Raw genomic sequence first — 120,217 nt, 5'->3', positions numbered from 1 at the left:
ATTGTACCTACCTTGGAGGGCTGTGATGAGGATTAAGGGGACTATGAGTACTAAACACCTAGGAGGGTAGACTAGTTTCCTGCGTCTGCTGTGACAAATTGTAAATATTGTGGCTTAAAATAACACAAATTTATTATCTAACAGCTCTGGAGGTCAGAAGGGCTAAAAACAAGGTATCAGCAGGGCTGCATGGCTTCTGGGTGCCCTAGGGGACAATCTGTTTTCTTGCCTGCCCTCCTGGAGGCCGCCTTTCTGGAAGCACTGGTGATGCTTCGCCTGCCCTCTCACCTGCTTCTGTCCTCACATCTCCTGCCCGGATTCTAACCTCAACCCTTTCTTGTAAGGACCCTTGTGATTACACCAGCTCCCCCAGATAATCTGGGAGAATCTCCCCATCTTAATCACAGCTACAAAGTCCCTTCTACCCTGGAAGGTAGTGTATTCTCAGGTTGAAGTGTTTAGGATGCAGGCTTCTTGGAGGCCATTACTCTGCCCCCTGACAAGGAAGCTTGGTGTGGGGTAAATAAGTTAAAAATCAGGCTTTTTATGCTCTCCCACCATCAGTCTCTACTGCCAGCACCTGCGGTCTTGCACGCCCCCCATGATTATGGATGCCCGGGCCCAGGGAGTGTGGGTGTGCACATCGGTAAGCATGCACACCTGGGCCTAGAAGAGAGGGGCTATAAGGGCAGCATCACTCTGAGACTAGAGGGAGACGGGGAGAATGCCAAGGAAATACTGATAGAAAGCTGGTCTGTCCCTTGATTCAGCATTAAAGGTCTGTAAAAATCTACTGAAGGTCCCAATATTATCTTTGCAACAAGGAATCTCTCCTGGGGTAGTTGCTAAACACTTGGGAAGCAGCAAGGGCTCAGGAGATGGGAGAGGGAGACCCAGCTTGCCCAGCTGGGGATGCTCTATTCAATGGGGGCCTCCAGGGGCTGCCAGGAAAGGTTGAATCTGTTTATGGCAAAAAGTCACATCAGAATAAGGTACCAGGGACATTCTAACAACTCTCCGGCGCACAGCTCTTTACAGCTTGTAGTGGGCCCTTCATAATCTCACAGTGAGGAAACAGGCTCAGCAAGGTGGGGATGCTTTGGCCACAGTCACTGGGGTCTAAATGGCAGATTCAGTCACTGGGGTCTAAATGGCAGATTGTAGTGGAAAGAAATATCAGGGTGAGGCTGTGAAACTGGAGGCGCGGGACTGAAAGAATTCACCAGAGAGAATGGAAGACAGAAAAGGCGGATTTATTGAAATACTCTGCCAGAGAGCAGGGGGTGAGACAGGAGGGGTTTGCACACAAAGGAGAATTCGCCTCTTCCATACTCTATCTTCATGGGCTTTCTGACTTGGGGCGCCAGTTTGCACCAGCTGTCTGTTGGGATGTCTGATCTTGGGTGCTGGCCTTTGACATAGAAACATGTCCTGGCTCTGTGCTGCTTCCGCATTCCTGGAAACTCTCAACAGTCCCCTGTTGTTCTCGTGGACCCAAGGCCAGGTTCCCATGGAAACTCTATAAGTTTCCTTTTCTTATCTATTTTGTGTCTCCCAGCATTGTTCAGCTGAGCAAAGGGCAGAGACTAAATTTAACTCCATTAGATGATGATTCCCGGACAGCAGAGCCACGATTTGAATCCAGGACTGTGGGACTCCACATCTAAGGGGTCTTCCCACAACACCCCAGGGGCCTCGGTGCCCACAGCTGATAAATGGCAGGGCCAGAAAGCTGGGCATGGGCAGGACCTCCTGAGAAGGGCAAAGAGTGCTGGGTTTGGGGCGCAGTGACCAGTGATCCCATCCTTTGCTGTGGCTCAAGCTGTGTGAACTTGGGCAAGTTACCATATCTGTAAAGGGTCATTGGTTGCTGCATTAGACAAGACCACGCAGACACAAGGAGCAGTGACGGCATGTGGGTTAGCTCAATAACATGCTTCCGATGATACATCCTTGATTTTTAATTTCACCAGCAATATTCATTGTGCACTATTCATCTGCCTCTATTAAATGGGATTTCTCACTGTGCAATATTTAACCAGACAGAGCACAGATGTTTATTGGGATCAGGGTAACAAACTACCACAGAGTGGCTTAAACAACAGAAATGTATTTTCTCACAGTTCTGAAGACCAGAAATCCCAGATGAAGGCATTGAAGGGTTGGTTCTGTCTGAAGGCTGAGAGGGAGGACCTGTCCCAAGCTTCTCCCCTGGCTTCTGGTGGTTTGCTGGAAATCTGGGGTTCCTTGGCTTATAAAGCATCATCTCAATCTCTGCCTTCATTTTAAAACATATTCTCTTTATGTGTGTATGTTTGTTCAAACTCCCCGTCTCTATAAGGACACCAGTCCTAGTGGATTAGGCCACCCTACGCCAATGTGAACTCACCCTAACTAATTACTTCTGCAACCATCCCATTTCCAAAATGGGGTCATATTCTGAGTCACTGGGGTTCGGAATTTTAACACATGAATTTTTAGGGACACAACTGAACCTATAACAGAAACTATATATAATGAAAAGCTGGGAGCATCCTACATACAGCACGTACCCAAAGGCAATCCCATTCTAGAAGCTACACCATGCTAACTGGTGTGTCGTCCTTCAAGACCTTTTTCTATGCGTGTACATTCATGTATTATCTTTTGGAAAATTTTATTGTTTTAGCTTACATAGAATCATATAACCATTTGTTTTCATTTAATAGGCCTTTGGAGTCTAGTCAGGACTTCACTGATTAGCTTTGGCCTTGGGGAGGGAGGTGGGGAACCCAGCCCGGCATCTAGGTGCTCCTTTGGTGGAAGCACAGGTGGGAGCACCAACAGGGCGCTGTGCTGGGGTGGGAGCATGTTTTCCAGGCCCACACTTTGCTTTCTCTGCAGAAGGGGCTGCTCCACAGAGGTATTAAAATACCTAATTAGTTTGGGAGGCACCCTGCTGCCAGGTGTTACTCCTGTACCACTGGGGGGGGGGTGTTGGGATGGGGTGGGGTGTGTGTGTGTGTATGTGTGTGTGTGTATACATGCACACCCCAGGGGAAGGGCCAGCAGGCTGGAGCAGCTGCTGATTAGTAGCTTCTGGTATTTATTTCACAACCAGACCAGCTGTAGAGCACAAGCAAACCCCCCAGGTCCTCCCTTCAGCTTCTGGTTCTGGGTGACCCTATTCAATTTTATGAGGGAATTTAATTAAGCATCTAGAAGGAAATGACGAGAAAAAAGAACACATTTCTGCTAAGTCAGTTCTGGCTGCTTTTGGGATTTTACCCCAAGAAGTGAGCCCACACGATGCAGGCAGGGGGAGGAAGCCTCTTCAAGTGGGTTGATTGAGGCAGTCAGTCTAAGGCCTGGGGACCGGAGAGTCTGGAAAGCACTCCTCTGGGGAACTCAGGGGACCTGCCCCAGGAGACCCCAGGTGCTTGAGGGGACTAAAGGAGATGCTGTAGATGCCTGCCATGGCTGTTGCCTTGGGCATTTCCTCCTGGTCACCCAGCAGCTTCTGTCCACTCTGGGTTTGGTTTACAAAATCCCCACTTACTGGGGTTAGATGAAGTGACCTGTCCTTGCTGTCCACACTGGGCACTGGAGACAAGGAGCCCAAGGTTACTTGGTTATAGGAAATGGGCAGATAGCCCGTGCTGCTTTGTCAACTCTCCTTGTAGGGTGTGGTCTTGAGTCTCCCCAGCAAAATTAATGGGAGGGAGGTGTTTTCTTCCTAGAAACCTCCCTACTCCACTTGCCTCGTACTTTGATATTGTTCATCTCCCCTCCCTGCTTCCAAACCTGTGAACTGGTTCCAACAATGCTCTTTGGCCTCACTCCCACTTCCATGATCCCTGTCAGAAGGCAGCTGCCCCCTTCAGAGACCAGACAGGGCGGAGGTGGCTCAGGAATGCTAATTTTCACTCCACTGCCTATCCCACAAGGTTCCAAGGAGCAGCTTTGCAGCATCAGCCTCGAGCTCCCTCTTCAGGCCTTTTGGAGAACTGCAGGGAAGGTTTGGCCTCAGCCAGGTGCAGCTTGGGCGAGGTCAGGGTTATTCTAGGTTAAGCTGTTCACTCTTCTTCAACAGTGGAGGCCCATTACTGTGCTTTCCTCCTAATTACCCAACTTGGCCACATCCATCCGGGACTTCAATGGCAGCTTCTTTGCAGGACCAACTTTTTTGCCATCTAATTACCCTGGTTGTGGGTGCCCTGCCGCTGCCTTGCCAGCCTCTCCTCTGCTCTTGAAAGACTGGTATCTGGCTTCCCCTGGCAAAGACCTCAGCTAGCTCATTATGGTCATTAACACCATACATTCAGCCCCTGGCATTTTGTTCCATGCTGAGGGGGATTAGAGTTATGTGTCATGTGGCCAGAAGGCAGTGGTGGCAGCCAGTTTGCAGACTGGAGGTGAATGAAACTTGAAAGCAGGGCCACAGTTGGTTTAACACACACTGATAACAGGCTAATGGACTTCTGGGGTGGTGGAAATGGGGTGGGAGCTGCTCATGGCTTTTTCCTCTATCCGTGTATCCCTCCCTCCCCATTCACTGCCATCCCATCTTTTCTGCTTAAATGTACCCTGCAGTGAGGACAGCATCTGGGCTCCAGCCAGTTTCCAAGTCACAATCTGTATGTTAGGGCCCATCCTAGGACCATTTTACCCGCTCTGCACCTGTGGCGTCTACCCTGCTGCCACCGCCCACAGGATGAGACCCAAGCTCTTCAGTCTGCAGAGCCACCTCAATCCCCTTATGCTGTGTCCTTTTGTTAGAAGTCTAGTGTTCCTCAAACAAAGCCTGTCCTCTTTAGCCTAGTCCTGCCCAGCCTGTGGGGACAGCTCAAATGCCGGCTCCTCTTACTCTCTGATGTTTCAAAAGGCAATCTCTGATTCTGGCCTCCCGAGAAATCCAGGAGTAACTTTGTCCTCTTCTGGAGTCCTGCTGAATTTTCCTCCCTGACTTGTCTGGCAAGCGCGGAGAGGCAGATGGCCCTTACACTGGGACGTGTCCGGGGTAGCCAGTGTCCTAAATGGGGTGGACCATGCCCATGCCGCTCAGAATCTGGAATATTTTAGGTTCTGGGCTGTTCTCAGAGCAGAACTTCTGAAGCGTGGGGTCAGGAACCTGTACTTAAGGCAGTTTTTTGATAGAGATGGTCACTGGCCACCCTGGATCAAGAAGACACAGCTTGCTTTGAGCCCCTATACTAGGTCCTGCTGTCAGGGCTGCTGTGAACATGCTGTGCACTAGCAAATGACCCCAGATCAAGCTGGAGTAACACTTTGCACATAGAACCACCAAGAGGAATTTAGTGCAAAAGCACACTCATGTTCAGAGCTATGCTCTTCAGAGAAGGGGAAACCTAAACCTAATTATCCAGCAATGGAGTAAACTATAGTATGTTCAAAGGAGTGTCCAATTGTTCCAAAATGACGTGGGAAAACACATGCTTCCAATGAAATAATCACATGTGGCAGCTAATCTCGAGTTGGCCCCCAAGAGCCAGGCCTCCAGGAATGGTCTATCCCCTCCCACTGGGTTTGCCTTGTATCTCTAACCCTGAGGCTGTGGGAAAAATGACACCCTACAGGTAATGAGCCCTAAGCCGCAATGTCTGGCAGCTTCTACTTTCACATTTTTAGCAATATTAAGCCATCAGGTAAGAAACCTGACCACCCTCCTGGAAAGGCCCCATGAAGAATGAGAGGCCCAAGACGCCGAGGGGAGCCCAGCTAACCCAGCAGCATCCTCCAAACACCATGTGTGTGAGACATTATCCTGAGCATCCCGGGCCAGCCAGGAGCCTTGTCGAAAAGCAACATGTTGGAGATGTGGTAACAAAATGGCTTACGAGCAACTGCATGGGGAGGGAAGTGGCGCTGGACAGTGACACAAGAGGCGATTACAAAAAGGTAGATGGGACATTATCTTGACCTGAGAAATACACACAATTAAGAGGTCAAATACCATTACCGCTAATTTCCTGCTTTGTTTTTGAGTTTTGAACAATGAACATGTAATACTATATGAAAACAGTGGTATATTTGAGAAAATGTTTTAGTTAAATAAAGCTGCTGTAGACAAGTGTCATCACTGCATGCAATTGCAGCCTTTTCCACTTTCAAAGGTGATCACCTATTGACAGTTCCTTCTCAAATATGGAAGGAACCCTAGGGGCCATGGCTCATGGGGAACAGTGCAGCCGACACTGAAGGGAACCAGGTCCCTCTTTTATTCTCATTTATCCTAAGACGAGCCACTAAAAACATGAAGCCACCTCTCCTGTGTCCTCAGCCAGCTAGCATTTTGGTTATTGCTGCCCCTGCCCCAGCTTACACCACAACTCTGGCTGTGGGTTGTCACCATCACTGAGTATCAGGACTCAGTCAGAAGATGATAAAATTCAGAGTAAAACAGAGGTCAGCCAGGGCCGCTTTAATGGAGAAGCTGGTGCTGTTTCGTCAGCAAGATACACAAGACAGAGCTAGGGACAGCAAACAGCAGCCTGGAGTTAGCCACTGAGCTACCACCCCGGCGGTGAAAGGGCACTACAAGAAACCAGGTCAGAGTTCACCCTTCTTAGAGTTCACACACCCGGGGGATGAAACGATGCATAGTGGGAGGAGCAGTTACTGTTATTTTACACCTTCCCAAAGCTAATGAAACCATCAAAGCCTAATATATAAATTAACATTAATTCTGATTTGTAGAGATGAGAGGCCAGATACGCTCTGTGAAATAAGAAGTCTAACAGAGAAGCAAGCACAGTATTTATGGAAGAGACCTTGAAAAAGAAAATCAAAAGACTGCTTTTATTGTTGCACCAATAGACTGAGCCATGATTTGGAAGGCATGGTGACGATACAATACTTGTCATCAAAGCAAATAAACAAAGGGATCTGAAATGGCTTTACGGTGATGTGATACCTAAATAAGTTAGGGACATGGACTGCTTTCTCATTTCATGTTCTTCACAAAGTCTTCTCCCTTCTTGATGGAGGCCTTCAGCTCAGGGATGGCTTCCGCTATCATCTTCTCTTCAAAGGGGGAGACCTTGCCAATACCGAGGTTCTTCTCCAGACCCTTTTTCTGAAGGAGAGAGGGAGGTGTTTATAAAATTTTACATATAAGAAGTTCCCAGGGATGATTGTTACAGAAAACTCAACCTAAAATTCATCAGCTCTGACAAGACACTCTACGCCTGAGGGGTTGCTATGAGCTCCCACTGAGGGAGCTGCACATTGGGGTATCCAGCATTGAGCGGGGCCGGTAGTGTGTTTCATTCAGATGCTCCGAGGTTGGGATCCGGGTTCTGTCACTCAGTGTGGGTGCAGTGGACAATGGCTGACCCATCAAAGTCGGTTTCCTTATCTATAAAATGAACATACTACCTACTTATTGGAGGCTGTGGAACACATGTGAGCAACTTTGCACGTCAAGCACCCAATAATCAGCAACACTTATTCTCCCTGACGTAGAGCATACTTTTGGGCTCTAATCTCTTTCGCAAGTCAGTAAAGGACTGAAGAAGCATTTTACTGTCCAATGTAAAATGAACAGTAAAGTGTCTGATGTAAGGAAAAGAGCAGGTGTGGGTCAATGTCTCACTCCGTCTCACACGGAGTGCCATCTGTGCCGCCACCCAGGCTATCTCCCTGGACATGGACACCCTTCACGACTAGACAATCAGCCTCATGTGTTCCTCACCCACAGGCCCCACTGCACTCTGCACACGCCTGCACTGACCTGGTTTTTGAGTCAGTCACCATGTGGAGCCCCTGAGGCCTAGGGCCATGGCCTATGGCTCTTTGATCATTTGTGTCTATGGGATGGGCCTCTGGGTAGGCAAGCAAGTTACCCAAGTATTTCTTTTTGGACAGTAGAGGAAGGCAACTTCTCTAAGTGTGCTTGACTTCAGCAGCTACCCACACTCCAGGAAGTGGAAACCTGGTCTGACAGTTGGTGCTGAGAAAGATGTATGGCTTCTGCTCGCTGAAGACTTAGTAAAAAGGCCAACCCAATGGACAGGTGTCCAAAGTAGGCTGGTTGAAGTGCCCAGATGGGCTCTGACTTAGACACCAGTTTCAAGGGGACAACCTGGGCAAATTCCTCACCAGAGGGCTGAGTGAAGAAGGGTGCCTGAACTGGAAAGCATGACAACCACACAACATCCCAGGGAGAGGAAAGATGGCCCTGCCTTCCAAATAAGCTCTGGGAGACAGCATGCAGGATGTCCGGATTGTGGGAAGGTTTTCTTTCGGCACTGTCTGTGGGCTACCCGAGATGGAATGAGTCTCTTTGGGAAAACACATCCAGGCAGCCACTGATGACTGTCAGATCCATGGGGAAGGAAGTTCACATACTAGGAAGTTTGAGATTCTCCCTGGTCTTAATTCTGTGAGGCATGTTTGCCCTCAAAAACTGAAGCACACCCCAAGGAAGTGATTTGTAGTTATTGCACAAAGGACATCTGAATTATGAGCAAAGGAACAGGGCAGAGCTTAAGACTGAACTACATATTTTCTTCCAGAATCAAAAGGCCCACCAACTCCCAGATACATACCCCCAGCAGCAACGGTGTGGAGAAATAGGTACAATCTGTTTCTTGGGATTTAACAAAGGAACATTCGACAACGCCTTGTTTTCCGTTCATTGCATCCACAAGGGAGAAGACAAACCGGGCCCCGGCATACGCCATGGACAGGGTGGCAGAGCCTATGAGGACACAGGCAGGTTAGTCCTGCTGGTACTGCAACTGTAAACTCCAGATGAGTTTAGCCCACCAGCTAAATAACATATTTGCAAAATCTCTTATATTAAGACGGGAATTTATGTGTGTCTCTTAACTCCACAAATGCATGAATGGCATGGAATCAGCTTGGCCAACCTTGTGCACCACCCCACTCCACCAAGCCAGCAGATCTACCTTTCTGCTAGAGAGCCTGCTTATCAAGAGCATGTATGTGAACCTGGGAGGAGGAGTCACTCCTCGCCAGTCTTGAACGCTGAACTCCAAAAAGGCCTCGGGCATCAGCACCCCCAGGGCTGCCTCCAAGAACCTACCAGCTCCAGCTTTAGCCTTGACCACTTCTGTGCCAGCCTCCTGGATTCGCCCTGTGAGGGTGGTCAGCTGATCCTGGGGGAAGTCCACCTTGGGAGTGCACTGCGAACAAAACCACAGGGATCGTCTGAGCAGGTCTGGCCCCCTGTTGCCACTTGCAGGCCCCCCACTTTCTGTACCCTGCTCAAGAAGGATCCCTTGGCATCCTCACTTATACAGGAAACCAAGGTCCTGAAGAACAAGTCAGCTTCACTGGAAGTTCACAAGTCAACTTCATAGTAAGTTCCCTACTCATTTTCAGATAAGTCTTTTATGTTTTGAACTAATTCTGGTCTTAGAAGAAAGCTATAAAAATAGTACGAAGATTTCCCTCACCTGCCTTACCCGCATGTTCACAACTTACATAACCACGGTGCAATAATGAAAAACAGGAAATTAATATCAAGTTATTTAACTACAGCCCTTCTTCAAACTTCACAATTCCCCCACCCTGTTCCTGTTCTGTCCCAGAGGCCTATCCAGGACCCCACCTTGCCATCAGTTATTCCGCCTTAGTCTCTAAGCCCCGCAGTCTTCCTTTGTCTTTGGAGACACCTGTCAGAAGTACTGATTGCTCATCTTGTTGAATGTTCACAAATTTGGGTCTGTGACATTTTCACAATTTTTTGGCCAGGTTAATGCATTTTTTGCAAGAATACCCCCAATATCTTGTGTCCCAGAGCATTATACTCAGGGGTTACAAGGTAGATCTTATTCTCTATGGCATTCAGTTCTACTCACTTTTAAGCAAAGCAGTACTGCCTAAGCTGTTTTAGCCAGGAGCCCAGTGATGTTCTCACCAGCTGAGGGTTTTGAGCACCCTGGGACCACACTCATTCCCACTGCTGTGTACCCCTGAAATGCTGACACCTGACTACACTCCACAGCCTGTCAAGAGCCCCAGATGACTGGGGTGGGGGCTGCATCCACAGCAAAAATCTTTTTAAAGCATGACAGATGGTTAGATCTGTCAGTCTAACTACATCAAATGGATTCTCAAAGCACTCGTGATTTTCAGGCTTCCTGGCAAGGGCTTAACCCACTTACCTGAGAGATTAGGGGGATGATGGTCTTCCCAGCGTGGCCACCGATGACAGGAACATTGACCCGAGCTGGATCCAGACCCTGTTGCCAAAGTTTCAGTGAAGCCTGATTAATTTTTATCAAGCTCTTTGAGTATAAAACTTGTCATACCACCAAAAGCACCAATACTGGAAAAACCCACAGAACTTGGAACAAAACCAAGAAATTAGAAAGATCGTTCAATTCCTGCCATCTTTGGCTTCCCCACCACGGCCCCAGCAAACAGCATGAGTCTGGACATATGCCGTGGGAAGTAGCTACTCTGTTATCTGCTGTGGACATAAGGAGTTCAGCTCTTACCTTCAGCTCCGCCACAAAAGTGTTGGCTCTCACAATGTCCAGGGTTGTCACACCAAAAATTTTATTGGGGTTGTATACTCCATGTTTCTTGAAAACTTCTGCTGTGATTGGGATGGTGGAATTGACCTAGTAAATCCAAGAGAAACATAACTGGCCCTGTATCCTGAAAACATAGCCATGCAACTGAAAGAAAATCTTTTTACCAAACTACTACCAAGTCCCAAGCGCCAAATTAAAACCCCCACCTGACAACTGCTTCTAGGCCAACCACCCTCACGACGAGACAGACCAGACCAGATGAACTCCCTGCTCTAAAGAAAGACCCTTCACTGCGGCAGATACTCTTCCCCTGGTGCCTCTGAGTTCAAGTGTGCATGTGACACTTCAATTATCGACTGTGAAATATGATGGTCCCTCAGGGCACCCTCTGCTCCGGCTGGGGCTCACGACTACATAGCCATACCTAGCGACAGAAAACACATGGCTAAAAGCTCGATGACCCAGGGTGAGTCCCAGCTCTGCCACTTTGCACTGTAATCCTAGCCCAGTTACCTTGACTCCCTTGAACTTGGTTTCTTTATTTGTAAAATAGGGGAGACAACTACCTCAGAGGCTGCTGTAAAGATTAAATGACTTGATATACAGCAAGTGCTTAGCATGCTACTTGGTACACAGAGACTATGAAACAACAAAAAAAAACCAAAACAGCAAGATTTAGAGGGCCTCCCTGGTGGCCTAGGGGTTACATTTCAGCGCTGTCACCTCTGTGGCATGAGTTCGATCCCTGGCCAGGGAGCTAACCTACATGGCACAGCAGACCTTTCCAGTCTTGCCCGCTGTTCCTGAATTTCAGTAGATACACTGTTCTGTTCCCTATTCCTGTCTCTGGTGAATCCTCTCACCCCCTGCACCTCTGGCCTACACCCCAATTCCTCTACTTTCTACTTCTGACCAACTGCCCCCGAGGAAGGGCGAGCTACTCAGGGAAGGTAGGATCCTCTTTTCTCACGGCAATGATCATGAACTCTGGGCCTTGACCAGTGACGATGCTTCACAATCAACATCACTGCCACTGCACTCTCACCCACAGCCTCCTTACACACAAGATCACAATCTAGCTTCAGCCGGGAGGAAGAATGGAGAAGGCTGCTGTTAAATGCAGCCCAAGATGCTGTAGGACAAGTGAGAGAAGCCTACTTGTTTTCTTAGGGAGGATACAGCACTCAGAATTTCTGAATTGAAGAATAAGCTACCAACAAAAACCAGTGAGCAGAGTGGGTGTCTGTGTATGAGAGTATGTGCGAAAGTGTGAAGAAAAGGAGTCAATGGGAACCAGGAACGGTAGCATCTGAGAAAACACATGGTAAAAGGCTACGGTCATGGTTTAAAAGAGCCTTAAGAATGGACTGACTTTCCAGGCAGGGAGACTAAGCTATAGAGAGGGGAAGCGAGTTGTCCAAAGACACCCAGTTGTTGGAAAAAAGATTAAAACTCACACTTAGTCCACATCAGAATACCTGTGCTAACTGTGAGCTTCAGGAGTGTACTCACCGGATTTGCAATGACACAGATCATGGCCTCAGGGCAATGCTGGGCGCAGGCTGCAGCCAGGGTGGCCACAATTGTTGCATTGGTGTTGAACAGGTCATCACGTGTCATGCCTGCAAATAATCCAATTCAAGATGTTCTCAAAGCACAGGACCAATTTCTCACCATGTGCTAAGTGCCGTGTGTTAGGTATTACAGGAAATTCAAACATGAGGGAGACAGGGTCCTTGTTTCAAGTAATTCCATCTTGTAAGGAAACCAATCCAGTGACAAGTGCCAGAATAGAGATTTGTGGGGTACATGGGGAGGGGAGCCAGGCAGGTGGTATCTGAGGACCATCAAGGATCAGTCAGAATTCCTGAGGTGGGGATGGTCTGAGGGAAGGACAGTCCATGCTCAAAGTGTGTAGAGGCTGGGTAGGGGAGAAACACTGTAGACACATGAGGGGTTTTAAATGCCATGTCAAGAAAGGTTTGATTTTTATCCCACAGGCATTGGGGAACATTTAGAATCTTTTCTGCAGCAGACACACTGGCTAGATCCATGCTTTAACGTTGGCATACAGTGAGATGCTAGATAAAGGCTTTCAAAGACCCACCTGGTTTTCTCGGGACTCCAGCTGGAATAACGACCACCTCACAACCTTTTAGGCAGTCTGGTAGTTGCTCCGGTCCGAGGTAGCCTAGAAAACCCAAGAGAGCAATGTCACTCTTTCTGATCCGAAAGGCCCACACATCTGTGGGCACAAAGCCTGGAAGGATGGCCTCCAACCACCTCCAAAGCCAATCACAGTCCTCAAGAAGGTTGGAGGCCACCTGTTTAGAACTTCCTTTCCCTGACCAATCTAATCCTGGCTCGCAAGAATGTTTCACCTTCCTTTACTTTTCTTCAACCTCCACTTGCCCAAGGCCCAGCTTCAGAATAGATTACCCCTCCGGGTTTCACAAAACCAAACCAAGTCAGCTGCTTGTCTTTATCCGACTTAACTAGTACCCGCTGGTAAGTTAGTTAGAAGAGCTATTTATTCTACAGTATGATCATCCTAACAAGAGCTGCTGGCTCAAAAGCCACAGTGAAGGCCATGAAAGAAACTCTCTATGCTAACAAACAAGGACTCTAAATTAAAAAAAAAAAAAAAAAAAAGATTTATTTATTTATGCATACAAGAACTGGGTTGTAAGCCAGAGGTGTGTGTGTGGAGGGGGGATGTGTGTGTGAGACGATTCACCAGAGAGAGTGGAGAGCAGAACAGTCAGATCTACTGAAATATGCTGCTGAGGGGAGAAGCAGGCAAGACAGGAGAGGTCTGCTGCACCATGTGGGTTGCTGCCTGGCCGGGGGATTGAATTCGTACAGAAGTGGCAATGGCTTGATAGCGCTGTTTTGTTTTTTTTTTTTTAAAGATTTATTTATTTATGCATACAAGAACTGGGGTACAGGCCAGCGGTGTGGGGTGTGTGTGTGAGAGGATTCATCAGAGACAGAATGGGGAGCAGAACAGGCAGATCTACTAAAATACACTGCTGGGAGCAACGGGCAAGTCAGGAGAGGTCTGCTGCACCATGTGGGTGGCTCCCTGCCCAGGGATTGAACTCGTGCTGCAGTGGCTGCCTGCAGACAGCTTCATATGCTGTGTCTTAACCCTTTGCGCCACCAGAGAGGCCCTTGATAGCTTTTTTTTTTTTTTAAAGATTTATTTATTTATACAAGCGCTGGGTACAGTCAGAAGAGTGGGAGGGTGAGAGAATTCACCAGAACCAGAGCAGGGAGCAGAACAGGCAGAAGGACTGAAGTACACTGCTGAGGAGAGCAGTGGGCATGGCAGGAGAGGTCTGAGCGCCATGTGGGACCCTCGCCAGCGGCTGGGGATCGAACCGGCGCTGCAGAGGCTGCAGGCAGCTTTGCAGTCCAGCGCTCAACCGCTGCGCCACCAGGGGAGGCCCGATAGCGTTTTTAATCCCTTCTGCCACTAGGGAGGCCCAAAGACTCTAAATATCAGTATCTGTTTTGCTTACTGCTACCATCTGAGGGGAAAAAATTCTATTTTCAAAAATTTCAGGGCAAATTGCTCCAATGACCAAAACCTGCTTTTGATTTACTTTTTCCTTAAAGCAGGGGCTTTAAGAAACTTAATAATATATCCAAAAAGAGAACGAGCAAATTCAGAAGGACTATGGAAAGCAAATAAACACAAAATGGACAGCAACCTCCTGAGTTATTTACCTTAATTGAAGGTATGTGTAAACAGTATCTAACAGGGCATACACTGTCAGTATAGAGAGAAATTAGTGCAACTTTTCTGGACAGCAAACTGGTACTTCACAGTAAAAAGTTAAAAATAGATTTACTAACTCTTCTTCTAGGACTCTAAAATAAAGACAAAAAGATGAAGATGTTTATTATAGTTTATAAATTTATAGTATAGAAAAACAGGTCAAAATAGCTCAAAGGTCAACAGAACCTGTATAATAAATTAATGATAAATTATGGTATAGCTTTAAAGAAATCTTTTTAAAGATTTATTTATTTATTTATACAAGCACTGGGTATATTCAGAAGCGCGGGAGGGTGAGAGGACTCACCAGAGCCAGAGTGGGGAACAGAACAGGCAGACTGATGAAATACACTGCTGAGGGGAGCAGTGGGCGCAGCAGGAGAGGTATGTGAGCCATGTGGGACCCTCATCGGCAGCTGGGGATTGAACCGGCGCTGCAGAGGCTGCGGGCTGCCTTGCAGCCCAGCGCTCAACTGCTGCGCCACCAAGGGAGGCCCCTTTAAAGAAATCTTTACCAAAAATTTGGTGGCATGAGAAACGCTGCTATAATGTGAAGGCAAAATGAGGATATAAAATTATATGTGATTATGAATTATTCTCGGGTGAAATAATTCCATTTACTATTAGAAAGGGCAGATTTCCCTAAGGTGGCTGTGTTTTGGAGAAGCTGGCAAAGGTCACCCCAGCATAGGGAAGTAAGGGGGGCAGCACACCAGGGGACATCTGTTAAGAGCCCCCAGTAAGGGTCCCATAGGAGGTTTCCAAGAGTTCCCACTTCCCCACCCTCATATTACCTTTCAACTAGAAACAATAAAACTGTGAAGGTTAGAGTACCTTTGTTTTCTGTGACACTGCTATTTAAATTTTTATTGACCCAAGTCCAAAAAGGTAATCATTTGTAAATTGTAATACTGAGATGAACACAGAAACCCCTTATCTCTGACTACCGAGCTTCACCTAAGATCCTTACTATAAACTTAGATCCTGGTCTACTAAGGAGAAGAGATATTAAGTTCTCAGGGTCAACTTGCCCAGTACCTTTCACATTCGCTCTAGTCTCAATGTGGCTCAGATCTGCGGCCACTCCAGGTGTGTGAGCAATATCGTAGAGGGTCAGGCGGCTCACCAAGGGGCTGTTCTTCAGCAGGAGTGAAAGAGGCTGCCCAATTCCTCCTGAAGCTCCAAGCACTGCTACTTTTGCATTGTTCTAAGACAGGTACAGAGAAAGATGGACTCAGCATTCAAAGGACTCATGCGGCAGCCTGCAAAATATTGCACTGGACCTCTTTATTGCAGTGGTATCAAAGGATGACACAACTGCTGTACTTCTACCAGTCCAGTTTACTTCTTCAAGTCTAGAGGCCTGCATCAGGAAGACAGGAAACTGATGGCTATAGGTAGCAGCATAGTTAGGGTCATACTCCAAGATAATTAGCTTATTCAGACAACTGGGATGGCAACATCAACCTTACCTTTAATCTGCAATTTAAAGAACAACAAACATTTACTGAATACCTACCGACAGTTCAGTCATTGTATTTGGGGTTGCAGAAAAGATGACCTCTGCCAGCTCTGGAGGGGACAAGTAACAAGTTGTATGTGCAGCTGAGAGAAAAGGGCTGTAACAGAAGCACTATGTGCAGGAAAGCAGTGGGGAAAGGGGAGTCAGGGAAGATTCTAAGAGGGTAGGGCAGCACAACCTCTGCTAGCGACCTAGGCAAGATTAGGAGGATGTGCATTTTGAAAAGGCTCCTTTCATCAAGTAGGCCAGACCTGCAGTCTCAGGCACCTCTACCCACTAGTGTGTATCAGTTAACTGCTGAGCTAATAGACCACAGAGGACCAGACTCCTTTAAGTAGGATGGGACTTAGGCCGTAATATGTTTACTAAGTATCCCAGGTGATTCTGACACTGGTCAGTTTGAGAATCACTCCAGCTCATCACCAAGCAAAGCAGGACACGTAGCACTTGGTCCTGTCATGTTGGCTGGGAAGTTGAAGAAGTGATAGTTTAGTGAAGTCACTGGTGTTGGGGGAGGGGGAGAGGGAGGGAAGGGAGTTCCAAATCCACTAGACTGCCTCACTGACAACTAGAAGGCCAGAGCTGGAAGAGTTTATATCAGTTTACTGACCAACTTTCTGGATTAATGTTAAAAGACTTGAGTTTCAACAGCCACTTCAGAGATAAATATATTTAACAACTGCCACCACTTAATCCCATCCATTTTTTACACTTTATTGAAATGTATTTCCCAGACCAAGCAATTCACTCATTTAAAATGTATAAAATGTATACTCCAATGGTTTTTAGGATATTCCAGGAGCTGTTCAACCATCACTCCACAAAGAAACCCAACGTGCACTAGAAGCCACTCCCCTTTCCCCTATAGTCAGCGGCAACTTCTAACCTATTTCCCATCTCTTTGACCTATCCTGGATATGTAACATATACACGGAAGGATACAAAATGTGGCCTTTCAAGTTGACTTCTTTCACTTAGAATAGTTTCACATAGCAAAATCCATCCATGTTGTAGTATGTATCTACATTGTTACTTTTTCATGGCTGAACAATAGTCCATTGTATAAACAGAGGACTTTTGTTCACTCAACCATCAGCTGATGGACATTTTATTTTGGCTACAGTGAGAGTGCTATTAAAAATTCATGTGCAAGTTTTTGTGTGGACAGGGCTCTGGTTGCAATGGGGGAGGCACAAGACAATCCCATTGGGATGCAGAATGAAAATGTTAACTTCTCATTAATGCCAAATTTTATTTATTTATTTATTTATTTATTTATTTATTTAATCTCTAGCAAGAAAAAGAATCTAGCAAGAAAGAGACTGACCTGGTACCTTCACTAGGGTCCTTAAGTGAATCATGATACTTAAGATGATACTTGCTCATTCTGATGCTCAGTGCATTGACATGATACTGTTTGTATAAAATCCCATCAACTTAGTTAATATTTACCAAACATGCCTTTAAGTGTGGAACCTATAGTATTTCAAATGTTAGCTCCTGATCTTAGAGCTATCTCCAAAGCTGAGCATTTCCAAGGTGAAGAGCAGCTGTCAATAGTACACTGCAACTGTTTTGAAAATGAATATATACAGAACTTTCTCCTCAAACCCATCTCTCCAATAGGCATTTTAAACTCAACACATACCAAACTGAGCTGACAGCCTTCCCCTGCCAAACCTGATCTCTTCTAGTTATCTTTTCCTTGCCAGCAAACTCAACTCCAAAGTCTCCATATTCATCTTTCTCGCTCATAACCCCCATTAAAACACAGGTCAGCAAATCCTGTTGTCTTGTCTTCAATCAGTTCTCTTCCCTTACTCTCCAGCATCAATCTTTATCACCTTCACTTGTCCTATGTTTCCTCCTTTCTGGCCCACCTCAAGTGCAATTTCTTACTCAACTCCAGGCACTGCCCAGCACTGTTCCTCGCGAGCAAGGACACTCAATGTACTTAGCTGTATATTTATTTTTCAAATGATCTTAACGCACAGGAAACTCAAAGGCAGTTATCTAAATGATAAGAAACCTGGAATCTCTTTCAATAATCACCTCCCTTTTGGGTGTGGTATTTAAGAGGCAATGTGGGTATCTCCTGGGTTCTCAAATTTTGCTTCTATTAGAATCACTTGAGGTACTTGGTAAAAATAGAGGCCCAGGTCCTTCAATGAGTCTGGGCCTCTTATTTATTAGCTTTCAGATGATTCTGACACACATCAGAGTTTGAGAACCACGGTCTGAGAAGATGGCTAAAAATAGCTAGGCTTAACTAGCTGGAGACCAAGTCTCCCCCCAGTCAAGCCACCTGGGGGAAGGCCCACCCACAACAGGAAGGATCGACCATAAAAGCCCCTAGAAGGGAGCAGTGTTCAGGTTGTTAGAGGAAAGCGTGGTGACCCAAAAGCCGCTGACCATGATCAGAATACTTCTAATCCTCTGCCAAATAACTGTGTAACCTTGGACCACTTCCTTTCCTCGGCACGTCGGTTTGTCTGTACTATGGAGCTAATAATTACACATTATTTGTACGGATGCTGCAACAACTAGGTTAGTCAAATAACTACGGAAAGTTGCATAAAAACGTAAAATTTCCGGCACCAGACCCTGGGTTCTCAATCTTGCAGGCGAGCGGGCCCTACGGGGTGGGGGGAGGGGGTGTCTGCGCGGTGCACCAGTCCTGGAACTAGACATCCCCTCAATGCCGGGCATTCTCCCCAGCCTTTCCTGTCCGGGATCAGGCCCGGCCCAGAGCCGCGGGCAGCAGCAGGAGGCCTGCGGGCCGGGATGGCCGGGGGCCCGGGTTCTTCCGGAGCCGGGATCGCACGTGGCCCGGACCGGGGGCGGGGGACTCCTGTGCCAAAGGGCAGCCCCTCGTCGGGCCTACCTGGGCGGAAGTGCTGAAGCTGCGGCGGAGAGCAGCGCCAGCAGGCCGGGCGAGGGCGGAGAGCATGGCTGGAGCGGGCGGGGCACGGAACGGCCGGCGAAGGGGCTGGCAGCTGGCAAATGACTCCAACGACCTCCACACAGCGCAGGCCCTCCGGCCGCCGCTCCGCCCGGCCTCGCGAGAGTGGCCCACTTCCGGCCCCCTCCCGCCGGGCGCGCGCTCGTCGTCACTTCCGGGCTGTTGGCTGGGCGGGCCCGGGGACGCCTCCCGCGCCGCGTCAGCGCAGTCTGTGGAGGGTTCTGCCGGGCTTCGTGTGCGGTGCTTCCCTCGTGGGAGACGCGGGCAAGTTGGGAGGGAGAGCCCGCACCCGAGAGGTGGAAGAGGACGGGCTTTAGGCTGGAAGAGCCGTAGAGGAGCCATTTTTCCAGGTGGGGCCTCAGACAGAGCCTCTGACCAGCAGACCCGCTGAGGTAGCGCCCCAGGCCGGCTGACCATGGTCGCGTCCTGAGCCCCCGACCTCAGCCAGACCCACTCCTGCCCCTCCCGGAGGCGGGAAGGGCTCTGAGTTCATGAAAGGAGATGAGGAGAGAGGAGGTTGAGAGTCCGGGGGTGGGGTGAGAGGATGGTGGCCTCTCTAATCAGTCACTCTCTCCGTGTCCACCCGTCCGTGGCATTGTCCATCACGGTGCTCAGGCCCTTCCCCTGTAGCTCACAGGGGTTTAGAGACCCCACTACTGGGAATACTGACGGAACCTGCCAGGAACAGTGTCTAGGGAAGCAGGAGTGAAAATACCAGGAACACTAGAGAACATGTCAATACAAAGTGCACGACGACTGCCTTCCCATTGTTTATTCAGCTACCAGACCTGTCTTGGCGCTGCCTATTTAGTGAACAAAATAACCGCATTTTCTGCCTTCAAAGAGTTCAGTCAGAGTCTGGTGGGGGTGACAAGTAATGATCTGGCAAGTAGCATGATCTGGGTAAAACTAGGAGAACTGTGAGGTGCTGTGGGAACCCAGAGGAGGTGACTCTAAGCCAGGATGGGGTGTGGTTCTGGGGACCATGTGAAAAAGGCTCTCCAGTGGATGAAGCATCTAAACCCAGAAATGCAGAAAGAGTGGGTGTTCTTTAGTGACACCATTCAACCCCAACTCTCCCAAGGGAGAGTTCCCTCTCCTAGGCATTGGCGTTCTCAAAGAAGGGACACAAAGTGTTTAGGTGGGAAAGAAGAAAACAGTCCCAAGAAAAATCTAAAGATTGGAAAGCCTAGGCCTTTATTCAGGAAGAGTGAGTAAATATTTGTTGGCATGGAGGGTATGAGCACAAGCAGTGTCCTTTTTATCTTATCATTGATTGTATTCTCTGGTTAAATATTTACCCTCTTATCTCAACCATTAGAACTGACAACATCCTGCATTCAGGTATATGTCTTTCATCTGTGCGCCTATTAGTCTAGCACAGGGCCAGCCTGAGAGTGGGTCTCTGAATTTTGGGACAGTTGAATGGCTTTAGATACGGCTGAAAAAACCGTATTAGGAAAGTGTTAGAAAAGGCTAGAAAAGCCATATTGTACAGGGCCTATTTGTGTTGGCTGAGAAGTTTGAATTTTACTTCTTGGGAAGAAAGTGTTTGTCAGAGGTTTTTATGACACCACCAGAACTGTGTTGGAGGAGGATTAGACTGACCCTGACCTGTTAAGGGAAAAATGTGACAGAGAGATTGCTTAGAAGACTAGTTTGTGAGATGATAAAGAGATGGGTTATGATCATGATCATAAAAAATGGAAAGGGTGGGGCTAATGAGGAAGCTGTTTCAAGAGCAGAATTGAGTTTGTGTGCATCTTGGTTTAAGAAATGGATGAAAGGGAGGGCTATGGGAAGTCAAGTTGAGTGAAGTATACATCTACAGAAACAGAATTTGGGGTTGTGTGGTCGGAGAGCTGGTTGAAGAAACAAACTAAAGAGCTCCATTTTAGATGGGCTGAATTGGAGGTGATGGTAAATCACCTGCATGGGAATTTAATTGGATGGTTGGGGAGTTATTCCAAGAGGAATGTGGGATTGAAATCCAGAGAGGCCAGAGCTGAAATATCCCCATAAAGGGAAGCCTTGAGGCCACAGAGAGAAACAAGAAGTTAAAACCACAGATTCTCAAGTTCACTCACACATCTGGGACTCAGCCCCATCCACATCCCTGTCAAGTCAGTGAACCCCTGTAAGCCTCTCCAATACAGGGAACTCGCTACCTCTCAAGTCCTCTACTCAGGCCATCCCCAACAGTTTGGCTGAAGAAAAGCACATTTGGCCCTTAGCTGCTTCCCTTTAAATCCCAAGATTGTTCACAACAGTCTCATTAGCTGCTGTGTCAATTGTTGCCTGTGCTCCCTCCTTTGCTTGCATAACTTACAATGAACTTGCAGAATCACAGTCAAGAAGCAGAGCAGTCATAAAACAGCTTTGTGTTCATCCCCACTCTTTCTTTAAATCTTTCCTTGCCCTTGGATCACATGTAGTCTCCAGCAGAAGAGACATTGCAGTAGCCTAAATGTGCAGTTCACATTAATAGTCAAACTTTGAACTTAAAGCTTCTGCCTTACCCTTCTCAGCTTGCTTAGGCTCTCACCTTTGGAGAAGAGCGTGGTTGCTTTCTCTGTATCTCCATCTTGCTCCCACCCCCAACCCCTATGTAGACTGCTGCATAGGGGTGGGTTGTAAGAGGAGAAATAGGAGCAGGAAAGGTTCCCTAGTCATCTGGTGTTAATATTCTCTGAAGGGAGTTTGTAATTGAACCTTCCCTCTATGTGTTGCTTTTGTGGGTCTCTTTCATCTGCAGTTCCCTTGACTTCGGTAGCGACCTCTCAGTCTTACTACTTTTAGTTGCCTCCTTAGCAACTGTTTTCTGGAATTCCCTGGTATCAGTGATATTGGCCCACTATCCCTCCAGGTAGCCCTCTTGGGCAAAGTTCCTTTTAAGATACATTCTGTTTGACCCTCTCTCCTGCCTGGCCTATAGCTGGTCTATAGGAAACACTTGCATTGTTGCTCCAACAATTCTGGGGATGCAAGCCTTTTCAAATGCAGTTGCCTCTCCTTGCTTTGCTATCAGCTATCCAGCCTCAGGCTTCTCCAGGCTGGGGCCCAGCAGCAGCAGCCTTTATGCCTGTAAAAGCTGCAGAAGACATAGGCTAAACTCTAAGAGTTTTCTTTCTGATTTCATTAATTGTGTAAAGAAACTGAAACTTGAATGTTGGAAATCAGAAAGATGTTAATGATTGCTGAAAGGAGAGGAGAGAGATTAGGTAAGAGAGCATGAGATCAGAGGAAAGCACAGAAGGGCACCCAAGATAATGGGGAAAGCAGTTCCTACCCAGTGGACTTAGCTTCCCAGGCAAGAACTAGAAAATGAGACAGTTTGCTCCATGGGGACCCAAGGGTGCTGTAATAAGAGAGGCTGGCAGCTGTAGAGACCTAGTTGAAGTTCTGCACTGTGTACCTATGGTGTGCCCAAGTCCACGTGGTTTCCTACAGCTCAGACCGGAAGCCTTGGACATACAGGTGGGGCCTACATACACGCATCTACACACAGCACCTACATATTTATGTCTCTGAACACAAACATGGATCTACATGGGGGGAGAAGAGATATTTTTACTTTTTTAGTGACATAGTTTACAGTATACATAAAGTATACAGATCTTTAGTGTTCAGTTGGATGGTTTTGATGACTTACACCTTGTAAACATCACCCCAAACAAGCTATAAAACATTCTCATTCCAGAAAGTTCCCTCATGCGCCTTTCCAGTCTCCCAAAAGACCTACTTTCTGATTTCTGTTACTATAGATTCATTTTGTCTGTTTTGTATTGTACATTTTAATATTCTACAAATATATTGACACCCTCCTTGTCCCATCCACATAACATAAGCCATATACATCTGTATGTGTATACTGACCATTTTGTACCTTATGATAGTCGTAGAGCACAGTCATGGGCTATATAATTTTTGCTATTAGGTGCACATATTAAATGCTGAACGACCCTCAACTTAAAATCATACCTTATTTTAAATCTTTCAGATCCTTGGAGCTAAAATGAGTTAGAATTGCGGTAATCACTCCACCTTGTGCAGGAGTTTATTTTCTTCTAGATGCTCTAGGAAGTTGGAAAATAAGGACATGTATTTTAATACAGGCCTGTGCTTAAATAGCTTAACTTTTAGTTATGGCCCATACTTGCTGGAGGCTAAAGGATTTGGCTCTCTAAGATATATTCCAGTGGAATAACTAGAAGGTAGAGGTGGCAAGAAGCTCCCAAGAGCTGTGAGTCACCAGTGGTGCCAGATTTGAATCAGGAACAGAGTCTTCAGTCCTCAAGACCCACCATTTATTAGGGAAGTAAGTGCAAGCCAAGTCCAGGGCCAAGGCTCTGTGTCAGGAGCAGAGAAGTTTGAGCCTCTGTATATTGAGGAGGAGAAGAAAGCACTAGAGACAGGGTTGTAGGTGAGACCAGATGTGGTGGCCACTGCCTTTGGGAGACTGGGTACATTTTGCTACTCCTGATAGCTAAGCTGCTGTCACCCTTACAGGACCACTAGGGTACCTCTCAGGGATACAGTGGCCTAAGTTTGGGGACATGGAGTGAAAGCAAGATAGAAGATGAAGGACAGGGATGTGGGCAGCTGGGTCTGGGCCTCTGATTGTACCTTGTTGCTCCCCAAATATAGAGATGTTGGTGATGATTAACAATAGGACCTGGTGTCCCCCTCAACTTGAGACCAATTTCAGAACCACATCTGCAGCCTCAGCAATTCAGGGGTGCTATGCTCTGGCACTCTCTATGTCCTATAGCTTTGTCAAAGTTCATATCACAAAGAAGGTGTGGCTGAGATGGAGGAAAGATTGTCCCATGTCCCTTCAGATCCTGACCTTCATAGAGCACCACAGGCTAACCCCGTATAAAGTTTGCCAGCTTCTGCTCTGGTCTTTGGCTTGAGATTCTCTGAAATGTGCTCTCTATCTGCTCGGTATGTACCTATGGAGTTGAAGAGGTAAAGTTGATGGGATAGGAGTAGACACACTTCTTTTTCCTAGGCTCCTGCTCTGTGCCAGACCCAGTGCTGGGTGTTTTATGTCCATTGTCTCAGTGTAACTCTCCTGTACCTTCCAGCGTGTTTACTGCCTCAGTTTACAGGCAAAGGCAATGGTGCCTGTCATTATTTAAACCTGGTAATCCTGGCACAACCTGAGTTTCCCACAGAGAACCAAGGCATAATGGGGTTGACTGTGGGCCCCTACTTGTGGGTATAAGGTCCCAGTTCAATCTGAGTAAGGTGCCCAAGGTTTAGCTTGTAGTCTGGCTTTTCTAGAAACACTGGGTGATGCTTCTTTTCTACCAAAAGCAAATGCCCATCAAGTGAGTCCACCTGACTTTGGGTCTGAGCACTAGACCAAGCGCTCAGTGTCCTGGAACTCCTGTGAGAAGCTCTCAGTGTCCTGAGAACTTAGGCCCAGGTTATGATGGCTCTATTGTCAGGATAGAAGACTCCAGGCCTGCGTCAGGAACAGGGAGATAGGAGAAGGGCTGAGTCTGGCCATTTCCCATTGTTTAAAACTATGACAATCCCTTCCTAACTGGCTGTTATCCCCCAGAACAGTTATGAGCTCTCACTGGAGCTGGGCTCAGCAGACCAACCATGTCTGAACTGCCCTGGGCTGCCAGAGAGTGAGCCCCACGCAAGCCTCCTGGTTTGAATTTCAGGCCAGGTCTTTGCAGGGAGGGTGAGGAAGCTTCCTAATGGTGGGCTCCAGTGTGAAGAGGCAAGGCCTGTGCTGGCACCCTGCTCTCTAGACAAAGAGAGTTTAGTGCTTTGCTCACCACCCAGAAAGCCATGTGGATTTCCCAGTCAGGTCAGTTCATGAGAAGATTGGTCTCTCACCCCATCAAGCCAAATTCAGAGACTGTTCACTCTAACCTCCCTTCTCACCTGCCTGCCTCATCTCTCCTGTGAGAACTGTTGCACCAAATATCCCCAAACTCTCCTAAGAGCTGTGTCTGAAAGACCCCAAAGGGGGATGTCTTAAATTTGCCATTTTGACTTCCATATTTCGGTAGAAATAATCATACAAATGAAACTTATAGCAGTAGAAAGCATACTCAGTAAAATGTGGTATGATAACAAGTCTGATTAAGGAATCAAATCTTTATTGTAACATTCACATGGAAAAAAATCTTGCTCTCAGAAAAACAATTTTGGCTAAACAAAATTGAAAGTGAAAAAAAATTGGACTTGGTGGTGACTGGACATTTGTTGGTGGGTGTGGGCTGAAATACACAGTTAATAAGGTGAGAGACTTTATATCTGAAATCTTTGTAGTCTTATAATCTAAAATTACCTTAATCTATAAAATTGAAATTGATTAACTGAATTATAGAAAACCAATTAAGGGGTTAAATTGGCTTAATGGGATTCACTCCCATTAAAAGAATACTTTTGTCCCAAACTTATCAATATTAGTTTTATGTACAAGTTGAGCGTCAAAATATTCTGAGGACCCAATTTGTTCTCAGACAATTGGGGACATCTTCAGAGTTTGGAGTAGTTCAGAAAGGGATGTTGCTAGCGCTCAGTCCTCCACCCATCCAGGCCAGCAGTGCCCCCGATCTTGGCTCAAGGGCTGTGTGCTCAGACCATGCTGGTAAGTTCAGGGACTGCTCTTATCTCTCTAGGTAGGGGGCAGTTCTTGCTTGACCAGGGATAGTGTCTCCTCTTGAAAGGAGAAAAGTCTGAAGGAGGAAGTCCCTAGGTCCGGGTTTTCTCTATATTCCCAGAGACCATGTCTTGGCTAGGGTGGAAGAAGAGTTGGTGGGTGTGATGAGGAGACTAAAGGGGAGCTTGAAGATGTTCGCTTAGGAACCAGATTTGAGGTTGGCTTAAGGAAGCTGTGAAACTAGACACAAAGCCCATCCTTTTTCTCCTAGATAGCCTGGGGACAGGGCTTCAGAGGTGGGGAACTTGGGACTTGTGTGGGGATAGAGGTTGGGAGGTCCTTAGGAGGAATCTATATGTGGCAACCATATATTATGGCATCCGGTCAAGATGGTCCCATTGGTGAAGGTGGGTATGGCGACTAATGATAATTCATTCCACATATGCTTTTTTTTTTAAATAGAGGCATGTTTTATTTGTTTGTTTGTTTGTTTATACATGCACTGGGTACAGTCAGAAGTGCGGGAGGGTGAGAGAATTCACCAGAGCCAGAGCAGGGAGCAGAGCTGGCAGAAGGACCGAAGTACACTGCTGAGGGGAGCAGTGGGCGGCAGGAGAGGTCTGCGCGCCATGTGGGACCCTCCTCCGGTGGCTGGGGAGCAGCCGGGGATCGAACCGGCGCCGCAGAGGCAGCGGGCAGTTTCGCAACCCAGTGCTCAACCGCTGCGCCCCCGGGGAGGCCCCCACATATGCTTTTGAGGAGTACCTTGCACCCAAAGTTCTGGTATTGGGTGATAGATACAGCAGTGAGTAAGATGGGCAAGGTCGTGTCCTTATGAGCCATACATTCCAGTGGGAGGGGAGCGAAGATAAATCAGCAAATAAATGAGCATGATAATATCAGATAATGCAATTAACTTAATGATAAATTTAGCGCTGCACTGTGGGGTGTCCGCAGCCTCTGCAGCGCGGGTTCGATCCCAGCCAGCAGGAGAGAAACCCACATGGCGCAGCAGACCTCTCCTGTCTCACCCACTGCTCCCCTCAGCAGTGTGTTTTGTCAGTCTGCCTGTTCTGTTCCCTGCTCTGTCTCTGGTGAATCCTCTCACTCTCCCGTGCATCTGGCCTGTGCCCCGGTTCTTGTATAAATAAATAGATCTTAAAAAAAAAAAAAGATAAACTCATTTTGAAAAGATCACCCTGACAATATTAGAATCTAGGGAGAAAACAGGAAGCAAGAAGTGTTGTGTCATGCCGGGGGTGGGGGAGGGGTCAGGGGGTTGGGAGTAATGAGTGGATCTGGAATATATTAGAGCTAATAGATTGGATATGAGGGCCTGAGGGAAAGAAGGATCAGGGATTTAGACTTCAATAACTAGGTGGATAATGGTGCTATTTATTAAGATGAAAGAACAAACAGGTATTGGTGTAGGCATGTGAGCATGAAGCGTTCTGTTTCAGCCATGCTCTATTTGGGGTGCCTGTCAGGCATCCAGGTGGAATCTGAAGCTCAGTGTTGTGGTCACATAGGGGTTTTAGTTAGGGACTCATTGGTATTCCAGGGACTGGATGAGTTGCCTAGACTCTAGATCTTAGAGCCCTGGTTCTCAACTAGCCGTGATTTTGCAGCTCCAGGTCTGGAAGAAGTTACTATAGTATTGCTGGTAGTGGTGGGGTTGCTGCTGGCCTCTGCTGGGTGGAGGGCTGGATCTACTAAATACCCTACAATGCACAGGGCAGGCCCCCACAGCAAAGAGTGAACTGTAAGTATGCTGACCCTCACCTAGAGTGAGATATAGAGAAGAGATGACTATGACCCAGGGCATTCTTATGTGAAGAGGTAGACCCTCCCACAAAGAAGAAAGGGCTGAGAAGTGGAGGGTGAGGGAGGGGGAGAAGGGAGGGGAGCTGTCCTGGAGGCCAGCAGAAGCTGAGACATGGAGGAAGAAGGAGAGAAGGAGGAGTCCTCTATTGTATTAAATGCTAAGAGGCCCCATCATTTGAACAGAGACAGGACTAATGAGATAGGCAAAATGGGTACTATTGATGGCTTTGATTTGATTTGTTGGGGTTTCTGTGATTTGTTGGGGTTTGAAGGTCCCAGAGGAAAGGTTGTATCAAAGCCAATACTGACCATTTCCTCCCTGCTCAGAATGTTTTACTTGTGTAATTTCATTAATCCACACACAATAGGTAGGTACTCTTATCCTCATTTTATAGGAGTGGCAATACTGTTATCACCCCCTTTTACAGAGGCAGAAAATTGCTGAGGCACAGAGAGGCTAATTACTCCCTGAGATTAGGCAACCGGGAGTAAGTGGCAGAGCTAGAGTTCAGACCTAGGCAGCTCTGACTTGAGTCCACATTATTGAAGGGGAGACAGTGAGTGGACACCACCTTTTTGAGAAGTCTTGCTGTAGAGGGGAACAAAGGCAGGTTCAGAGGGTGCGTGTGGATAGGACTCTTCCATGCGGAGCTTGAAATTGATGGTGATGTTGGGGAGGTGAGAAGCTAAGTCCTTGAGGAAGTGAGAAGGATCTCTGAAGTGGGCCTGAACTGTTTTGAGCATGATTACCCCTGGACTCAACTTCTCCCCTGTCTGATCCCTGCTATCCTTCAGAGGCCTGCTGGCTACCCAGCAGGAAGCTGCAGCACAGGCCCAGCACTTACCCCCTGTGTCCCCAGGGCACTGGAGATGGTTGTGGCCAGGAAACAGTGCCAAGTGCAGGCCTGTAGTCAGAAGCCAGAGCCCAGGCTGGCTGGGCAGTTAGAGTGCACGTTCTGTCAGTGCACGTTAGAGATTCTCCACCCAAAGCTGGCTTTCGTGATCCTTAACACAAGCCTACAAAGCCCCCATGAGGGGACTTGGGCAGCCTCCCCAGGGTCTTCACTTATTCTCACTGAGCGGTGGCCGAGCAGTAGTCCTTTGAACTACCCTGGGCTCCCTCCTGCTCCAAGAAATGTTACCTTCATTTTTCCTCCCTTCTCCACCTGTCTAAGCTATTTGCCTAACTTCCTGTCTCAGCTTAACTCATCTCAGGGATCCCTTCTCTGTCCCCCCAACTTGGTGAGGCCTTCTGTTTTTAGCTTCTCTGACATTTGGATGCTGACTCTCTTATTGTCCTTTTCCTACTTGTATGTTTTTGTCCAATGTCTGTTGGATTGTAACCTTTGTGAGGTGGGTCTTATTTACCACAATTATTTCCACTACCTGGCATCTCCTCAGTGCACAGTAATTATTTGCAAATGAATTGGTGGCTATTTCACAGCCTGCTTGGTTCTAATATGACTCAGTTATGTTGTGCTCAATGTTTTATTCTCTATGCACATCTCACTATATGTTTTTGAAGCTTTCCTGCTCACTTATATGACTTTGTCTTTCCTTGAAGGTATTAAAGAGTTTAAATCAATATCTTACTTTGTGCCTATTTATAGAAATCAGAAAGAGATGTTCTAAGCTTGTGCACTGTTGATTTTTCCCCATAGGATGCCTGGTTTGGTTTTGTGTGAGCCAACTGAGCTTTACAACATCTTGAATCAGGTCACAAAACTATCCAGATTAACTGAACCCAACTATCTCTGTTTATTGGGTAAGTATATAAACAATTGGGTAAGTGAACAGTGTCCTTCAGACAAACTTTTGAGGCTAGGAGAACTAAATGAGTTTAGAAAACTGTTAGACTCCTTAGACATAGTTCAAAACACGGCTACTAACTTTAACATGACTTGGAAATTATCCCAGATTTCATCTAGAAGAGTACTTCCTGGAGGACTCCAGTTCTAAGTCCTCTTGTTACTGTTTTCAAGAAATATTTTAAACATCTAACAAACATGTAGTAACACTAATAAACAACAGTGTCTCTACCACTCAGATTTAACATAATAAATAAAATGTTACCCCAGAAGATGTACTACCTGTTTTTTGTTCCCCATCCTGATTCTATTCCTTACCTCCCCAAAAATGACTGCTACACTTCTACTATATATGCAGGCATCCTAAAATAATACATGGTTTAAACATTTACACAAATAGTACCATAATGTACAATCATTCTGCCAGTAGCTTTTTAAAAAAATTTTTTTAAAAGATTTATTTATACAAGAACTGGGCTACAGGCCAGATGCATGGAAGGGTGAGAGGATTCACCAGAGACAGAGCAGGAAACAGAACAGGCAGACTGATGAAATACACTGCTGAGGGGAGCAGCAGGTGAGACAGGAGAGGTCTGCCACATCCACCCTGTGTGGGATTCTGCCCCGCTGGCTGGGATTGAACCCGCGTTGCAGAGGCTGCAAACAGCTTCACAGTGCGGTGCTCAACCGCCTGCGCCACCAGGGAGGCCCTTTGCGAGTAGCTTTTTTGCTTTGAATTGTATTTTTGAGATTTGCCCTATCATCTGGAAGATCTAGTGTATTTGTCTTAACTGCTGGTTGAAATGTGTATCCATTTCTCATTGATTGTAGTGTGGTGCACTACACTTGTGTTGTGGTGGTATTATGAGCAGTGCTGCAGCAAACAAGATTGTGCGTCTTTCCTTATTCATGTGTGAGAGTTTCTTCAGGATATATTCCTAGAAATTTAATTGCCTAATTACAGATTCAGCTTCTCTATATTATTGTCAAATTGCCCCCAAAGACGTTGTATCAATTGCTCTCTCATCAGCAGTGTAAGAAAGGTACTTTCTGGTTTTGTTAGCCTTTAACAATTGGATTGGTTATAAACTTGTATTATGACTGTCCTCACATTTGAAAATTGTCATGAAATACACACATTTACTATCTTAACTATTTTGAAGTGCACAGTTCGGTGGTATTAAATTAGTTGAAAAGCCTTTCCTTTCTCCCATTGAATGGCTTTAGCACCATTGTCAAATCACTTGACCATTATGTCAGGGTTTATTTCTGGGATTTCTATTCTATCACATTGGTCTAACTATTTGTCTTTATGCTAGTACCACACTATTTTGATTACTAGAGCTGTGTAGTAAGTTTTGAAGTCAGGAGCTGTGAGTCCTTCAACTTAGTTGTTTTTTTTTTTTTTTCAGAGTTGTTTCTTGAGATTTCACATGAATTTTAGGATGTTTTTATTTCTTCAAAAAATGTCATCTAAATTTTGATAGATTTCATGGAATCTGTAGAATGTTTTGGGTAGTATTGACATCTTAACAATATTAAGTTTCCTAGTCCATGAACAGGTAATGTTCCATTTATTTGTCTTTTCAGGAACATTTTTTAGTTTTCATTATATAAGTCTTTCAAATCCTTGGTTTAGTTAATTCCTAAGCATTATTTATTCTCTTTGATGCCATTTAAATTGTTTTTCAATTTCCTTTTCAGAAGATATTTGCTAGTGTGTAGAGGTGCCACTGAACTTACGTGTTGGCTTTGTGTCTTATAGCTCACAATACCATGCTTACTTTCATTTGTTTTTCAATCATACAGACCACTTTTCTGACTTCTTTTGCACAAGATTATATTAAAATTCATTCATGTTGTTGAATGTAGCTATTCTGTAGTTTAATTTTTGTTGCTAAGTGGTGTCAAGGATAAACAATGGCAGATAAGAGTTAGTGGTAGGGGGCCTCCCTGGTGGCGCAGCGGTTGAGCGCTGGGTTGCGAAGCTGCCCGCAGCCTCTGCAGCGCTGGTTCGATCCCCGGCTGCTCCCCGGCCACCTGATGAGGGTCCCACATGGCGCGCAGACCTCTCCTGCCGCCCGCTGCTCCCCTCAGCAGTGTACCTCAGTCCTTCTGCCTGCTCTGCTCCCAGCTCTGGCTCTGGTGAATTCGCTCACCCTCCCGCGCTTCTGACTACCCAGTGCTTGCATAAACAAATAAATAAATCTTTAAAAAAAAAAAAAAAGAGTTAGTGGTAGGGATGGACTCAATGAGACACTGTTCCTAGGGATGGACTCTAATCAGTGAGACACTGTTCCTACATAGCTACACTCTTTTGCAATGAACGGATTCCTGTTGCTCCATATCCTCCTCATTTGGTGTTGTCAGAGTTTTGGGTTTTTGACATTTTAATAGGTATGTAGTGGTATTTCACTGTTGTCTTAATTTGTAATTCCCTAATGACATATGATGTTGAACAACTGTATATATCTTTTTGGCCATCTGGATATTGTCTTTGGTAAGGTGTCTTTTCCTATCTGATGAGGTTTTTATTCCTATCTTTTTCCCATTAAAAAAAATCTGGTTATCTTCTTATTGCTGAATTTTAAGAATTCTCTGTGTGTGTGTGTATACACTTATATATGTATATATATTTATATAAAGATGTATTTATTTTATGCATTCAAGACCTGGGGTGCAGGCCAGAGATGCGGGTGGTGAGAGGATTCACCAGAGACTGAGTGGGGAGCAGAACAGGCAGACTGACTGAAATACACTGCTGAGAGGAGCATTGGGTGAGACAGGAGAGGTGTGCTGTGCCATGTGGGTCAGCTACCTGGCCGGGGATCGAACTCATGATGCAGTGGCTTCTACCACCAGGGAGGCCCCTCCTTGTATATTTTGAATAAAAGTTGTTTTAGGACTTTTTATATATAAGTCTTCATCTCTGCTCAATGCTCCTCCCAATTTTGGGAAATACCAACACCCCAGCTTCTGTCCTAGCTGAGGCATTAGAACCTTAGCTCCTACTTTCTAGAGTCTGAATTTGGGTCTAAAATTCCTTGGGGGTTTAGTATGAACTCACTCTGCCTCTGATTTACCCCCTCCCTGCTGTTTAGCTCTCAGAGAAAATGACTCCCTAAATCAAAGATACGAAGTCTCACCACCTCTGGGAGGATGTATGGGTATGGGGGCAGGGGAGTCATGTGTGGCAGGGCAGAGTAGTAAAACCACAGACCTTGAAGTTTAAACTGACAGTAATGGTCATCTACCTGACAAACAGATATAGGCTGGTGATGTACCTGCTGGAAGTAGTTTGAACATGAGCTCTTTGCAAATACAGTTACTAATTAAATACTCTCCTTTTCAGATGTGCGTTCCAAGTGGGAATATGATGAAAGCCACGTGATTACAGCCCTTAGAGTGAAGAAGGTATGGAGCAGAGTTAGGAACTGGGGCATGCTGGCTACACAGGAGGGTCTAAAGAGTGGGGATTATATTCTAGATCTAGGAGCTGGCACCTATTATTGGATACTGTTGGCAGCAGGGGCAGGACCATCCCTGGACATCCCCCAGGGGTTTCCTGTACTTCACCCCCACTTCCTAAATTATCCCTAATACCGACCTCCCCCCGCCCCCATACCACCTTAATCAACAGTGTCTCAAGTAAATATTGCTTTAATTCCTTGACTGATATTCCAGGTATTGTTCCAGACCCTGGAGCTACAACAGAATACAAGATGCGTTGGGTTTATTGTCCCTGCACTCCTTAAGCTTCTGTTCTACCCAGAGAACAGATGATAAGCCATAGAGATAGTTACTGTAACCCAGAGGTGGAAGCCCCTCCCTTTTCTGCCTAGCCTTCTCCTTCCCACCTTCCTTTCCCCACTCCAACTTTTTTTTTTTTAAAGATTTATTTATTTATTTAATTTATTTATACAAGCACTGGGTACAGTCAGAAGCGCGGGAGGGTGAGAGAATTCACCAGAGTCAGAGCGGGGAGCAGAGCAGGCAGAAGGACCGAAGTACACTGCTGAGGGGAGCAGCGGGCGGCAGGAGAGGTCTGCGTGCCATGTGGGACCCTCCTCCGGTGGCTGGAGAGCAGCCGGGGATCGAACCGGCGCTGCAGAGGCTGCGGGCAGCTTCGCAACCCAGCGCTCAACTGCTGCGCCACCGGAGAGGCCCCCCCATTCCAACTTTTTAAGAAGACAGAGCTCTGCAGGTGGTCACCATGTCCCCACCACTGCAGTGTAGGCTCATTCCCCACAACAGTGTGTCTTTTCTTTCAGGTAACTGGCAGGTCTTTATTCAGGTCTGTCTCTGCTCTTGGCAGTCCTCAGCACATGCTCCACCCTTGGCTTTCCAAGTTCTCTCTTGCTTCTCTCTCTCTTTGGTTCAGCTTCATTTTCTCCTCCTGCTGCCTAGAGGAAACCATTGATGTGTCCCTGTGTCCTTGATCTCCTTCATGTCTATAAGTACACCTTCTTGCTCTGAGATGTCACCCAGGCTCCCAGCTTCAGTAATTAGCTGTCGTGTCAGCCTCCCCACCCCCCCAACTCCCTTCCTACTGTGCTGTTAGATCTCTGGCCCTCCCCTGCATACACATCTTCAGGGACCACAAACCCTGGTTCAAGAGTTCTTTCCAGAATAAGCTTGCTGCCTGACATCCTGCTTTCCTCACCCAATCCAGCATCAAAAACTTTTTTTCTCCTCTGAATTTCAATTTTCTCATTCTATATTTTAGCTCTTAATTTCAATTTTAGGCTTTTCTCTGCTTCTTGTAACCTATTCAGAGATAGTCACTCTGACCTTCATGATATGTGGCCCTTAGTTTCTTTTTTTTTTTAAGATTTATTTTATTTTATTTTATTTATTTATTTATACAAGTACTGGGTACAGTCAGAAGCGCGGGAGGGTGAGAGAATTCACCAGAGCCAGAGCGGGGAGCAGAGCAGGCAGAAGGACCAAAGTACACTGCTGAGGGGAGCAGCGGGCGGCAGGAGAGGTCTGCGCGCCATGTGGGACCCTCCTCTGGTGGCCGGGGAGCAGCCGGGGATCGAACCGGCGCTGCAGAGGCTGTAGGCAGCTTCGCAACCCAGCACTCAACCGCTGCGCCACCGGGGAGGCCCATGTGGCCCTTAGTTTCTAACTGTCACCCAACTCTGCTTATTTCTTTGATTCTGGCAGCACCCCAGCTCTGGATAGAGACATTTTCTCTGCCTCAGTCCCTGGGAACCCCTCAGCCAGGGTCACACCTATCCCCTCCATTCCCTCCATTCTTGTTTGCCAGCAGATTGCAGGCCTTCAGGCAATCCTAGCCTCAGCAGGACTCAAAGTCCCCCAACTTGGCATTCATGGCCTTCTGATTCCACATCACTACATGGCCTTATCTCCAGCATGCTTCACCTCACCTGATGCCTGAATATCACTGCATTTCCTCGGTTTTAAAATACACATATTTTAACATTTTTTGAAGTTGAAGCACAGCTGCAATTGATCTGCACTTTTAATGTGGCCATATCTTTTCCTCCAACCAATGAGTGGTGGATATCTATTGTTTTTCTGTCCAGTACGCCTGTTATTTTTTTTTTTTTTTTGAGGGAAACTCCTCCTCTCCCTGCTTAAATCATGGGGCTCTGATGGTGCTCTCTAAAGCAGGGTCCAGTCACTGGTCACAGTGATTGGCCGTGGGCCTAGGATGAAAACTGAGTAAGTCAGAAGTGGAATTAGAGAAGGCAGCTCTTTCTATTCTGGAGGTAGAGTTGGAGGATGGGAGCCTGGCAGTGGTGGTAACCATGACTCAGACCTCAGGAGAATGAGAAGTCAGGGAAAGGCAGAGAGGAGCACCTGAGATGAAGATCTGGGTTATAGAGCCTGGGTTCAGGTTTTTTAGGAATCACATTGCTTTTGCCTGAAATGGTGTTATAAGACAATAAATCCCACCTTTTATGAACTCTCCTGATTATAACTGGTGGTGCATCTTAACAATCAGTGGCCTCTCAGAATCTAGGAATATAGTCTGTGGGGTCCCCTGAATATGTATTTGTCCACAAGCCTCCCAGATGTTCAGCCTGGTCCCTGGCATCTGATAGGTGCTCGCTGCCCATTTGTTCACTAAATGACTGAAAGCTGTTCCTTCTGCCTGAAACATTCCCCCAAATCTTGCCACCTGGCAAATTTCTATTTGATTTTGCTGTCTCCTCTCAAATGCACCCTGCTCCAGCCATCCAAATCCTCCAGGCCACCTTTTCCCATTCTGAATCTCTGTATTCCAGAATCTCTGTATTCCAGAAGCTAGCATCATGTAAGTCAAAGTAGGTCCTCAATGAAGGCTTGCTTAATGAATGAATGTCCATCTACATCCTTCCCTGCTCTCCCACCTACTCCAGCCTCTCTGTGCTATTTACACCTTTCCTGTGTGCAAGCTCTTCTCCTCACTCAGAACCTCTCTTTCCTCACTATCACCTGTCTAAATCTTGCTCATCCTATGAATGCTGTTCCATAATTCCTTCTGACAAATAAGGTTTCTCCCCGTGGGGGTCCCAGAGAACTCTCGTGGCCTGTACTCCCATGGGTCTTGCCTCGCTGCCTTCAGTGGAGTACATGTGCACTGGTCCTAGTCCTCTGTCGGGGCCTTTGCATCAGCCAGACCAGATTCAAAGGATAAATCAGTCCCAGTCCCCCTGAGTAGAGGGGCTGTGAGGAAGCATTGTGAACAAGGGAAGACTGGCCTCTCATCTACCATCCAGAGGCTCCCCTGAGCTCGGAACAATACCCTTTGGGATCCTGGGCCATTCTGGCACTGTGAGAGTGGCCCCTTCTCAGAGGAAGGCATCTGTAGTTCCTGCCCTTGTGTTTCTGTCATGGTAACTCACTACTCCCCGACTCTACTCTTCAGACTTCATGACTCTTGTTTGCCTACTTGTTTCTATAACCATATGTCTGACCTGCCACGTGCCAAGCACTGTTCCAGAAGCTTGGGATACAAAAAGAACAAAACTCTTGCTCTCCCAGAGTTTATGCTCTGTCTCATTACATCTGCCTGCCATCGCTTCTGCTTATTTAAGCCTTCTGTTTTCTGTCCTCTTTATGGGGGCAACCGCTCTCCCCCGAGAGATGTTCAGTTGGCCATGGTTGCTCTGATAACACACTCGTGCCAAGGCGCCTAATACAGTAGTCTGTGGCCGGTCAGTAGACCAGCTGTTCTTTGGCCAGGCACTTGGCCAGTCTTTGGTCCAGTCAGCAGTGGTCAGCTTTTCACAGTAGAGGTTGTGGGAATGGAAGATCCTCAGAATTTAGCAGGCTCTCTGGTCCACTCTCAGTGCTTCCGTGCCTGCAATTGTAGTCAGGAGAATAGGTACGGTTCTACTGGTGGGGAATATTTGCTCAACTGTACCTGCCCACCAACAGACCTTTCTTGTGGTCTCTCTAGAAGGCAAATGAGTATCTTTTCCCGGAGACTCTGGATCTGGAGTGTGTGAAATACTGTGTGGTGTATGACAACAATACCACATCCCTGGAGGTAATCTTAAAACAAGATGGAAAGGATGTTGACGAGGACTCTGACGACATTAAAGAAGGTGGGTCTTGACAAGCGCAGTGTGAATAATCATTAACAGTTAGTGAACAGTAGTGAACACTTTGCCACATGCCAGGAACCGTGCCAAGGGCCCTGCCTGGGTCAACTCTGTAGTCTTCAGAGCAGCCTCCTAAGGGTATTACTGTGGAAAACTGGGAAGGGTCTGAGATGTTTCCCTCCCTCAAAGATGATGAGTCAGTCTACTCAGTTTCCTGGATGCTGTCAGAAGACAAGAGGTTCCTGGGTCAGAGATGAAGGACTTTGTTAACTCAGAGCAATAAGAATAGCCAGAATGTCATCATGAACCTGCACTGTTGCCCCAAGTTCTTCTCAAGCCCCTGTTCGTAGAGGGTAACATGAGGAGGGTACAGAGTTGAGAAGTCACCTGCACATGTACATTATAGGAGAACCCTGAGCTGAGGGGGCCTGAACCTTTTATGATGGATAGAAAACCTGCCTGACCTTGGTTCTGAAGGGGAAAACTGTCTCTGTCTCCCAAGGCTGTTCTACAAATATCCTTGAAAAGCCAGTGCCTCTGCTTTATATATAGGATATATAGAAATGTGAGACCATAGAGATGTCTCCTAAAAGGTTACATCCTTATTTTATAGATGGGGAATTTGGGGCCCAAAAGGGTAAAGTAACTCACCCCAGGTCCCACACCTATTGCTATGTAGCAAATTAATCCCCAATTTGGTAGCCTGATATCTCAGCAAACACTGTGAATTGAATTGTCCACTCCAGAATTCAGGAGCAGAATAGCTGGGAGGCTCTGAAATGGGTCTGTCCTGAGGTTGTAGTCATGATGTCAGCCAGGGCTGCTGTCATCTGAAGGCCTGACGGGACTGGCGTGGACTGTGTCTGAGATGACACAGTCAGCAGTGGTCAGCTCTACTGTGCCTAGCTAGTACGTGGCTCTAGCCAGGAGACCTCCATTTCATTCTGCCTGTTGGCAGGGTGTCCCTGTTCTTTGCCATCTGGACCTCTCTTGTTTGGACAGTCTCATGACATGGCAACTGGTTTTCCCCAGAGTGAACGAGCTGAGAGGGAGAGTGAGGGAAAGCCACCTGCCCTTGGGACTTATGCACAATCACTTTGGCCACATTTTATTCATTAGAAGCGAGTTATTACGTACAGCCTACCCTCAGGGGCAGAGCACGTAGGCGCCACCTTTTAAAGATTTATTTATTTATTTATACAAGCACTGGATATAGTCAGAAGTGTGGGAGGGTGAGAGGATTCGCCAGAGCCAAAGCAGGGAGCAGAACAGGCAGACTGACCAAGTACACTGCTGAGGGGACACAGCTGGGCGCCCCACAATGGGCGCGGCAGGAGAGGTCTGCGTGCCATGTGGGACCCTCACTGGCAGCCGGGGATCGAACCAGCGCTGCAGAGGCTGTGGGCAGCTTCACAGCCTAGTGCTCAACCACTGCGCCACCAGGGGAGGCCAAGGCACCACCTTCTAAAAGGAGGTATTTGGAGGGATCTGTAGACATGATTTTAAACCATCATGCCTAGTAAGTAGGGGGTCAGGATCCAAATCCAGGGAGTTTGGCTTTGACAGCCTCCCAAGGCCTGGTTAGTGATGGTGGAGAACAATGATGAATCACTCTGGCTCTTTGCCAGAGCCTTAAAACGCAGTCATCTAATCTGTTTTATCAAGGCACCACTGTCTCAATCCAGCTCCCAGTTTGGGGCTGACCACCTTTTGTCATTGGCCTGGGAGCTCTGCTTTTTGTGGCACTGAAGCTAGTATCTGTGTGTGCAGTTCCTCGGGTCAGGACATTCACACCAGCAGTCACTGGGTGGTGCTAGGCTTCCATCTTTAATAAAACCAGTCTTGCCTGGAGGCAGACAGCTTCCCAAAACTCATCCTGTTGGGCTCTAGTCTGCAGTCCTGGGATTGGGGACTGGACCCTGAAATGCTAAAAATGGTTGTCAGTAAAGATAACCCCTCTGCTTTCTAAAAAATGACCTCACTGCTATTCTCACTCTGTGGGAAACCAGAACCACAAAGCAACAATAGCAGATAACCCAAACCCAAACCCAAACCACAAACACCCTGCCCACTCAAGGCAACTTTTCTCCTTTACAATGGTATCTTTCAGCCTCCCTGGTGGCGCAAGGGGTTAAGCACTGCACTGTGAAGCGATCTGCAGCCTCTGCAGCACGAGTACGATCCCTGGCTGGCCAGGGAGAAACCACATGGGGAAGCAGACCTCTCCTGCCTCGCCTGCTGCTCCCTTCAGCAGTGTATTTCAGTCAGTCTGCCTGTTCTGTTTCCCACTCTGTCTCTGGTGAATCCTCTCACCCCACACATCTCTGGCCTGTACCCCAGCTCTTGTATGTATAAATAAATGAAAATCTTAAAAAAAATAGAATGGTATCTTTCATATAAATGCAGTCTTTGGGTAAAAGACCATTTGAAGGTTTCTCCCACCATTCTCTCCTTTCCACTGTTAAACACATGCCTCCCGGGACCCCCAAGGAGAGCTGGGTGTTGGAGGAGCCTTCATCACATCCTGGAAGCAGGTGTCAGTTTCCCTGTAGTCTTTTGCTCCTGGCCTCCAGGTAAGGTATAGCCAACTTGTGTGCCCTTTGTTACATCTTGTCTGAATCTTGGGATGTTCTCAGGACTTCTCACTGAAGTTTCTAATTGTCTCCTGGCCTTCCTGCAGCTAGGAAGGCCAGATCCCATGCTCCTGAGTGTGAATAAACCCTCCAGTGGGTCTTGCAACATTGGTGGGGAGCATCTGTCTGATTTAAAAAACAGCAGCAATGTGGCCTGGGACACCCTCCCCAACTCCCTGGGGCCTCTGACCCAGCAGTCATCATTTAGTCTCTTGCTCAGAAGGGAGCCAGCAGCCCCATGAGACCCAAGCTGAACTCTCTGGCTCCCAAACCAAGCCATTTGGGGTGGTCTTTGGCTCTTCTCTCACTAGCTGCCAGATCTCTCTGACCTGACTAGTTCCAGGCTCTTCACCCAAATGTAAGACCCATCTCAGGCCACCTATGTCCTCAGCAACCCCTGCTAGAATTGAATTTCTCTTCCTAGACCAAAGTTGAGTATAGAAGTCAGATGCTGACTTTTTCCTTTTAAAAATATTTTTATTTATTTATTTATTTGTGCATACAAGAACTGGGATGTAGGCCAGAGGTGCAGGGTGGAGGGGGGTAAGAGGATTCAGCAGAGACAGAGTGGGGAGCAGAACAGGCAGATCTACTGAAATACACTGCTGAGGGGCGCAGCGGGCAAGACAGGAGAGGTCTTCTGTGCCATGTGGGTCATCTCCCTGGCCAGGGATCGAACTCATGCTGCAGTGGCTGGCGATAAGTTGATAGAGCTGTGTCTTCAACCCCTGCACCACCAGGGAGGCACCCTTTCTCCTTTTTGGGGGGGCTCTCCAGGGTCTGCTACACCTGGAAGTGAGGTGTCAGATCCTGGCCTCTGGGTAGCTTGGCTTATCTATAGTGATACAAGCTTCCCATTACATATATCTAATTTGGTGTTTGATAGTGATTCTGCAGATCAGTGAAAGCACTTAAGATTAAAGTGATGTCAAAACCACAAAGAGATATCACTTCACTTCTACTAGGATGGCTATAATCAAAAAGACAAGTGTTGGCAAGGATCCGGAGCACACATGCATGGCTGTTCAGAATGCATGGAAAACAGTTTGGCATTTCCTCAAAAACCATTCACTTCTACACCTTGAATAGGTGAATTGTGTGGTATACTATATGGATATATATAACATTTCCTTTTTGTTAAGCCATCTCTCCTTACAATGATCTAGAGATTGATATACAATCTCAGAGTTTATGGAGTGAGAGAACAACCTACTTGGTAGTAAGTTGCTTATTAAATTTTAATTTTAATATTCATCTCTATCTTTGCTTCACCTTCCTAGATAATTGCTTTTCAGAATAAAGTGGCCATCCACTGGAGCTTTAGACAAATGGTGAACACAGAGGGGTCACATCTCTTTGGTCTCCGCTTTTAGGAGTGAAGCTTGGAACTGCCCTTGAGTGTGGCACAGCCCTGGCCCACCACACCCGCCACCCCATCCACATCCTGAAAGGGGGATACCAGCTGTTCTCAGCCATGTACCACTTCTTCCGGACGCAGAAGATCATCTGGATGCCACAGGTAAGGCATAATTGGGGTGTATGGGCTTCCCTTTGGGACCAAAATGTGGGGAGAGGGGTAGGAGACTGAGGAGACAGACAATATGAAAAAGATGGGAGAGATGTCAGAGACTGAGCTTGGGAAATAAACTTGGGGCAGCCAAAAGGTCCAGTCAATGAACCTTTATATGAATTTATAATTGTCAGAAACGGGCAAAGGCCACTGTGGTTTTGAGAGGCAAGGTCTGTTTGGAAGACAAGAATCCCAGGGGGGATTCTGGATGATGGGCGAAGTCAGACAGGCATCATGATTTGAGGCTGCCTTGCCATTCTTAGCCATCTGGTGCCACCAGCCCTGGCAGGGTGCAGAGGATACAACAGAGGGTGAGATGGCAGCCTCTGCCTATGAAGTGTCCTTCTTCTAGCAGGGGAGACCAGGGACTTACCAGGTACCTGGAATCCAGAGGAGAGGCACTTGCTTCCTGGAGCCAAGCCGGGAGGAGGTGCTTGTGAGGAAGAGAGCTGGGTAGCGGGCACTTAAGCTGCTAGGCACATGGGTAGTGATGCCTGGCAGGCAGAGCATTGTGCTGTGTCTGGTTTATTGAAGACTATAAATAGGATTACATGTAACACAAGATAACCACACTTTGATTTTTGACTCTAGGGGTGTACAGCCTGTCTCTCCTTCCTGCCAGGCACTCCTCCCTCCTGGAGGGGTACCTGTCACTGGCTTTGCAGTGTATGGAGGGTATCTTTCTTCTTTGGAAACATCATGCTGCCAATAACTCACCCCTGCCCACCTTTAAAAATAAGTTTAGTAAAGTGTAATTGACATAGGATGAATTGCATATATTTAAAGTGTGCAGTTTGGTCAATTCTGACATGTCTACATATATATACACCTATGACTTGCCCTGCTATTGGGGAGAGGAATAGGGTTGTGGCTGATGGTAACTTCCAGGGTGTGAGTGAGGTGAATTCTATTTTAGATGTTTATGGCCTTCTTTAGGATGTCGGTACCTAGTATTGGCCTCTCCCTGCCTTGGAACCTTAATTCAAGGATAAGATTGAAAGCCTTTCCTCTTTTGTTATGTGTTCTACCACTCAGTAAGATATGAGCGTTACTACTGTTCCCCAAGGAATAGTAAGGGTGATAGAGGCCCTGAGACTACCCCTCCCCACTTTAGACCAAGTGACTTCTTAAATAAATCAGGTTTTACTTTGAGCAAAGGGGTTCTGTGACTAAGATATGTAAAGACCACACTAGCGAGGGAGGATGGTGAGCCAGCACAGGGTTTTAAGTCAGAGGTGGCAATGTCAGATTACACTTGGAAAAATTAATTCTGAATGCAGTGTGGAGAGCAGATCAGAGAGCAGCATGAATTTGGGGAGACCTGCTAGAAGGCAGGGAGGGAGAGGAGAGATTCAAGAAATAATTAGGAAGTGTCACTGATTAGACATGGAGGGCCACAGGGCAGGGAAGAATATAGGGTAATGCCAGGTTTAGGTGGGACAGGTGACCCGTGGTGTGGCTTACTGAGGTGGGGGACATGGGAGGAGGAAGCAAAGTAGAGGGAGGCTATGAGCTCTGTTTGGACACATTAACCTGAGATGCCTATTTTTCTTACCTTTGTTGAGATGGTCGTCCACACTGTCATCTAGAACATACTAGCTCTTTATAATACAGCACATTGTTATCCACGCCACACCCACTTCCCCTGCAGCCCATACAAACACAGGAAAGGAAATCGGTTTGAAAGCAACAGGAAGAGGGTTGATAAATTTGTGATAGGTGTTTGGCAAGATTTTTCAATGAAAGTAATGGTGTTTCATTTTGCTCCAGCAAGCTGAGTGTCCTGAGTGGGGTCAGCTGAGCTTTGGGTCACATCTGCAAGCAGCGGGCCTGCCTGCATGTAGAAGGGTCATACTTCTCTTTCTTAAGATTGAGGATTGGCCCAGCTGGCCATCTTCTCTCTAATTACAGTTTTTGAGGCTGACAGCTTGGCAAGGATTTGGGTTTTCATTTTTTTTTAAGATTTATTTATCTATGCATACAAGAGCTGGGGTACAGGCTAGAGGTGCGGGGGCGGCGAGAGGATTCACCATAGAGTGGGGAACACACCAGGCGGATCTACTGAAATACACTGCTGAGGGGAGCAGCGGGCGAGACAAGAGAGGTCTGCTGTGCCATGTGGGTAAATCCCTGGCCAGGGATCGAGCTTGTGCTGTGGACAGCTTCACAGTGCTGTGTCTTAACCCCTTGTGCCACCAGAGAGGCCGAAGGATGTGGGCTTTCAGGGGGTTCACTAGGTGGGGAGACTGCTGAGGCCAGAGGACTCTGAGAAGGGCTGAAGCAGACGGCAAGTAGCCTGAGGTACCTACAGTGTCATTTCTGAGTCAGACTCAGAGCCAGAGGAATCTTAGAACTGGGTTTTATCTTTGTAATTATTGGAGTGTGGTGGGGGAAAGGGGTTTCTAAACAGATCATATTGGAAGCATCAGGTGATACAGCAGTAGTGGATTGTGTGTGTGTGTGTGTGTGTGTAGAATATTTAAGATCTACTCTTAAAAAAAACTACTCTTTTAACAACTCTCAAGTATATAATACAGCATATACTACAGTGTTGTTAGCTATAGTTACCATGTTGTGTATTAGATCTCCAGAATTTAGTCATCTTAGTTTTTACCCTTTGACCAGCATCTCCCCATGTTGCCCACCCCAGACCCTGGCAGCTCTCAGTCTCTTCTGTTTCTGTCAGTTTGGCTTCTTTAGATTGCATGCATAAAGGAGATGATCGTGCAGTGTCTTCTCTGGTTTATTTCACTTAGCATAATGCCCTCCAGTCTATCCATGTTGTTGCAAATGGTAGCATTTCCTTTCTATAGCTGAGTAATACTCCATTTTATATTCACATCACGTTTTCTTTATCCATTCTTCCTTGAGTGGACACTTAGGTTGTTTTCATGTCTTGGTTATGAGTATTGCTGCAATGAACATGGGGGTGTAGATATCTCTTCCAGATAGTGATTTCATTTCTTTTAGTTATATACCCAGAAGTGTCATTGTGAGATCATATGGTAGTTCTAGTTTTAATATTTTGAGGAACCTCCATTCTGCTTTCCATAGTGGAAAGTGACTAGGGGGTTTCTTTACTCCTGAATTTCTTTGAGCCCTTAATTGCTAATGTACAGTGTGAGTTTCTGAGAGCAGGGTAGCATAAGTACTGCTCCCATATGTGCTTAGTTCTCTGAACTTTTTTTTCAAAGTGCATCGTGAGGGACTTGTTTCTTGGAATACATGTTGGGAAGTGTAGAAATAATCTTTTTCTTTGCTTCATTGTTTTTCAAAGAAACTAAAATTTTTCTTACTCTAACTTTAGACCTGGAATTCAGTGGGCGTCTATGTAAGTGTTCTCCCTACCACTTTAAATCAGAACTCATCAGAATTTCATCAGTATTCATTTCCTAAAGGCAAATAGGCTCTATGTGAGTAGTTTCATTGTTTTGTTTTTTTTTTTTAATGGTAGCCTCTAAGTGTGATAAAAGGGCTCTATCTTTCTGGTCTCCCTCTCCCCCAACTGGACAACTGGTTTCCACTGTTCTGGGCTACAGAGGGTTTGACTTGAATCTTTGTGTACTCGGTCTAATGCAGACAGGTGCGGTGGAGAGAGTTGGGGTGTCTGCCTCCATATCAGCAAACTGTGCTGTGACACTGTGGTTCAGTCCCTCCGTTGTGACCAGTCCTCTAACTCCCCATGCAGGTTATTGCCAGTTTCTCTTAATGCATACATTTCAGTCTTATTCGCTGCCCTGGATTGTCTTTCTGTTTGATGAGTAACATTTCAAGAGACAAGACAAAAAAAAAAAGTCAAAAGACAAAACCAAATCTAAGCAATGCAAAAACAAAATCAGCTTCTTCCCTGGGGGGATATTATCAAGTATATATATATATATATATATATATATATATGTGTGTGTGTGTATATATATATATGTATGTATATATATGTATGTATGTATGTATAATAGATATATGTATATTATTAACCTTTTTCTGTCCCCACCTCAGGAACTGGATGCATTTCAGCCATATCCTGTTGAAATAATTCCAGGTAAGATCTACCTGGGTGATTTCAGGCAAGCGTGTGACCCTAAAATTCAGAAGGATTTGAAAATCAAAGCACATGTCAATGTTTGCATGGAGACAACACCATTGTAAGTAGAGCTATTATTGATTTTTTTCAGAGTAAGCATCATCTATTTATACAAGATACTTAGTGCAGTGCATGTAGAGAGTTGAAAGAGCTCTTAGAAGTCAACACACATCTATTCCTGGGCTGAAGTTTTTTTCCTGGCTTGGCCATGGCATCCTCTGCCCCAAACTGACATCCTGTACTTACCCTCTAAATATTATCAAAAGTGGTTGAAGGTGAGTGGAACATGTGGACATATGGAAGAGCAAAACTGTAACCCCCCCCCAAAAAAAAATCTCACCAAAAGTAATGCTTTCCTGGTATTTAACACTATGGTACAAAGTATCCTATTCTTTTTTCCTGATTTGCCTGCTTTGCCTCATCTCAGGCCCTCTGAGAAATAACTCTTGTCTTAGTCCATTCAGACTGAGAATAGGACCCAATAGACTGGTGACTTAAAAACAACAGAAATGTATTTCTCAAGCTGTGGAAGGAGGAAGTCCAAGATCAAGGTGCCAGTGAATTCAGTGTCTCACAAGGGCCTGCTTTCTGGATCAGGGCAACATCTTTTTACCATGTCTCACAGAGTAGAAGGAAGACTGATGCTCTCTAGGGTCCATGGGGCATGAACCTACAGGAGGGCTCCAGACAGTAGTTTGTGATGAACGGAGGCCCTCAGTCAAAAGCCTCTAAGGAACTGAATCCTGATAACAATCATGTGAGTTAGGAGCAGCTCTTCTCCAATTAAGCCTAAAATGAAACCAGATGAGAGACTCAGCCAATAAGTTGACTATGACCTTGTGAGGAATTTCGAGCCAATGGTATCTAGTCAAACTGTACCCAGGTTCCGGATCCAAGATCCAAGCTGGATGTTCTACAAACACCAGATACATGTTTGTAGTTTTTTTGTTTTTTTTTTTTAATAGAGGCATGTTTTATTTATTTATTTATTTATTTTGTTTGTTTTGTTTATATATGCACTGGGTACAGTCAGAAGCGCGGGAGGGTGAGAGAATTCACCAGAGCCAGAGCGGGGAGCAGAGCAGGCAGAGGGACCGAAGTACACTGCTGAGGGGAGCAGCAGGAGGCAGGAGAGGTCTGCGCGCCATGTGGATCCTCCTCCGGTGGCCGGGGAGCAGCCGGGGATTGAACCGGCTCTTCAGAGGCCGCGGGCAGCTTCGTAACCCAGCGCTCAACCGCTGCGCCACCGGGGAGGCCCTACATGTTTGTAGTTGTAAGTCACTAAGTATTAGTGTATTTTGTTACACAACAAAAAGGAGTGTAGTCTTAAAGCAACTGAGAATACCCAATTTTATACTCAGAGAATATATCCTTTAAAAATGTAAAGGAGAAGAATTTCCCTTTCTGACCATGATGGAGTAAGTGGGATAAGATTTATAATTCCACTGAAAAACCCAGACAAAATATCTGTGAACGAGAGATTTCACACAATGACCAACAGACAACACAAGGTAGTGATTCCTGAGAGATGGAAAAACCAAGGCGAACCCAACAATGGATCCAGCTTATTGCTAAGAGATAGTTTGTAGGTCACTATACAGGTGTGGGGTCATGCTTTGTGAGTTCAGGGTAGCGAGCTGAGAATTCAGAGAGGTCAAATTGATTTGAATTTACAGGAGAGACCTGCTTAGAGAATGGAAAACTCAATACGAAGAATTAGAGCTCTGGGCAGCTGCTTAAAAGCATGTGCCTATGAGGAAACTTGTCAGGCTGGTCATTGATTAGAAGAACCACTTTTGTAAATGTGTCAGTTCTACCCAGCTGGTCTACAGGTTCAATGCAGTGCAATAAAATCCCAGTAGGTCTGTGGAAATTGATATAGAACTAAGACATATGGAAATGCAAACAGCAAAAATAGCTGAATATTGAAGAACAACACATGGAAAGTCTTCCTTGACCAGATGCTAAGACTTAAAAAACTACCTGCTTATGTTACCGGTGCAAGAGAAGAAAGGAAACCTGTAGATGAGACTGGAGTCCGAATATAGACCAGTGCATACGTGCTCTATGAGATTGGTGCTTGTTTTCTGAGAGGGTTTCAGTTTCTTGCCTGTATCTCCTGGTATGTGCCCAGCATCCTCTCTATTTCTGCTGCTGTGAGAGGGACTCCACAGTGGGTAGAGTGTCAGTCTGTCCAATTATCGGTGGTTTTCTTCTGTTTAGTTTTGAAGGTGATGCTGACAAGCTTCTGCACATCCAGATAGAAGATTCCCAGGAAGCGAATATTTCACCTTTTTTTCGTCATCTCTGTCACTTCATTGGTAAGGAGCTTTCTCTAATCAAGCAGCCTGTGCTCAGGGCCAGAGGGTACCCTGAACTCATCCACGTTCCTATTTCTGATCGTGACCCTCAGTGCTCAGGAGAGTAAGGACAGGGCCCAACATGAGCCTTGCCAGGTGTGGACAAGTCCCAGAACCGCCTCTTAGGGACCCTTGGTGATGTGTGTGGCCATGTTCACCTTGGGAGCCCTGGGGCCAACTAAGTGCACCAGATTGTGGATTGAGCACTCTGTTCTGGTCCTGGTTGGACCAATGTGGCCTTTTGGGCCTGGTTGAGCTGTACCCTGGCCTCACTACATCTATTGGGCGGTCTTGAAGTGAGGCTGGGTATGTGGTTCATGGGGGCCTGCTCATGGGCTGGGCTCTGGGACCCAGACGTGAATCTCACTCCATCCATGCCTGCCCTCCTATCTGATCTGGAGGATGGGATGGAAGGAAGTCTCTAGAGCCCTTAGCTGTGACGTCTGAGACTCCCAGTTGATGTGCCCAGCATCTCTGTATTCTGCCAGCCACAGCAGTGCCTGCCTGTTGCCTGACTCACTGAGAGTGGGTTTTCAGACAGTCCCAGGGCTCAGGATTACACAAGAGGAGCAAGATCCTGCCAAGAGTGAGGTTGTGTCAGGTCAGCATAGAGATACTTTCTTGGCACCAACACAGCCCCCTGCCTGAAATGCTGCATGTAAGGTAGAGGGTGACATTTTGATCTAGCCATGCCTCATTTGCCCAGAAGGTTGCAATTATCTTTTGACTAGGAGCTGAAACAGAGACTAGCCATGTGTCCTACCATAGAATGGCACAGCCCTATGGCACAAAGATGCCCCCTCTTGCTGCCCCACCTTACTGGGGGACTCTGGACCAGGCTTTAATTGCTCAGTGCCTCAGTTTCCTTATTTATACAGTGAGGCACTTGACTTTAGTCATCTCTGAGTTCTCCGCCAGTGCTGACAGTCCACAGTGGTATGTTTACTACTTGGTATGTTTATCTTCAGTTCTTGGGGGTTACCAGGCCAGACCTAGGATGCCATTTCAGATACCTCCCCTACTCCTTAATGAGTGAGATTCATAGTCTCAGGGGCATTAAATTCACCTGCCATCTCTGTGCCAGACACTGGACTAAGTACAGTACAGAACCTTATGAGACAAGTAATATTCTATTATTCCATTCCCATATGAGGAAACTGTGACTAAGAGTGACATGCTCAAGACCTACAGCCAGTGAGTGGCAGAGCCAGGATTCATACCTCGATTACACTATCTCTGTCAGCACCCAAATGCTTTTGGGAAATGATCCTTTCATCCTAACCAAGGGAGACCAACTGGAAGGGGATCTTCCTGGGCTGGAAAACCTGGAAAGCAATGAAAAGGCCTTGGCAGGATAATGCTGAACACCCAGGTGTCATTCTCTAGAACTGCTGCCAGTTCTGAGGGCCCTCAATTGCCAGGCAATGAAAGAGATGTACATGATTAGCTGAGGACATCGTGTACTGGTTCTGAACTCACTCTTAGACCCACTGAGGCCAGTCATTTTACAGCAATCCAGGGAAGAAGGCTATGCATAACCCCCACCCTTCCTTCCTTTTGCAGACATTCATCTGGAGCTTGGCTCTGTTATCCTGGTCTTCTCCACTTTGGGTATCAGTCGCAGTTGCACAGCTATTATAGCTTACCTCATGCACGCGAGAGAGGAGACCTTGGAGGTATGCTTCCCCTGGCCTGAAGCCCTGGCCACCTGCAGTGGTGGGAGGAGTGGGGCCCCAGCACTGCCTTGAGCCCTAACTGGGAGGTGGGAGGGGAAAGGTTCAGGGAGGGAACTCCAAGTCCAGAGCTTTACTCAAGCACCCTACATCCAAGGACTGGGTCTCAGTGGTCCAGCTAGAGGCTGAGGCTGGGCACATGGGTGAGGCCCAGAGGACTCAGGCTAGGCAAGCACTATCTGAGTGTCCCCCGCTGCTGTCACTCTGTCCATCAGCATTTGTTGGTGGTTCTGGCTTCTGCTTAGAGTCACAGGATTGCAGTGCTGGCGTGGCTTCATTGTGTATCCAGGCCAACCATCTTCCTTTACCCCTGAGGAGAGCAGGGTCCACAGAGGGGAAGGAAGCAGAGACCCATCATTACAAACCCTTTGGGAACTCAAGTTCATGACTCTCAGGACAGTGCTTTCTGCTGTCCCCTGCCCAAGGGGATGGGGGAGCTTTGCAGGCGCTGAATGGTTTTGGCGCCCTACTGAAGTCATTTGACCATTTATGCGAAGGTTTATTTCTGAGCTGTTTATTCTGGTCCGATGGTTTAAATTTCTGTCTTTATGCCGGTATTACATTGTTTTGATTATTTTAATTTTGTGGTACCATCAAAGGTTTGAAACCAGGAAGTGTGAGACCCCCAACTTCGTTTTTCTTTATTCAAGATTGTTTTGACTGTCCCGGGTTCCTTGATATTCCATGTGAATTTTAGGATGGATTTTTCTATTTCTGCCAAAAACGGTGCTGGGATTTTTTTTTTAAAGATTTATTTATTTATGCATGCAAGAGCTGGGGTACAGGCCAGAGATGTGGGGGGGGGGATGAGAGGATCCATCAGAGACAGAGTGAGGAACAGAATAGGCAGACTGACTGAAACACACTGCTGAGGGGAGCAGTGGGCAAACCAGGAGAGGTGTGCTGTGCCATGTGGGTTGCTCCCTGGCCAGCTGGGGATTGAACTCGGGCTGCAGTGGCCTCGGATCACTTCATAGTGTGGTGCTTAACCCCATGCACCACCAGGGAGGCCCGGTGCTGGGATTTTGATAGAGAGTGCATTAACTCTATAGACTGCTTTGGTTTGTATTGACATCTTAACAATATTAGTCTTCTAATCTGTGTCCATGATGTCTTTCCATTTATTTGTAGTTTTCAGAATACAAGTTTTTGATAAGTTTGTTCCTATATATTTTTTCTTCTTTTTGATGCTATTATAAATAGAATTGTTTTCAAATTGTTCATTTGTAGTGATATGCAACTGTTGATTTTTTTATCCTGCACCTTTGCTAAATTAATTTATTAGCTCTAATAGGTTTTTTTGGTATAATCTTCAAGGTTTTTTACATATAAGATCATGTGATCTGCAAACAGGTAAGTTTATGTCTTCCTTTCCAGTTTGGATGCTTTTTCTTTCTTCTTGTGCCTTATTGCTTGGCTAGGACTTCCACTATGTTGAATAGAAGTGGTGAAAGCTGGGCATCCTTTTATTGTTCTTGATTTAGTTTCAGTTTTCACCACTGAGTATAACATTATCTATGAACTTTTCATACATGACCTTTGTTTTGTTGAGGTAGTTTCCATCTATTCCTAGTTTGTTGAGGCACCACTTTGGCTATTTCCTTTTTCCTCTGTCTTTAATCCAGATGGAGGCCAGCTTGTTACCTTCCTTCATGTAATTACCCTCCTGTATCTTAGGGTAGATGCCTGAAAGAATGTAACTTCAATTTTCTCTTTTCAGAGAATATACCCATAGTTCTCTGCCCCTTTCCATTCATTTATGCACTCACAATGCCAACCTTTGTTGAGGCTGCATTGTGCCCCAGCCATGAGCATGGTGCCTTCCTGCTTATGGGAGGTTTCACAGATGTCTATCATTGGAGCCAGCTGAAATAAGAATGATTTCTATCCCCATATCTAGAAATAGGCGCAAGCCTGTTCCTTTGACTCTTTGCCCCAGTGTGTCCAGCCGTTCAGTCTACTGCTGGCCCCTGAGCAGGTGCCTCCTGTTCCTTTTGAGCTGGCTCTGATCTAGACAGAAAGAGCCCAGGTCCAATCCTGAAGTTCTCTTTTTCTCCTTGCATTCGTAGAGGTCCTGGGTCCATGTTAAGAAGTGCAAAAACAACATGCGTCCAAATCGGAACTTTGTGGCTCAGCTGTTACAGTGGGAGCAGGTTGTCCTCGGAGACTTCACCACAGACATCTCTGATCCACTCTACTGATCTCCTCTGTGGCCAGCCACGGGTCCTGAAGAGCCTTGCTAGAGACTTCTTATGGGTGGTGGGCCAGGATGTGTAATCAGGTTGGTCTAGAAGCAGGGCCTTTGCTGCCCAGAGCCTCATGTCAGCCTCCTGATGTGGTTCTTTCTAGGCTTCTTGTTCACACCACACAGCAGGTGTACTCTGCTCAGACTGTGAAAACCCACATTTTTGGGGCACCCTGGACACCCCTATTACACCTCCTGAGGCTGTCCCTGGAGGAGCATCTGGCAGCCCCACATGTCCTGCGTGACTTGGATCCTTTAGGGGCTGCTGGTGCGTGTGTGTGTATGTGTGTGTGTGTTGCTGCTGCAGGAGTTCCTCCTACCTTGTGTTGGTCCACAGGGGGTGTCATGATGCCCACCCGGAAAGAGAGATCATCAGCCCTAAATGTGCCAGGCCCAGCCTTGGCTCAGTTCCTAACTGCTACACTCTGCAGCTCTGGACACGGGCACACCTTTGTCTCTACTGCAGTCCAAGCCTTCCCTTCTACTCCTCCCCTGGTCGTTTGTACAGATTTCTTTTCTTTGGTCCCCACTCCTTTTTGCCTGAGTTTACCAAGAGACTCCTATTCCTCCCACCCGCCACACTAGGTTTCTAAAGATTCCTCAAATCTTTTTTTTTTTTTTTTAAGCAAGTGAGTTTTATTTATTTTTTTTTACCTTTTTTTTTATAAATTTTATTGTTATATTCCCCATACAATTGCAGCCCCCCCATTCTGACCCCAATCCCTCCCCTCCCGCCCCCGCCCCCCTAAAAGTGTCTCTGGTTCATAGTTTTCTGTTGATTTTGATTTTCACTTTCTTATAGTTATTCATTTTCCTGGTCCCTTATTTAAGTTTTCTAGATTCCTGCTATGAGTGAGACCATCCGGTATTTTTCTTTTTCTTTTTGGCTTATTTCGCTGAGCATGATCCCTTCCAGCGCCATCCATGTTGCTGCAAATTGCATGTGTTTATCTTTTTTGAATGCTGAGTAATATTCCATGGTATATATGTACCACATCTTCTTGATCCAGTCATCTATTTTTGGGCATTTGGGTTGTTTCCAAAGCTTAGCTATTGTAAACAGTGCTGCTATAAACATAGGGGTGCAGGTGTTCTTTGGAATTGATGTTTCTGTGTCCTTTGGGTAAATACCTAGGAGTGGAATTGCTGGATCATATGGAAGCTCTATGTTTAGTAGGTCCAGAAATCTCCACACAGCTCTCCACAGTGGTTGGACCAGTTTGCACTCCCACCAACAGTGCAGAAGAGTTCCTTTTTCTCCACACCCTCGCCAGCATTTGTTGTTGCTAGTTTTTTTAATATGTGCCATTCTCACTGGTGTAAGATGGTATCTCATGGTAGTTTTGATTTGCATTTCCCTGATGGCAAGTGATGTTGAACATTTTTTCATATGCCTGTTGGCCATTTGCATTTCCTCTTCAGAGAAGTTTCTTTTTAGCTCTTCTGCCCATTTTTTGACTGGATTATTTTCTTTGTTGTTGTTGAGTCTCATCAGCTCTTTGCAGATTTTTGTGATCAGTCCTTTATCATTAGTGTTGGGTGCAAAAATGTTCTCCCAGTTGGTGGGGTTTCTCTTTGTTTTTGTTATTGTCTCTTTTGCTGTGCAGAAGCTCTTTAATTTGATGTAGTCCCAGCTGTTTATCGTTGCCTTCACTATCACTGCTTTGGGTGATGTGTCTGTAAAGATGTCTTTGATGTGCAGATCACGTAGTGTTTCGCCTATATTTCCTTCTATATATTTTATGGTTTCAGGTCTTATGTCTAGTTCTTTAATCCATTTTGAGTTGATTTTTGTGTATGGTGTGAGGTAGTGGTCAAGCTTCATTCTTTTGCATGTAGCGACCCAGTTTTCCCAGCACCATTTATTGAACAAACTTTCTTTGCTCCAATGCATAGTCTTTGCTCCTTTGTCAAAGATTAGTTGACCATAAATCTGTGGGTTTATTTCTGGATTTTCTATTTGATTCCATTGGTCTGTATGTCTGTTCTTGTTCCAATACCATGCAGTTTTGATGATTATGGCTTTGTAGTATAGTTTGAAGTCTGGGAGTGTGATGCCTCCATTCCCTTCTTTTTTTTTCAGGAGAGCTTTGGCTATTCGGGGTTTTTTGTGATTCCATATGAATTTCATCAATAATTGTTCTATTTCTTTGAAGAATGACATTGAAATTTTGATTGGAATAGCATTGAATCTGTATATTGCTTTTGGAAGGATGGCCATTTTAATAATGTTTATTCTTCCAATCTATGAGCAGGGGATGTCTCTCCATTTCTTTGTGTCTTCTTCTATTTCTTTTAACAGTGTTTTATAGTTTTCTTTGTATAGGTCCTTTACCTCTTTTGTTAGATTTATTCCCAAATATTTGATTTTTTTTGTTTCAATAACAAAAGGGATGGTTTTTTTGATTTCTTCTTCTTCAGATTTATTGTTTGTGTATAGGAAGGCTACTGACTTTTGCATGTTGATTTTGTATCCTGCCACTTTACTGAACTGATTGATGAGTTGAATTAGCTTTTCTGTGGAGTTTTTGGGGTTCTCTATGTATAATATCATATCGTCTGCAAATAGTGATAGTTTGACTTCTTCTTTTCCTATTTGGATTCCTTGGATGTTAAAGATTCCTCAAATCTTAAAGAGAGTTTTTTTTCTGAGCACTGTTCACATCGCTGTCAGCACCCACTGAACAAGTGTGGAGTCAGGAGAGGGCACAGGGGCTAATTGAGAATTTCTGATGTCTGTCTGTGCCCATTCAGCAAACACTCCCAGCCACCTCGCAGGGACTGGGAACAGAGATGACTCTCTTCCTGCCTTCTAGGACTCTTTATTTTTATTTTTTTTTAATTTTTTAATTTTTATTTTAAATAATAAATTTTATTTTTATATTCCCCCATACAATTGCAAACCCCCCATTCTGACCCCAATCCCTCCTCTCCCGGCCCCCACCCCCCAAAAAGTGTCTCTGGTTCATAGTTTTTTGTTGATTTTGATTTTCACTTTCTTATAGTTATTCATTTTCCTGGTCCCTTATTTAAGTTTTCTAGATTCCTGCTATGAGTGAGACTTCTAGGACTCTTTAAAAGAGGAGTGGAGAAGCCCTCCCAATGGAAGAGGGAGCCCTCAAGGAATAGTGGGGGTTCGCAAGAGGAGTGAGAACTTTCCAGGAAGTGCTGGCACGACTCAGTCTGAGCTGGAACAGAGCCTGGGATGGCTACAGAGCAAAGGCTGTATAGGTCAGTGGCCCATACAGGTAGCCGAGTGGAGCCGCTGGGAAGCTTTTGGCAGGGACACTGGTGGGACTAGCCTGTGTTTTAGGCGGCCGAGTGAAGGGAGACGGCGAGGAGGCTGCGGTGAAACCCAGTGGAGAAGGCGGCTCAGGAGCCCCTCCTTGCAGGTTGCCGAGGAGGGCAGTGGTTGAGGCAGGTGTGACCTCCCTAGGCCTCGATTCACTCCCAGCTGGACAGCCCGGGACTCTGCTGGCCGCACCACGCGGCCGCCAGGCCCCTGGAGCCCGGCGAGGGGCGCCGTCCCCGCAGCCCTACCCGGCCCGGGAGTCGCCCGACCATCGGCCCCGGACACGTGGCCCCGCCCCGGCCCGGCCCCGCCCCGGGGCCAGATTGGCTGAGGGAGGGGGCGGGGCCAGCGCGCTCGCCTCCCCGGGCCGCCTCCCATTGGCGGGCGGCGTCTCGAGCCCGGAAGCGGGCGGCGGCGGCGGCGGCGGAGGTGCCGGGGACTGGCCCGGCTTGCGGCTCAGCCCTTCACCCTGGGCTGGTCGGAGCGCGGCCCGGCAGCCATGCAGCCCCCGCCGCCCGGCCCGCTGGGTGACTGCCTGCGGGACTGGGAGGAGCTGCAGCTGGACTTCCAGAGCATCCAGGTGAGCGCCGGAGCGGGCGCCCCTCCGTCCCGGAGCCACGTCTCTCCGGCTTGGGGTCAAGGGTCAAGTGCCCCTGGGGCTGGGAGCTGGGAGCTCGGGTCAGAGATCGGGACCCCTGGAGCTGCTTCCGAGAGTGGCGAGGCCCTCGGCCCCGGTGTCGCCAACTCTACACTCCTCTCGGCCCCTAATGACTGTCCGGCGTTGGCACCCTTGCCCCGCGCAGCCGCTGCAACCCCCGTGGAACCCCACCAAACTGGGCGCACTTGGCCCTCCAGCCAGGGCCTTAGGAGGAGGCGCGGAACCCATCCCATTCCGGGAGGGCGGCCGCCTGAGTCAGCCGGCCAGGCCCACTCTTGAGTCAGTCTCTCAGCAAACACGCCGTGAGCGCTGGCCCGGTTGGGTCAGAACCCCTGCAGCGCTGTCCCCTCCTCTGGGCAACGTTGTCTTGGCCTGAGTGCTGCCACGGAGCCATGGTCTTTGGGTGGTTTGCCTTCCCCATGGGGGCGGGGTCAGCCCAGGTGAAGGACAGCGCCCAAGAAGACCGGTGCCTGCGGCTGCTGCCGCCGAGACTGAGGGGAGGAGTGGGCAGGTCATACTCTGCAGGGACCGACCGCATGCACCTGGCCGGGTTTGCGTCTCCCTGAGCCAAGGGAGGATCTCGCTTGTGTGGGCCAGTGTTCTGTTCTTTGGGGAAGCTAGGGAGGAGGCTGCCAGCCACCTTCAGCCAGGAGAGGGCAGTGACTGGGAGTGGACAGAGGTGGTACATGCTGGGTTCTGAGGGGTGGCTATGTCAGGGCCCTTCCTGGATATGGGAAACATGCAGTCAGGGAGAACCCAGCTCAGCTGGGCACTTGATCTGACCTTTACCTCTCCTGAGCTGGTTCTCCTGTCTGCTTTGAAGCCAAGCCTGCTGTCCTTAGTGCTTCTCCTCGGAGTCCTGATCAGACCTAGTCTCCCAGCCTGGCCTCAACTCTTGCCAGGCCTTCCTCAGACCTCCCCTTGCCCAGGTTCCAGGCTCCTGCTGCTTGGGATTCACCCACCAGGGCAAAGTGCTCTGGGAAGCTTGGGCCAAAGGTGCTGGGGGAGGGCTAGAGGGACTGGCCTTCTAGCAGGAGGTCCAAGGGCTGAAATGAATCCTGATCACCTGGGAGTGCCAGAGCAGAAGGCATCTTGGACAAGCCCAGCCCCCTGCATCTGCAGGCTGGCAAGGCAGGAGGATCTGAGAGGGTAGGAGATGGTTTTAGGTAGTCTGCTTGGTTTAGAAGGTGAATCTGTGGGTGGGATAGGACAACTAGGGATGGACTGAGACAGAAAATTGTCAGGAAACTAGCTTGTTTCTGGGAGAGGGGTGCTGTGTGAGCTTCTGGGCTTGCAGAGGGAACCTCATCTTGCCTCCTTAGGGGAGAACAACCTTAGGGTGGGCTCTGAACAGGAGCAAGTCCCGTCTCCTGCTCTGACCCTACCAAGGAGTCCCTAAGAGCATGTACCCCACCTCCTGCCCAGCAGGCTCTGAATCGGTGACACTCCCAACCAGTCTGTGTCTTTTCCCCACCTGTTCCCCAGGAGACCCACCGCTTGTACCGCCTGAAGCTGGAGGAGCTGACCAAGCTGCAAAACAATTGTACTAGCTCCATCACTCGGCAAAAGAAGCGGCTCCAGGAGCTGGCCCTTGTCCTGAAGAAGTTAGGATCCCTGTGTCCACTCCCACCCCCACCCCATATTCCTCCCCACCTTTGGCAGGGGTGGGGGTCTGACCTGGTGGGGTAGAGTGCTGGCGCTGATTCCGTGAATATCCCTGAGCATGGCTTCTCCCATCTCTGGGCACCATTTGCCCTCATGGCCCACAGGTGACAAGTGTGATTTCTGGGGCCTCCTGCTCTGACTGTGACTTCTGTGGCCCCATCTGCAGATGCAAACCTTCCCTCCCGGTGGAGTCAGAGGAGGCCTCGCAGGAGCTGGAGAACCAGATCAAGGAACGCCAAGGCCTCTTCTTTGACATGGAGGCCTATTTGCCCAAGAAGAATGGGTGAGATGCCTTCTCCAGCTCTGTTCACGCTACCTTTGGGAGCGAGTCCCAAGGTGTAGCTTTCCTTTGCTTGGTCATTTGGTCAGTAAATGCCCCCTGAACTCACTCTGGGCTGGATGGTCAAGACACCTCAGGGTGACTAGCTCAGTGATAGTGACAACTTGCCATGATGGGTGCTTTAAAGGGAAAGACAGCGCATGAGCTGAGGTTAGATCCAGCCTCCTGAAGTAGGTTGGTGTTCATGAGTGACACAGCGAACACAACAAGGTGACAGCAGGTCTGGTGGCTGAGCCTGGGGTGGGACTAGGTGGGCGTAGGGAGACCAGAGGGGAGCCAGGTTGCAGCACTGGGTCATCATGTGCTTAGACCTGCTGTAATCACTGATGAGGAAGGGCAGCCAGCAGTGTTGCATGGGAAAAAAAAAAAACAAAAACCAGACTACAGGTAGCAAGACAAGCAGGAGAGAGCTAGTTGCAGAAGCCAAGAAAGGAGTGGCCAGTAGCCTCTGATCAGATGGCCCTGGGGTTAAATGTGATCAGGACGAGAAAATGTTTCCTGAAAGTCAGGGTGACCTTGGAGAGAACAGCTCCATGGGAAGGGGGAGGTGGAAGTCGATATAGGGAATGACAGAGCTGAGGAGACAGTCATGTTTAGGTAACTTTCCTAGAGTTTCGCTGTGAGTAGGAGGAGAAACCAGTAAGTAGAAACAGTACCTAAAACTTAGCATGAGGGTGATTTTTGCTTGGGTGTGTGTCTTACTTTGTATGGGAAAGCATGAGTGTATCTGCCTGCGGAGAGGTCTGGGAGAATTCAGCCAGAGTTTCTCAGGAAGGCTCTCAAGGCTCAAGTTTCTCAGAGCGAGCAGAAGCTATGGGGCAGGAGGTAGAAGGTGGTCATGCACACACCTTGGGTCCACACCTGGGTCCCAGGGGTAGTCGGAGATGCAGGCACAGCTTCCATGGGGTGAGGGAGCCAGGCTTTCCTTGGGCACTGAGGTGGGGTGCTTGGGTTGGGGCAGGGAATTTGGGAGGTGGGGGATGTTGGTTTAACCTGGAGCATGACTGGTGAGCATGCCAGGAGAAAGGCGGGCATTGGCATCCCTGTGGAGTTGGTCTGTAGCATCTCCAAGGTCAGAACCCTAAGCCAAGGCCATGGGAAGGCCAGACTCTGGCCTGGCCCCTTTGGGGTACTGTCCCCTTTGGCTTCTCTCTGTCAGGGCCCCTCCTCACCAAGTCTCCTCTCCCCCTAGGTTGTACCTGAGCCTAGTTCTGGGCAACGTCAACGTGACACTCCTGAGCAAGCAGGCTAAGTAATTTGTGATGGACTGGGTCTCAGCCCCTCTCCACCTCCTGGGATCCTTTCCTCTGCCCTGACTCCCTGGCTAAGCCTTGAGGTTCAGGGGCTATTTTACCCATGCTGGCCCCATACCTTTCCCCAGAAGTGTGTCCACAGCAGGGGTGCAGGTGAGGGTGGGCCCTGCCAGCATTCCAGTCTGTCCCATGAGTACGTGCCCTCCTAGGTTTGCCTACAAAGATGAGTACGAGAAGTTCAAGCTCTACCTCACCATAATCCTCATCCTCATCTCCTTCACCTGCCGCTTCCTCCTCAACTCCAGGTGGGTGTCCCACTGCTCGGGGTAGACCCTGCTCTTTCTCCAGGCCCTCTGGCACCTACCCTTTGTGCCCTTCCCCAGGGTGACAGATGCTACCTTCAACTTCCTGCTGGTCTGGTATTACTGCACCCTGACCATCCGAGAGAGCATCCTCATCAACAATGGCTCCCGGTGGGTGACGGCAGAGTCCAGCCCAGATTGGGGGGTGGAGTGGGGAAGCACTGGAGTGACCCCAGAATGTGGGCGAGGGTGACCACAGCGAAGCAGGAACCAGGCTGGGGTACTGGTTTCTTCCCATCTTGGCCCCATTCCGAGCACAGATCTGGGGACTGAGGGAACCTGACAGTGGCTTCCTCGTACAGGATCAAAGGCTGGTGGGTTTTCCATCACTACGTCTCCACGTTCCTGTCGGGAGTCATGCTGACGTGGTGAGTGCCCTGACCTGGACTCTGAGCCTCAGCGAGGGAGTCTGCACAGGGAGCTGGCCTCCTCACACCTACCTCTGCTTTCTGCCTTAGGCCCGACGGCCTCATGTACCAGAAGTTCCGGAACCAATTCCTGTCCTTCTCCATGTACCAGAGTGAGTGTCTCAGAAGTCCCAGCTCGGGATTCGCCCACAGGGAGGGGTGGGAAAGGGCTTGGGGCCCCAGCCCAGTCTGATGTGCCCGCTCGCAGGCTTCGTGCAGTTCCTCCAGTATTACTACCAGAGCGGCTGCCTGTACCGCCTGCGGGCCTTGGGGGAGAGGCACACCATGGACCTCACTGTGGGTGAGTCTGGCGTGGCCCGCCCTTGGGAATCCTGACGGGGACTGGGAAGACGTCCCTCTTCCCTCCACCGGGCCCCGTGATGGTGTCCCTCTCTCCCTGGTCGTTCTGCGCCCTGACCCTTTCTCCCCGCAGAGGGTTTCCAATCCTGGATGTGGCGGGGACTCACCTTCCTGCTGCCCTTTCTATTCTTTGGACATGTAAGTTGGAGCTGTGTGTCCATCTGTCTCTTCCTGACCTTGGGCTCAAGCAGGGACTGGCTTCTGTCTAACACCCCCTCTCTACCTGTCTCCTCAGTTCTGGCAGCTTTTTAATGCACTGACATTGTTCAACCTGGCCCGGGACCCCGAGTGCAAGGAGTGGCAGGTGAGCGGGGAACCCTGGAAGAGATGCTTGGAGGCCCCAATCGTAGCCCTCCTCCTAACTCTCGTTCCTTCCCCTGCCCCCAGGTGCTCATGTGTGGCTTCCCCTTCCTCATCCTCTTCCTCGGCAATTTCTTCACCACCCTGAGGGTCGTGCACCAGAAATTCCACAGTCAGAGGCACGGGAGCAAGAATGAATGAGGCTGGGCCTGTCCTTGTCAGCCAACACGACTCCCTACAGCACCCCCGGCCTGGAAGGGGCCTTCTGTACCCCATGTGTTGTTTGAAGGGGTGGGGGCTCCCATTTTCTTGGGAGGGTCTCTTCTGCTCCCTGGGTTTTTTGGGCTCTGTGGGCCCTAAAGGCTATGCCGGAGAGGAAGATCTGGCCCGTGTCCCCACTCTGTGGGGCGCTGGGGGCCAGTGGCCTCAATAAAGGAAGAGGCACAGAGGTGGCTGGAGGTGTGTGCTCTCCCAAGACTCAGGTATGGGCCTGGTGACTCTCTCTGCCACCCTGGCACAAGTTGTTGGTGATCTTGAGCTGTGGTCTCTCTGGGGCCTGAGTTAAGTACTTCCAGGGGGAGGCCCCTGCTCAAGAAATAACCAGGCAAATACAGAAAACAGGACTTTATTCCAAGGGCCAAAGGTTATTTAAAATTATTTACATTCATTGAAAATCATGTAGAAGGACCAGGCCCCAGCTCAGCTGAGAGAAATGCCCCTTCTGTTCAGCCACTGAGGGCCTGAGGTGTTCACAAAGTGTGGGCCGGGTCACCCTTGGCCACGTGCCCTGGGGGGCTCCGGAGGGTACATCTGGGGCCTGGAGCAGTCTTTGTCATTGGGCCTACCTGCTGTGGCCAGGCCCAGCAGCAACCACCCTGGAGACTGGCAGAAGGGAGTGAGGAAAATGATTACATGGGCAAGCAAGTCTATAGGGGCGTGAAGGGAGGCGCAAGGCAGGCCGGCAGCTCCTAGCTCCACACGTCCAGGGAGTAGCGGCCCTTGGTCATCAGCTTCTTGACATAGTCCACGGCCTGGGCATGCTCCATGGCCCCCAGCTCGGTCACGATGTCATAGAAGGTGTTCTGCACATCCTTCGCCATGTTCCGAGCATCCCTGAGGGCAGGAAAGAGGTGGTACTGGGGGTCGGACAAGGCCCCCCCACCCCAGGCAAGCGGACAGGCAGGGACTTGCTCCTGCCCCCTCCTCTGCCCACACTCACCCACAGACGTAGATGTGGGCACCCTCCTCATGGATCAGCTTCCACAGGTGCTCCTTGTCTTTCTTCAGTAAGTGCTGGACATAGACCTGGGGGCCAGCAGGGCAGTTGGCTGGTGAGCTAGGCTGGTCCCAAAGGCACCCCCCCACCCCAATTCCAGGGTGGCCCACCTGCTGCCTCACCTTCTGGGGCTGCTCCCGGGAGAAGGCCACGTTGAGCTGGGTGAGGAAGCCGTCCTTGTGGAACTGTGCCAGCTCCTCGCGGTACAGGTAGTCCTCGTCAGACCGGCGGCAGCCGTAGTATAGCAGCGTCTCCCCGACTTCCTTGCCTGGGGCAGCACCGGGCCAGGGTCAGCGAGGAACCCCGGCCCCATCCTGCCCCCTGCCCCGGGAACACACACTCACCCTGCTGTCGCAGCCAGGCCCGCTCCTGGATGAAGCCCATGAAGGGGGCAACCCCCGTGCCGGGGCCGATCATGATGACAGGGGTGGTGGCCTTGAAGGGCAGGCGGAACTGGGACTTGCGCACGAACATGGGTACCAGGGCCCGGCGCCCGTTCTCCCCAGCAGGGTCCTTGGCACGCAGCCAGCTGGTGGCCACACCCTTGTTGACACGGCCAGTCTTGGTTTCATACTCCACAGTCACAGCACAGATGTGCACAGAGTTGGGGTGGACCTGGAGGGAGGGTGGCAGGGAGCTCAATAGCTGTGCCCCCTCCTTACCTACCACCCAGCCAGGTCACCCCAAGCCTGAGGGTACAGGGATCCTTGCTCAGAGCCTCTTCACATCCTTTGTGGTCCCCCAAGTGCCCTCACAGGCCTCTTTCCAGCAGCTGTCCAGACTGCCTCTCACCACAGGGCCTGGGAGCAGTTCATAGTCCACTGTCCAGCCTGCTGACAGAGGATCTTGTGTGAACTGCCCTGGACATTTGGGCAGAGCTGGGCCTGAGGCTCAAGGCTCGGATGCACCTCCAGCAGCTCACACTGTACCTTCTAAGGGGGCCAGGCTTCAAACCCAGGGTCAGTATCCCCCCATCCTGGAAGACACCCCTCCACTCCAGAGGACATCCCACCTTAGAAGATGAGGCGATGGAGTAGTAGCGGGCCTGCAGGCGAGGCAGCAGCTCACACAGGTGGTCGATGGGGGGCCGCAGGGACGGGTAGTCCTGCAGGATAGCCAGGATGTGCCTCCGGGCCTCTACCACCCAGTTCAGGTACAGCTCCTAGGAAGACACAGAACTTGGGGTAAGCTTGGGTGAGGGGACTCTGGGGCCAGGGCTGAAGATGGGCCCAAGGAGCTTGGAGAATGGCGGTGTGGGGTGGCCAGGGGTGCTGGCTGGGAGCTGCAGCCCAAGGCTGGGGTGGTGGCCATCTGGGTGCTGGGCTCACCTTGCCCTCGCCTGAGGAGGAGGCCATCTTGCGCAGGTGTTCCTGCTCCGAGGGCTCCGAGGCATACTGGGCCAGCTCATAGAGCACGTTGGTGCGCGGCGGGTTGGTGATGTCCAGGTAGTAGGTGAGGGCCGTGCGGTAGGTGGTGGGGCAGGGGAACGGGTGCTTCTTGTTGGACTCCTCTGCAAGGAGAGGGAAGGCAGGATTTGTGGTGAGTGACTACACCCCTGGGCATGGGTGGGGAAACCTCAGGCCTGCTCCACAGGGAGCCGGGGTCCCAGCTGGGACTGGAAACAGGGCCAGCTCCTCTGGTTCTTTCTCGTCAGCCTTAAGCTTTAGGACAAGCAGCCTCCTCAGAGGTGGTGCTTTGCTGGGGGTGGCCTGGCACTCACTGGCTCTACTGCAGGAGACTGAGCCCCCCCCTTGCCTGCTGAGAGCTGCTCGGAGAGAGAGAGCAGAGATAGAACTCCCCAAATGTGTCCTGCCTGTGGGCTGGGTACCCTGGCTCATGGCGACCTTCAAGTCAGTTTTAGTGCCTGGTGCCATGTGGAGGCCCATGCTCAGAGTCCATGTTCTTGGCATGGGGTCCTGCACATTCCAGGTACCGCTCCTGCCCGCCTTTGCCAGGACCTGCTGCTGCCACAAGTGACCAGGACACTTTACTGATCCCTCCTGCAATCGGGCAGGGACATTGCCCTTGCCTGAGAAGGGGAGCAGAGCAGGGCCCAGCCTGGGACTGGGCAGAAAGGGACTCCACCTCTCAGAGGTATGACTGTGGGGCCCATGTATTCCTGGGCACACACAGCCAAGAGGGCTGCTGGGGCCCCGGGGAGAGGGTCTGGAACAGGGGCTCAGTGTTGGGGACATGAGTAGGTCTGACAAACTACCCTTGTGCACAAGTCATGCCAGATGTCATCTGGTAGTCTGATGGGTTTGCATGAACAGAACACCCCTGTGTATCCAGCACCCCACGGCCTCCTTGTGCTGGGCCCAGAAACCATGGCTTGGGCCTTGCCCCACCAGGCTGGGTGTGCAAGCATGTCTTTTCTAAAGCCACACTACTCTGAGCAGTGTGGGCAGTGAAGAGCATCCCGCAGGCCTCAGGTTCTCCCGGTGCAGGGGCAGTGGTCGCCATGTGGGTGCACAGCACACTACACACCCGCTGTGCTATGGCTGGCAGGATGACTTCTGACCAGCCCCCATTTGTGCTGTTCCCTAGAGGGCTGACTGCACTAATGAGAAGCAGCAGCCCGGGTGAGGGTCCCGCAGGACAACAATGAGTGGGATAGAGTGAGGCAGAGCTGGGCCCCAGGTTGGTGGAGCGAGGAGCATGGGGCTCATAGTCAGAGGCTTCGGCAGGTAGCCCCACCCTCCACCAGGATTAGGGCCCCCTGCACTCTGTACCCCAGATCAACCCAGAGCACTGTTAGGGTTGCATCTTACTGGAGAGGAGAGAAAGGCCCTGGAGCAGGGAGAGGGCATTCCCAGTCCTCAGAGGCTGTTCCTGATGGAGCCAGGCCTGGGACCAGACTCCTGGCCTGCAGTTCCCTCTTCGCACAGGACGTGGGGCTGTGCGGGCAGCCAGGGCTGACCCTGTCTCTGAGCATCAGGACCTCTGAGCATCAGGCACTATGCTAGTGAGGAGTGGGGGAAACCCAAAGGAGAGGACCAGACCCTATAGCTGCTTTTGCCTCCTGCCCCCGAATTTGCTCCAGAACTTGTAGCCTGGGGTTTGGGGTGGGAGGGCCTCTCAAGTGCCAGGCTTTGGGCCTAAGCAGAAGCTCACTGACTGATCTTGCCAAGGGGCCAGAGCTGCCTCGGGAAGCAGGAGGGACAGTGGCCTTGTTTCCAGGACTCACCATCAAGATTGTTCAGGGACATGACGACGTCAAGGTCAGCGCCCAGGATCTCACCAAGCTGGTTGACCAGTGCGGAGTCATTAGCTGGGTAAACAGCCACGTGGTCCCCAGATTCATACCTAGGGGGAGGGAGATACAAGCTCAGGAGGAGGGTGGACAGCCCGTGCTGCCCCTGGATGAGGAGGCTCTGAGTGACGGTTGGGGAGGGTGCCAGTGGCTGGTACCTGATTTTGGAATCTGAGATGTCTAATTCCAGATGCATGAGGTGTCGCTCAGTTCCCTGGTTCAGCTTCCGGTTGGTGGTGACTGCGGCCAAGAATGGATTCTTGGCATCATAGGGTCTGGTGGGGAGGAGAGCAGCTCAGTGGTTGGCCGGGGCTTCAGTCGGAACATCCCTACCCTCAGGGGGCATTCTGGCTACACAATGCACAGGGACCTCAGGGCTGTCCTCTGCGGCTCATGAGGGAACTCCTGCAACCAAATGAAGGGCTCTCCCAGCCCAGTCCAAGGCAGTGCTCCCAAAAGAGCTGCAAGGAGGACTCGACTCCAGCTGGAGTCCAGACAGCACCCCAGCAAAGCAGTCAGGGGCCCCTGACAGAAACACAGTGTTTTTGGACAAAAAGTCCAAACATTGAGGCCAATTTTAAGGAGTTGAGCCCTTTTATCAAAGTTCAACCTAGACCCAGACTTACTATATCCTGGTCCATGACCTGAAGTTACCCCTGGCCCAGGGTATTTGCATAGCCAAATGTCAGAGCCAATGGAATACCAGTTGAGCGGGTGCCAGTCTCCCCAAGGCTGTGTGCTGGACCAAAGGCCCTGAGCAAAGAGCAGCCTCCCCCTCCCCGTCCCAGCTCTGGGCCTTGAACTCTCCTGTAACAGTGGAGATGAAATTGTGGGTGCCCCGACTGGCACCTACACCTGGATGAGGAAGCCCTGAGGGACGGGGACTGGGAGGACATGGGGCTGCCAGCTGTCTGCTGTCCCCAGGCCCGGGGACATGGCGCTGCCATGCCCTCTACTCACGGTTTCTGGTTCTCGTAGCTCTTCAGACGGCCCATTTCGCCCATGTACACCTTGGCCATGTCTATGTCCTTGTGGACCACAAGCTCATACTGGCGAATGCTGGAAACGGGAGACAGAGCATGAGGCTGGGGGCTGAGAAGTGACGGAGTGGGCCCCAAGGGAGAAGGGAGGCCGCCTCAGAGAGGGAAACTGCGGAAATGAAAGGGGAGGTGGGAGACCACGTGGAGGGGGAGAGCCGGACATCCTGGGCGGAAGGGGGGATCAGTAGATGGGGGTCAGGCCTCTTGGACGGCCACTCCTTGCAATGTGCGCCGTGAGGGCTGGGTGCCGAGCCGTTGCCTATTCCCAGGGCAGCCTCAAGTACCTTAGCTGGGACCTGCGCGCCTACTGCAAAGCTGGGGCTCAGCCAGCCTGTCATCGTGTCCCCATGGCCACTCACAGGGCCAGGCCTTCCACCGTTGGGAGGTGCCCCCCCATGGCTTCCCACCCCATCTTCAGGCACACACTCACCTGGACTCCTCTCCAGTGGCTTCCACCCCAAAGTGCTCGCACACTGCCGGCCAGAACTGCTCCCGCCAAGTGATGAAGTCCTCTTCCAGGCTGGGGAGAGGAGGGAGTGAGCCAGAACCCAGGAGCCCAAGTGCGGCACGAGATCCACCAGTGGTGGACCAACAGCCTGGGCACCAGAGGGGGCTGCCGGACCAACATGGGGCTTTCCTGGCACCCTGCCCAAGCCCTAGGGTTCATTTCATGCTGGTCCGCCCAGTGATGTCAGCTCAAGGCATCAGGAAGGCCCCAGAATGTCTATACTAATCATGGAAGGGACTATCTGAGCGGGCAAGCCAGAAGGTGTGGAAAAGCTGAGGCTTGCTCAGGAGGGGGCGACTCCCCTCCCCGGCCCTCGGCGGTAATGTCCCAGAGGTCCCCTCCTGACACATGACAGCTGGGACGGGGGACCTGGGGAGGGGGGCCTGGACTGCAGGGCTGGTCGGGGCACTTACTTCCCATCGTCATCACCCATCCCCAGTTCAAAGATCCGCTGGGCGCCGAGCTGTTCCAGCCGCTTGTCTACATACTTGCCCATGGCATTAAAGTGCTCGTAGGTCTTGTTCCCAAGGCCAAACACCTATATGGAAGTGGTGGGTCAGGCCTGGCCAGGCCAGGGAGTGGGTTTCCTGCAGTGCTGGCCCAGCCAGGGCCTTTAGTCCAGTACCCACGGTCCTCCACCTGCCAGACGCCGAAGGCCGCCAGGAGCGGCTGGCCACTGTTGACCCTGGAAGTGGCTCTGTTAGGTGGCCTGCAGCCCAGGACCCCCGCCACAGCTAGCCTCCAACCCACAACTCTGCAAACCACCCTCCCCGCCCCATGGAACGGTGCCCACTGGCCCATCTTTCTTGCCTCTAGTGTCTGGCAACCAATTTCTCCCGGAGCACACTGTTTGGGGCCATAGAAGTAACTCTGAGCACTGCGGCCCAGGCACGAGAGGGTCCCCTCACAAGCACCGCTCTCAGGGTTCCCTGCCAGGCCCTCAGCCTGATGCCTCTGGCTGCCCTGGCTGCTTGAAGTGAGGAGAGAGCAGGAGGACACCCCTTGGATGTGGGGGATCCAAAGCCCTAGGGGAGGCACTATAGGCTGACCGGAGCCCACGAGAAGCTACTGGAAGAAGACGGTGACTCACCGCATACTTGACTCCAGAGAGATCTACATCTGCTTCCTGGAGCCAGTCGTAGAAGTCCTGGGCGTTGTCGGTCGGGTCGCCCTCGCCGTAGGTGGCCATGCAGAACACGGCCAGCGAGTTCTCTATCTGTGGCAGGCTGCTCAGGTCGGCCTGGAGAGACAAGGGCAGCCCATTGGCTGACTACGACCACCTGCCTTAGGTCAGGTCTGTGCTGATGGGACGCCCTGCCCTGGGCAGCTCCCAGCCAGGGATGCGCCGGGTGTGGTGGGGTCAGAGGAAACAATTCTACCCGCTTGGGAGGTGCACAGCAGGGCTGGTGGTCAAACTCCGGAAGCAGGCCAATTAGGTTTGAGTGGACATGCGCAGGCTGGGATCCTGACCACTAGATGGCACTCAAAACGTGGGGCCCTCCGCTGTGGGCCCTCCCAGGGGCACAGGAGAGCCTGGGCGCTCACTGATTCCTAACACCTGTTCGCTAACTCAAAGACCAGGTCTGGAGAGGGATGGGTGGCAGTGCTTGTCCCCAAGGCCTGAAGTGGGGGCTGGTGCGGGTCAGGTGGGGGGACAGGACGGTTTGGGTGATGGCATGGCAGGTGAGGAAGGAGCTGGCGCTCTGGAGACAGTAATTCAGAGGAAGAACATGGAGCCTGTTGGAGCTGCAAGAACAGCCAGGTCAAGACTCAGGTCTTAGGAGGTGGGGAGGTAATTCCCTGGGGGGTTTCTTCTCAGCACCACCTGCGCCCTACTAGCCTCTTCCCCTCCTGGGTGTCTGATCACAGCCTCCACCTGGGGCCATGGCCTGGCTGTCCTGACCCAGAAGCAGGGAGGCAGACTGCTGGAAGTTCCTTGTGCTTTGGAGACCCCAAACCACACGGGAGCCTGTGCCAGGAGCAGAATAGCCCGGGGAGCAAGGAACCCGGGAAGCAAGGAGCACGCCCGCCCTCACAGCCCGCGGACATAGGCCGGAGGTGACTGAAGCCAGGATGTCGGGGCTGGGTCTTGCAGATAGTTTCTCAGTGCCCCAAAGGGCAACATGTAGAGGACAGTTGGCAGGAAGAGGGAAGAGGCTCCCCCAGCAAATAGGAGCCATCCCCCGGTTCTCAGGCTCTCTGGTCCTCGCAGGCTGTCCTCTTCCCAGGGGTTATGTCCCCTTCCACCCGGCCCCCTGCCCTGGCCCAGACCAGAGGTAACAAAAGCCTTGTTTCAGAGTCTGGCTGAAGGGTTCCTGGAGATGACTCATCCAATGCCCTCAGCTGGTGACAGGCAGGGAAGGCCCCAGCCCAGAGTTCCACAGCAGGCGGGCAGAAATTTAGGGCCCCGATTCCTTAACTCCTCAACCTGGCTCTCCTGCCACTGCAACTTGGGGTGGGGCAGAAAGGGGGCAGAGTTCCTTTCCAGCTTTGTGAGACCTTTCATTTTCAAGCCACACCCAATCCACTAGTTCTTTCTGCTGGACCTGGCCAGCCCTGGTGGAGCCCACAGCGTAGAGAGCACGGAAGTCCAGTGGGAGCGGTGCTGGTGGCTCATCTGGGCATATGGCTGCTAGAACAAGTGATAGGAGACGCCCATTCCTGTCTGTCCCCTTGGCAATTCAGCCCTTAAAGCGCCTCCAGGATCCAGACACGTCTCCCTTATGCTGCTGAAAGAGCCGGGAAGAAGGGGGCAGGCGAGAGCTCACCAAGTCATACTCCTCGGGGTCTGCGGCCAAGCCCCGCATCCCGTAGCGGAGGGCGTCCTTGGATAAGCGGTTGGCAAACTCTTCGGCAGTCCCCGTCTGGGAGCCGTAGAACACGACGATGTTCCTGCCCTGGGGAAAGCCAGACACAAGGAGTCAGTACAGGGCCAACAGCCACAGGATTCACTGGGGGCTCCAGAGGACATGGGAACCCTCTTTCCTTCCTGCTTTAGGTCATTTCTAAGTCACCCTGGGGCTAGCATCCCACTGCCACAGCTTCCGTGGCCAAGGCCACCCTAGTGATGATGGCCATCAAGGTCATCTTACACAGCCCCCAAAGTCACACTTCTGACAGATTTAATGACATATGAAAATGTAACATACTGTTTAGCAAATAAAGGTAACCAAACAGTATGTAAAGTATTACCCAATTTTATTACACACACGTGCATGTGTTTTTTAATACACATACATGCACAGAGGAAAAAGACTGACAAGAAAGAAACATATCAAGAATCTCTAAATCGGGAGTTGGGGTATGTTTTTCCAGGCGATCATAAAAATGAGAGGTATTCATTATAAAAACCTAGACAATAGAGGGGTCTCCCCGGTGGTGCAAGGGGTTAAGCACCGCACTATGAAGCAATCTGCAGCCTCTGCAGCACGAGTTCGATCCCCGGCTGGCCAGGGAGAAACCCACATGGCGCAGCAGACCTGTCTCACCCACCGGTCCCCTCAGCAGTGTATTTCTGTAGATCTGCCTGTTCTGTTCCCCGCTCTGTCTCTGGTGAATCCTCTCATCCCCGCATCTCTGGCCTGTACCCCAGCTCTCGTATGCATAAATAAATAAATCTTTAAAAAAAATAAAAATAAAAACTCAGTAAGTAAAACAGTATGATACTGTGTGCAGACAGCGAGACCACAAAGTCAGGAGAATATGGAAACAGGAGAATATGGAAACAGACCCAAGGTCACATGTGAATTAGGTGTAGGATGAAGCCAGTGGGGAAGGAGGGAGTCCATCACGTGGACTTGGGACAGTTACATGAACACAACAGCTCTGGCTCCACACCTCACATCTTATACCGGGGCAAATCCCTGATAAATGGAACTTTAAATATGGAAAAGGAGACTGTAAAAGTACTAGGAGAAAATACAGAATTCTTCTGAAGAATGCCTTTCCAAACCCCACACTCAAAGTCCAGAAGTCATGAAAGAAATCATAAGGTGGACTATGTAACTTTTACACGGCCAAATAAACACATGATAAGCCAAGTCAAAGCACAAACTATTGACTGGAAGCTATTTTTTAATTCCTAGCACAGATGAGGGATCAACCCCCAGAATAATTTTAAGGAGTTCCTCAATTTGAATGAGGAACCCATTTAAAAAAAGTGCCACGGTAACACAATCGTCTGCTTCACCTCACGTTCATAAACAAAAACACACATGAGAACTACAAAGAGATACCATTTTTAAATCTGGAAAACAGGCAAGATGTCAGACTTTAATAATAAACTGATGGCACAACAGGCTTTCTCGCACGTTGCCGAGTGCGCGCCCTGGGGTGACCCCGGCTGGGGACAACACCCACCACAGCCACAAATGCACACACCTTGAGATCCAACAACTCCACCGCTGGGATGTCACTGTACCTGGGGATCTACGTGCTCACAGCAGCACTGTTTTAAGAGCTACATAGTAGAAACACTTCAAGTCCCCATCCACGGGGCGCGGTTAACCCGCAGCACTCATGGCCACACAGTGCATCTCCATGAAGAGTGAGGTGGGGGTCTGTGGAAGGCTCTCCCAGACATATCATCAAGTACAAAAAAAAAAAAAAAATCATGGTCTTTAAAAGCATGTAAGCACAGGAAGTACATAAGGATAGTGATATGCCACCTTTTGTGTTTTAGAAAAGTATAAAATGAGACTATATTTGTTTTTATTTGCATGGGCATAAAGCAGCTCTAAAATGAGCCACAGAATACCAAGAACAGTAGTGATGAGTGTCAGGAATAGGAGAAAGACTTTCCATGGAAAGTCTTTTTTACAATGTGACCATTGGACAATGAGCCCCTTGCCGTGAACTGAATGCTGAGCTAAGCAAAGCGCGCAGAGGTAGAGCCGTGGCCGTGCCGTGGCCTCGGGGCATGAGGTCTTCCCGGCCCCTGGGCAGAGCTGGCCTGGGTGGGAGGAGGAGAAGGGACAACATCCTGACTTAGTGGGAAGGTCAATTCTTGGAGCCTGGTTTGTTCAAGAAGTAAATATTCAAAAAAAACCCCAAAAAACAGAAAACAAGGGAAGTTGTCTTGGCAACAGCAGGGCAGCTCTGGGGCTCTGGGATCTGGTCAGACTAGAATGTAGGTGCCTGGGCTCATGTCCCCTCTCCTCCTGTCCAGGGGAGCTGGCCTCTGCTGGACGCTCCGCATCCACCCGGGCCAAGACTTGCTGGGAAAAGCACAGACAGAGAGAAAACTCACCGTCTTCTTCATCTTTTCCACGAAGCTGCTGTCTTTCACTGACGAGGGCCTGAAAAACAAAAGCATGCAGTGGGCATGGATGCGTGTGGCGGCACCGAGGGCTTCTGGTTCCACCTGTGCCACTTGCAGGGACCACGTCGGCAGCTGCCTCTGCTCCAGTATTTCCAAATTTGTGTTTTCACGTTATTTTTGTAACTAAAGAGTTGATTTTATCGTTTAAAAATGGGGGCAACTCAAGTTTCTAAAACTAGGGAAGAGACTGGACTTACAGTTGTCAAATGACACGCCGTGGAAGGATGTGCTTGACATATTGGTGGGAAAAGCGGCCTTCAAAATAGTATGGACAGTGCCGTCCGCTTCCTTTAAAAGGCGAGGTCGGGAGGAGAAGCACAGAGATGCGGGGCTGTTCTCGCCTAGGGCTGGAAGACGGCTGTGGCTGCTTTTTGTTTGTTTTTGCTAATTTTTATTTCCAGCTCCCACACCCTGTCTTTCCCCTCCAGTGAACATGCAGGGCGTTTGTCATCAGATTGTAAGAACTACTTTTATGTTAAGAAATGTGGCGCGGGGATTCTGACAGACTGGTTCTGGAGGCTCCAACAAGGATAAATGTAATAGCTGAACCCCAAGCAAAGGGAGAACATAGTCTAAAGAAGAGGGCGGAGACCACCAACTGGGAATCCTCCCAACGACCCGCCCCGTCCCTCATCCGCCAGCCAAGCGCACCAGGCTGTGCAGACCCGCTCACCATTTCCCGCGGCCCGCCTGTGCCTTTGCCTAGAACGTCCTAGCTTGTCTTTCCCGCAAACTCCCTCTACCCCGCAATGCGCCATGTCCTTGTCAGAGCACCGTCCCCTGCCCTCGAAAGTCAGGCATCTGTCACTCTCTTCCACGTGCCCCCATTGTCTCCTGATTCTCTCAAAGGTCAGAGGTTTCCCAAGAAGCTCCATCTAGACAAGGTGGAGACTCTTCTAGACTTGCTGAAGAAAGGGACAGGAGACAGACACTTCCAGGAGTGCCAGGCTGCTCGCCACCACCTACGGGCAAAGCGTGCAGCCGGGGTGGGGCAGGCACTGTGCCAACTCGCGGGCAGGCAGCCAAGTCAGGCAACCTTTACTTCCCAAAGGCCAATGGCCAGGATGGGTAAAAATAAGCCCCAAGGAGAGTTGTGGCAGGTGGGAGAGGCCACACACCAGGAGCAGGGGCTTGGGGTCAAATCCTGCTTCTGCCACCATAGGGGCTTGTGACAGGACAAGTAGCGGCCTCTCCTTGAGGCCTGAGGTTCCTCTCATTGAAAACCCGCACATCTCAACCCGGCAGTCTCCCCCAGGGCACCCGAAACTTGGTTAATACTGCCGGATAAAGGGGGTGTTCTCTAGAAGAACAAAGGTGTTGGGCAACTCTGCCTTCCAAGGCAGCTGGTGGCACCTGGTGCGAAGACCAAGTGGGTAGAGCCAAAGAAACTGGGAAAGGCCCCTCAGAAGAGCTAGGTTTGATTCTGAAACAGGAAAGGGCTCCCAAGAAGAAAATTATGGAACCCAGGCATTGAGGGGTTCCTGGGTGGGGAGCTCACCTAGCAGTTGGGGGTGTGTGTGGAAGGAGACCTTGGGTGGCTTCCTGAGGCAGCTGCACAGAGCAGGGACCCCAGATCTGATGGCTCTGCTCATGGAAGGGCTCCCCCAAGAAGCACGGGTACTCCTGAAGGGAGGCCCTTTGAGCCTCAGGCCCCAGGGTAGGGAGGATGCTCCCGCTCTCCCCTGGTGGCTCCAGGGGCAGTTTCCAAATCCCTGGCAGCCCAGGGCTCGTGAGGGAGAAAAGGGAAGCCTGAGGAGGCAGGTGGGCCTTCAGTGGCTGTCCCGACACGCTGCTGCTACCTGACATCCCTGCAGCGAGAGTGGGGAACCCGCCTCCCTGCCTGCGTGGCTCAAGGGGGTCCACACTGCACGCCCACGGCTGGCTTTACCGCTCCCCCCCACCCCCAGCCTGATGCCGGCACCTACACACAGAACACACCTTTACAGGGCTGAGGTCAGTGCACGGGGTCTTCTGGGTGTCAGCGGTGCCCGTGCCCAGATGAGTCCCCAGGACCACCCCAACTCTGCTGGTCAGCTCCCCTACTCCCCTCAGCACCTTCTTCGGGCCTCTAGGGCACCCCCTGCCGGGAAGGCAGCTCCATCCTCTAGGGTCTGGGTGCGAGGCGTCCCCTTGTCCAGGAGACTGGAGCACAGTCTGCCCTCAGGGACACTGTCTGCAACTGACCTTCTCAGTGTGGGCTCGTCCCGCGGAGATGAGTATGTGCACCCCATGGTTTCTCACGCCCACCTCCAGGACTTAGGGGGACAGGCAGTTTGCGGCTCTCTCCTGGGGCCAGGCAGAGCTGCAAAGTCCCGTTCCGTCCATCTCCTATGCCGGGCCCCGCGGCTGTTATCTCTGATGGTGCTTCTGGGCACCCCAGTTCCCTCAGAACTTCCACTGAGCCCCTGCCTGCATCTGTCGCCTCCAGCCTGAGAATGCGGCAACATCTGGCAGTTCCAGCAGGAGGATTCGGGACTCGAGGCTGAAATCTCCCGTGATTCCCTGCGTTTGGGCACACACCCCTCCTCCCTCTGTATGGACCAAGGGAAGGAGAAAACCTTTCCAACCCCAACTCGGGTCTCCTTGGTAACTGTTTATATCAGAGCGCTTTCTCCCCACATCCTCCCTCTTTCCCATTAAAAAAAAAAAAAAAAAAAAAAAAAGGAAGTCCTGTAGGCTGAATAAAGCTCTTCTAGACACCAGAAGGCGGTTGTGCAGGTTGCTATGGCAGGGCTGTTTCTCCATAAAGGAAGCCGCATTGATCCCGAGGCCAGAACATCTGAGGATCATATTGAATTAGATCTGCTTCCCCCTCCCTCCCTACAAAGAGCTGAGGGCAGGAGACCCCACGACCCTGGGACCCATGCTGGGGCTGTCGTCTGGGAGCACGCTGCATGCCATGAAGCCAGCGCGTCTCACTCCTCCATGACACAGTGGGGGACACGCCTGGCCAGGTGGACACTGCACGCGCTGCTGAGAGGTTTTATCTTAAGGTGCACCCCTTCAAAGGCACCCAAGTACAAACAGCTCATTAGCAGCTGGCCAGGCCTGGAGCCCAGACACCACACTGCTCTGGAATGGAGCACAAGAGGTTCCAGTTAAAGCTCTTCCCTCCTAAATTGGGAGCAGGAGTCTCTCGGGTGAGGCTTCAGAAGTCAGCTGCAGTCCCCATGCGGGGAGGCCGGGAGGGAGGGTGGACAAAAGCACTGAGTCACTTGGATGGAGATGAACCGAGATGCCCTGGGGTGATTCATTTATTTCCAGTCCCAGACAATATTCAAAAGGATTTCTGAAAACTGCAACCCAAATTTAATTTTACGCACAGCAGAACTGATTTCTCCTGGAACCCCACCCCTCTACCCTTGGCGACCCGGGGGTGAGGGGCAGCTGCTTTTAAAGGGCTCCCTTCCAGAGTGGAGCATGTGGTGGCACGTTCCCTGATGCCCAAGGTAACAGGCACCCAGGCCGGAGGGGAACAGGAGCCAGGACTCCACACTGGGAGCTGCAGAGCCGGAGGTAGGCTGCCGGAAAGAGGATGTCTTTGAGACTGCTACCATGGGAAGGGAGAAGGGGGTGCTATGAAGAGGGCTGGAATTTCCCTTCCAAGGGGGAGGCAGTCCCAGAGCCTCCGGCAGAAGCGAGTGGTTTGGAAGCGCTGCCTTGGGTGAAAACAGAAAGCGGCTCACTAGAAGTTAAATGAAAAACAGCAGCTCTCTCCACCAACAGGGCCAAGAAGGGAACCAGAGGTAAGGACTGCTCTTCCTTCTATGACGGTTGGCCTCTGGCAGGTGGAAGGTCAAAGCAAGGGTGGGAGTTCACAGGTCAAAGACAAAAAAGAGAGTGGGAACTGTGACTTAGTGAGCGCCTACTGCGAGCCAGCCTGTAGTCCAGGAACTTTATCTTTTATTCAGTTAAGCCTCCCCACCCTGTGAAGGAGGCAAGGATTTCTATTTCCCTTTGACAGGTCAAGAGATAAGATGTGGGTGAAGCGGTGACTCAAGTCCAGACCTGTGGGAGTCCGCCGTGGCCAGCACACCAGCTTATGCCCACACTGCTGGTGAGGCTGCACCTGCCCTTCCCACCGTATTGGCCAAGGCACAGCTTGCAGAATTCCTTGGTGTGTCTCCAGGCACATTCAGGAGACACAGGAAGTCCTGGGGACTCAAGGTCCTGGTCACTGAGGGTGGTCCGAGCTTGAGTGGGCTGTTGTTGGGGACACCCTGCCCCAATACAGCAGGTCAGGACCCCAGGTGGAGTCCTGCTGTCCTACACCACAGGGCACTCTCTGGCCTCTCTCTCCTGAGTCCAGAGACCTGTGGCAGCAAGTGGGGCATCAGGTGGGGCAGTTAGGTGGTGGGCAGGTGAGCAGAGAGAGACCAAGGGCCAAGGTGTGGCTCAGGGAACTCAGTCAGACAGAGCCTGGAGATAAGCCTCAGCCTCTGACACTGAATGACGGCCCTTGTCACAAAGTGGCCCTGCCTCAGCTCCCTCTGTGACCCCAATTCCCCTTGACTCTACTACCTTGATGACTCCACCTTCCCTAGTGATCTACACCACGTGCCTTTCCCACAGAGGTCCCTGCTTGTCCTGCCCCACACTGCTCTCCCCAGCTGCCTACTCAGCCTCCCAGCCACCACTTGAGGGCACCTCAACCCCATCATACTTGTGGCGGAGAGGGCACCCCTCCTCTGCACCCCCACTGCCACGGCTGTTGGAGTGCTCATCACATCACACCACCCTCCCCAACCACCATCCTCCCCAACAAGCAGCGCCTAAGGACATGTGCTTGTGTCAGCGCCATGGCACCCTGCACAGAGGCGCTGGTGACACCCAGCAAGGCCACCAGCCCACTGACGCTCCGCTCCCCCCACAGGACACCTTTGAAGTTTAAGGCACGCGCTGGAGTGACAAAACCACCCAACCACATGAGGGGACAGGAGGCAGGGAGGGCAGAGGACGTGCTCGGTGGGCAGCAGAAGACCTAGACCAGCCTGCAGGGCAGTGTGAGGGTCCAGCCCACCTGCGCGCCGAGTCCCCACGGAGGGAGGAAGCCCAGGTGGTGTCCACACTCCAGCCCACAGGAGCTTTCTGCCTGTAAAGCTCATCTGTTCCTCTCTCCTTTCACACTGAGCAGGGCCGAGGGCCTCTGGAGCGTGGACTGGGCATGCAGCAGCTCAGCGCACTGCCCACCTGCCTGTGCTGGGAAACAGTGGACACAGCTCGGCTCCTGGCTTTCTTGGCCTGTTTGTGGACAGTGAGCCCCGGAATAAAGATCACACAGGAAAATGAGCTCTTTTGTGGTTTTTCAAAAGCAACCCCCAGTGGGACTCAATCAGCAGAACCAGACTGTGGGAAACTCTATGAAACAAATGATCCAGTTTCTTCACAGAAACGCGGCAAGGAAAGAAGAGCGAGGGAACAGATTCTGTGAATGAAGAGACTCGATGTCATGTTAAGGAGAAGGAGCCCAGAAAGGGACTTACTTCCATGGGCATGACATTTTGGAAAAGGCAAAATGACCCGGACAGAAGTGAGATCAGTGGTCACCAGAGGCCGGGGAGGAGACTGCCTGCAAAGGGGCACAGGGCACAGGGCCGACTTTCTGGCGTGACGGAATATCCCGTATCTTGCTGGTAGCACTAGTTACACAAACGGCAGACATCTGTCAGAACTCATCAAACTGTACATTTTGAAAAAGAGAATTTTATTTTACTGCTTGTAAGTTATGCCTCAATATACTTGAGAGAGAAAGAGACAGAGAGACAGAGAGGTAAGTGTATGGGTTGACTCTTAAAAACCACCCAGACACCAGTGTCAAGCAGGAACTATGGACAACCGTGATGGGTAGCAGCCGATAGCGCAGCGTCCCAGCAACTTGCAGGAGTATGAGGATGGCACCGTGTTCTGTTTAAAAGGGAGCATGGACTGAGAGAAGGAGCCCTTGAATTTTAGAGGGAACACTGCCATGCATGTTTCAGATGTCAGAAGAGGACAGATGTTAAGCCTGGAAGATGGGTGCATATGGGTTAACTTTTCTAGGCTCTCTGCTTTGGTGTTTGACATGTTGCGCAATGAAAAGCTTTGTTTTTCTTTTTTTTAAAGATTTATTTACCTATTTGCACAAGCACTGGGTAGAGTCAGAAGTGTGGGAGGGTGAGAGAACCCACCAGAGCCAGAGCGGGGAACAGAACAGGCAGAGTGATGAAACACACTGCTGAGGGGAGCAGTGGGCACGGCAGGAGAGGCTACGAGCAGCTTCGTAGCCCAGCGCTCAACGCTGCACCACCAGGGGAGGCCCCAGCTTTGTTTTTCTTTAAAGCACTTTCCAGCGTCAGAGCAAAGCAGAAGTTGGGGTGGGGTGGGGCACTTCAGTGCCTCTCAGGGCCTGGGCCTGTGTGTGGGGGTGTGCTGTGGTGCAGGCTCCTTGCCCCCAAGCAAGGCCCCCTCTGGGCTCAGCCACCGAGGGCAGCATCACAGTGGGCCTGGGGTAGCCAGATATTCTCATTTTTTTTTAATAAATTTTTAAAAATTTATTTATACATACAAGAGCTGGGGTAGGCCAGAGGTACGGGGCGGGGTGAGAGGATTCACCAGAGACAGAGCGGGGAGCAGAACAGGCAGATCTATTGAAATACACTGCTGAGGGGAGCAGCGGGCGAGACAGGTCTGCTGCGCCACGTGGTTGACTTAGCTCCCTGGTCAGGAAGCAGTGGCTGCCAGATAGCTTCATAGTGCTGAGACCTTTGAGCCACCAGGGAGGCCCCACTCTCATTTTTTTTTTTTTTTTCCAAAAGAAGCTACATGTCTGGGTACACACTTTCAATGTTCTAATTTAAAAATATGTACCATGTGAGCCAAACCCAGTTTCTGTGAGCCACAGTTTGCCCTCAAGGCAGCCATATATATATTAATTCAAGGGCCATACTCAGATTATCTTCATTCTGAAAGACCCTGCACCAAGCTAGACTGGGGTGAGACACACTTCTGCAGACGGCAGACATAAGCAAGTCCTTACAGGGTACCCGTTCCTGGTGCTTAGAACAGAGGGCCTCAGGCCCTGGGGAGCCACCCATCCGCCAGCTACCTCCCTCAGGCATGCCACGGAATAGAGTGCCTGTCCAGAAGGACAAGCAGAGAGAGTGGGAATGAGAAAACCACTTAAAAGATTACTACTGTTATTATTATTATTATTATTAAGAGAACATGCTGCTTCTAATTGCCCCTCTTTAACAAGTCCGTAATTGCTGTTACAAACAGTTCAAAGCAACTTCCCCAGGGTTTAGATAAACCACTGGATGAGAAGCCTCAATATTGTAAGATGCAAATTAATTCACAAATTTGATCCAATGTCAACAAGTTTTTTTATTTTTTGTTGTCATGGTTTGGTTGGTTGGTTTTGGTGGACATAGACAGGGTAATTCTAAATTTATATGAATTGTCAAGAGTCAAAAAAAGCCAAGAGAATCTTAAATGAACAGAGCTGGAGGACTTAAGATGACCAGATATCAAGTCACAAGTAAGTTTAAAATCACAGAAAATAGAAGAGTGTAGTATTGGGAAGGACAGCAGAGAGAACAGGATAGAGTCTAAAATGGATCCCCAGGCAGTGGTCACCTGTCTCTGTGAGCAGTGATGCTGACGTGCAGTGGGGGGAGGATGTGCTTTCCCCAGAAATGGCATGGAGCTGATGGGCACCCATAAGGAACAAAATGAACCCCAAAGCACCTCACATAAATTGCCAATGCCAAATCATTTTCAGCTAGAGGCAGACCCAAGGTTAAAGCCTCCAACACTGAGCTTTTAGAAGAAGACGTAAAAGAACATCCTCATGATCTTAAGCTCAGTAAAAATTCTTAAAGTGGACGCAAAAACATTAATGCTAAAAGGATAAGGTCAACCAAAAGGTTGACAAATTAGACTTTAAATCAAGAATGTCTGGTCACCAAGAGCGTAAAAAAGGCAAGTTGAAGAAAGGAGGTGACATTTGCAGGAGTTACCTAACAAAGGGCACACCTCTAAAATATATGTACAGCAGGTCCTCAAGGGATGTGGCGCCAAATATTGATGAAAAAAAAAAAGAAATCCCGGTCAAAAGTGAACAAAACAATATAATCTGAGAGCCTGGTTATAGGTTGTTTTGCCTCAAGTCAGTTTCCAGAATCTACTGATACTAAGTGAGGACTTAACCATCCACATAAAAAATAAAAAGATGACAAACCAACAGGATCAATAACCCACTAGAAAGGATGGGCGGTCTTGAACAGACCTTCATAACAGATGTCTAAGTGGCCAATAAGCATACGAACAGGCCACAGGCCACTAGCGAAATGCATATGGGCATTCCACCATGTGCCCATTAGAACCACTAGAATAAAAAATGTCAACAAAAATGAGTGTTGCTGGGACGCTCCACTGGCACAGCAATGCTGGAAAACCACTCAGCAGTGTCTCTCAGAGACAAACCTCCCATGACCCACTGATCCCACTTCGAAGCTTTCCCGAACAGAGACTAGTCCATATGGGAACCCAACACACACCCTCGGCTGCTCACTGAAGCTGCTGGGCTGGTGCTCGGATGAGGAGCTGGCAGCAGGCCCGTGACCATGGGAATGAATGAGCCGTGGCTGTCTCTGAGGCTGTGTACTTGTCTTCCTTTCATTGTTGTTGCTACATAGGATTCTGTTGTGTGAGTAAGTCACCATTTATTCAAAATCCAAAGGACATCGTGGGCAAAACATGGCTGTGGGATGTGTAAGTCCGGGTCCAAAGCCAGCTCTGCTAGGTGGCCTTGGACAAACTCCTCAGTCACTAGGGTCTGCTTCCTCATCTGCCTTATTTGGAGGACACGAATAAGGATAAAAATAACAACACATACCACTTCAGGGCTCGTCACGCCCTGTGAGCCGGGCACTGTGATCCGGGCACAGAGTGCTACTACAGATTGTTATTTAATTTTCAACCCCCTGAATTAAGTCCTGTTATCCCTGACTTACAGAGGACACAGATTTAAAAAGATGAAGAAGTTGGGCAAAAGCTATGGAGCTACTATGTGCAATAGTCAAGGGTCAGACCTCAGTCGTGCCGCTTTAGGGCCCGCACTTAATCACAGCACTCTGAACGCCTGCCCCGGCCACTGCAGGCATACCACACGCTAGGGTGAGCAACAAGACGGTGACTGGGAGACAGCAGGATACCACACAGCAGACAGTTCCAATTTTATGGGTATAAAGAAGGATATAGTTTTGGTATCCTGGCCAAGTGAAACAACCAGAATCTGTAAAACACAAGTGCTTCAGAACTTACTTGCCCCCAGTCTAGTTTTATTTCAAGTTTGCCTTGCAAGGCCAGAGAGGTGATGGAGAATGACTGCAAAATGATCAATATGTGATCCCCCTGAAGATAGCTCTGGGCACTCTACATCCTCACTCGGGATCGGAGGGGACCAGGGCACCTTCATTTTACAGACAAGGAAATGCAGGGTCATTGTAAACTGGAACCTGGACGCTTATCTCAAGTACCACACTTTTCACCCAAAACACTTCCCCACACCAGGAAAGCACCTGTACCAGCTCCAGCTGGACCAGGCTGATCCTTGGCTCACCTTGCAGGCCTCCCTCTGGCCCTCTGCTGGCAAAGTCCTCTCAGCCACCAGTCTCCCCCAAAAGCACAACTTCCTGTCCCTCCCCCAGAAGCATTCTTTCTTAGAGTCCCAGGGTCTGTGCAGCTGGTCTATGCCTGCCACATCCCAGCTCCCTGACACGCACTGCAACCTAGCATATAGCCAGGCTCTGGGCCAAGAGGCCCTGATTAGGTGGTACGCGTGCAGTGACTTCATAAACCATTCTTAAATGTACCTCAGTGTCCTCATTGCTCAGCTTCTTTAAATGTAAACACTGCCTTGGTGGTTCTTGCAACTTTCGGGCAACCTTGCATGAAACACATCCTGACACAAACACTGAGCAGCCGCCGCAGGAAAGCATGGAGCCAGGTGCCACCCAACACACAACCTCATCTAATACTCACAGAGCCCCACCACTTCGCAGATGAGGAAACTGAGGTAGAGGGGGTGAAGGCCTCGCCCAGGATCTGCCTGGCACTGAAGGACAAGCTTAAGGAATATGGGGCCTCCATCTCTCTCATTCACGCTACCCGGGACAGCGGGACCGAGTAAGTGTTTGTGTAAAACAGATGACCCTTCAGTAGTATAAGAACTCTACTCCCTGCACATCTGCTTTAATGTCTGAGAAAACTGTTGTGGAAACTAGAACAGGGAATTAGGATTTGACGGGAACCTGGAAACTCACCTTGCTGGGCCCAGGGGCGGGGTCTGGCTGCAGAACCACACTCTGAGCCAGAGACCTGACTGCCTCATGTGGAATTTGGGGAGCCACCTGAGAGCGGTGTTGGACTAGGCAGACAGGACCTACTTTGGTAGGTCTCCTTAAACCTGACTGTGGGCCTCCGGGGAGCCTGAGCTTGGGGTAACACAGTCAGGGAAAGTGCAAGAAAAGGAGCTGGTTGCAGCAACAGTTTGAGCTCACTCTTGCAGAGTCAGGGGCACCATCACTTTTCAGGTCTGAAAACCACCTGTAACCTTATTTCCTTACTATTTTTCTTTAATTTACCTGTTTCCTTAAATTTTCTTAAAAGGAAACTTAATGGAAGGCTAAATAAAACTAGTAATAAAATAGAAAACAGTGGTACATATGCCAAGCTGGACACTCTGTGTGATTTTGTGACTTACAGTAAGAAACACATATCTGGTCTCTGGTCCATGCCGGCACAGAGCTCCTAAGCCCCTTGCAATTTCCTAAGGGAGGGCAGTGAGGAAGGGGTCTTCTATTACTCATTCAAGTCCCTTTCAACCATACTTGGAGGTTTATGTTAATGAAATGACTTTCAGAGGCCCCTGAGGATGAGGGCTGGTTGCCAGTGGAAACAATCTCATTAGGAAAGAATTAAAACTTTCAGCCTCATCCCTGACCTGGGGTGGGGAGAGGGGCTGGGGACGGAGCTCACCAGTGGCTGACCAGTTCAACAACAGCGCTATGTGCTGAAGCCTCTATTAAAGCCCAGGAGGATGGGGCTGGGAGAGCAGGTACTAAGATAGGGAATGGAAGCCCCCCACCCCCGCCCACCCCCTCCCCCCCTACCATGAGTCTCTTCCACCTGGCTGGTCCTGAGTGACATCCTTTTACAATAAGGTGCTCACCTAATGAGTGAATGGATTTCCTGGGTTCTGTGAGATGTTCCAGAAGATGAATCAAGCCCAAGGAAGGGGCTGTGAGAACCTCTGATTTATAGCCGACTGGTCAGAAGGTAACTTGGACTTGCGCTGGGCATCTTGGGTGTGAGGACAGTCTTGTGGGTCTGAGCCTGTCATCTGATGGTGTCACCCCAGAGGTATCCAGAGGGCTGGAGAACTACTTGCACATGTCTAATCACTAATGTGTTCAGAGTGAATATTGAGCAGCAGGGAAAATGGGTTACCTTGTATACCATCACTTCCCGTTGCTAAGCTTGAGACCACTCTCTTCATTTAAAAAGAGAAACTACCAAGTCTTAGGTAATAAAGGTGTATCATCACCAAAGAGCAACTCTCTCCTTATCAGTAATGAAAGGGATTGACAGGAAATTACAAAAGCAGTAATAAACAGACTTGCAATGTGGTGCTGTGCAAACATCTCTGTGATTCATCTGTTCACCACATGGAAAGACCATGGCCCTGGAGTGAGGCTGACACTGCCAGCCACGGCTCCCTTGTGCACATACTATTGGCCAGCACCTTTTACACACTTGGGCCTCAGGTCATGTGTAAAATGGTGTCTCCCATTCTGAATGGTCCCTGTGAAATTCAAATAAGAAACAGAAATAAAAGCACCATGTAACCCCTCAAATGCTGTGTAAACAAAGGGATTATGAAAGCAGATTTGAAGCAGAGGCCACCAAGAAGGCAAAACCCAAGACTGGACACAGCTGCATAAGGAGTCTCCCACTGACTCATTGCTGACTCGCTGCTGGGACTGACTAAAGGGACCCTTGAAGGCGCAGAGGGAAGGAGGGAGCCAGCGCAGCGTCACTTACGTTGTCTGAATTTTGGTGAACTCAGGGATTTCTTCTTTTTTCTTTCTGAAGAGGAACCAGTAAGTCAGGAGACCCACGATGAGTGAAAACAGAATCATGTCTGTCATGCTGAAGAGAGACACTTCTTCAGCCACTGCCTCAGACGCGGTGGTATCCATGCTGGAGTCTCCCATGTTGACCACAAACTGCTGGGAGAGAGAAACGGTAGACGTCAGCAGGCAGCCTGCTGGGGAGCCCCCTGAAAGCTTCCACCTGGATCTCACGCCCCAGGGCTGCAGCAACAGCAGCATGCTAGGGTGGGAGCTGCTGATTCACAACCCCCCAGCCCCCACCCCAGGATGCAGCTGCAACCTGGGGCCAGACTCAAATGAGCAAACAGACCTGCTGGTGTCAGCTCAGCCCAGAGTGCGCGGGCGCAGGCTACGGACGGACCTGGGCCAGGCCCTGCACACAGCGAGTCTGCGGAAGCTGTGGACTCCCAGTTCTGTTGAGCATCCTGCAGTCCACAAGGACACAGCAGAGAGCGGTTCCACACAAGGAAGGGCTACTTCACAGCAATCTCTTCCCCTGACTGTGTCCTAATCTGTGTACATTGCAAAGGTCTTCAGGCCTGGGCCTTGGATGGCTTGTGGAAAATAACATCTGGGCCCTTGGAATATACCCCCTGATAAGAATGTCTCTCTATAACTGAGACCAACCTTGGCACACTTGGAGAGTTTTCACTTACAAGGTCACCGAGGGTTCTGATCACAATGTATCAGTTTTGACCCCTGGGGTGCTGGAGACTGAGTAGGTAAGTGGATGCCTGATGCCTACACTACACCCTGTAAAAACTTTGGATGCCACAGCATTGCCAGCTGGCAACACTTCACATTAGTTGCCACACAAGGTTGCCAGGAGAATTGAGCATTGACAGTGCTGTGAGGAAACAATTGGAAACTTGCATCTGGTTTCATCAACCTTATGGAGCCTTTTCCTGTGCTGATTTTACCTGTATCCCTTTGCAATAAACCATAACTAGAAGTGAAACAGATTTTTTTCAGGTCTGTGAGTCCTGGTGAATCACTGAACCAGAGGGTGGTCTTGGGGACCTCCAACACACTGACTTAGTTCACTCCTCTGAAAGTTACTCAGCTGGTCCCTCCATCTTTGAAACCTGGCAGGTAGGTAGACGTGAGATGAGTCAACAAAGGCCAAAGCAAGAACCTCAGCAATCCATTTCTGCCAGTCAGAGAGAGGCTGAGTTCAGCTCCCAAATCTCTATCATTCCATTTTGCAATCACTGCTATTACCAAGTGGCCTGCTTTCACCACAGCTGGGGCTCAAGAACGCCTTAGTCATATCTCAGCTACCAGGCAATGGCAGGTTGCTCCCCATCCCACTTCCGCTGCCTGTCACGGCCTCCAGGAAAACACAGAGCAGTCGGCAGCGCGCACCCAGGCATCTGAGGTCTCAGGGCATGGGACCTGCTGCTCTGCAACCTGTTGCACACATGCCCTCAAGCTGGGGGTCTTCATGTTTCTCATTGGCTGGTCTGAACTGACATGTGACATAAAAGGACAAATTTAAATCTAGTGCCCACAGAGAGGACTGTTTATATTTAAGTATTAACTTATCAACACATTTAATGTTTATTCAATGTGAGTCATGTCTTTCTATTCAACCCTGTCAGTGTTGTCTGTCACACCCACAAGCCTTCTGTCACACAGCTGTGATGGATTCTGGAAGGACCTGTCCCACTGAATCGTGATGGGGCAGACACGGGGAGCCCAGCTGGAACCTGCTGGGGCTCTGGTCAGGGCAGAGACATGCGGATACACCAGTGTCCCTAGCAGAGCCGGTCACTGGACACCAGGCTCGCATTCCACCAACCTTCTCCCTTACTTTGCCACAGGGGAAACCAGTGCCCACGAGGTTACAGGGCTGTTTCTTGACACATTTCACAACTCAGAGGGTGGTTTCCACCTGCGGGCAGTTTCCAAAGCCCTGGTGTGCTGGAGAGCAAGGTAATCCGCACATTGGCATCTCCGCTCTCCCATTCCAACACCCACACCATTTGCGTAGACTCCTCAGGGTGATCCTTCACACAGCAGCCAGAGTCGTCAGATAAGATCTCTCCCTGATCAAAACCCTCAGATGATTTCACGTCACAATCAGTACTGAATCAAGTCCTCACCTGGCCAGTAAACCCCAAGTGATGAGGCCCCTGGACACCACTCCTGTTTGTTGTCCTCACACCTCCCCAGTCACACTGGCCTCCTTGCTACTCCGCAAGCCTCCAGGCCTGCTGCAGGGCCCTTGCATATTAATGCTGTTATCTGGACTTTCTAGTTCTGTTCGAGTTATCTGCAGGGTTCTCTCCCTTGCTTGATTCAAGCCTGCTCAGATGTTACCATGTGGAGACTGGCCTCACTATGGCATTTAGCTATCTGGCCACTCTTCCTCCCCTCACAGAGCTGATCAGTATCTGACATTACACGACACCCACCATCCCTCCACTTGGCTATCTCCTTGATTGCAGGGTTGGCCCACAAAGGCAGGGACTTTGTTCACAGCCTGGTAGATAATAAACATGTTAGTTAGTTATCAACGTGGTGAATGAATACTGTGTAGAGACCTGGCTTGGTTTGCCTGGCATACGACTATAGACCGGCTAGATCATCAGAGAAGCACAATGCGTACACATCATTAGGTGTTTGGGAGGCGATGTTCACTCTTCCTCACGCCTGCACTGCCTCCAACACCTTAATTACAGCTTCCTTCAGCATCTCAGGCCTCCCTCCTTAAGTTCCCGCACCATGGCAGAAATGCCCAAGTGCTGCAGGGGTGGGGATCAGAGGGCCTTGAGCTCCCACCATCACAGTGGACACATCCAGCACTCAGAGATGGGGTCTCAAAAGAATTGAGACTATCCCCAGCAGCTTTGAGTCTGAGGCACAAATCTTTAGACAGGTAAGAGCTAAGAGGAGCGATGGAAGACTCTGGTGATCATTTATTTTTTTTTTTATTTTTTTTTTTATTTTTTTATTTTTTTAATTTTCTAGAGGCATGTCTTATTTATTTATTTATTATTTGTTTGTTTGTTTGGTTTATACATGCACTGGGTACAGTCAGAAGCGCGGGAGGGTGAGAGAATTCACCAGAGCCAGAGCAGGGAGCAGAGCAGGCAGAAGGACCGAAGTACACTGCTGAGGGGAGCAGCGGGCGGCAGGAGAGGTCTGCGCGCCATATGGGACCCTCCTCCGGTGGCCGGGGAGCAGCCGGGGATCGAACCGGCGCCGCAGAGGCTGCGGGCAGCTTCGCAACCCAGCGCTCAACCGCTGCGCCACCGGGGAGGCCCAACTGGTGATCATTTAATGCCAGGTCTCAAACTACAGTGGGGAATTGGAAGGCTCCTGCTTCCCAGGGGAGGGCTGTGTTCAGTACCCATATGTCTGAGCAGGAAGACTTGTGGCACACATGTCTCCCCTGCTCTGCTGGGAGCTCCCTGAGGAAGGACAGTGTCTTAGGTAACTCTGTATCTGGCACATGATGGTAAAGGAAGGACTGGCAGGTTGGCGAGAAGGAAGTCAAGCTGGGAGGAAAAAGCCTCTCTCTACGCCTCTCACGATAGGGTATGAGCAGCGTGCCTGGGGGCTGGAGCTGGGAATAAGCTGCTGAACTGTTACAATGACCTCTCTAAAATCACTGTTCCCCACTGACTGCACACGAACAGCACCCACCTCTGCAGCTTGCACCCCTGTATCCCCGAGCCAGGACCTCTGCCGCATGCCTGTGATGCCCTCCCTCTAGCTGCTTCCTACTTAGTCTTCAGACCTCAGCACGACCGTTACCTCCGTTGGTCACACGACCTGGTGCTCAGTAATGACCCATGAGTGAGTGAAGGGAATAAATGAATGTATGACACAGAGGATGTAAAATGAACATGAAGCATGCAGATTTAAAAGAAATTTGGGGGGCCTCCCTGGTGGCCCAAGGGGTTAAGACACCACCTATGAAGCTACCTGCAGCCACTGCAGCACGAGTTCGATCCCCAGCCAGGGAGCAACCCACATGGCGCAGCAGACCTTTCCTGACTCGCCTTCAGCAGTGTATTTCAGTCAATCTGCCTGTTCTGTTCCCCACTCTGTCTCTGGTAAATCCTCTCACCCCCCACACCTCTGGCCTGTACCTCAGTTCTTGTATGCATAAATAAATAAATCTTTTTAAAAAAGTAAAGGAAATTTGGGGCTGGCAGTGTACCCATTCAGCAATTGTGTACAACAAAGGTTTACAATCTTTGTTGGCCATTGAGCTCCTGGAAGCTCAGTGAAACCTACATAGTATCTTGAGGTCAAAAGAAAGACCTAATAATTTCATTTCTGAAGTAGTTAGGTTCCATCGAAAACCAAGCTTTGCAAAGACACAAAGTTATCAAAAGTAGATCAATGTAGAAAATATACTGTTGAATCTGTGAACCATTCCAAGCTAATCATTCACACAGAATTCAGCAGATGTGGGCTTTCACTGCGGAAAACTCAGCACCTCTGGGAGTCTGCAGCAGACCCTGAGGAATCCTGGCACAGTCTGTGAATCAAGAGCTCAGACACGCAGCCACTCTGCTCTGTCGTCTGAAATGCTTTGGTGGGAACAATCTGGACATACTGACGACTATCCTCTGTTTCAGGCACAGGAAAGTGACCGAGAAAGTCTAGGTCCCCACCAGCACTCCAAGGAGACTTGTCGAGCCCTTTCTGTCCTGGAAGGATGTTTAAGTCTGTGAGTCATTTCATTTTTTCACATTGAGTGAAAAGGAAGAACATCAGACAATGAAGAGCGCATGGGGCCAAAAGCAACACTTGTCAGCAACAAATAAACCCTAAAAAAGTGAAATGGACATGAGAAAATATAAAGAGCAACTTCTTAACTACACCAGGTTCTTGCCACAGTCCTGCCACCAGCTGGCTGGGAATCTGGGCAAATCCCTTCCTGGCAAAAGGATTTGATGTCCTCACCTGTAAAATTAGACTCAGAAAATGGGGTACATCAAATACAGCAGCCAAATAGATTCACCCCACCCAAAACAGAGTAGATCAGATTTGACCTTTTATTACAAATTAGATCTGCACATAAGAATTTTCATTTTTGGGCCTTCCTGGTGGCGCAGGCGGTTGAGCGCAGTGCTGTGAAGCTGTCCGCAGCCTCTGCAGTGCCAGTTCCATCCCCGCTGGCCTCGGAGCAACCCACATGGCGAGCAGACCTCTCCTGTCTCGCCCGCTGCTCCCCTCAACAGTGTGTTTCAGTCAGTCTGCCTGTTCTGTTCCCCGCTCTGTCTCTGGTGAGACCTCTCACCCTCCCACGCATCTGGCCTGTACCCCGGTTCTTGTATAAATAAAAATAAATCTTAAAAAAAAAAGAATTTTCATTTTCATTGTAAAAGATAACATATATTGAAAAGGGGGTTGGGAGGGAGGGAGGGATGGAGGGAGGCAGGAAAGAAGGGAGAGAAGAAGGAGGGAGGGAAGGAGATACAAAAGAAGGGAGGGAGGAAGAAAGGAAGAAGAAAGAGAAAGGAGAGAAAGAAAAAGTTTGACATCATTCCTTCTGAATTTCAGCACTGGGGAGTTCCTTCTGGGCTGAGGGCAACAACTCCGATCCAGGTGCTATAGTCTGCAGACAGCCTAGCACACCGCAGGGTGGACAAATGACTGGCCAAGGCCAGGGCCAATGGCAGGAGCCTCTCCAGCATCTGAAAGGGCAAACCAGGCAAGAAAAGAAGGGCTCTTTCCCCATTTGACTGTTTTATAATACTGGAGTGTAGTGTCATCTTCCAGTAGGTATTTGTGGCCTTGCTTTTACCATATACAACTTCTAAAATCAGTAAACAAAAGCCAGCAACTAACTCGGTGCTGACATTGTAGTGAGTGGCACAGGAAGGCAGCCAGCCAGCCAGCAAACTCCAGCGTGCAATCACCAGATAAGGATCTAGCATCCATTCCCCAGTGCAGTGGGAACAAGGAATGCACAGGATCACCAACCGCTACTAAGGTTTAGTGGCTTCGAGATAAGGGAAAAGCCCCAAGGAAACAAAGCCTACTCTTGCCCAATAACTCATCCTTTAGAGATCAAGATATGCTCAGGGAACAGGGCTTTCCAAGGCAGCCTGCTAAAGACAGGTGCCCAAAAGAGCAACTGGTACATTCCACTCCAGCTGGTATGGATTTCTTTGGATTTATCCTATTTAGGAATAGCTCAGCTTCTTGAATCATAGGTTTGAGGATTTCTAAGCCATTATTTCTACAAATACTTTCTCAGCACTACAGTCTCTCTTCTGAGACTATGATGACATAAATGTATTTTCTTATTAGCCCTGCGTACCTGACACTCATCTTTAGGTTTTCTTTAGCTCAGTTTCTCTTTGTTTGGATTCGTCAATTTCTACTATTCTACCTTCAAGTTCACTGGTGAGTTCCTCTGTTTTCTCCATTTGACTATGGAGCCACTCGCTGAGTTTTTATTTTTTGTTATTGTATGTTTCAATTCTAAGATGTCTGTTGTGCTCTTCTTTCAATCATGTATGGACACAATGATTTCCAGCAACTGTGTCATCTTGATATTGGTGTCATTGACGGTCTTTTCTCAGTCAATTCCAGATTTTCTCAGACTTAGTATTGCAAGTGATTTTTTTTTTTTTTAACTGTATCCTGGAGACTCTAGGTACTATGTTGCAGCTCTCTGAGTCTTATTTAAACCTTCTTTTTTATCAGGTCTCCTTGGCTACCATGCTGGAGAGGAGTAGAGGGCGCCACCTCAATGTTGTGCTGTATTAGCAGGCACACCTTAACAGTTCCAATGCCATAGGGAGGCCAGGTATGCAGAAATTTGATGTCTGAAGGAGGTAAGATGACCTAAAACAATTAAAGAAGGGGCACCCAGAGGCCAAAGTCTGAACTGGGCTGTGAAAAATGACCAGTCAGATAAGGGAAATAAGAGAAGTTCCAGACACAGGAAGCAAGTACTATGGCCTACACCATGAAAGAGCAGTAGCTACAGAATTTGCTGTGACTCGAGCATGTACAAAAGGATATGTTTGTATGTGTGGGTGGAAGGATGTCAAGCAGGAGGTGGCTTTTTACAATGGACTGAGACCAGTGTGTAAAGGGCCTAGAAGTCCTCTATGTGTCAAAGATCTTTGGGCCGTGGGCAGCCAGTGATGACAGGGCAAGGATATAGCACGACTAGAACTATGGCTGTGCCTGCAATATCAACAGCATGGAGCTCTGACCAAGCTCCGTGGTCATAGACTAGAATACACTCAAGCCAATGTTCCAGAGCAGATGGCCAAGTGCCCCCATGATGGGTATGATCTGGAGACACATGACTGGCACTGTGCCTGATGCAATGATGTGAAAGAGGAAGGCAGACAGGAAAAGTAGATTTGTGAAAGTATGACTTGGACAAAAGTAGACGGAAGAGTTCACATCACTCAGCAGAAATTGAGCTGACAAAGCCCTACAGGGGCTGAGCACTGCAACTGCAGCTGCTCATGCAGAACCACGGGTTTGTTCGGATCAGCCTCATGGGAACTCAGACCCCTGACCAGAATCCATAGCTCCCCTAAGCCCTTGATATTTTGTGTATATAGCTTAGCAACATAATTAAATTTAACACAGAATGATTTATGGGCTTAAGATACTGTACAGGAACTGACACTGGTCCTGATAACCTATTGGCTTCAATTAATTCTGAGCACAAATATGGAAAAGAGAACACATGAAGTCAGAGGACTTGCTTTAGTTTACTCAAGTTTGGGGCAGACCAGTTATGAAATCTGCTTCTGCTTCTAGGGCATCAGCAGCAATAAGGGATGACAGTCTGATAAGAACCCAGAAAGCAATCAGAACCCCACCCCAACCCCCAGGGCATATTATGGCTCATGTGGCATGTCCACACAGCAAGCCCGCAGGCACGGACTATTATTCGCTGTTTACAGGAGATGGGAATGGGATGGGCCAAGGCCTCCAAAAAGTGAATGTGCAGTCAAGGCCCATGGCAGAGTTGCAAATGGGCTCCATCCACACTTAGCATCAAAGACAAACAGGATCCTAATCAGAAGGAGTCTCCAGGATGGAGCTGTCCCCAAATGATGTGACAAGAGAAACAAGAAAGGAATTTGAGGGGATACCCTAAAGAACAGATAATTTAGAAACAGCCTCTGGATAGTTAGAGAACAGAAGGGAGAGATCCCTGAGTGGAAAAATGGGGCCTGGCTGGAGAACAGAGTTACACTGTCCAAGAAGAACTTTCTGTGTAAGAAGTCTGAAAAAGAGAATGGGCAGTTGAGAGGCATGGCTCCCCATCACTGGAGATGTGTCAACAGAAGACTGGGTGATCTGGGCTTAATGATAAAGAGGGTGTCTGCAGCTAAAGGGTCTGGGATGCAAACAGATGTTCATTAAACTCTACTAGCTGATAGGTTACAGTGACAGGAAGAAAACCAAGTCTCTGGCCTGAGTCCTAGATCTCTTTCACTGAACCTTGTGAAACAGACACAGACACACACACACACACACACACACACAGAGTTCTAATTCATGTTAAACAAAAGCTATGAACATGAATGCAGGTGATGGAAAGGGTGACAGGTGGTCCCGCAGCATAGTCTAGGGACTCAGGGAAGAGGATTAGACAAAGCAGGGCTCTGCAAGTAGGAAAGAAGGGGACACAGAAATCTTTCCTTTAAAAAACTGGCTCAAGAACAGCCTGTGCTTCAGACAGAGCCAGGCTTTTCATTTTAACAGGAGCATGTTCAGGAGGAAATGGGCACACCATTATTACATCTGCACTGTGACTCGGCGACCTTCTGGTTTCAAGAAGGAGGGTTCTTGACGCTTCCCCCATCCCATCCCCAGCCCAGGCACCTCAATAACAAGCAGTAATTCCAGCCTCTGCCTGCACAGCCTCCAGAGATAAGGACTCACCCCCTCCTACCCTAGTCTCAGCCTGCTCAGACAGAGCTGACCACCCACACAGCCATTTTCTCTCTAGAGGTTTCCTTCATCTTTTTCATACATAAATTTATTACACACATATATATACATATATTCAAAAAAATGTAGTGAAATGTGTTCTATTTTGTAAAATACTTAATAAGGACCCTTTATCATGTTATTTTCTTTTTTTTTAAGATTTTATTTATTTATACAATAGCTGGGGTACAGGCCAGAGGCGTGGGAGGTTGAGAGGATTCACCAGAGACAAAGCAGGGAGCAGAACAGGCAGACGGCTGAAAGCACTGCTGAAGGGAGCAGTGGGCGAGACAGGAGAGGTCTGCTGCGCCATGTGGGTATCTCTGTGGCCGGTCAGGAATCGAACCAGCACTGCAGAGGGTGTGGACAGCTTCACAGCACTGCACTCAACCCACTGTACCACCAGGAGGCCCTATCATGTTATTTTCTTTGTTTTTTTTTTTTAAAGATTTATTTATTCATTTATATTAGTACTGGATTCAGGCCAGATGTACAGGAGGGTGAGAGAATTCACCAAAGCCAGAGCGGGGAACAGAACAGGCAGAGTGATGAAATACACTGCTGAGGGGAGCAGCGGGCACGGCAGGAGAGGTCTGCGCGCCATGTGGGACCCTCGCCGAGGGCCAGGGATCGAACTGGCACTGCAGAGGCTGCAGGCAGCTTTGCAGCCTAGAGCTCAACCACTGCGCCACCAGGGGAGGCCCTATCATGTTATTTTCTTTGGCTGTCTAAAGTCTATTTGTGAGCCAATGTTTACTTAATCCCTTATTCTTCATTTATCAAAATGTTTGCTGATAGATAAATAGACAGACAGACAGACAGACATGCAAGTATGAAGGAGGGAAAAATGGGGAAAACATGACTGCTGTGCAGAAGTTCACAATCTGGTTAAGAAAATAGAAAGTACTACAGTGAAATGTGAGAAATGCTATAAAATCAGTGGTTTAAAAAAGTGCTGGGGGGACAGAGAGGAAGAAGGGAGTGGCCTGATGCACAGAAATGGGGGATCACTCTACAGATGGACTATTTTAGCAGGGTGGTTCCCAACTTCTCACTCTGCTAATAATAGTGGCAGTGGCAGCCCATTAGTAGCCTGCACTGGGCCAGGCACCTTAGTGATATGTTAATGTCTCAGCTGCATCACAGGGAAGTCACTACTGTCTCCTCAATGATGAGATCAAAGCTCAAATGATTTGCCTAAGGCCACACAGCTAGCTACTAAGTGGTGGAGCTTGAATTAAAATGTGTCTGTTTCTCAAGTCCATTCTGATTTCTTCCTGAAATAATATTTTTTTTTTTTTTAATTTTCTAGAGGCATGTCTTATTTATTTATTTATTTATTTATTTATTATTTGTTTGTTTGTTTGGTTTATACATGCACTGGGTACAGTCAGAAGCGTGGGAGGGTGAGAGAATTCACTAGAGCCAGAGCGGGGAGCAGAGCAGGCAGAAGGACCGAAGTACACTGCTGAGGGGAGCAGCAGGCGGCAGGAGAGGTCTGCGCGCCATGTGGGACCCTCCTCCGGTGGCCGGGGAGCAGCCGGGGATCGAACCGGCTGCAGAGGCTGCAGGCAGCTTCGCAACCCAGCGCTCAACCGCTGCGCCACCGGGGAGGCCCTTCCTGAAATAATATTAACTAAAGCATCTTTAGACAAAAAGCTTTTCTCTTTAAAAAAAAATAAAAAGAGGGCCTCCCTGGTGGCGCAGCGGTTGAGTACTGGGTTGAGAAGCTGCCCGCAGCCTCTGCAGCGCCTGTTGGATCCCCAGCCACCGGGCGAGGGTCCCACATGGCGCGCAGACCTCTCCTGCTGCCCGCTGCTCCCCTCAGCAGTGTATTTCAGTCAGTCTGCCTGTTCTGCTCTCGCTCAGGCTCTGGTGAATTCTTTCACCCTCCCACGCTTCTGACTGTACCCAGTGCTTGTATAAATAAATAAATAAATCTAGGGCCTCCCCGGTGGTGCAGCAGTTGAGCGCTGGGCTGCGAAGCTGCCTGCAGCCTCTGCAGTGCGGGTTCGATCCCCCGCCGCCAGGCAAGGATCCCACATGGTGTGCAGACCTCTCCTGCTGCCCGCTGCTCCCCTCAGCAGTGTATCATCAGTCTGCTTGCTCTGCTCCCCATTCTGGCTCTGGTGAATTCTCTCACCCTCCCGCGCTTCTGACTGTACCCAGTGCTTGTATAAATCAATCAATCAATCAATCAATCAATCAATCTTTAAAAAAAAAAGGTGAGCTCCAGGAGAAGACGGGTTAAGACAGGCTCACTCATGAATCCCAGCAAACTCTGAAGAAGTAATACCAATTCTACACAAGTCCTTTCAGAAAATGGATGGGGAGACTCCCCTGTGGCTGCACCTGCACAGGGACCAGGGGCCTCGGCTGCTGGACAGCTGGTGCCAGCACCCTGCACGCTTGATGTCACTTCCAAACACTGGAAAGCCATGAAGCACTTACAGACTCTGGATCTGATCAAATTCATGGAACTAATGGTACTCGAACTGAAAGGTTACCAAAACATATCAAATAACATAATTATATTCTCATCCTGAGGTCATTAATGTATTTTTCTAGAAAAGTGATCCAGGAAGATATGAGCAATATAATAAGATTTCTTCTAGCCTATTATCAGGGTGGTGGATATCTAAAGGAAATTTTGCTTTGTCTTTTTATGATGAAATGGCTGTTACTTATGTATTACTTCTGAAATTAAGAATACACACATGGGAGCTGGCTTTCTTACCACTGAGGAAGGGAGCTACAAATATGGGAGGAGAGAACAGGGAGTGAAAGCTGTGGTACTGGACTGAAACTGGTTTTTATCACATGGTTTCACATGGTTTTTAATAAAGATAGACATAGCAACATGTGTTTATGTATATCCCTAGTTTTGTCTGTAGAGAGGGCCTAAAAGTAATGATATCCCAGTGCAGACCCCAAGATCTGCACCCAGATCTTGGTTACGAAACACCATTTTTCCATAAAAGGAGCCAGAGCTCCTTGGAGGAATGGCTGACTCTGGAACTGAGGCAGGAAAAGGAGTGGGTGAGCCTGGATCACTAAAGAGACAGGAAGGGCCAAAGACTGGTGGAGAATTAGCAAAAGGACAGAGGAGGCTCCCACTAGGCAAATATGGAACAACTTAAATATCAAGATAAATACCACTAGTGACAGATTAAGACCCATGGGATAAAAGAATAATTTGTGCGTCAACACTGACATAAACACACAAGTGAATAAAAATGTGGTTAGGCAGGAGGGTTCTTCCTCATAGTGGAATGCCAACTAATGAAGGGAGAAGGAATAAAGGACTTAGATAATTGTCAACTGGCAGCCACCGCAGTAGCAACTGCTTCAGACAAGAACCATGCTAAAACTCGAGGGTGAAAGCTTGATGACATGTTTAGATTGTACAGGAAACGCAGAACCCTACAGGGGAGCCCTGGCCAACACCACCAGAACCAGGTCAACGTGAACAGCTCCAACACTGAGACAAAATGACATCAACTGCCGTTTAATATGGTGCTCTGTGACACAATACCCTGTCTGTGGCATTCTGCCAAACACATAATCTGAATTCTATTGTGAGGAACCATTTGACAAGTCCAAACTGAGAGACGTTCTACAGAGAAATAAGTGGCCTGACTTCTGGAAAAATATCAAAGTCATAAAGATAAAAATAGGCTGAGAAACTACTTCAGATCAAAAGAAACTAAACAATGCTTAGTGTAGAGGTAGAGGTAATCTAACTGCAATAAGTAATCTTCTGCAAATAAAGGCATTAGTGGCAAAATATGACTAGATAATGTGCTACATCAGGGCTAATTTCCTGATGTTAATTATTGTAGTATGGTTACTTAAGAAAATGTTCTGAAATTTTAAAAAACACTGAAGTACTTTGAGGTAAATGAGTACCATTAGGTCCTCCCTGGTGGCGCAGGGGTTAAAAACACAGTGTTATCAAGCTGTCACAAGCCACTGAAGCACGAGTTCAATCCCCAGCAGGCCAGGGAGCCGACCCACATGGTGAGGCAGACCTCCCCTGTCTTACCTGCTACTCCCCTCAGCAGTGTATTTCAGTAGATCTGCCTGTTCTGCTCCCCACTCTCTCTGGTGAATCCTCTCACCCCCTTGCACTTCTGGCTTACACCCCAGTTCTTGTATGCTTAAGTAAATAAATCTTAAAAAAAAAAAATGAGTACCATTAGCTGCAATTTATTCTCAAATGCAACAGGAAAAAAACATTAAAGAGGGAAGAAAGTAAATGATAAAGTATTCTTTGTATTAATTTTACAATTTTTCTGTAAATATGAAATTATTCCAAAATGTTAAAAATACATCTATTGAAGAAAATATGCTAAATTTAAAAACATAACTCAAACACTATTTGTTTTATTTTTCCTACTTTTATGTGCATATTATAAAATATATTTATTAATTTTATATAATTTAACACCTTTATATATTATTTAAATTATATATATTAAATTACACATTTAAACAACTTTGCCTTTATACTACATATAATTTTGCCCTGCTTTCTCCATTGATTAAAATTGTGATTGATTAAAACTGATTGATTAAAATGGATTTAATCCATTGATTAAAATTGACTACAAATTCCCAAGTGTTAGGCCAGTCTTGGGCACAGAGTAGTTTCTGGCTTTTCTGGCTATAAATCATGCCATGATAAACATGATGACAGGTATCTTTTCAAGACAAGTCTTTGCTTATCTTTATTACTTCCTTAAAAGTCTTGGGCCTCCCCGGTGGCGCAGCGGTTGAGCGCTGGCTTGCGAAGCTGCCCGTGGCTCTGCGGCGCCGGTTCGATCCCCGGCTGCTCCCCGGCCACCGGAGGAGGGTCCCACATGGTGCGCAGACCTCTCCTGCCGCCCGCTGCTCCCCTCAGCAGTGTGCTTCGGTCCTTCTGCCTGCTCTGCTCCCCGCTCTGGCTCTGGTGAATTCTCTCACCCTCCCGCGCTTCTGACTGTACCCAGTGCATGTGTAAACAGAACAAACAAACAAACAAATAAATAAATAAACATGCCTCTACAAAAAAAAAAAAATTTAAAAAAAAAAAAAAAGTGTTTCCAAATTTATCTTTGACATATTTCTGAGACAAACAGAATAAAATTTAAGGCTCTTGACTTGCTGTCAAACTATTTTCCAAACAGAGATTTATTGTCAACATTTCTCTGCAGCTTTCCCTCTGCTACACAACACACTGCAAGTCTGGAAAGAACGCAGTAGCTGCACAAAGCACTGTGCTCACAGAAGCTTGAGGGAAAACAAGTCAAAACTCTCAATACAAGAATCAATAAGTACTCCAGGGAGGACAGGATACCGAGTCCCAGAGGGTGGGCCAAGAGAAGAGCCCTGAGTGGATGCGTGGCCCAGTAGATCTCAGCCACGGAAACATTCCCAGGAAGTAAGGCCCTCAGCGGTATGAGGTTCTGGCCAGGGGAGCTGCTGGCCATGCTCGAACTGCACCCCAAGCTGAGGATCACAGCCTGGGGGGGACACAGGTTCTCTACACCTGATAGGTCATGGCTGACGACCCCTGAGTCCTCTGAGCCCCCTGAGCCTGCTGCCTGTGACTGCTGGAGGGAGATGGTGAAGACAGGATGGTGGGAGACACCGGAAGGAAGCATTAGAGTCCTTGGAAGTACAATTCAATGGTCATTTACACACGATGCATATCTGAAACCGAGCAGATGTTTAAACTCCTAATGTCATGGCATTTACACACACACACACACACACACACACACACACACACCCCGTGCAATCTCTCTAAGCCTTGGTGTCCGTTGCCAATATTACATAAGACAATAGATGTGTTGAGTTTGTGAGACCCACATAAAGAAAAATGTCAAAACTATTGTTCTGTTCTGGGTCCAGGGAACTGGTTGTGCCCACACTGGGAGGATGTAGGGAGAAGTAGCAGGCTTCAGTTTCCGCCCCTGGAAGTCAGTCTAGGTGACTCCCCGAAGCTCCTAGATTTCCTTAAAAGTTTAGAGAAACATGAGCTAGACAAACCCAACTTTTCTGAAGGGAAAATAAAGGAGTGTTTAAAGGGTTTGGAGTCTGTCCAATTCTGCCCTTTAAGGAACCACAACTACCAGAGGGTTTGCTGGAGACTTCCTGCAGGCTTAGCTAGAATTTGAGGCACCAGTACCCCTTCCTCAATCATTGTTCCTGGTCAACAGGAGCTCGTGGAGTCTGAGGGCATAGTCTTTAACCATTTTGATCGGCTCACCTCACCTCGACTTGCAACAGGAAAGCTTAGTTTATGTCTAGGTAAGGCCACTCTATAGAAGGTGCAATATAAGTCCCTCACCTGAAGGCCAGAGGGCAGGTGGGGACAGAAAACCCCAGAAGCTACCATGAGGGAGACAGAGGCAACACCTGGCAAAGGGCAGGTGCAGAAGGGTTGAAAGGACGCAAACAGGGGCAGAACAGTGCTCTGGCCTCAAAGAGCATGAAGGCTAGGATGAACTCCTGCAAGCCCAGGGCCCCCCGCCTCAACTTTTCTGCCATCACTAGACAACGTTAATGCAGTCTTTGCAACCCCCCACTGCCCACATGGAAAAACAGTGGCACTTTTATCAGAACTCACCTCTTTGCTCTTGTACTTGTACTTTGTGCTTTGCTCTGGTACTCAAGCCTGTTCTTGTTCCAACCCGTATGAGTAGGAAAACAAAACCCATCTGCTCTTTAGGGAGTCCATCGCCATTACAGCATTATGTCAAATTTTCAAATGGCCCCATCCTTGTGCTCTTAAAGAGAGGACACACTACTTGTTCATCATCGGTTGACTCTGGAATGCCTCCATTTCAGTCATATCGAAGGAAATCGTGGTGACTTTCCAAAAGTAACATGTGAAATTAGCTATAATCATGACTGTTCTAAACGAGACGAGGTTTCACAGAGAAGGGGCCATAACATTGAAAGAAGCAAAATAATCTCATTAAAAAAATTTCTCCAGTCTCTTGGATCACAAAACAGTTTTAGTAGAAAAACTACAGTGAAGTGTGTGGGAGTTCAAAGAACCAAACTTGGGTAATGGCTTTACCGATACTTTAATGAGCAAGTTACTGAGCCTCACTTGGTTGGCTTTTGTGCAAACAATGCCTGTGGAAACTTTCTGCAGAAGTACGGATGGTGATGTTAAAGACCACAGACAAAAGTAGTAGGAAGAATGTTTGGGGGCTCTTCCATCTTCACCAGGCTCCCCACTGCCCAGCACCAGGCACGTTGAACAAGCAAGGACAAACTATTTCGGGGATGTCCTCTGCCCTTCTGATAAAAACAGGCAGTTACTTCTGTGCCAAATGAACAGTGCAGATGGTGGGCGCCAATTCATGTCTGGGTGAGGCTGGCATGAACCAAAGTGGTTTAGGGAAGGCTCCAGGTGGAGGGAGGCACAGAAGGTCAGAGAAGAGCACACAAAAAGACCTGAAGGGACTATGGGGGTAGTCCATAGCTCTTTAAAAAAAAAAAAACTCATCAAAAACAGCTCTACCACTTACAGTTTTATAATTTTAGGCAAATGGAGTATCAGCATCATCAACAACTCCAGAAGTAGAAAAAAAAAAAAGTACCCAAAAAGGAAACTTGGGTTAACATTGCATTTGATACGTGGGAGACACTCAGAAAAAGTTGGATTACTTCTCCCTCCCACTCATATTCTCTGGGGCAGAAGCAGATTAAAGGTACACAGTGTCACCTAGCATCCAGATCTTGGCTTCTAAACACCATTCTTCAACAGAAGAAAGCAGGGCTTCTTCAAACAGATCTCTTGGCACAAGGGGTTAACCAGCCACATGAGTTCAATCCCTGGCCAGGGAGCTACCCACATGGAATAGCAGACTTCCCCTGTCTCACCAGCTGCTCCCCTCAGCAGTGTATTTCAGTAAATCTGCCTGTTCTGCTCCCCACTCTGTCTCTGGTGAATCCTCTCAACCCCCACACCTCTGGCCTATATCCCAGTTTTTGTATGCATAAATAAATAAAAATAAATCTTAAAAAAAAAAATGGATTCCAGGGCTGGGGCATGGAAAATGCTCAGAGGAGCTCAAACCTCTTGAGGTGTGGCAAATTAAGAAAATGCTCAAGATAAGATGAGGCTCTCCAAAGAACCAGGAGACCGGTCGAAGGAGTCCCTCCTAGCTAAAGCTAGAACAATGTAAACAACCTAATAAATAATGATATTACTGGGTATTTCTTTTCTGGGAGGGAAGGGTAATTTATCTCTAAGATTTTTTTCTTCCCTATCTAATTTATCTCTAAGATTTTTTTTGTGTTTGGTAAAATACACATAATACAAAATTAATCATTTTAAATAGTAAAGTGCAGTGGCACTGAGTGCATTTAAAATGTACAACCAGGGCCTCCCCGGTGGCGCAGTGGTTAAGCTCTGGGTTGCGAGGCTGCCCGCGGCCTCTGTAGTGCCAGTTTGATCCCCGGCTGCTCCCCGGCCACCGGAGGAGGGTCCCACATGGCGCGCAGACCTCTCCTGCCGCCCGCTGCTCCCCTCAGCAGTGTACTTCGGTCCTTCTGCCTGCTCTGCTCCCCGCTCTGGCTCGGTGAGTTCTCTCACCCTCCCGCGCTTCTGACTGTACCCAGTGCTTGTATGGATAAATAAATAAATCTTTTAATAAATAAATAAATAAATAAATAAATAAATAAATAAATAAATAAATAAATAAATAAATAAATAAATAAAATGTACAATCAGGGCCTCCCTTGGCGGCGCAGGCGGTTGAGCGCAGCTCTGTGAAGCTGTCCGCAGCCTCTGCAGCTCTGGTTCAATCCCGGCTGGCCGGCAAGGATCCCACATGGAATGGCAGACCTCTCCTGTCTCACCTGCGGCTCCCCTCAGCAGTGTACTTCAGCCAGTCTCCCTGTTCTGTTCCCCGCTCTCTCTGGTGAATCCTCTCACCCTCCCGCGCATCTGGCCTGTACCTCGGTTCTTGTGTAAATGAATAAATAAATATTTAAAAAATAAAATAAAATGTACAATCATTATCCCTGTCTACTTCCAGCAGGTTTTCATTACTCCTAAGGGAAACGCTGTACCCACTAAGCAGACATTCTCCATTGCCTAATTCCTGGTAACCACTAATGGACTTTCTGTCTATGAATTTGCTGATTACAGACACTTCATAAAAATGACTCATATAATAAGTGGTTCTTTATGTCTGGCATAATGTGTTCAAGGTTCATCCACGTTGCAGCATGCATCTGTCCTTCATTCTTTTCTATGGTTGAATAATATTCCACAGTATGATTATATCTTTGTTTATCCATTCATCAGGTGATGGAATTTGGATTGTTCCCATGGCTATTAAAATAATGCTACATTCATGTACAAATTATTTGAGTACCTGTTTTAGTGCTCTTGGACATGTAACAAAAAGTGGAATTGATGGGTCATATGATTCATTCTATGCTTTATGTTCCGAGAAATGCCAAACTGTTTTCTACAGCAAATGTACCACTTTGTATTTCCATCAGTAATGTACAAATATTCCAATTTTTCCACATCCTCACCAATACTAGCAACTTTCTGTTTTTATTTTAAATAGTCATTCTGGTGAGTATGAAGTGGTATCTCACTGTGGTTTAGATTTGCATTTGATTTACATTTTCCTAAAAACAAATGATGTTGGGAACCTCTCAGGTGCTTGTTGGCTAGTTGAATATCTTTTTGGAAAAATATTAGTTCAAGTCCTTTGCTTATTTTTAATTGAGTTGTTTTGTCCTTGTTGAACTACGAGAGTTCTTTCTTTACTCTAGACATGACATCCTTATCAGATATATAACTGGCAAACATTTTCCTCATGATGTGGGTTGTCTTTCTCACTTTCTTGATGGTGTCCTTTGATAACAAATGTTTGTTTTTTTTTAAAAAAAGATTTATTTATTTATTTACACAAGAACTGGGGAACAGGCCAGAGGCGCGGGAGGGTGAGAGGATTTACCAGAGACAGAGCAGGGAGCAGAACAAGCAGATGGACCGAAAACACTGCTGAGGGGAGCAGCAGGCGAGACAGGAGACGTCTGCCACACTACATGGGTAATTCCCTGGCTGGCCAGGAATCGAACCTGCACTGCAGAGGCTGCGGATAGCTTCACAGTGCTGTGCTCAATCCGCTGTACCATCGTGGAGGCTCACAAATGTTTTTAACTATAACAAATTTCATAGGTTAGGTAAGCTTAAACAAACATTTATTTCTCATGGTTCTGAGGCTGGGAATTCCAAGATGAAGGCATCAGTAGATCTAGAGTCTCTTGAAGACTTGCTACCTGGTTTGTACACAGCTGTTCTCCAACTATACCCTCTCATGCAGAGGGCAGAGAGAGGAAGCCAGCACTCATGTCTGTTCTTCTACAGGGACTAATCCCATTCATGAGGGCTCCACCCTCTTGACCTAATCATCCCCAAAATCCCCACCTAATAACCAACACTTGGGGGTTAGGATTTCAATATATGAACTTCAGGGGAACATATGTAATAGGTCCAATTTATCTAGTTTTCCCTTTTTTGCTTATGATTTTGGAGAAATATACAAAAACCATTGCCAAACCTAAGGTGATAACAACTTATTCCTCTGTATTCTGAGCATTTTATAATGTTAGCTCTTACATGGTTTTTCCAACCATCTTGAGTTGAGTTTTACACACAGTGTGAGGTAGGAATCCAGCTTCATTCTTGCAGGTGGATGTACAGAAGATGTAGACACCCGTGCGCATGCACAGCTGGCCCAGCTCTCCTTTGTGGACAGATTATTCCTTCCCTCCTTGTTTCTATATAGCTTGGCGCCTTTGTTGAAAATAATTAACTAAAGATGTATGAGTTTATTTCTAGATTCTCAGTTCTATTCCATCGATCTATATTTCTATCCCTAAAAGAGAACCACACTGTCTTGATTACCATAGCTTTGTAGCAAGTTTTGAAGTTAGGAAGAGTGAGCCCTCCAATTTTATTCTTCTTTTTCAAGACTGTTTTGGCTCTTTGGGGTTCCATCAACCCCACAGAAATTTTAGATTAGTTTTCCTATTTCTGTATAAAAAAAGCCATCAGGATTTCAGTTGGGATTGCTTTTAATCTGTACATTTAAAGGTAATGGGATCTGGATTGGATTGCCTTCTAATCTATGTACACGGAGCGTCTTTCCATTTGTCTAGCAGTCTTATTTCCTTTGAGCAATGTTTTGGCATTTTTGGTGTGAAAGTTTTGCATCTACTTGACTGAATTTATTCCTAAGTATATTGTTCTTTTTGCTGCTATTGTAAGTGGAATTTATTTCTTAATTTCCTCTTGAATTGTTCAGCAGTAGTGAAATACTAGATTTTTAACCATAGAATAAAAATCCATGAGCCCATACTGATTAAAAAAATTCAATATATAAAGGGAAGAGAAGGGACTGTTAGCTCTTCCTCACAGTAGAAGCTCAACTAATAAATGTAGAAGGAAAGAGAAAAACAGAGAATTACAATTAGGCAAACACTACTGAAACAACCGCTGCTGCGGGTAAAATCTACCAATTATCTGCAAAAATCCCATGAGAGATAAGGTCTGCATCTCTTAAAATATCTCTTCCTAGATACTACAAAGACACGACCTACAAACTGCAAAGGGAAATCTGCGACCTCAGAGTTGAGAAACCCTGCTGACCTGCCAGCCTAATCAAGAAGTCAGGGAGATCTCACCAACGCCCTGGGGCACTGCCCTGCCGAGGACACAGCACACTCTGTGGTATTCTTGCTGAAAATGTGAAGTCCTGCTCCACTTATGAGAAAACATCAGCCAGACACAAACTGAGGGGATTCTACAAAACAACAGACCAGTACACTTCGCGAAAGTATCAAGGGTTATGGAAGGCCAAGGAGCTGATTTGAGGAGACTAAGGATCCTGGGACAGAAAGAAGACATTAGTGGAAAAGTGGCAAAATTCTATTAAGAGATATAGTTTCATTTGGGGGGCGGGGTCACAAACTATGGTCTGCAGGCCAAGCCCAGACTATTAATTTTGAATAAAAAGTTTTATTGTGCTAAAGCCACACTTTCATTTACAGATTATCAATCTACGGGTGCTTTCCTGCTACGGCAACAGATTTGGGTGGTTGTGACACAGACATTATAACCCACAAAGCCTGATGTATTTAACTATCTGGTCCTTCACAGAAAAAGTTTGCTAACCATTGGTTTGGTAATGATACTGCACCAAATTTATATTAGTTTCTTGCTCTGGATAACAGTATGACAACTGTAAGATACTAACCTCAGGGCAAGTTGCATGAGAAGAGTAAGAAAACTCTTTGCACCAATTTCACTCTTATGCAAGTCAAAAACTGGTTAGATTGATAAAGTTAGAAGAAAACATCCAGGAGCATTCTTATCGCAAGGCCTTCTTATCAGCTTCCCTAGACACACCTAAAACATTGCTGCCTGCTTTTGCTTCACTCTTCTCCCTGTCTGTGGCCATCAAAGCCATATCCTCCAGGGTTATTAACTCGAGTACCATTTCCTACATACATAGAGTCTTTCCTTCCTGCTTCACGCTCAGTTCAGTCACTCCATGAGCATCACCCGCCTCACATCATGGTCAGTCACGTCCACGTCCCGCTTTCTCACTGATCATAAACCCCTGAAGATAAAGAATTATGTCTTACTCATCTTGCAGTTCTCTAGCAAGTGCTGAACGAACATTGGTGACCTGGATTTCTCACAAACTCCAAGAGACAAAGGTTAGTGCCCTTGGTTCTCAAAATGCAAGCACCGGGAAATTGCAGGAGAGAGAAAGGCCCCCACAGTCCCAGTTAACACATCACGCTGAGGGAGGCAAGGGGCTGACATTACTCAATACCTACTGTGTGCCAAGCACCATACCAGGAATATCACACAAGCTCTTTCTTTTGACTAAGATAAACCTATTTAGGGCCTCCCTGGTGGCACAGCGGTTGAGCGCTGGGTTGCGAAGTTGCCCACAGCGTCTGCAGCGCCGGTTCGATCCCCTGCCACCGGGCAAGGGTCCCATATGGCGCGCAGACCTCTCCTGCCGCCCGCTGCTCCCCTCAGCAGTGTATTTCGTCAGTCTGCCTGTTCTGCTCCCCACTCTGGCTCTGGTGAATTCTCTCACCCTCCCGTGCTTCTGACTGTACCCAGTGCTTATATAAATAAATAAATAAATCTTTTTAAAAAAAGCCTTCCTTAAAAAAAAAAAAAAGATAAACCTATTTAGATAAACAAATTTCATTCATTTTACAGGCACAGATTCAAACAAGAGAGAAAGGGCCACCCATATTACCAAAGATCTCCCAGTCAGCAACTCAAAGAGGAAGAGTCAATTTAACTCTGTCACTTCTTATTGCAACCCTAGTTATCATTTGCTACCCACAGGCATGACAATGGGGGCCCAACTCCTGGCCCACAATGGCCCCAGTTCTTTTAGGCTGCCCTCTGTCACCCCAGGTTTAGCCAGCAGCAGGCTGCACCATTCAGGAAAAAGTGAATTTGGCTAAGGCAGCAAGGTAGCCACATAAGATTGCTCTGGGTAGCGGCTCCACACACACAGCAGGGCTCAGGCAGTGCCCCAGGAGCTGGCATGAGTATGACAAGAGAACCGCCTGTCAGAGACACAGGCACCCATTTCCCAAAGGCCAGAGTCTATTGAGATGGCAGGTCCTGCTGCCCTGGAGTGGAAGCCTCAGATGGCACTGTGCTGACCCCCCAGCTTTGTGTGCATTCCACCTTGACATCAGGCTACTGCCACACGATAAAGGCTGGTGTCAATCAAATGTGTACTGAGCACCAACTCTTGGTCATTTCCGTGATCCATGTCTGGATTCATACCATGCAACTGGGAGGATTTGGGGAGTAGGGTTACTAACTCACAAATGAACAAGTTAGTAATCAGACCCCACAGTGACAGAGGACTGTCTGGTATGTTCATAAAAACATCCATAGCTAATGCACCATTTACAGACTATCCATCAGCACTAAACCATTAGCTCAAGGGAGTTTTTTATTGCTCCAACCACACTGCCTTAGGAAGTTGACAACTAATGTCAGAATCTCTCTATCACCTATTTGCATGTCTGTCAAAACCTTCTTAGAACAAAATGAAGTCACAGATAGAAGTTGCCTCAGTGAATGACCTGGGTTCATTTCTGTAGTTAACATCCTGGCTAAACCATCAGGTGAGGCACTGCTCAAAATCAAATAACCCTTGAAACATGGTAGAGGCAGGTGTCTGGCTGAGGTGCTCCCCAAATGCCTGAGAGGAAGCAGAGGTCACTCCCACTGCCTTATACAAGGGGCCTAATAAAAAGGGCCAGGGAACAGTGCTCCCTGATAAATTGACCTGCTTCCTATTTCAATGATACTGGCTGTGTAACTCCATCCCTCTTTGTCCTTGTCTGCTGAGAAGCTTTGAGCTGGGCTATGTGATTGCACAATAGCTTCTCTTGCTGGTCTTTTGCTATAATTACCTGCCCCCCAGGATCCTTCTCTTAATTATTGGGGGTCTCAGCTTTTAGTTCTTTCATGATTTGGCTGAGGACAAAGTGATTCTTGAAGTTCAACAAAACCCAGGTGAGCCATGAAAGAACATGAGCCTTACAGACTTTGGTTCCAACCCCCAGATATGCTACTTACACACTACAGAGCTCTGCAAACATTACTTAACACTCAATGTGGAGAAAAAGGAACTCTCCTGCACTGTTGGTGGGAGTGCAAACTGGTCCAACCACTATGGAGAGCTGTGTGGAAATTTCTGGACCTACTAAACATAGAGCTTCCATATGATCCAGCAATTCCACTCCTAGGTATTTACCCAAAGGACACAGAAACATCAATTCCAAAGAACACCTGCACCCCTATGTTTATAGCAGCACTATTTACAATAGCTAAGCTTTGGAAACAGCCCAAATGCCCAAAAATAGATGACTGGATCAAGAAGATGTGGTACATATATACCATGGAATATTACTCAGCATTCAAAAAAGATAAACACATGCAATTTGCAGCAACATGGATGGTGCTGGAAGGGATCCTGCTCAGCGAAATAAGCCAAAAAGAAAAAGAAAAATACCGGATGGTCTCACTCATAGCAGGAATCTAGAAAACTTAAATAAGGGATCAGGAAAAAGAATAACTATAAGAAAGTGAAAATCAAAATCAACAAAAAACTATGAACCAGAGACACTTTTTGGGGGGTGGGGGCCGGGAGGGGAGGGATTGGGGTCAGAATGGGGCATGTGCAGTTATATGGGGGAATATAAAAATAAAATTTATTATTTAATAAAAAGAAAAAAAAATAAATGAAGATTAAATCTTTCAAAAAAAAAAAAAAAACATTACTTAACACTCAGTCTCAGCCATGACACCCATCCTCAAAATGTTACAAAGATCAGCTGAGGCATAAAATACCCAGCATGAGACCTGACATACAAGACACTCAGGTGTTAGACTACACTCTACCGTTTTATTTATTTCATTAGAATTTTTTAAACAAACATGTTTTTGGCATCTAGGTAATAGATCTGGAAGTATCTAGAAAGACTTAGAATACTATTGGGGGAGCATCCCATTTCTTTCTCTTTTTCAATTATGAAAATGTTAAGTATTGAATTTACTATTGAATAAGCTATCAATTGCAGAAAGAACTTGAAACATTTAAAACTTCATACCTAGATAGAACACTAAAACCATACAAAAAATTTTATTATACCCTTAGAATAATCTTCAAAAATGCAGCTCACACACAATATTGACAACTGGCCCTTGCTAACAGGCAGGAGAAAGCTTTAGCAGGACACTTGGGAGAGATAAGCCAAAATATTCATTCATTATTTATTCTTCCATTTATCCCGTTAGTATTTACTGAGTGCCTGCCTCACGCTGGGCACGGCTTTAATCATGGACTTACACCTACAGAAATGATGGCACAGTGCCCTGTCCTCACTGAATCCACAATCCATTCAAACATATTGCCATTAGGGAGAGACAGAATTAGACTCCTTTTGTTATAAGACACTTCAGTATCCTTTATGGAAGTAGACAGAGAAGAAAAAAATTAACAAGCCAAAAAACCCACTAAGCAGTAAAACCATGAGAGCAAATAACTGTCTGTGCTTTGAGATCAAACTGGCAATGGTACCATGGACAGATCTTGAGACTTGAGGGGCAGGAGCAGGGAGGAAGATTTAAGGACTCTTTATGGACTTGGGAAGCCAATTAGGAGGGTAGTGCAGCAGGAAATGACAAGAAATCCAAAAATTAAAAACTGACAGGACGGCATGGCGGGGGGGGGGGCAGAATGAGGATGAGGAGAAAGGGAAAGATGTCTTTTGTCCTTAGAACCAGGAAATGGCAAGGCCACTAACAAGAATACAAACTTCGCTGGTAGGGGTTTCAAGTGGGTGTGACGGTATTTTTCAACCCTGTTGCCATGATAAATGACCTTTCAGAGTTTGCAAATCATATTACATAAAGAACTGGGTCCAACATGTTCAAGGAACACTGTGTAGTTCTTAAACAATCTCAAACCAACAAACACTTCACCAGACCACAAATCCCTGATGAGGCCTGGAAGGTGTCCCAGCTGAACCCCACCCCTGAAAGAAACTGTGTACAATTGGCTAATACATTCTGCGTATTCAAGAACTGCCATCCCTGTTTGCAGTGTTGAAAACCAAATCTAAATGAGTCAACACATCAGGGTTCAGAGAAGATAAGCACAAGTTCATGTGTCCTACCAGCCTTCAAACCTTTGTACAGACGCTGCCTACCCAACACAATGATGATCTCATGCCTGCCAGGAGTGAAGTATCACAAGAACACTGTGCTCTTACATAAGCATCAAAGGAAGAGGCGATGTGAAGTCTGGGCTTGGCAAATGGGGTGGGGAAGGTAAGGTCACGGGAAAAGGCACAGAAGGTAAAACTAGGGAAGATTAAAAAATGACTAAGCTTAACTTATAAATTTCACCTAGAAATAAATTATGTAAGTGCCACATCAGAGGGCACACCACAGAGTCCCATCTTCCTACTAGTACAACCAGGTGGACAAAAGTCAAGCTTTTCCATTGTATTTTACTCCTGAAGGGTGTCTCATAAAGAATCCAATTCTCTGAGAAACAGGCCTGTGGCCCAGGGCACCACTGTTTGGCCCAAGGGATTCTGGTTTAGTCTTGAAATTGATGAAGGGACACACATGTACAATTCTTTCAGCTGTGTACAAATGTGTCACCCTCCAGCATTCCAATTAAATCTTTCCATTTCCCCCAACCCATCACCTCTTCATAAGTGAAATATATCATTACCCACATCACAGTTTTCTCCATGAGCCATCGGGAAGAAGTGCCAGGACCCCCAGGTTTTTGGCCACAACATACCCAGGTATTAATCAAGATGCCAAACAAACCAGCATTAGGCATGAGAGAGGCTGATGAATTTGGCTCCAACTGAACCCCCAACAGGAGCCACCAGACTATGAAGAGCCAGTCTGCCATGGGACTCCTCTGCCATAGTCTCTCTCCCTACCTCTGCCCCCATATTTACGCTTCCCAACAGATACACGACTAATGTAAACACCTCACTTGGGGAAGGGTTTGGGGGAGAAAACATACTGAAAATGTAGAGTTCTAAAACCATGTTTACAGATTTAGGCATATGACGATTCCCACCTGATGAATTCACCCAGAGAGAAAAGACTAGGAAGGAAGAAAGGGTGAAAACCCAATATGAGAAAACACTGTTCTGTTTTCATCACTGACTTATTAAGAAGACTTCCCATCACTTAGCATGGCTCACAAGCCCCTTCAGGTAAGCCCAATGACTCCACAGCCTCATACACACATAATACCCCCTCCTCCCAATCCCAGAGAGTACATGCCTTGTTGGGTTCAGTGAATTTCTACTCTCCAAGATCCAACCCCAATATCTCCTCTTCTGGGGAGTCTTGAACACCCTCTTCTCCCTAGGATGGTAGTAGCTCCTTCTAAGTGCTTCCCAGCACAGACTGGGTCAGCACCAAGGATAAGAACCTCTGATGCACCATCTCTACAGTGAATTCAAGGTGCTCTGTCATAACTGTTTACCTTTCTGTTTCTTCCCCTTCCCACCAGAGTCCTCAAGTGGCTGTGCCAGGCCCTAAACATAGAAGCTTAGACCCTGAGGGCCAAATATGTGTTGTTGTTTAAGTATTATTCCACAGGGATGGAAAGCTTGCCAAGAACAGGGAGAATTAACAGCCAAAAATGAAACACCTTGAGTGTTCCAGGAGGGAGTGGAGCAGGGATTCTTTCCTCCACTCAATGAAGAAAGTAGGGCCTGGCACTGGCTTATGCCTGTATGGGCTGGTAAGCTACCTCTGACCTGGAAGCTTCTACTCACCTGTCTGGTGAGTCTAAATTTTTATCAAGTACATATGAAAAATAACTACCCAAATAAAACTAGTTTTGTTCTGTAACCTATATAACAATAGTAGTAACAATAATAATAGAACTGGCATCATCCATCTCTCAGATATTCATTTCACTTATGTTTCTTACATTATAATGAAACATATGGGGAAACCTATAGATAGATATACTTGTTTGTGTTTTGTGACACTGGAACTAGGCAGAATAATCACGTTATTTAGCAATTATATCTATTAGGAGAGCTTCCTTCTTCCAAAAAAAACAATACCAACAGCCAGAAATGAGATAACACAGAACAAAAGGAGGAGGAGTGAGCCTCTGGACTGAGGTGGTTCTAAGTGAGACCTCAGTTTCATTCTCAGAGCCTTGAACAAGGAATTTTATCTCTGAGATGGCCTCCCCAGCTGTGAAGTGGGCCTGGAAATGCTAGCCCTGTGGCTTCATCAAAAGAACTTTTAAAATACCAATAGATAATGCACATGTGTGTCCATAATACAAAATTAGCAGAGTCTGGTGTAAACTTTGCTGAAAGCATCCCTGCAGTTAGCAGTAAATCTTCACAATTGATTGCAGAATTCTGAATTAAAAAATGAGGCTCCGTAGGTGGGAATGTAACAAGATACCATTTTTTAGAGGGGAATTTGGCAATATCTACTGCCATTAATCATACCATTTACACACACACACCCCTCTGCATTTTTCTCTATAGAGAAAAAACCACAGTGCAAGACTCTGAGGGATGTTCACTGTCTATGTTGTATATTTCTGTAAATTTAATAGCACTTACTATTTTTGTAAGGAGAATACATTTTTATAAAAAAGTTCTTTCTCCATTTCTTTCTTATTTTAATATTTAAAAGAAGCTGACATATAATCAGTTGAGTCCCAGAGCACGAAACAGGGGCCTGGGGCCTCCCTGGTGGCACAAGGGGTTAAGACACAACCTATGAAGCTATCCGCAGCCACTGCAGCAAGAGTTAAATCCCTGGCCAGGGAGGTGACCCACATAGCACAGCAGACTTCTCCTGACTCGCCCGCTGCTCCCCTCAGCAGTGTATTTCTGTCAATCCGCCTGTTCTGTTCCCCACTCTGTCTCTGATGAATCCTCTCACCCCCCATATCTCTGGCCTGTACCCCAGTTCTTGTATGCATAAATAAATAAATATTAAAAAAAAAAAAACAACCAGAGGCCTGCAGGCTTGGGGTGGCTTGCCAACGGGCATGCCACACTGGAACTCAGGTTCTGACACTGGGACTCAGGGCTCTGCTCTTTCCTAAAGTACAGGAAGCAGAGACAATTACAGGAGCAGCTGGGCTCTCTGGGACCATCAAAGATGCTAACATTACAGAAGTTTCCATCAAGAAAAAAAAAAAAAAGAGTTGCTTAAAACCTAAATTCTTAATTAACTTGAAATGTTCCATGAGTTTAATAAGTAAGTGATCTGATTTGCCAAACTGTTCTGATTTCAAATAGTCTACTTCCTAAATATACATGGACTTATCTAACTCAGATTCTGATTTTCAAGGGGTTAAGGCAGGATCAACCCAGAGTCATTGGCGAGTTCTAAAATTTCAGGTTTGCCAAGCAACAGACATCTACCGTTGCTGCCTACAAACTCATACTGCCAAGGAGTATTCACCTGCCTTATTCATGTTGCCTGCAGTCAGTGATGCTACTTCCATTTGCCCACTTACGTCCCTGGAGTTCCCTTCATCTTAATGGACGCTTGCCTACCTGTTTAATATTTCAAGTGTGAGAAATGAAGAATTTAAGAATGTTAAGATCACTCCTAAGTTTTCACAATACAACTGGGAGCTAACATTCTATTCTCTGAAATGCTGATGTTTTGGGACACTGAGAGAATGATTAAGCTATCTGACCAATGGAACAGTTTCCTGGCATGAAATGAAAGCTTGTGTGAAAATCATGATACGTCCACCAAGTGACCACTCTCTCAAAAGGAATATAAGAATGTCTTAGAGAAACACAAAGTAGAGCAAGTGATCTCTTTGGGTTCACTGCTTTACTAACTGGGATTTTAGGACTTTTTCCTGGATCAAGCCAACCCCAAAGTCACTCAAAGGGCACTTGTAGAGATAGAATTTAGGAGTGGTTAAAGAATCAATGCCTTTTGCCCAAGCAAGTGTCTGAGGAATAGGGGGAACTAACCCAGAAGTTAGTAACTCCTTGGCTTAAGGAACAGTTCTTAATGTCTACAAGATCCTCTCATTTGATCCTCACACTGGGCTGGATCACTCAGCTACTGAGGAGGAAACAGTTCAAAGAAGCTTAAGGCTCAAACACACTCCAGTCCATTCTCTAGCCTGGCCACGCTCAGAGGGAAAGTTGCATTTACGGATCTAAGAGAGGAGGCAGCTACATTCTTTGAAGTGACTCCAAACTCCTCTGTATTGGTCATCAGCTTACACAAGGAAGATTGCCTTGAGAAAGAAAAGCAAAAAGTCGAGGTCAAGTTTCCTGAAGTTCCCCTCCACCCAGACCTCGACCTCTCACCTAGTGCTCCCAGTTTGGCAAACTCCGTAAAGGTTATTCTGGGGCGCACCAAGACACCTGCCCTCGAGGGTCACTGTCCCTAGAGATGCCACCCCTCAGCCAGCACGCAGAGATTCCCAGAAGCGGCCAGTCTGGCCGGCTCCCCTGAGCACACCTGAGGCTGCAGGGTCAGATGTGGGGGTCCCGGTCCCACTCCCCGAGCGCCTCCCACGCGAGTTACCCCAATAACTGCTGACTCCTGAGCCCACTGTACAGACGGGGAAACTGAGGCTCCGGCAGTAAAAGTGGCTTAGCCAGAGGGTGATGGTGGGGGGCTGGCACCCGAACCCTCTGACGCCGAGACCGCGCCCTTGGACAAAAGACAGTTCGGATGCCCTCAGCCGCGAAAACCACGGCCCTCAAGCCGCCGCGAGGTCAGCTCGAGGGGAACGGGCCGTCTCGGAAAGGGCCGAGGTGGGCGCCGCGTTTACCGCGAGAGCATTGGGTGAAGCACGCAGCCGCCCGGCCCGAGAGCCCGCCCCACGTCCGAAGGCTCGGGCGGCCGAGGAAACCAGAAGGCTTCAGGCACCGGAGTCTCGGCACCCCACGCCCCGGCGCCCCGTCCTCTGCCACCCCACACTCGCGATCGCGCGCACTCACCGCGGGGCCGCCGGACTCCTCTCCCGGGCACCTGAGCAGGACGCAGGCCCAAACCTCTGAGGCGCTACCACCGCTCGCGCCGGTCGCAGGGGTGGGGGCGTGGCCGACAGCCGCACCACCGCGTCCAACCTGGCTGCGCGCAAGCCGCGGGTCACGGCTCCCCCCTGCGAATCTGTGCTCTTGGTTCAGCCGGGTGGCCACGCCCCCGTGCGTCCGGGCCACGCCCTCGTGCGTCCGGGCCACGCCCTCGTGCGTCAGGGCCACGCCCCCGTGCGTCCGGGCTGGACCGCTGGGCCCGGGAACCCGGCACGTCGTTCCGGGGCGGACAGGAATGCGGGCGCCGGCGGCCGCTGCCTCTCCGCCCCCTGCCCGGCCCCGGGCTGCCCACCCACCCACGGGTGGCCTCGGGCCGGTGAACGTGGGCCGCGCTGCCTGGACGCCTGCAGCCCGCCGCTCGCTTTTGCGACAGATTCTCTCTTACGGCCCCCGGTCATCTCACCTGAGAATGGCGCGGCTGCGAGCGCCGGTGACCCGCGAAGGACAGGGCGGGGGCCGGGGGGCGCTGTGAGCCGTGACCAGGCAGACGGGACCGGACCGGAGAGGCGGGGAGGGTCAGAGTGCGCCTCGGGGGTGAAAGGCTGGCTGCCTGGGATGGTGAGGATCCCAGCTCGGCCTCCCGCTGCGGCTCCCGCGCGGTGGGCTGGTGAGGATGGGCCTGTGAGCCTGTCCGGGAAGATGGAGCTCAGCGAGCTAGTAAGTGTTCGCGAATGTGAGCATTATTGTCGTTGTTATAGAAGCTGTTGAGAATTAAGCTTGGAACACTGGCAGCTCACTTGCCTCTGAACCCCTTTTGCATCTTCAAAACTCGGGGCCAAACAAACCAGAATCAAATCATTTGAAAATAGTAAAACCCCATAGAGAGGCTTTATGCCCGTTTGACCTTGAAGGCCGGGAACCAGTCTGAGCCAGATATTGAACTAGTCCCTCCAACAGGTTTGCAGAATGCACTCGCCCTCAGGGTGAGGCGTGCTTCTAAGTGAATGCAAGTGTAACTCTGACACTGGGCCCTGGAGAGAGCAGTGGGGAAATAGATCACCAGATCTCTAATACTACTGTGCACATTTTCTTGGCTTTTTAAACATTTCCTCTGGTATCCCAGTGAGGCTTTAAGCTTTGGATCCTTGCCCCTGCTTCTGTGTAACCAGAACTGATTAACACGGAGTTCTCTCTGTCAATAATAACTTCATGGAGATAGGAAAAGGGCATCTTACCTCTTTAGCATTTCTCCAGTGAGCCAGATTACAGTTCTGGGGATTCTCTCATCAAGACTCCCACCCTCACCCCTTCTCATCTTTCCTGCTAACCTGTTAGTCCTAGTTGACCTACCTGGGTTGACCTTTCACATGAATGATCTCAGCAGGTCCTGCCACCTGCAGTTTCTTCTACACCCACTTGTTAGGGAAACTTCCTCCTATACTTGCTCTGCTCGCTGCCCTACCTTTCTGGATCTTTACACTTCTCTCTCAAAACACACTCCCATTCGCCAGATGGGGGGGGGGAAGTAGGTTGGCTACACACTGCACACCTTATGCAAATATAAAATGCTAATATAAGATAAAGGACTTAAATGATTTTTTTTAAAAGAGAGAAGAAAAAAGAAACCCCACAAAATCCTATAAGAATCCATGAAGAGTTTGTGTTAATCTCCAAGAGGTCTTCCTGAATTATAACACAAAAATGAAAACTTAATGTGTCATAAAGAGTTATAGACAGGGGCCTCCCCTGGTGGTGCAAGCGGTTAAGCGCAGCACTGTGAAGCTGTCCACAGCCTCTGCAGCGCTGGTTTGATCCTGGCCTGCCGGCAAGTATCCCACATGGCATGGCAGACCTCTCCTGTCTCGCCCGCTGCTCCCCTCAGCAGTGTATTTCAGTCAGTCTGCCTGTACTGTTCCCTACTCTGTCTCTGGTGAATGCTCTCACCCTCCCACGCGTCTGACCTGCACCCCGGTTCTTATATGCATGAATAAATAAATCTTTAAAAAAAAAAAAAAAGAGCTACAAAGTCTAAAGACAAATGGCAAAGTAGGAAGAAATATTTGCAATTATTAATAGTTTCCCTAATAAAGAGCCCCAACTAATTACGGGGGCAAAAGACTAATGCACATAAAAGGGCAAAAGCTATGAACCATCTGTTCCCAGAAAAGAAAACCCAAATGACTCTTAACCATATGAAGTTTTTTAAGCCCATACATAAAAAAGTGCAAATTAAAACTTGGCAGAGATACCATTTTTCACCTATAATGATGACAAAATCCCAGAGTTTGATGCCACATTGTTGGTGGAGTTGAGTGGAGACAGGCACTATATCATTTACTGTTGCTCCATCCATACATGGAGAGCACCCAACTGTAAACAGGGAAGTGTGTGCACATGTTGAGGTGTGAAGCTGTCTTGGAATTGTTAGGGGGAAGTGATGTCCTGAGTTAATCCTACAGAATTACATCGTTTTGTAAGCAAGTGATAATAAAATTTGATTTTAAAAAAGACAGACTTTCTAGTTTGCTCACAGTTTATAAGGAAGAATCAGAAAAATTCATAAAGGAAATGCAAGGTGAAGAGCAGTATGTGTAGAATGCTTGACTGTTTTTGTTTTTATTTTTTGTTTGTTTTTAAAAGATAATGGAGGGCCTCCCCGGTGGCACAGTGGGTTGAGCACAGCACTGTGAAGCTGTCCGCAGCCTCTGCAGCGCAGGTTCAATTCTCTGCCAGCCAGGGAGATACCCACATGATGTGGCAGACCTCTCCTGTCTCGCCCACTGCTCCCCTCAGCAGTGTTTTTGATCTGTCTGCCTGTTCTGCTCCCTGCTCTCTCTCTGGTGAATCCTCTCACCCTCCCGCACCTTTGGCCTGTACCGCAGTTCTTGTATAAATGAAAGTAGAGGAAGAATATACTTGGGAAGAAGAGGAAGAAGAATGTATGTAATGTGTATACATACTTATAAGTACATGAACTTTCTGGAAAGAAAAGGGAAGTGATAACATTGGTATCTCTAGGGCAAAGGGAGAGATTACTGTACGTCTTTGGTATCTTTCACATTTTATACCTTATGAATATTTTTCTTAATCTAGTCAAATACATACGTTTTAAAAATATCCAAACAACTTTGTCACTGGTCAAAGAATCCATTCTCTTACTGGCTCCCAATACCTAAAGAACATTGATTATATACATCGGTTTTCTTAAAATTCTACAGGTGGGGTGATAGACAATAGTTTCCTGCCAACTCCCTTCCATTCTCCTTATCACTGCCCAGGAAGAATCACTTCTTACCTTGTTTAACACTTCCTTCTGGCCCTTATTTCCATCATGGTAAATACATCTTTTTGTGGCTGTTTATTGTCCTTTATTTTATGTAAATAAATGTAAATGTCTTGAGCCCTGCTAATGATGAGTCAGGTCATTTAAAACTATAACTCACCTCTCCTGCCCACACATTTCAGCATAATTATTTATATGCTTACTTTGCTTCCTCTGCTAGTAATTTTATAATTTAAGTAACAGCCTTGGACCTTTATTTCTGGATTCATCAACTGCAAGCTGTATCTCTTCCCATTGGACAGTGAAGTTACCAACTTCTTCAATCTTACCTTTGGTCTGAACCCCCAGACTCCCTAAGGAGTCTCAACATTTTCACTATTGAGTTTGATTAACATTTACATTCTACCTATGTGTTCATTGTGGCTTGGGCCTAAAAGTCAAGTCATTAATGTTATAATATTGTATTGGGTGCACGCCGCTCAGCCAACCTCTCCTGTGATCACAGGGCTCTTCCTGTGTAGCTGTCTTCCTCCCGGAGAGTCATTTTTTTTTTTTCTTGGCATGATTTCAAAGAAACAGATCTTCAATCTTGTGCTATCAAGGTTTTTCTAGAGACCTTTCAGTGCCTTTGTTGTGATTGGTTACTGTCAAGGATGGAGGTTGAATTACTCTTTGTGTTTCAGATCTCCTGGCAGGAAAACAATGTTTGAGGAATGGATAGATATCCTTGGTCTAGAGTACAAGGGCATTCAAAATCTGGCCCCAAACTATCTTTCCAGCTTGATCTTCAGAACTTTCTTCAACAAACTCAATCCTCCAGTGAAACTGGAAGACTCCTCATACGTGTTGTATACTTTTATTCCTCTGAATCATCAGGAGTAGTTCATATGTCTGTATTCTAGCACATCTACCCAAGGAAAGTCACTGAATTCCTTCTGGAAATGATGGCTCCCACACTACTGGTCAGCTCTCTTAAGTTCCAGAGTATTGGTCTCCCTTTGTTCTGGAGTATCTCCAGGCAAAGTCTATGTTAGAGACCTTCTTTCTCTGCCTCCCCGCCTCCAAGTTCTGCCAAATGCAGGTGCAAAGGAGACATTTGCTGGTTGAGCTACAGAGGAGTCCGGAAAGGTGGGCTGGAGTTAAGGTGCTGGGGCTTAGGTGAAAAGGGGTAGAAGTCCAAGGGGCAGGGACCTCAGGCAGGGTGGGTTGGAGGGACAGAGCCTAGGCTAGGTGAGGGGGGCTAGAGGACTAGTCTGTGCTCATTGCTGGACATGACCCTCACAAATAAGGGCTCTGTGGCCTGCCCAGAGGCTTCCTTTTTGTGGTATTTTGGGGTCTCTTCCTAATGCACAGAATGGAAGTTTTCCCCTTAATGCAGGTGGGGATGCATTAAGAACTGAGGAAGATGTGATCTTCTAAGGAAGAGATGGGACCACCAGGAGAGTGACTGTTTCTCTGCTGCAGGTGGCCCCACACTCACCCCACACCCCCACCTCCAAATATGAACAACCTGAAAACTCAGGACACCTACAGCAGACAGAAATTTCAGGGACTGGGGATCAGAAGCTGGCCCCTCATGCAAAGCTTCTTTTCCTGGGAGAATCTTTTAAAGGTGTAGCATCCCCTGATGTGGTGTCAGTATTTTTGGACCACATGATCCATGGAAGTCTTTCCTCATTCAATAGGACCAAACTCCTAAGCATTTTCAATAGGCTCCCACTTGCTCTGGGATGGAGGGAGGCTCTAAATACTATGACAAGGGCCTCCCCCGTGGCGCAGCGGTTGAGCGCTGGGTGGCGAAGCTGCCTGCAGCCTCTGCAGCGCCAGTTCGATCCCCGGCTGCTCCCTGGCCACCACCGGAGGAGGGTCCCACATGGCGTGCAGACCTCTCCTGCCACCCGCTGCTCCCCTCAGCAGTGTACTTCGGTCCTTCTGCCTGCTCTGCTCCCCGCTCTGGCTCTGGTGAATTCTCTCACCCTCCCGCGCTTCTGACTGTACCCAGTGCTTGTATAAATAAATAACTAAATAAATCTTTTAAATAAATAAATAAATACTATGTCATGCATTCCAACTAGATCCCACATGCTGTGCTAAACATCCCACACCTGTTACTAAAGACATTCTCTCAAAAGTATACACTATCGGGGCCTCCCTGTTGGCGCAAGGGTTAAGACACAACCTATGGTGCAATCCGCAGCCACTGCAGCACAAGTTCGATTCCCTGTCAGCCAGGGAGCAACCCACATGGCACAGCAGACCTCTCCTGACTCGCCCGCTGCTCCCCTCAGCAGTGTACTTCGGTCAATCTGCCTATTCTGTTCCCCACTCTGTCTCTAGTGAATCCTCTCACCCCTCACACCTCTGGCCTGTACCCCAGCTCTTGTATACATAAATAAATAAATCTTAAAAAAAAAAGTATACGCTATTATCCTCCATTTGACAGTTGAGTAAACAGAGGCTCAGAAAGGTGAGGGGATGAATCCCAAAGGTTCAAAGATCCCACAGCATATAAATGTTTAAACTAGGGCAGACCCTGGGACCCATCTGTGGATGTATCAAGCATGTCCAAACCCTCCCCACCTCACTTCATCCCAGGGAACTGAGCTTCCAGGTGATGGGACTGGTTCCTCTAGAGGGGAGGTCCCTGCTCAGCTCTGTCATCTGGCTGATACCACCCCCATGCTGGTATAGGCTCCTTGACCCTCAGGCCTGAGTCATTCCTATGGTCCTGAGTCTTTCCTGCAGTCTTCTGACTCGGCTTCCTCTCACAGGCACACAGTCTTCAAGAGTCTCTCTGCCTTGAGTGGGTGCTCCCTCCCAGAGTGCCCCAAAGGGGCTGACCTCTCGTAAGAAGAAAAAGAGGACCTCAGGTCAACCTTGTCCTCAGGGAAGTTGGGGGCTGACATCTCCAACAGATGCAGAAGGATATGACTGATAAACTGAGAAAGTCCTGCACCACCCCCCACCCCC

General features: G+C 48.4%; 4 protein-coding genes across 8 annotated transcripts; 2 read left to right on the top strand and 2 right to left on the bottom strand.

The window, feature by feature from the left end:
- Positions 1–6,937: 6,937 nt before the first annotated feature.
- Positions 6,938–18,764, bottom strand: MDH2 (malate dehydrogenase 2; the record flags this gene model as incomplete). 2 transcript variants are annotated; one of them, XM_084250493.1, is made up of 9 exons in its annotated part: positions 6,938–7,075; positions 8,550–8,701; positions 9,050–9,149; positions 10,134–10,211; positions 10,470–10,595; positions 12,021–12,130; positions 12,616–12,699; positions 15,331–15,499; positions 18,699–18,764. In XM_084250493.1, the coding sequence occupies 9 exons, from the start codon at positions 18,762–18,764 to the stop codon at positions 6,944–6,946; spliced, it is 1,017 nt and encodes a 338-aa protein (XP_084106619.1). In that variant the 3' UTR covers positions 6,938–6,943. The 2 variants fall into 2 exon arrangements, with proteins under 2 accessions (XP_084106619.1, XP_084106620.1); XM_084250494.1 differs by lacking the exon at positions 10,470–10,595.
- A 10,129-nt stretch (positions 18,765–28,893) lies between these two features.
- On the top strand, positions 28,894–51,176 carry STYXL1 (serine/threonine/tyrosine interacting like 1; the record flags this gene model as incomplete). Of its 2 annotated transcripts, XM_084251534.1 has the most annotated exons (8): positions 28,894–28,996; positions 32,392–32,453; positions 36,454–36,601; positions 40,605–40,750; positions 44,798–44,943; positions 47,106–47,203; positions 48,806–48,918; positions 51,045–51,176. In XM_084251534.1, the coding sequence occupies 8 exons, from the start codon at positions 28,894–28,896 to the stop codon at positions 51,174–51,176; spliced, it is 948 nt and encodes a 315-aa protein (XP_084107660.1). The 2 variants fall into 2 exon arrangements, with proteins under 2 accessions (XP_084107660.1, XP_084107661.1); XM_084251535.1 differs by lacking the exons at positions 36,454–36,601; positions 40,605–40,750.
- A 3,615-nt stretch (positions 51,177–54,791) lies between these two features.
- Positions 54,792–60,301, top strand: TMEM120A (transmembrane protein 120A). 2 transcript variants are annotated; one of them, XM_084250882.1, is made up of 12 exons: positions 54,792–55,092; positions 56,656–56,774; positions 57,002–57,118; positions 58,368–58,427; positions 58,638–58,733; positions 58,812–58,901; positions 59,093–59,158; positions 59,249–59,310; positions 59,406–59,498; positions 59,631–59,695; positions 59,793–59,861; positions 59,945–60,301. In XM_084250882.1, the coding sequence occupies exons 1-12, from the start codon at positions 55,012–55,014 to the stop codon at positions 60,056–60,058; spliced, it is 1,032 nt and encodes a 343-aa protein (XP_084107008.1). In that variant the 5' UTR covers positions 54,792–55,011; the 3' UTR covers positions 60,059–60,301. The 2 variants fall into 2 exon arrangements, with proteins under 2 accessions (XP_084107008.1, XP_084107007.1); XM_084250881.1 differs by having other exon boundaries at positions 56,656–56,786; positions 56,948–57,118.
- Positions 60,302–60,825: 524 nt separating this feature from the next.
- On the bottom strand, positions 60,826–83,511 carry POR (cytochrome p450 oxidoreductase; the record flags this gene model as incomplete). Of its 2 annotated transcripts, XM_084250489.1 has the most annotated exons (15): positions 60,826–60,970; positions 61,077–61,162; positions 61,256–61,401; positions 61,478–61,748; positions 62,146–62,295; positions 62,462–62,643; positions 64,321–64,439; positions 64,545–64,661; positions 65,347–65,445; positions 65,857–65,946; positions 66,348–66,472; positions 67,025–67,174; positions 68,703–68,831; positions 71,183–71,231; positions 83,339–83,511. In XM_084250489.1, 15 exons carry the CDS (start codon positions 83,509–83,511, stop codon positions 60,826–60,828), a joined length of 2,031 nt encoding a protein of 676 aa, XP_084106615.1. The 2 variants fall into 2 exon arrangements, with proteins under 2 accessions (XP_084106615.1, XP_084106616.1); XM_084250490.1 differs by lacking the exon at positions 62,146–62,295.
- Between the last annotated feature and the right edge of the window lie 36,706 nt (positions 83,512–120,217).

The sequence above is a fragment of the Talpa europaea genome (genome assembly GCF_964194135.1).
Source record: "Talpa europaea genome assembly, chromosome: 12".
Taxonomy (NCBI): Eukaryota; Metazoa; Chordata; class Mammalia; order Eulipotyphla; family Talpidae; genus Talpa; species Talpa europaea.
Note: the sequence above shows the minus strand (reverse complement) of the source record. Positions and strands in the feature narration are given on the sequence as shown.

Bases quoted from the DNA above. Each gene is read 5' to 3' on its own strand.
- TMEM120A (XM_084250881.1), top strand. From the start codon at position 55,012: ATGCAGCCCCCGCCGCCCGGCCCGCTGGGTGACTGCCTGCGGGACTGG. The intron at 58,902-59,092 runs GTGGGTGACGGC...TTCCTCGTACAG, and splicing joins CTCATCAACAATGGCTCCCG to GATCAAAGGCTGGTGGGTTT. The intron at 59,159-59,248 runs GTGAGTGCCCTG...TTTCTGCCTTAG, and splicing joins TCGGGAGTCATGCTGACGTG to GCCCGACGGCCTCATGTACC.